Source organism: Podarcis cretensis (genome assembly GCF_951804945.1).
Source record: "Podarcis cretensis genome assembly, chromosome: 1".
In the NCBI taxonomy this organism is placed as follows: Eukaryota; Metazoa; Chordata; class Lepidosauria; order Squamata; family Lacertidae; genus Podarcis; species Podarcis cretensis.
In genome coordinates this window covers 54,948,243-55,092,421 of record NC_137170.1, presented here as the reverse complement: position 1 = coordinate 55,092,421, position 144,179 = coordinate 54,948,243, and the positions used below count along the sequence as shown (strand labels likewise).

Below are 144,179 nucleotides of genomic sequence, written 5' to 3'. Positions count from 1 at the left end.
GGAAACAGTATCTTACTCTTATTTTAGCTAGCTGTCAAATCCGTTCTGTCAATAAACTTTCCCCAAGCGTCATCTGGCAGCCCGTTCCCAGGTTCAGAGCTGTGGTAATTTGATTTTCCCCTCAATCCTGCAGGCTTACTAAGTTCAAAATTTCCCCCCTCTTCACCTGCTTCCAAGGGGGGTTTTGTATTTTTAACCGATGGAGATTTAATCCTTTGTCAAAAGCTTTCAAAGACTTTAGCTTGTAACGCCTTTGCTTCAGTCTATTTACAAAAGCGGAAGGCGGACTTCCTGTTTATGACCTTCCCGCTTCGGCACCAAATTAAGGTACTTAAAGATCCAATTTTCCATTCTACTCATGGGTAGTTGTTTAAAATCCAATTGTCCACAGGAAAAAGTCAGCGCTCTCCAGCAACAGCAATGCGGCTTCACTCCGTGAAAGAAGCAGTCGATTCAAAGCACCGCACCACTCACCCCATGTCGCTCTGGATCCCCAAAACAGGGTTTCCCCGCAAGTAGGGGAGGCGCAAAAGGTGCCAGCCAAATCCCAGGTTCACAAGCTTCTCCCGCTTGTGATTTCAGTGGGTCTACGCCTTCGCCGTGGCAGTCAGACCCTGTTTTCCACGGAGTAAGTTTCTCCTGATCGGAGGAGCTCAACCATTGCCGGAGGCGCCAACCCGAAAGTCCCTCAGAGTCACAATTTCTACTGCTATCGCTCATGTTTTGATGAACTAAACATTCTTTGCGTGTGAGAGGAGATGTGTGTCATTTCCTTTAAAGTTTGTAGAGTGAAATTGCTTCTTATGAATGTTGAGAGCTGCATCAAGGACTCCAGTCAAAAGTGAGGTGCAAATCGAATAAATAAATAGATATCAACAGATAGATGCTTGATCCAAATAATTTTCTAACCAGCGTACCAGTATTAAATGGAACTTGGAAGATGGTTTTCAAGATTACTTTATGTGTCAGGATTAACCAGAACTCAAATTAGGATACAAGATAGCTGCAACTCCTTGTGGAGAGCCACAAGAGGCACATCATTGTGTCTCCATGACAGAGTATGTGTTTCATATGCAGAAAGATCCAGGTTCAATCTCCAGCATCTCCAGGTAGAGCTCCTGTCTGAAACTCTGGAGAGCTGCTGTCAAGATCAACAGCACCGGGCTAAATGGACTCAGATTCCTATATTACAGGTTGTGGGAAGAAGGAACAGTGTTGTCATTCCAGATCATAGCACGGCTCCACCACACTCATTTTTATTAAATAAACAAATTCACAGATTATGGATGTTGAGGTAAAATGTCCACTCACTTGGTCTTAGATGTCGTTCTGCTATGTTCTAGCGGCTGCTTTTCAAGTTTCATTTCTAAAGATTTTCATCGTAGCACCCTACATTAACGTGCTACCAAACTACTAGGGCCAGGGACTGGAGTTTAGAATGTCAACATAGCAGCACTAATGGCAATGCAAATCTAATTTTTCAGCCCATCAATTTTGATTGGTAGCATATATTTCCTGAGTTAAACTTTGGAACTCTTCATCCAACTCAGATTCTGAGGGTTAGGTCACTTCAGTGAAACTGAGGTTAGTACTAGAGCTGATAAAAGGAGGTACCTCTCACAACACAAAACTAATATGTAATTCACAAACACAAGATGTAATAATTGCCATTAGCCTATACCCCCCACCCCAGTCCCCATTTTCTGTTTGGATTTTTCCTCTTCCAGCTCTTAGTCAATATTATATGCCAACTAAGCATGCTCAGTTGTCTTTGGGCTGTGCGTGTGGGATGGAAGTTCCTTTAATTTCTCACCTGCCTAAGTGTTTTTGTACTTCTGCAAACTCTGAAGTCCCTGATTTGCCCATCATTCAAATGTTGTGCGGGCACCACATCATGTGATTGATTATGCGAGGTGGGACTTACATAGCCCTCCCCCCAACCTTTTATTTAAGCTGGCATCCCTCTCTGTCATGGATGCTTTAGTCAAGATTGTAGGGGGTTGGACTAGATGGCCCTAACAGTCCCCCCTCAACTCTACAATTCTTTGATAAGCTACATACACTGGAGAGATGAATATCTGGGCACATTGGATTGGTGCTCCATTTTGATTCCTCAGAAGCTATAGATAGTCATGCTTTTAGTTTAGGGAGGTTATTGAAATACCCAGGTATGGGAGTTGAGATTGGGGAGTGTGTGTGTGTGTGTGTGTGTGTGTGTACACAAATACAGTGCTTATTTCAGGGACGGGACTGGGATACGCATACCCCTAAACATTTTGTAAATCTAGGTTTGGCCTCATTGAGGGGCAGTATTTCAATAAGAGAACCCCTAAACATTTTTTTAGAGGGGGGGAAAGCACTGCACAAATATATGTGAATGACCAGACTGAGCATTAAGTCTTCATGCTGTGTGTCTATAGTAAAGAGAAAGTACAGACAGCAAAAAAATGGGAAGATTTTGTTTTCACATTAAAAAGCCCAGCCAGGGCTTACAGTACAAGTTCCATGCAGAGGTTGGAAGGGTCGGTATCTTTCTTTCAGCAGCTATCGAAAGCAGGCTGACTAGTTTTATTGCTACCCTAATAACAAAGAAGATGTTCAATCTGCTGATAATTTGATTCTAATTAGAACTTCAATTCACAATGCTGGAACTGCACAAAAATGCATAAATGAAACAGCAATTAACCTTTAGTTCTGGGCTTATTTTCCTCCTCTCAACATGGGTCAGTTGCCATAGAGATTATACCTATGTGATTTGCAGATGTGACTCAAAAGCGGCCGGGGTGGGCATCTCAGTCTCATCTCAGTGTGGCACCAGGATAATTAAAAATCTGTTAAAAGCGAAGAGAAAGTATATCTGAAATTCAAAGTGGTGGGGGAGGCAGCTAAAGAGAAAGGGGCAGCGATAAGGGAGAGACTTTGAAAACTCTAATAAAGAAAGGCCACTTGCATTGGGACAAAGTGTCCTAGTCCTTAGAGACAATACCCATTGAAGTGGGTGCAGTTATTATAGCCATCTGGGATACAGCTTCTCTGCACTTTGTTCATTCTAAAATAATTACCCTAGTAGTTTGTATATTAAAGCTTATATCAGAACACATATTCATCAGAACACATCATGGCTTCTCCGATGATAGAGTCCTGGCTCCAATCTTTAGCAACATCTCAGATACTGTAAGTTGTAAGTTGTTTTAAGCTGTTGTTAATATTTGTGTTTTAATGTTGTAACCCACCCTGGTGAAGGATGGGTAATTAGTAATAATAGCAATAACAACAGTATATTGAAAACAATGAAATGTGGCTGCACAGCCACTATTCTGGCCTTCTCCTCATGATCTGTGGCTTCTCCTGGCCCTGTCCTGCTGTGCGCACATCAGCATGGATGTCTGAAGTGCGGAAGGCTACACACAGAGACACCTGTATCTATAGACCTCCATGGGTCTTCAAGCCCTTTGTGATCAGTGATCTACATTCATAGGCTTCCCCACTTCAGACAAGCAAGAGTGGGGCCATGGGGAGTTACATGTCATTAGAGGCAGAGGGGCAGCCTCACAACCCCTTCCTACCCACATTGCCTCTTCATACAAATAATGTGTGAAAGAGACTAGGATGTTCTGCCAGTTTATTCACATGCATATGGTATAAGGTAGCCATCATCAACCTGAAATCCTCAGAATGTTTCATCAGCCCCAGCTAGCATGGCTGATGATAGAGGAACGATAGGAGTTATAGCCCCAAACATATGGAAGGTGCCATGTAGGGGAAGAACATTATAGGTCAAAAGCATATGGTATGAAACTCCAGCTGATGCCACACAGTCAAGTGCAAAGTCTATCACAGTATGTTATACACTAGTTTGCAACCTTATGCTGGTCACACTCCAATAGAGATTCAGCCTTGCACTCAGATTAAACTCCATCTAAAATTGTTTCCATGCCATTGGATTGTGGGCCAAACTATACATTCAGCTTAGCACCTATACCATTTCCTTCATGGAGCACAAAGAAGCTGTTGGAGAAGGGAAGGAAGAGACCTTTAGTGGAAAAGTCTTAAGAAACCCCCCCTCCCATGCTGGTCTTCTGCTTGTACATTCAACTACAGGGATGCGCTACACTTTGTGATCATCATGTGTAGTTTGGACCTAATATTGCAAAGCCTTCCAGCTTCTTTGACCTGGAGCAGAGATGTGTTTGCTTCAAAACCACTGTGTTCACCAGAAAGGGATCCAGAATCCAGCATTACATTTTGCCCCACAAACTGATCCCCCATGAGTAGTCATGCTTCACAATGAAGTTGGTACTATCTAATAATGACTGCTTCCCAATGCACATGGGCAATTATTTACTGAACTTCCCTGTTTAAGGAAGTTTTTAATGTTTGATGTTTTGTCGCATTATTATTATTATTATTATTATTATTATTATTATTCTGTTGGGAGTTGCCCAGAGTGTCTGGGGAAATCCAGCCAGATGGACGGGGTATAAAATAATAATAACAACAACAACTTATTCTGCCTCATGTGCCAGACTATTAAAATTATGCAAAAGTTACATCATAGCCATTGTTTCTTTAACATATTACAATGGTGCAGTGTACATATTTTCATTTGGGAATGGGAACATACAATATTAATGCTTTAGCCCAGTGTTTCTAAAACTTTGGTCCCCAGCTGTTGTAGGACTACCATCATTCCTAGCTAGCAGGACCAGTAGTCAGGAATGATGGGAGTTGTAGTCCAACAACAGCTTGGGACCCAAGCTTGGGAAACACTGTTTTAGCCTGTTGTTGGCATTCATCTGTCTTGAGAAACAATGGAGTGCACCTTTGGGGGTGAAGTCAAACTGCTGAAAAATTATAGTGCCTGCTGTGGATGCAGAGATCAGTAACTCAGAACTGCTGCCTCTCACATTGTTTTTGTTGTGTTAGCTGCACCAAAGTGACCATTCTGGAGTGCAAGCAGTGTGTATGGAGGTCCTGGTTTGTCCAGATGACAAAACTCGGTCTCGCTGATGTGGTACAAAGGAAAGTGGAGCAACATGTTTGACACCAGTTTGCATGCAGGGGTTGATGGAAGGAGGTGTACAAGACACCATCAAACCATCTTAGGGACTCCACTCCAGATTTGTGTAAAGTTTATTCCTTAGCCTTTTCTTTTCCTGAAGATGTCCTGCAAGGCAGTGGACATGGATTTTTTCTCAGGGTTCACTCCTAAAGCCTTTCTCATGAACTAGTATAGCTACAAGGCAGCTGACATTTAGGATCAGCATTTCCTTCTCCTAGATGGGCTACTTTCCCAGGTTGACAATCACCATCTGCCTCTCTTTTCCTTTTACAGCATGTGTAGTAACCACCTTCTTGACTATTGGACCCACTTTTGGTCTCACCAGCTCAATCTGCCAGAGCCTGTTTTTTGCATTCAGAAGAAGTCCCTAACTCATCAAGGGTTTGAGATCCATCAGCTACCCTCACTTGGTTTAGCCAGCCAGTCAAAGGGTTTGGCCACTCTCACATGCTGACAGTTTCTAGGTGGAAAGCTCAGTGCAGAGTGGGAACCAGAGGTGGACACATTACCCCAGAAGGAGCATAACATTTGCCCCACCAGAGGTGGTACCCCTCTCCTAGCACCTCATACTCCTAGCTCATTCTGTATAGAGTAGAATGATCCTAATCACAATATGGTGCCAGATTTCATATCTATGGTTATAGATCAAGGCTTTTTTTCAGCCAGAACCTCTCAGGTGGGCAACATTGTCAGGGGGGCGTTCATGGCACCTCTTCTTCTAGAAAAACAGCACTAGGTATGGTCCTCTGTCCATAGCCCTGCACCACTTGTGATCTACCATCAAAGAGCTCCAAGCTATATGTTGTTTCTGCAATTCTAGGCAGGGAGCAAAAACAAATTTATTTAAACCTTAGTGGGTCACCATGCCTGGCCAGTGTGCTGTGTTAAGCTGGGTGCATCACAAGTTGTACAGGCCAGGATTCTTTCCACACTGTGGCCTTTTAGCATTGCTGAGGCATTTGCTAATTAGTTGGAAGTGAAATTAAAGCTGTGAAACCACATGGCACTTAATAGAGTGCTATATTCCCAATTAAAATTCCCCAGTGTCTAGTCCAACAGGCAAGAACATAGGCTTACTCAGATGTTAGCTCCATTCTATTCTAGAGAGCAGGAACAGGAAGGCAGCCAGTTGCAAAGGTCTTGAAGTTTGGTGTTGTTGGAAGAAAGTTGCTACTTCTCCCAACTATCTTACTGAGAAATCAGCCCTTACTGAAACCAACCCTTTAATCAGTTGTTGCCTGTTCCCTCCCTGTCAGAATCAGCTTTATCATTCACCATTAAAATATTCTTACATTTTCTTGGGAATAAATAAAGTTTTGATTTCCCCCTGTCCTCCTGGAAATGCTCCTAGTCTTCTTAGTCCCAACATTTATATGAAGGGATCCATGAAACTTTGTCCAGGGTAGAAATGGAGGGAATTTTGATAAATTTGCATTTAAAGGCAAACCTATCAAATCCACACTTTATGAAACAATACACAAACTGTAACACATCATCCTTAGAAGTTTGCATGTCTCTGGATTTTACAATGCTGTTCTCCTGTCTAATAATGTGTGCACAAATGCCTAGAGTAATGTGCTCATAAAAGTGCATGTGTTAGTGAAAATAACATGCAAAAAATCATGATTTTCAGGAAATTTGCTTTGTAAAAATGTGTACATTAGGGGAAATTTGCATACAAAAATGTGTTTATTTGTAGAATTTTTCACTAAACTGCTGAGTAATTTTCATTAGGAAATTGCTTCACAAATGTGGATAACTAAATTTATGATTGGAAAAATGAGAAACTGAGAGAACCATAACGGGCAGGTCCATGCATCGCTAGTCCAGAGTCATAGCCATGTAAGGTAAGGTAAAGGTAAAGGTAAAGGTACCCCTGCCCGTACGGGCCAGTCTTGACAGACTCTAGGGTTGTGCGCTCATCTCACTCTAGAGGCCGGGAGCCAGCGCTGTCCACAGACACTTCCGGGTCACGTGGCCAGCGTGACGAAGCTGCTCTGGCGAACCGGCACCAGAGCAGCACACAGAACGCCATTTACCTTCCCGCTATAAAGCGGTACCTATTTATCTACTTGCACTTAAGGGTGCTTTCGAACTGCTAGGTGGGCAGGAGCTGGGACCGAACGATGGGAGCTCACCCCGCCGCGGGGATTCCGCCGACCATACGATCGGCAAGTCCTAGGTGCTGAGGTTTTACCCACAGCGCCACCCGCGTCCCTTGCCAGGTAGGGTACAAGGAGTCAAATGCTTCTCACAGGAGGGGAAGAGTAGTTATCTCTATATCCTGAAGGTGTTAGTGCTACAAGATCTTATTAACCTGCAATGCAAACATACAAAATCATTGAAAAGGAACGAGAGCACAAGTAAAGAGACATCTGCTGATATGTCTATAACTTGGCATTTTTCTAGCATCTCCACTCCTTCCCACTGAGGTCAGAAATTGTTCTGAATAATCCCGCACATAATCAAACCCCGTGGTAAGGGATGTTCTGAATCACTTTACGCAACTGCACCAGGCTGTGCCTAATATGTACATAAAGAAGCTATTGTCTCCGTTGCGTGTGACAATTCTTGCTGGAATGTCTCAATGATATGTATGTGAAGGGTAAACGTGCCACCTGGGATTGCTTAATGGATGCTGTAATTAGCAGCACCAATTAACTAATTGTTCACCTGTTAGAAGATAATACAGAAAACAGCCAGCCAGCCTTCTTGTGCTGTCCCTAATGGGTATGTGAAACTGGTGGCTGGAAAAACAGAAGCATTAAGCTCTCCTTGGTTTGAACAATGAGCTTGTGCTTCCTTTTCCAACTGCTCTTTTGCTGCCAGTCCACTGCACAATTATAGCCTACTAATATCGCTATGCCATGGCCAGGTCTTTAAGAGTTGCGTGTCAAGGTCCACAAGCTACCCCTCAAATAACTCACAACACACACATAAATTTTGTTTAAGGTTTTTGGCATAATTTTGGCCACAACTTTATTGAAATACATAAATGTGTGTGGTAGTTTAGGCATTGGTTAAGACTATCTGTCCCCCCACCTGGGGACAGAACTGACTTCCAGGCACCACCGAAAGCCAGTAAGGGAAAACAATATCCTAACCCCTCCTCCAATCAATTGATAACCAATGCCTAACTGCAACCTTATAAGTTGTGACGATTTGCTACGCAGTAGGCAAAAACCAAATGGCCCAGCCAATCAGCCAGATGGACAAAATTCCTACCAGGCCCCTGCCCCAATGGCAGACGACCCCATGACAGGCATAGCAAGGTCAATGCAAAACCCAATAAAATGAGGGTGGGTGGGTGGGTGATCCGTTGCACGCAGTGAAAGAGAAAGCTCCAAGCTGCGTTCAAAGGATTTAAAACATCCAATTGCATCAAATTGGTGCAACATCCCTCCCACCAAATTGCAACATAGGATTTACCCCAGCAATCCAGCCATCCAATCGTTGCCACAGGCTTCCTTAGTAATCCTGCCTGGCAACAGAGGGGTGGCCTGGTGGACCCCACCACAACACGTGCTCTCCATGAGGGAGAACACGCTTTGTGTAGAAGCTGGTGAGAATCACCTAGTATTCCTGGCACAGTAATTTAATAGGGTCAGGAAAACAATGGCTTTACCAAGTTGAACCTGGTATGATTCACAATATGGAGTGCATCCTTTCCAGTCTTTCATGGGTAGAATATTAAAATAAAAAAAGAAGCAAAACACCATCTGTGGTATTTAAGTTCTTCTGCATTTTGTTTCAGTCTTGGGACCAGCATATGTCAAGCATTTCCTAGCCTTTCTATGCCTTACTTTTGTTTACTACAAGGAGGAGAAATTTGTTGGACTCCCATGAGTCCTGGTCAGCATAGTCTACAGTCAGGGATGATGAGAAATGTCTGAAGGGCGACAATATTTCCACTCCTGGCTTGCTAAGTAGCAGTCGTTATTGAAGAGTGTGTGTGTGAAGCAAATCAGAACTGCATGGTTGGGGAGAGGGTGAAACATTTCTCCTCATTGGTCCTGATCGGGGCCATTGAACCCACTGCTATGTGCTTCTGAGGCAAAAGACAGCTGCAGGACTGGGACCATGGCAGTATAACCAAGTGCTAAATACTCTCTCCCTACTAAACCATGGTCCCAATTAGGAATGGGTGAATTGGTCGATTTCGTTTTCTCACCATTGCTCATTTTCCCCAGTCTTAAATTTAGTTCTCCATATTCCTGCAGTAATTTGTAAATTCTTCTATACAAAACCCTCTTGAAAATTGGTCAGTGTGAATTTATCCAGACACTTTGTATGCAGTTCTGATGCATATAGACATTTTTGCAAGCAATTTCCCCTAGCATAACACATTTTTCTATGTTATTTTAACTAATATAAGTATTTTGTGCCAACTTTACCCTAGCATATGCATTTTTGTACACTTTACTGGCTGGAATAGGGATGCGGGTGGCACTGTGGGTAAAACCTCAGTGCCTAGGACTTGCTGATCATAAGGTCGGCGGTTCGAATCCCCGCGGTGGGGTGAGCTCCCATCGTTCGGTCCCAGCTCCTGCCCACCTAGCAATTCGAAAGCACCCCTAAGTGCAAGTAGATAAATAGGGACCGCTTTATAGCAGGAAGGTAAACGGTGTTTCCGTGTGCGGCGCTGGTGCTGGCTCGCCAGTGCAGCTTCGTCACGCTGGCCACATGACCCGGAAATGTCTTCGGACGGCGCCAGCTCCCGGCCTCTTGAGCGAGATGAGCGCGCAACCCTAGAGTCGGTCACAACTGGTCCGTATGGGCAGGGAATACTGTGTTGCCAAATTCAATATAAGCAGGATGAACCAGATGCACAAATATAAGATGGGGCACACCTGGCTTACCAGTAGTATACGTGAAAAGGATACTGGGGTCTTAGTAGACCATAAGTAACACAAGTCAACAGGGTAATGCAGTAGCAAAACTATTGCTATTCTAGCCTGCATCAACCAAAATATAGTGTCCAGGTCAAGGGAAGTCATAGTACCACTCTATTCTGCCTTGGTCAGACCACACCTGGAATACTATGGCCTGTTCTGGGCAGCACATTTTAAGAAGGAAACACAATTTAAGAAGGATATTGATAAGTTGGAATATGTGCAGAGAAGGGTCACCAAGATGATCAAGGGTCTGGAAACCAAGACTTATGAGGAAAGGTTGAGTGAGATGGGTATGTTTAGCTTGGGAAAGATGAGGCTGAGAGGAGATATGATAGTTATCTTCAGATATCTAAAGGGCTGTTGCAATGAAAATGGAGCAAGCTTTTTCTCTCTTGCTCTGGAGGCTAGGGCCCAAGCCAATGTATTCAAGTTCTAAGAAACTAGATTCAAACTAAACATCAGAAAGAACTTTCTGACAGTAAGAGCTGCTCAACAGTGGAACTGACTCTCTCAGGAGGTAGTGGGATTTCCTTCACTGGAGAGTTTTTATGCAGAAGTTGGGTGGCCATCTGCCATGGATGCTTTCATTGAGATTCATGCATTGCGAGGGGCTGTACTAGATGACCCCGGGGTACCTTCCAACTCTACAATTCTATGATTCTCAGAAGTGTTAATTTCAAAGGAGAGCTTTATTTTGGATCATATGCTGTTTCAGATAACTGTTTCAGATTTCTCTTACCCCTAGTCTCAATATGGATCCATCTGCAGCTACTGCTTAGTAAATAAAAAACAAAGAGGCAAAAGCCAATCACATCCTTAAGGTACCATCTCTTTTGGTCCTTAAAACTGTAAGGAGATAACCTTTCACAGATTAAGGTAAGCCTGTAGCAACTGCAAAAGTTTTCTAGATACAAGTACAGTGGGAAAGATAAACATGAAGCTATAAAACCCAGTAATACTAATTCATCTCTGGCCCTAATTGGAGTGTACAAGCCCCTTCCAAGGCGGAGAACAGATATAAAGAAAAATGTGTTAGTTCTGGTATTGGCAAAGTGATAACACAATAGGTTTAAAATCAATAGAGAGAGAAGAAACAACTTCTCATTTTTATATTATTTTTAAAATTATTACACATCCAACCTGTGAGTTAGTTCAGTGCTACTCATCAACTCACACATTGTGACTCTTAGTTGGTCCTAATAAAGGTATTGTTTTACTGCCTGTGGCTGGTGCTTCTGGCATCTATGACTGAGTCTAAGGCTAGTGAAATGGGGAGATAAGGGGCCTCCATTACCAATGGGGGAGAAACTTGATTTATACTTTTCAAAACAATATGAGAACCAAAACAGGGCAGCTGTCTATGAGCTCCATCTGGTACACATGCTGAGACCCTACTTGCCTGCAGACTGTCTCGCCAGAGTGATACATGCCCTGGTTATCTCCCGCTTTAATTACTGCAATGTGCCCTACGTGGGGCTACCTTTGAAGATGACTTGGAAACTGCAACTAATCCAGAATGCGGCAGCTAGAGTAGTGACGGGGAGTGGCCGCCGGGACCATATAACACCAGTCCTAAAGGATCTTCACTGGCTCCCAGTACGTTTCCAAGCACATTGCAAAGTGTTGGTGCTGACCTTTAAAGCCCTAAACAGCCTCAGCCCAGTATACCTGAAGGAGCATCTCCACCCCCCATCGTTCAACCTGGACACTGAAGTCCTCCTCCAAGGGTCTTCTGCTGGTCCCCTCACTGCAAGAAGCGAAGTTATAGGGAAACAAGCAGAGGGCCTTCTCAGTAGAGGTGCCCCCCCTGTGGAAAGCCCTCCATTCAGACGTCAAAGAGATAAAGAATTACACAACTTTTAGAAAACATCTGAAGGCAGCCCTGTATAAGGAGGTTTTTAAGGCTTCATGTTTTTAGATATGCTTTGAGCTGGCTGGGGAGGCCCAGCCAGATGGGTGGGGTATAAATAATAAAATTTGCATAATCTCCACAAACTATGGGCAAGCACAGAGGATCAGCGGAGACCAGTAAAACAAAAGAAAAGGAAAAAAAACTTGTTTTTCCTACTGTTTTGAATGCAAGTCACCAAGAGTAAAGTACCAATTCCTCCAGGGTTTGTTTTTTTTAAAGCCATTTTACTTTTCAGCATGAGCTTAGAATTATTTATTTTTCAACCATCTTAAGTATAAAATGGCAGCAAATTTTATTGGCTTAAAATTCTGTTGCACGCCACCCCAATCTCTGAGTGGTGCAAGATTTCTGGAGTTCCAGGCACTTCCCCAGGGTTTGTCTTTCCTTTTGGAATGAGGCACAGAGGGGACTGTGGTATCTTTATGATACGTGGTTTATTTGCACATATACAGTATGCAACCTAAGCCTATGATGGAGGGGTTCACTGCATGAACACCCCCAAAGAGTCTTGTTTCTTGTACGGGATAGCTGCAGCCTTGGGTTCAAACAGTAATCAAACATTGCTCGCAAACATTCTCTGACTCTCTCTCTCCAGCTTGCTGCTTTACTTCTAGGTCATACCCCTGCACTCTCAACTCCCTACTCTGGCTTTGTCCTTCTAACCAACCACGAGCTTGGAGAGGAACCTCACCCATTTGCCATCTCACACTGAGCCCCTTTCCTTTCTTTTCCTTAATGGCCCATCACCCAGGCAATCACCTCATCTGAAGCTAGCCTGGCTTATATTTTAACACTTCCTGGATCCAAGGGTTAGAAAGGTCTCGCATACAGCCTACTTCCTCCCCCCACTTTTTACAATACAGTGGTTTACAACCATAATCCGTTCCGGAGGTCTGGTTGTAAACCAAAACAGGTTGTAACCCAAGACGCGCTTTCGCCAATGGGGCCTCCAAAAAAAAAAATAGGTTGTAATCCCGAAAAATTGGGTTATAATCCAAAAAAAGGGACACACACTTCCGGGTTTGATGTGGTTGTAATCCAAAACGGTTGTAGTCCAAAACGGTTGCAAACCAAGGTGCCACTGTACTCTTTGGAACTTGTTTAGGTTGAAATCCATTGTGTGTGTGTGTGTGTTTTAAAGCCATGGAATTACCTCTAATAATTAGTTCTTAGTCTGCTTTAATCACTTCTGGCAAATGGGAACTAAGAAGTGATGAGCTCTTAAAAGTGAAACATCCTCAGAAGCGTCCATGCAGGGAAATTGCATTGTGGATCTTCAGAAGAGGGTTGCTGTGCACAGGTAGCAAACAGAGGGATTCTGCCAGCACTTAGTTGCCGTGCTCCAATGAGAGAGGAAGGAAGAACGTATCTCAAAGTTGTGAAATACTTAAAGTGATGAGAGATGTGACCAAGGCCTCTGTCCTTTTTATTTAATTCCATTTTCCTTTCGTTTTGAGGAAACTGAAGCAAACAAAGGTCTAGCAACTTGCCAAATGGTACTTAAGAAGGCAGTGGCAAGAACAAACACAGGAGATGTATAAATGGTTGAGACAAGTGAGAGTGGCTAATATAAAACGTTGCATGATGAAGTGCTCCAATTCAAGGTTCCAGCTAGCCTGTCTTTCATGATATTCCATTCCACTCCATCCCCCCTCCCCTTCCCATGGGGTTCCATCCACCTTCTAACACTTATCAATATGCATGCCATGCTCACTGAGCTTGCTCAGTCCTCACTGGACTATTTGAGGGACTTTCCTTCCACTCTAACACATTTTTCCTAGGTTTCTTTTTAACTTCTGCAAACTTCAGGGTTCCCCAAAGCCTTTTGATACCCAAATTCTTGCCTTGGATGGTGCTGTTTTGGCTATATAATGATCCACACTTAGAGAATGAGTTTGCTATTAAGATATAGGATTCTTCGATGGATTGCCATTGATCCTAGTCACTTACTAACAAATAGCTGGTCTTCAGGTGACTCCAAGAATATCCTGATCAATAGCGCAAACTTAAACAGTAGGTCTCATTAAGTTACTTCTAGGTAAGTTTGTCTAGGATTGCAGCCTTTTGCTGAATATATAGCTTTGGCATGAGTTGATGAAGCTTTAGAGCTATCTCCTTCTAGCTCATCATTCTCTTTTCCACAGGGGCCAGTCAGAAGCCACTATAATCTTTCCCAGAGGGCTTGGTGGTAATTTCCCCAAGGTTTGTCCCAGCATCTGGTGCTCAGAAGTATAGTTTTAAAATGAAGGTCCCCTTTGTGTAATCCAGGTCTGCACAACTAAACACAAGTATGCACAGGGTTTGGGTCAGTTTCTACTGCCTCTCTATATATGGAAGTATTCTGTTTACAAACCTGTTGTTCACCATACTGCAGCTTGGCAGTTCAGGCAGAGTGCTGATGCAGAGCAGGCTTTCCAACACTGAGCATCACTGTTGCTTACTGAGAGTGGGAGGGGTGAGGAGCTCAATGTGGTGCAGACACGATGGCAGAGCAAATCCAATGGTTGAGCTCTTCCTCTCAGGAAGTTGCAACAACACTCAGTGTTAGGAATCCAGGTGTATAGAGCCATTGTGCCAACTGCTGCTGCTCACAATTTCACAGTGTTATGAATAAGGTGTGAGAACCTCAGGTATGCCATCCCAAGCCCCTTGGAAGAAAGGTGGAATACACTTGTAATAGATAAATAATAATTCTCAGCAGTGATATCGGGGGGGGGTTGGGGGGGTCCTTCTTCCTGAGAGCACAAAAATAATTAGACTGGCAAGCTAAATATATATAAAGGGTGGGTGGGCATTGCTTGGTGTAGATAGCCAAGAGTTTAAAGTCACTCAGTGAGCTTCACGGCTGAGCAGGGATTTGAACCACGATTTTCCAGTTCAAAACTGCCCAGCACACTGCTCTGACAATATAATAAATTAGTAGCTATGCAGCTTCTTGGGAGGAAAAGACTTGCTGGATCTGACCACAGTGATCAAACCATTATGCACCTTTATTCAACCCAAGGTGACTGATGCTTCAAAATGGTTCAGAAAGTTTCTGGGGCAGACAAGGGAGAAGATAATCAATGATCAATACCTCCAGAATACACATAGCTTCAGCTGAATTTGACTGTGTTCTGGAATGGGATTCAGGTACTCTTCTACAAATCTCCACAGAGATTTGAGGTACAGGGCAAAGCAATGACTTTTGCTTCATGTGGCAAAACATTTGCAGTGTTCACAGAAAAATCCATGAAGGGCAGCTGAAGCCAACCCGAGATCCTCAGATTGATTTAAATGGCTATAATATCACATTTCCTTGGCTTGCATAAGAACCCCCTGCCAGACCTCAGCCGCCCCCACAGAAGCACAGTAATTGCTTTCCATGTATTAGGGAAACTATCAATAGCCTATTAACTTGTCATTTCCAGGTCTACACACAGAGCACAGCCTCACCTTCTCTTTCCTTGGTGACATTTGATGTCCTGCTATTTGCTTTCTTGATGGGGCCAGGGTCTCTTGGGTAAAGGAGGGAAGAATTAATGTGACACGCCCATTAAAATTAATTGCATGCAAACATTAGAAGGCAGCCAACCATTCCAATCATGAAATATGGATAAGGATTTGCTGAAAGCCATTTATATTAAACTACTTTTATGATAATATTTAACTTTTTGGCATTAAATATTTAGTGCTCTTTTATTTCCCACCTGCGACGAACCTTCAGTCTCACCCCATGTGCGTGACGGAGCAGCAAAAAAGGACAATTGCCAATAAATCCCAGCAATGGTGAACTAATCTAAGGTTCCTGTCTCACTTTGTCCAAACCATTTGCTGGAACTTGGGGAATGACTAGCTTTGATGTCAAGGTTTGGGGAATCCTTTCCCTCCCCTGATGGTGGCAAGAAAAAAACAGGCAACAAGAAGGTCCTTACCACATAATTTATTCACGATTTACAGAGAGAGAGAGACAAAGGAATGCAGACCCTATCCATCACTGTCATTACTCCAAGTAATCTCCTCCCCCTCTTTCCCTCTCTGTCGTCAGCAGCAACTTATGGTGGCTGTGTAAGGCCCTTGGTCGGTTCACTTTCTGCTCTTCCACTTTCTCAGCTCTCCTAGTTCTAGGAGAAGGGGGGTCTGGAATGCTTTCGAATGATCGCTGTTCTGGCTCTGTTGCACCCCCCTCCTCCCCTTCCATTATCTCCCAGCTCTGTCTTTCTTCTGTCTCAGAATCAAGACCTTCTGCAAACCACTGTTGTAATTCTGTACTGTCCTCCTCTCCTCAGGAAGATTCAGGAGGAGGAGGGGCGGCCTCCACCATTCCTCTTCAGTCCAGTCCCTGACACATGATCATACATTTTTACTAACCTGTATGAAGGGACGCAGGTGGCACTGTGGGTTAGACCACAGAGCCTAGGACTTGCCGATCAGAAGGTCGGCGGTTCGAAACCCCACGATGGAGTGAGCTCCCGTTGCTCGGTCCCTGCTCCTGCCAACCTAGCAGTTTGAAAGCACGTCAAAGTGCAAGTAGATAAATAGGTACCGCTCCGGTGGGAAGGTAAACAGCGTTTCCGTGCGCTGCTCTGGTTCACCAGAAGCGGCTTAGTCATGCTGGCTACATGACCCAGAAGCTGTACGCCGGCTCCCTCGGCCAATAAAGTGAGATGACAACCGCAACCCCAGAGTCAGCCACAACTGGACCTAATGGTCAGGGGTCCCTTTACAAAGTTGAATTTGCAGTGTCCCAAGCACAGCGGAATGATGAGGAGTACGTGCCACATACTCTATATCACTTTATTTACACTTCAAAGCTGGTAGATTACAGAAAAACATCTTGCCTCTGCCGGAGCAGAGAAAGCATCCTCTCTCCTCTAAAGCACGGAGAGAACACTGTGAGAACAGTGAAAAACAGGAAACCAGTGTACGTCACATCCAGTCTCCTTTCCCGTGAGAAACTCCAACAGCAATTGACTGTGGAATGTAAACACCTGTCTCGTGACAAGCACTTTCGCTGCACAGTGAAGGAAGCAGAAACCAACATCCTCCCCCTTTCTGTGAACATCACTGGGCAGCGTGTTCGTACAATATCAGTACAAACCCAACTTCTGCACATAGGTACAGTGTTGATCCCTTGATACAATCTTAGACAATACATCAGCAGGAATTTCATTACCTGGCATATAGGACACCGTTACGAGTCCCTTCTGAATACGTTCCCTAGCATGTTGCAACTTCAATTGCAAGTGCTTTGTGCTTTGCTTAGAACCTTCAGAATTCAACAAAGCCAAACATGCTTTGTTGTCCTGGTAAACCTGGATTGGACATTTGACAGGAATTTTCATGTCTTTGCACAATTGTAACAACCATTCACAATCCTTAAGTGAATAAGACAGTGCATTCAGTTCAGCTTCACAAGTACTTAAGCTAACTGTTGTTTGCTTCTTGCATGACCAATCAAATAGACCCTGATTGTACATATAGCAAACTCCAGACGTGCTTTTCCTGTCTGTAATGTCACTTCCAAAACATGCATCTGCAAATATCTCAAGACCACCAGACTTCTGATTGTTAAATCTCAGTCTGTAATGCATAGTGCCTTTCAAGTAGCGCGCTATACATTTTAGAGCTTTCCAATCCTTAACAGTAGGATTGTTGACTTGTCTGCTTAGCAAATTACAGCTAACAGCAATGTCTGGTCTTGAACATCTGGCAATGAAGTTTAGCTTGCCTAGCACACTTCTGTACAGTGTAGTGTCAGAAAATGCTTCTTCAGTGTCATCTACCTGATAACCTGTTGTCATCGGTGTGTCTACAGGGTTAGCATCCATCAGGTTTAGTTTGCTTAACACATCAGCAATTTTCCGTGACTGGTGTACTAGAATGTTACCATCTTGATCTCTCTCTATTTCAAGAGATAGGTAGTTGTTTACCTCACCAAGATCTTTCATGTCAAAGTGCTCTTTCAGTTGAGCTAGGGCGTTATTGTACATTGTGACATCCTTCCAAAAGAATAAAAGATCATCAACATAAAACAAACAATACAGTTTCTTTTGCCCCTCCTCTTTGACAAATACACATGGATCAGCTTTCCCTTGCTTAAAACCTAGAGAAAACAATACCTCAGTGAGTTTTGTGTGCCAACACCGTGCACTTTGTTTGAGACCATAAAGGGACTTTTTCAGAGCACAAACAAATCCCTGTTTTACCTGAACGCCATCAGGTGGAAGCATATAAAGTGATTCATCTAGAGATCCGTACAGAAAAGCTGTATTCACATCATGGTGACTAATGTGTAGATTCTCCTCTGCAGCTAGCTTGAACATAAGCCTAATGCTCTCATACCTCACTGTGGGTGAGTAGGTCTCGTAATAGTCTTCACCTGGTACCTGTGCAAAACCTCTGGCTACCAATCTGGCTTTGTGTCTGACTATCTTGCCATTTTGATCTGTCTTCGCTTTGAAGACCCATTTGCTTCCAAGCAGTTTCATTCCTGGAACTACTGGAACAAGTTCCCATGTTTTGTTCCTTTCCAAGGAATCAAGCTCAGCTTTCATGGCATTTAACCATGGCTCAGCTTCCTTTGAATCCAAATCCTGGATTTCTTGGAAACTTGAAGGTTCAAATACCTTCTTGGAGCTTTTAACAGCTGTTACTGCTATCTTGGCAAACTCATCACCAAATCTCTTTGGAGGTCTGCCTTTTGTTGCTCTTTGTGACCTACGAATTAGCCTTAAGTCTTCAACACTCTCCTCTTCCTTTTTGGGAGAAGAGTGACCTATTGTGAACAATGGTTCTTCCAATTCTTGATCAGAGCTTTCAGAGGGTCGCATAGAGGCTTTCGCACTCTTGAAATCCTCTGAATCACCCGATTCAGTTTCAGACTCAGAATCAGAACCTTCATCAGTGGGTGTGGGTTGCTGTGGCTGCTTTTGACTATCCTCAGTCTCATCACTGTCATCAGGATAACATTGGAAAATTCCCACATTCTCCCCCCACTTGGCATTGTACTCAACACTTCTTGTGAGCTTAATTGTCTTAGAGTCAGTCATCATTATTCTGTAAGAACCTTTCTGATAACCTAGAAAGATACCATGCAAACCACGCTTGTCTAACTTGGAGTTTTGTGGTGAGTGAACCCACATGTCAGAACCAAAAATTTTCATGTGTTTGATGTATGGCTTCTTGCCAAACATCTTCTCATACGGGGTACAACCAATCGCTGAAGATAACCTGCGATTATAACTGTAAGTAAAACATGAGAGAGATTCGGCCCAATAACTCTCTGGAAGATTTGCATCATGCAGCAAGGTTTTTAACCCTTGAAGCAATGTTTGATTTGCCCTCTCGCAAAGTCCATTCTGCCATGGCGAGCGAGGACTTGACAAATCGTGTTGAATTCCTTTCTCAGTCAGAAAAGCTTCAAACTGCTGAGAAGTGAATTCCCCCCCGCGATCAGTGAAAAGAATTTTTATCTTCTTACCATGCACATTTTCCAACCAAGCACAGAATTCCTTGAACCTTGGAAAAGCCTCTGATTTCTGCTTGAGATTGTACACATAAATATACCTGGAAAATGCATCAATGAGAACCATGAAGTACCGATTTCCACCCAAAGAGGGCGCTAGTGGTCCAACCAAATCAGCATGAACAACTTGGTATGGTTCTGTAGCTTGCCTACTAAACACCTTACCTTTCGCAGCCATTTTCACCTTGTTTGCTGCGCATGCCTTGCACTTCATGTGGTACCTGCAGGGTTTAATAGTCATACCTTCAACCAAGGCAGGCATTTTAGATACTGCCTCAAAACTCAAATGACCAAATTTTCGAGGAAAATCGTGAATACATTCTGCATGCAAACTTTTGTTAGAACCTGCAATGCAACAAGTGTCATCCTGCACAACATCATCATAATACAAAACATACAAACGATCAACATATTCAGCATGCAATACATAATCATTTTTCTTTGTGATGATGCACCTTTTGTTCTTAAAGGAAACGTCAATTTTCCGCTCATTCAGCTGTCCAACGCTGAGCAGATTATGTTTGGCATCCGGCACATAAAGCACATCCTGTATCGATAAGTCCAAACTGTGAAGAACAACAGTTCCGTAGCCTTTACTGGGGATTGTGTGGTCATCTGCCTGGTGAATTGCACCTTCCTGCGGTGTAAAAGACACGAACAGTTGCTTATCGTTGCACATCTTCTGGACCTTTGCAACCTTTGGAGCGAAGCGTGAGACCATTGCCTTGTGCTGCGTTGTCCTGGACACCGGACCTTTGCCTTTGCTCTGGCCTTTTCCACGCGATGAGCTTTCGCTGCGCTGCTCTGTCTTGGCCCTGGGATATTTGCATTCCCTCTTCATATGGCCTAGACGTCCACACGAGTAGCATTTCACTGCCTTCAAAGCTTTGGCGCCAGCTGGTGGTTCCACTGCACTCTGGGATGACGTCTGTGAAGACTCCCCCTTACCCATGCAGCTATCACCCTGGCGGTCTGCTTCATTCTGAATCATGGCAGTATCACAGGCTACTGTGAGTTGAGCATTTGGATCAGCAATCTGAGTGCCACAAGCATCAGCCAGCCTTCTGCAGCTAGCCATCATGACTCTGGTATTAGCCTTCTGCAGCATTAAATAAGCTGCGTCTCTGCTGCTTCAAATCAAGCTGCTTTATACAAGCTGCGTCTGTGCTGCTTCAAAACCTCATTCCAAAGGCAAGTTCAAAAGTGCTTTCTCTCTGCTGCCTTAAATCAAGCTGCGTCACTGTTTTCTGCAGCTGCTTTATTCCAAAAGCACTTTTAAAAGGTACTTTCGGTTTCCCCCAGCATAGGAGCTTGTTCCTTTGAGCCTTTGCCTGTGCCCGGCAAAATGGCCATAAAAGTTCAGAGTCCAGCCATAAAGCCATTAATTAGAAGCTGGCAGGCTGCCCGGAGCATGAGCACATACCTCATCAATCATCTTGACGCGCAGAGCAGATACCGTCCGATCCGTCCCTCTGCATTCCGATCCTTTTGCCGGCATTCAGATGACTGCGTCTTTCTGGGCCCATAACCAAAAATTTTGAATTTACAGTGTCCCAAGCACAGCGGAATGATGAGGAGTACGTGCCACATACTCTATATTACTTTATTTACACTTCAAAGCTGGTAGATTACAGAAAAACATCTTGCCTCTGCCGGAGCAGAGAAAGCATCCTCTCTCCTCTAAAGCACGGAGAGAACACTGTGAGAACAGTGAAAAACAGGAAACCAGTGTACGTCACATCCAGTCTCCTTTCCCGTGAGAAACTCCAACAGCAATTGACTGTGGAATGTAAACACCTGTCTCGTGACAAGCACTTTCGCTGCACAGTGAAGGAAGCAGAAACCAACAGATATTAGCTTCCTGATTATAGGTGAGAAAGTTGTGACCTATCTTCTGTCCACAGAATGGAGGAGTGGAGACAGCTGAAAGGCATTTACTCCGGTACTCTGGCCTGAAGGGGGAGATCATCTGCATTCGCAGTCTTGTTTTCCAAAATGGGATATTATGCAATTGTTATGAGGGATGTGGATAGGGAGAAAGGGCAAACAGAGACCTCATTGCCTAGACTTTCTGAAATGCCACAAAGGCTATGGACAAGGAAATCGGCAATAAAATTTTGAGATCAGAGGCATAAAAAATACAGTGGTACCTCAGGTTACATACGCTTCAGGTTACATACGCTTCAGGTTACAGACTCCGCTAACCCAGAAATAGTGCTTCAGGTTAAGAACTTTGCTTCAGGATGAGAACAGAAATTGTGCGGTGGCGGCGCGGCAGCAGTGGGAGGCCCCATTAGCTTAAGTGGTGCTTCAGGTTAAGAACAGTTTCAGGTTAAGTACGGACCTCCGGTATGAATTAAGTACTTAACCCGAGGTACCACTGTAGTCCTGTCTTGGTGGGCTGTGGGGAATGGCCATAAAATTTCATCCCCTAGATATGGGGGACTAGCTTTTCTTTTCCTTTCATGATAGAAGGGGAAGGAGTGGGCAGGGTCTGGAATCTAGGAACAGTACAATTCTAGAAAGCTTACCATGAAATCCATGTCAGCCTTGCAGGGGTGATCCTAGATTGTAAACATATTTCACATTTTGTCAGCTCCAACCTCCTGATTATTAAGCATGGCACAATGTATTCCAGCTGCCTTTGCTGATATGATGATCAAAACCCTGTAACACAAATTACATTTCATTAACAGGAAAAGGTTAAGGAATGCTTCAGTAGCTCATAAACAATTCTTATGTGGAATGGAGATGGGAAGAGGCTGGCATTTATACTGCTGGCATCTCAGCAGCCTAGAGCAGTAATAGGGTAAGGAAGGAAGGGTGGGGAGAGAAATACTTTAGCCACAAGTTACAAAAAGCATATTCAATTAAAGATTGTTCTAAGAAGGAATATTGATCTATTGATTATCCAGCTTCAGTAAAGCAAAGATAATACTGGGCAGCTTTTGCAGTATTACGAACATCCCTTGTAGCTTTCCAGGGATGAGGAAGGAATTTGACTCACATTTTAACCCAGACTGACCTGATCTGCCCTTTCTGAAACAGGGGGTTGCATGCAATACAGTACTAAGTAAGACTATGTGCATATGGAATGGTTTCCATTTGGTCAGTGGGACTTTCCCCCTCCTTCTGCATACCCTCTAACCTTTTCTAGGTTTTCCTCCAAACCTTCACTATCTTTTGGGGGGCAGGATGCACAGGAGAGGAGAGGAGACTAAAATCCCATTGCCCTAATAGACCTTGTTCTGCACATGCAAAAAGTTAGTTATGCATGGTGGAAATGCATGTGGGTTCCAATATACACATGTTACAGTTGAATACCAACCAACATGTGAACTAAACTACAGCTGTCCTTCAAAATTTGCACTTCTCTGAATTTTGCAATGCAGTTCTCCAGCCAAGAAAAGTGGAGGTGAATATAACATACAAAAAAAGCATTGTGTCAGGGGAAATTGCTTGCAAAGATGTGTATCCCAGAGAACAAGGTTCCTTTTACTATACTTTTAAGAGCTTCTCTGTCTGGAGAGTAAGACCGTCCTGCTCCGTCTGCTGGAATCAGAGCTCAAGACAGGCATAGGCAAACTCGGCCCTCCAGATGTTTTGAGACTACAATTCCCATCATCCCTGACCACTGGTCCTGTTAGCTAGGGGTGATGGGAGTTGTAGTCCCAAAACATCTGGAGGGCCGAGTTTGCCTATGCCTGGCTTAAGAAATACCTGAAATTGACATCACTGACAGTTGCAACTTCTCAGACCACACAATGCCTCGGACCACAACAGTGTATAATGTTAGCCTAGATGGCTTCTTCCCAGTTGTAAAGTACTCTCAGAGAGGCTGTTTTGTAACAGAGAAAGAGGCAGGGGAAAGTGCTTCACCCTTCCCTTGCCAGGTACATTCCCTCTTCTCCCAGTGGCTTTTCAGGGCCCAAGTTTACCTTTGAAACATGGCTCTAGAATCCTGCAGCAGGGAAGTGGAAGCAACTAGGGACAAATTTCTGGGGAAATTGAGTGGCAGAGGAGAGGTTAAACCGTCAACCTCTTCTTTGCTGCAAGCTTTGCAACAGAGTTGTGGTTTTTTATATTGTGATTTCATGTTGTGAACCACCCTGAGATACATGTATATAGGGCAGTATACAAATATTAAATAAATAAATAAATAAATAAATAAATAAATGTACATTGATTTGATGCTTACAGAGAGCTTCAGTGTAATAATCTCACCAGGATACTTTGGTGTGATTCTATACAAAATTAGGCAAAATTGATAGCATCTCAGAGGTACAACAGAGGTACAATATGAGAACATTGCAGCTGCAGACAGCCAGCTTGTTGACATCTTGTGATATGGCTAGCTGTGGGAAAGAACTTTCCCAGAAGTTCACAGGCTGGAAAAGTCTTTGTGAAGTCTGTAATTTGAGACCTTCCTCTTGCGTATGTACAGGAAGTATTGGTCACTTGCTGGAAAGAGTCTGAAGTGTTCGGACGTGTTTTCTGTAGTGCTGCAGAGTCAGAAATAAAGCGATGTAAATAGATTTCTGTCTATCTCCTTTCCCTGCTGGGAAGCAAGGAGGGAGGGGTGTGCATTTTCCCACGCTGGGAGATGTCGCCTATATCAAGATCTCCCTGGTCTGTCTGGGAATGCAGCCAGAGGCAGATCACCGGTAAGCAAGCCGGGAGCCTGGGAGAGGAGCCAGTCTCTCCCGAAGAAGGCTTGTTTTCCAACACAACACTCATCCCAAAACATGGTTCAACATCAGAACATACTACAGCAGATCCAACTTTAGCATAATATTTCTTGGTGAGAAGAATCAATATTTTAAAAAGTCAGTTATGTCTGGAAAAGATATAATTCCTTAAGTAATGTGTGCCAAAAGATCTGCCATCTAACAACACAGAAGACCACATAGAATTCTGGTCTCCTAAGCCTAAATATCAAAGAAACTATGTTTGTGAAACATTAACTTATGTCACACGTGGATTTGGTCCTTACAGAAAGATCTAGGAAGAGTTCACTAATTATGGTGCTAAATCCTCAACTGCAATATGGATTTGGGCCAAGTCAGGGGACCTGATTTTTCCCATTCCTCCATCCACCCATTCAAGTTCTTGGGACTCCTCATGCCCTCTCCCCCAAAGCTGCTCCTGAGGTTTGTGGAACCTTCTGAAATGGAATGGGGGATATGGCACAGAAGGTTACAGTAAGTAGAAGGAAATCAGCTGCTAAGGCCAAGCCACTATTCTGCAATTGGATTCAAGAGTAATGGGCACGCAAGCAAAAGTTTCACACTGGAATCTTGACTATCAGATAAGTATCACATCTACCAAGGTTAGGTGACTGAAGATCATGAAACCAAGGAACCATGGCTGCTGCGTATCTGCTTTGCTGGGGCTCCTTCTCCTGAATTTTGATTCTGCAAGTATGCTGCATTGTCCACTGTCCTAAACCATCTTTGGGAAAGTACTGAAGGAATGTTGTATTTACATCCCATTTATATAGATGGCATTTTATAAGTATATATTAAAATTATTATTATGAGGAGAGGAAAACCTTCAAACGCCTGACAACTAGTTAGAAAAATATGTCTTTAGTTGTCCCTCTTTGAGAGAAAGTATTCAGAAATGCAATGTCTTAATGTAAAAATGTATAAAGTTAAGAACAAGGGTAGCAGGGAAAGGAGGAAATAGCAATAAAAAATAAATAGCATGGAATATTGCTTGAGGTCCCGTTAATACAGCAAATATATTGACTCGTGGAATGAAACAGAAAAGTTAACACATCACACTAAGCACCCACAGTGCAATTGTTTATGTGCAACAGAAAAACTAAATAGATATAAGGAGGGAAATGTTCCAATAGAATTTATGGCAATATATTTTCTCATAGAACTTTAGCTCCACTTACTGGCTGTAAATTAAAATCTTGCAATTAGAACATAATTCCTCTGTGGAATGGCAGCCTTTTCAGCTGGCTAGATTCTACTTGCTCAGAGTACATGGAAGACTGCTTCTCATATTAAACTATCAGTGGACACTATTATTTATGGTTGTATGGCTCCACATTGGGCCATCATGTTTGTCAACTCTTTGCCCATGTAGATCAGCTAGGTTGTGTGGAGTCTTCCATGGAGGTACCAGCACCTGCCCTGAATTAGAGGTCCTGAGGCTGCTGTCTTATATACCTGGAAATAAGCCCCATTGAACTGAATGGGATTTATTTCTGAGTAAACATGTAAAGGATTGCACTGCAAGTGCTAACACAGCTTTAAGAGTATAAATCCCATGATGCAGAACGACTGTGCCAGAGAATGGAAAACTGAGGGGAAAGACAATTAAGGAAGAACACACTGGATTAGAGACATTTTAAAACACCAGTGGTTTTTGTTATTTATTTTTTTAATGGAAATCCATGGCTTGGGACTGGGGAAACCAAACTAGCAATAGAAATTTTTCTCAAGAATTAATTCCAGGAATGTGTGTGCATGCCAGCACTCTCTCACACAGATGCCTTGTGTGGTGGAAGAAGCAGGTGATGTGTTTGGATTTGACTGACATTTTGGCCAAGGATTTAAAATTATGTTTCGAAACACCCTGTTGGTTTCTAAAAGCTTTTCTCCCCAGGAGTGTGCTTAAAAAATACCGGTTAAGAATGGAACCAATTGCACTAATGGGAAACTTTGATACACTTAGATGAATCTCTCTCAGAATAAAAAGGCACATAGCTCAGCAGCTGGAGTCAAGGAGGGCTGGACCCATCCTTCCTGACAACGTAATTGCACACAGCAGGGCCATAAGCAATTTGTCTGTTGTCTGCCTGGGAAGCCTCTTTTCTATATTAAGCTTTAGCCACAGGTGTCTATATAGACGTTGCTTTTGAAGACCAAGCTCAGGAAACCAAAAAGTCAATAGATACAAGGGGCCAGCTGAGGCCCGGATCTATTTGAGCCCAGGGTTTCAAATGCTTTCTTGCTGAGCTCTGGCCTGCCCTGAAGAGATTGAGGGATTCAGTTAGGACCTTAGGCTGGCTTTCTACGCAGTTGAATTATATCCCTTTTGTGCTCTGAGGGTTTGCTTGCTTTTCTCTTTTTCTTATAGGGTGGCCAGTTTGATCAACTGACACTTATTTGATTTACAACTAAAAGGAGATGCAGCTACCCAAAGCCTTACTGATATCCTATTGTGAATCAATGTACCAGATGGTTAGTTTTTTTTAAATCACTGTGTACAAACCTCTTTCCGCTTCTTTTTCGAGGGCATTGTCTCTTGGTCCACTCAATAGCCATTTCAGCAACACAGAGCTACAGGTCTATTGGTGGTGGCAGCACATAAGACAAGAGGGGATTTATACCAATATGTGACAGTGTGCAGGTGAAGATGCTTCAGATCAAATTTTATGAATTGAATTTAGTGACACATCAAAAGTGGTTGGAGCCTGCTGGGTCTTTCTGAGTCATTTTAGGTAACTCTTGGGAAAACCTTAGGCTTTTTGTAATGAACTTAATGGAAAATGCTTGTCCATCCATTCATCTGTCTATGTTGTGACAGGCTCAATGCAAAGTCCTGCTGTACACAGGGCCTGTGATAGGGTTGGAAAAGGTTAATTAAAACCCAGGCTGAACGACTGCAATGGTCAAAACTGCCAGACAGGTGTCTTTGGTTTCCTACGTGGACAGAGTTTTGGCTTACCTCTGCTCCCTGGGCCACAGTTTGATTTCTGACATTAATACCAATGGGTCTACACTGAGTAGAATTTAGTTGGCTACAACCCAGGGTTAATTAGCCGCTTCCTCTCCTTACCTTTGTCACGCTTTCTTTTATTGTGACATAGTGCCCTGTGACATCATGCTCTTTTGTAAAACAGGATTTTAAAAAGGGCTGGTGTAGGGAAGCCATTGATCAAAGTTTCCATACATACAGGGACAAAGGAAACAGAAACTGACTAAGGAAGGTGCAAACGAAGGGCAAATCATCACTAATGTTCGGACACACTGAACATGCATCAACAAGAGAGAGATAAAGCAAGGTGGGTATTATTCATTAAAGTTTCAGGGGACCTCTGCTATAGGAGATTTATTTTTGAATAAACAATATAGAAGGATATTGGTCACAGGAACAGACACAGATAATATAGCACTATATTAACTACAATTTAAATCATGTCTGCAACTTATTGGGGGGAAGCACTGCTTCAGTAGCATTATACAGGCCTGGTGTAGAGGCAACACCAGCTTCAGACTGACTTATTTGGCATTGAGAAGGATTGACTGAAGTTTCTAATAACAAATGGGTACATGTGACACTGTGCAATTCAGAGCCTTTTCCACTGCTGCCTCTGTCTACAAAAAGAACTCTGAAAGAATTAGTTTTTGTAGAAGACAATCAAATAATAGAAGGCATTTGTAGGTTCTCTTTGAAGTCGTAATTGAAAACAAAGTGGATTTGGCTTCTTCACGAAGCAAGGTTCATTGGAGGAAAGGAACTGCCTTCACCACTAAGTGTCAAAGTATTCTGGCCTACTAGCACGCTGGGTCAGAGAATAAGAGAATTGTACCAGCGGAGGGGGCAGTGAGATGAGGGAGAATTGTAAAGCCAACTTTGAAAGCCTGCTCAGATGCTCATAGCATAACATCTTGTTGTGTGTAACCAGATCTATTGAACGTAATAGAAAAATGGGGTCTCAGAGGCAATTGCTTGGGATCTCTGTAATAAATCAAGTCTCTGTGCAGTTTAATGTTGTGTCACACTTTTTGTGCCCCACCCCCACCCTCCAACACCATAAATATTGTCAAAAGCAGGAGCTGGACATTCCTGAAGAATAAAGGAGAGGTTGAGGTCAAATTGTGACAACTCACTGGATAATATTATTCCTCACGACCTACCTGGTAGCATTTAAACTGTAGGCTTTAGTGGTAAAACAAGTCCTGTATTGTCAGAACAACACCAGCCACTTTGTACTCATCCCATGCTGTGTGGGAGAAAATAGCAGGTTATGCATGTTTATTGTTAAGGTGAATGATTTCCTTTGGCCACCCTTGTGCTCTTCCTTGACATCCATAAATTATCATCACATAACTCTTTGCCCCACGCAATCTGTCCATGCCCTTATTTTATTTTTTTCTGGGATTATCATTAGAGCTCCTGTTGAGGCACCAAGTTTATCATAGAAAATTTGGAAACAGCAGAGGAATCCCAAAGAGCCTTTAGGCCACACACATCCGTTCCTCCAATAACTATTTGCCACATTGATGGCTCCTATTTTGCCTGGAGAGCCTCACAGCTGAGCTTCCAGAGGCAGGAAGACTTATATGCCTTCCATCTGCCAAGTTTTTCAGATGCAGGGGAAATGTATGTGCTTTTTGCTCTTAATAGGCACTGTGCAAAAGAAAAAGAAAAAGTGGTCAATACTATATTTCCTGGGCTCCTTTCACAACAATGTATTAACCAACAGATGCTGTTCCCAGAATTCTGCAAATTTCTCATAACTCTTAACAAGGAGCACAACCCAACAGACTTCTCATTTGTCAGAAAGAGGATATTTATTCATTCATAGTTATGGGGGGGATTTATATCCAACCACACAGCCCCTCAGGATGGCTAGGTCTGATAACATGAATTTATTTCTTCTTTTTTCTTTTCTTTTTTACTAGCATTCTGCACCTGAATCCAGTAAAGCTCCTCAAAGTGACAGGAAAAACTCTGAAATAGAAGTGTGGAGACAGGACATTAGGTTTTAGGCATCTACAGCCCTACTACCCCTGAGCAATTGTTCCAATGCCTGCCACAGTGCTCTCTGCAGCTCTCTCCAACATGCATGCACAAAGACATATTTTTTACGGAACTTACAAGAGAAACTATTCAGACATCTGAGACTTGGCTCGGAGGGGTCAGGTAGGGTTGCCATTTGTCTGTAATCTCCCGGATATAGCTGGGATTCAGCCGTTGGAAACTGTGTCTGGGCAGAAATCTCTGAAATGTCCTGGAAAAACTGGACGTATGGCAACTCATGTAGATTTTTGTCAGAAAAGGTAAATTACCCTTGGACGGTTAAGTCCAGTCAAAGGCAACTATGGGGTGCGGAGCTCATCTCACTTTTCAGGCCGAGGGAGCCAGCGTTTGTCCACAGACAGCTTTCCGGGTCACATGGCCAGCATGACTAAACCACTTCTGGCGCAACGGGACACCATGACGAGTGCCAGAGTGCATGGAAATGCCATTTACCTCCGGCCACAGCAGTACCTATTTATCTACTTGCACTGGTATGCTTTCAAACTGCTAGGTTGGCAGAAGCTGAGACAGAGCAATGGGAGCTCACCCCATTGCACGGATTCGAACCGCCAATTTTCCAATTCGCAAGTGCAAGAGGCTCAGTGGTTTAGACCACAGTGCCACCCACGTCCCTTTATCTTTTGACATATGGCAACCTTAGTCAGGAGAATTGGAGGCTGAACTTTAGTTGCTTGCACACAACCCTGAGAACTGTGATTTTAACACTTTGTTTATTGGGTTTTGTGTGGTGGGAGAAGGAACAATAGTTGGATCACAGTCTGTTGGGAGAAATGTACTCCCAAGCCCAACCAGGTATTTTGTATGCTGAGATGGGGAGAAAATGGGATAAAACAATGAGATGGTTGGAAAACAGGAATGTGAATCGAGGTGGGGCATGAGTTTTATAAAATGTAACAGAATACAGTGGTGCCCCGCAAGACGAATGCCTCGCAAGACGGAAAACTCGCTAGACGAAAGAGTTTTCCGTTTTGGAGGTGCTTCGCAAAACGAATTTCCTATGGGCTTGCTTCGCAAGACAAAAATGTCTTGCGAGTTCCTGCGGGGTTTTTTTTCTTTTTCCCCCCTTTTTCTAAGCCGCTAAGCCGCTTATCCGCTTATCCGCTAAGCCGATAAACCGCTAAAAGCCGCTTAAAGCCGCTAAAAACCGCTAAAAACCGCTAAAAACCGCTAATAGCGCTAAGCCGCTAAGCCGTCAATGGGCTTGCTTCGCAAGACGGAAAAACCGCTAGACGAAGAGAATCGCGGAACGGATTCTTTTCGTCTTGCGAGGCACCACTGTAGATGGAAAATGGAATAGTGGAGAGTGGGCATGGGTTGCCATTAACTAGATTGGGCCAGACCTCAAAGAGCCACAGGACTGGAGTAGTACTGTGTGTACAGCACACACACACCCAAATCCTAGGCCCTTCCAGACTGCCACTATTTTGGGTGGGATTCAGTCACATACTGAAAAATTCAGGTTGTACAATTAAAGTTGATTCAGTGTTCTTGAGCAACAAACTTCTCCCCTCCCAGCCCCCCCCTTTTTGTGACAGGAAAGTGACAGGAAAATGCACTGGAAGCCGGGGGTCAATGTGGCACTTACATGTAATAGTGCCCATTCTGCAGATCAAAGTGTTTGATGGTAGAATAAGGTGATCCCACAAGTAAGCTGTAGATTGAATTGGCAACTGTTTTGGAAAAAAACCTCAGGTAAAAATCCTCCACTTGTTTCATAGGGAATCAAAGGAGCAATGAAATTGTTAATATGTAAAATTCAGAAGATAAAGAAAAAACTAGCATGATGACCTACTTCCCCTCCCATTCCAGAAGGCAGATAGACCTAACCGCTTTGCTGTAAGCATTCTTGAGCATTCACAGTTCTGCTGACTCCTTAGCCCATATTTCAGTGTCAGTTGTACATAAGGAAGGAAGGAAAGGATTTTGCTGGAGGAAGGAGGGGGAGCGAGTTGTGCCCTCAAAACAAGAACTATTTACAGTTCCATAAGCATGTTAGAGATGGCTGGGTTTTCAATGCAAGGCTTGTTCGAATACATTGTCGGTCTTGTAATTGACTGTCAGCTTGATTTACAATGGCAGCTGTGATGGGTTTGGTGATTTCATTCCAAAAAGCTCTTTGAAATAAGTGAGGGGAAAAGTCAACCCACTGAAGCAACTCGATTTGTTAATATCATCAAAGTCTAGGGAAGGCTTTAGGTGCCACATCAGCTCCAAACACACTTGGCTCAGAAATGCTGCAGCCTAAGAAGAGGCTGTTTATCAAAGCCACCACAATAGCAGTTGGCATGAGGGATGGGCAGACAGACGGGCGAGGGAGGAATGAACGGACATTCCGGAAGCAGAACCGTGATACAAACTTCTCATACAATCATGTCCTGATCATTAAAACATCCCAGTTCCTCCAAACTGCACAGAAATAACTTCAGAATCAGTCTGGTGCGCTGCTGCAGATACTCTATAAGCATCTTAGTTTGGCCCAGGCTGCATTTGTGATGGCACGCCTCACTATCAAAAATTATGAATCACTGACATCTGGCTTTCTTGGAAATCATGGATGGGTTTTTCCAACGCTGTGTATCAGGAGCAGCCAACATGCTGCCCTCCAGATATTGTCGGAATGCAATTCCCATTATCCATAACCACTAGTCCTGCTGACTGGAGCCAATGGGAACTGTAGTATAGAGACCCCTCCCAGATCTACATTTCCTAGCACCCTTAACAAAGCACAAACTACAGTTTGATTCTTTGGGAGTAAGCCATGACTGATAAAGTGATATAAGAGTGCTTTAAAGGTATAGTGCAGATTTAACCCAACCTGCCTCAGCCCCAGCCATCATGGTCAGGTTGTAAAGGAGCAGTAGTTGTCACTGAATAGCAAGCTTAGATAAAGTAACAGAGATGTTGAAAGTGCGATAGAATGGTGTGTATCTGCATGCTACTACAAGCTGTGTGAAAATGTTGTTCCTCTGGAACAGGGGTGTCCAACCAGTTGACCACGATCGACTGGTCGATCTCCGGGATGTTTGGGTCGATCACGGGCTCTTTTTCATTTGCGTGGGGAAAAGAGGATCCGGCCCCGCCCCCTCACCCTGTCCCCCATTCGCACATGATCTCTAGAATGGAAGAGGGAGTTTTCCCTGTGAAGAAGAAGAAGAAGAAGAGTTTGGATTTGATATCCCGCCTTTCACTCCCTTTAAGGAGTCTCAAAGCGGCTAACATTCTCCTTTCCCTTCCTCCCCTGTGAGGCTGTTTGTTTCCTGATCGATCTTTTGGTGAGTGACTTTTCCCTTTTTCCCCTAAAGAAAGCTCAACATTTTTGACCTGCCCCTGTAAAAAAAGGTGAACAGCTTTGTCTGTCCTCCCTAAAAAAAGCTGAACATCTTAGACCTGAAAACCCCACCCCCCAAAAAAGGGGTAGATCACTGCCAGTTTTTTATTCTGTGAGTAGATCGCAGTCTCTCAGGAGTTGGACGTCCCTCCTCCAGAAGATGGGCAAGAAGCCACTTCCTGGTCTCCCCCTAGAAGCTTGTCAGGACTTTGGAGGAGTGGGTGGGTTATATAAGGCAGCCTCACTCTGCCTTCCTCTCCTGCATGCAAAGTGGGGATTAGCCGGTGGCCATGCTAGGGACAAGTAAAAGTTTATTATTCTCACCTGCAACTGGCTTCTACTTGGGGGGGGGCTTCCCCCACCTGCTCCATACTGTTGTGCAGGTTTAGTATAGCTATTGGTGGGAGCTGCATAAATTAGTGGATTGGACTGGTCCCTGCTTGAATGTGCAGGGAAATGAAAAAGGTTGGCACAGATGGTGATCACCTTGAGGCACTTTTCAGGTGAATAGTGACTCTGGAGACTTGCACACAGGGATTTGGGACAGATTCCTTTTGAGGCTAGCCTGTGTCGCTCACCCTGAGTTGTGGGGCTCCAAGGGGTCATGGGTCAGGAAGACCTCCCTTCTCATCTGAATGGTGTGGGATGAGGGGACTGGTGGAATTTAAGCCTTCTTCTCTTGCTCCCTCCCTGAAAGGCAGGGTAACCCAAATTATAACATGCTTAGAAGCCTGGTTGTCAGTTTTAAATATTTCCCATGCAGTGGCTTTCTCCTGTGTAGATCAGAAGTTCATTTGAATTTAAGATGGTGGCCCTAGTTTAAATCCACACCTTGTGGCATGCCTATTTATAGCAGATCTCCTTAAGCACAGAATGTGTGGGCTTTTTAACATATCCTTTACTGTTAAGTTTGGACTGAAGTCTGTATTTGGAAGGCTAAAATAGACTCCAATTGCTAGATCTCTTTCCTGACAACTAAAGGGCAAGGAATGTAGACTTACTAAGAGTGTTAAAAGTTAACAAGCCAGTAGCTGGCTAATTAGGTTTTAACCAGAATAGTTAAAAGAAAGCACTTAGCAGGCTTGTAGGTCAAAATGGTCCTTGAGTCCTATATGTAAGTAGAAGAACATGAATGGTACATTAAGTACATTGCCCTCATAGCTGAATAAATGTGGGGAAGGCAAAACAGGAATGAACTATGAATTAGTCTTTTTTTTTCCACCACAATCACATTACAAAGCAAATGGCTTGCAGCAAAATATTGATGGCTGATATCTTCTGTTAACTTTTAATCTCCGTACTTTTTGAAGCAATTATCCAAGGACAAGTTGCAAGGTGGAAAGACAGTACAGTACTGTGGCTATATGTTTTGTGCTATTTCCTTTTTCTTTCTTTTTTTAGGAGAGTAGGGAAAGAGCAAAAGCCAGGATGTCTCAATCAAAATGTAAACGGCATTAGCCTGCTGCACAAGGAGCTAATGTGCAAACCCCAACGTATCAGGAGCCTGTCAAGGGAAGACTTTGCTATCCATTTGCCGGCGTGAGATAGGGACCTCGTGGTGCATTAACTTGAAAGATGCAGGTAGGACACAGAGCTCAGATGTCGAAATGAGCTACGAGGCTGCCACAAGCTTTCGCTGTAGGACAGTCAGATTCCGGACACATTCTGCCTGCAGTTCTAGTGGCAAAACTGCTGTAGCATCAATGTGGAATTACTTTCAGTTTATAATAAAGAAAGTGACCTCATTACCTCACCCTCGTTTTTTTCTTATCCTCCTCCTTTTTCTTCTCTGCCTCCAAGGACCTTTGATTGCCTTTTATTTCTTTTTCAATCAAGTTCTTTTTATCATCTAAAATATTAACTTAAAAGTAATAACTCATCCTCAGATGCAGGGACGAAGAAACTAATGGCTCCTCCGAGAGGTGTACCTAAGGCTTGATTTTATCTGTTTGGGCTCTAGCATTCAAATGCTTCCATCTTTAGTGAAATGGGGACTATAGAATATTAATTCAAGTGCTATTTCAAAAGCTACCAATAACCACTGGGGACCAATGGTTCTCTTTTGACATATCCCCTTTACCTCCCTTGAACTGCAAGCAGGAAAGTCACACATCCTCTTCTCCTTGAATCTGCTGCTGCTGTTAAAACCAACTCTGAGGTATCCAAGTTCCTCACTCCAGAAGCTGTCACTAGTCCACATCCATTCCACATCAGGCTGTAACAGAGATGGGGAGGGAAAGGGACAGAGGATCACCCCCACAGAACCAGATTTAGGGCGGTGCGGGCGGTTCCCCCACACAGGGCACTGAGCCAAGGGGGCACAAAACTGAGAAGATCCATAACTGAGAAGATCCATAACTGAGAAGATCCATTTGGGGGCGCAAAATTTTGGGCTCACACAGGTGCCATATTACGAAATATTATCAAAGTAGGGCACCTCACCAATGCAGCCAAGAAGCCAGCAACTTTAGAGGCCTCTAGTTCTCATGTTTTTCTACCCAGCTGGTCCTTAGAAGAACTTTTAACTAAGATCTTGTATCTGAGTTCCCCTATTTCCTCCTTCCTTGCGTTAACAGCAGCCCCCTTCAGGAAGATCATTCTGTCACTCCAGCCTACCCACTCCATCCCTTACATATATATGCCAAAATTAATTTTTCCAGTCTAATTGGGGGAGGTCAACATGCTCATGGAAGAGTGGGTTAACCCTTCCCTCCCCAACTGTGCCAACCGAATGCACCTGTCAGGGACTGGCTGGATGACAAAGAGTGGGGGGGCACCAGCCAGGGAACCCCCAAGGGAAATCCCAAAGGAGGAATGCTCAGAGCCTGGGGATTGGTGGTGGGACACCAAGGAGAGGTCAGAGGGAGAAGAGTGAGAGGAGTTGTTGGATGCTGAAGGGGCCACAGGATTTAGTCAACAAAGAGGGTCTGTGACAGGCAGCAGTTTTGACTCAGAGGCTGAAGCAGAGGACAAGGGGCAAGAGGCTACAGAAGAATGGAGGGAGCCTGCCTCTCCTGCTGTGACAAGCTCCCCTCCCGCTTTGTCTTCAAGGGCACACGGTGTGATGCATAGCACAGAACAGAAATTAGACTTCTGGGAAAACATCTAGCAGAGGAGAAGCCTTAGAGAAGACTAAAAGCCGTCAGTCCTGGCAACTGCTCCATTGGGGCAAGACTTACTGGGAAGCATTGCTGAGTTGTATGGTGTTTCTTTGAATAAAGAGTTAACTTCTGCGGCAAAATCTGCTTCTTGTTTGCTGACCTGCCCCTAACTCTAGTGCTGACAGCCCACACACACACACACACACACTGTACTATAATTAGGCTTAGAGAAAAAAAGTCTTCTGCTGGATCTCATAAAGAGCTTTTTGCCTCACAGAAGGGGCTTTTCGGGGGACATGAGGATTAACCCTTTCCTCCCCAGCTGCAATTCTACTTTGTAGGTTTTATGCAAATCGGAAAAGAATACATCATAGTAGGTTTGTGTATGTTTGTGTGTGCCCTATACAGTGGTACCTCGGGGTTACAAACACCTCAGTTTACAAACACTTCAGGTTACAGACTCCGCTAACCCGGAAGTAGTACCTTGGGTTAAGAACTTTACCTCAGGATGAGAACAGAAATCAATCACTGGGGCGGGGCGGCAGCGGGAGGCCCCATTAGCTAAAGTGGTACCTCAGGTTAAGAACGGTTTCAGGTTAAGAACAGACCTCCGGAACGAATTAAGTTCGTAACCAGAGGTACCACTGTATACATATTTTATCCCCATCATCTACTAGTACAGTTTTCCCTGTTCCTTGATCTGTGTAATTCTGCTCCACAGCTGGTATCTAGAATTCCATTATTACTGTGCCAATATTGCGACTCTTCAAGGACATTATTTCAGCTCATGTGGTGTTGTTGGTGGTGGTCTTCTTTTTTTAACTATCATATTGGTATATTTTCCCCAGCTCTAGCATGGCTCTAAATGAGACCAACAGAGGAAATCTCCAACAGACTTACCTGAATAGCAGTATACAGCTGTAGCACAGCTTTCCTCCTATCTAAGAGTTCTTCAACAAAAATCCCAAGAGCGCTGCAGACAGCAAAATAAATAAATTTTCTACCTGGGGGATTGTAAATGGTGGGAGTCTTGCGCCTAAGAGTCTCTTGGGAAATGTTAATGGGATTTTGGGATCTAATTATAGTGTAATTAATACAGTTGTCCCACGTTCTCCTCTGGGATAGAGGGCAGAAGAAAGGCATTTTAATGAGCTCTCTTGGGTTTTGGCAGGTATGTTATAAGATGCAGAGCAAGAATTAAACCAATTAAGAGACACTACTCAAGAGACCACAGAAAAGAACCAGTTGTTCAGCTGAGCTAGTTTTGTAAGAATGTTGTAGGAGAAATGTTCCTTGCAGCTCCGAGATAAAGAAGATTGAAAGCGTTGTGAACTTCAGAATGTCGGGAAAATGTAGGAGACCAGCCATTTGCAAAGCAATGATAAGATAACATCACAAATCACAAGATAAGGCCATTAGTAAGAATTCTCATGGCTGCAACAGAATACTGCTCTTTCATTGAATAATGAAACAGCAAGATACAGGTCCTCTTGGTTAGAAAGAGGAGCGTAAAGATACAAGGATGGTTTTCAGCTGCTTTGCTTCAAGTGTCATAGAATGTGAACCAAGCAATCATTTGCTAAAATCAGAAGACAGTATGAGACTTTCATTGGCTTACAGCAGGTGAGGGAGAACTTTCACCCCCCAGATATCCCTGGACTGCAACCCAGTGGAGGCTGTTCCATTAGGGCAAGTGGGGCACCTGCTCACATACTTAGTTGCAGACAGTCAGAGGATGAGCACCAACCACCACTGCTACAACCTCTATCATCCTTGGTTGTTAGCTTATGGGTGTTGTAGATCAGAAATATGCAGAGGGCCAAATGTTCACCACCACTGGCCTAAAGGTTGGATTTTATTCTTAGCTCAGGGAATCTAAATTGTGCAAAAAGTGTGATATAGGCATGGGCAAATTTGTCAAATTCACTTTCTTTGGTTTTTTTTATTTTTCCAGCCTTAAATTCATTCTCAACCTTTCCACATCAGTTTGTGGGTGGATAGTATGGAAATTCATCAAGATCTTACTGCGAATTTCTCCTAATATATATGTTTATCTACAATTTTGCCTAATACACATATTTCTGCAAAGCAAATTTTCCTAAATATAATGTATTTTACAAGTTATTTTCACTGTTATATGCATATTTACTCTTATCTCACCCTAACATATGCATTTTTGTATACATTACTTGACTTGAGAACTGCATTGCAAAATTCAGAGAAATGTGAATTTTGAGCAATGGCTGTGTTTTGATTTGTGTATTGTTTCAGAAGTTTGAAATTAGGTTCACTTTTAAATGCAAATTGAATCAAATTTCTCCCCATCCCAACCATAACATCATTCATGCATTCATTTTCTTACACCCAAGCTTCCTTCATCTACATTTTGTTTGTATAAAGTACCCTGACTAGGAGTGAAGTGTCCCATTCTCTGTTCAGCTTGCACAGTCCAGGAATAGAAAATGGAGCCTTTTTATTCTTATTCCATTTATTTCTGTCACAGCAAAAGTTGACAAGGCTAGGCATGTTTCTCCTTAGCTTGTAACCTCTCCTCTGGGTCTTCCTCCCTCCACCCCAGCAGTCCTATGATAATGTAATAGGCTGAATCCTACTGGCTTGCAAGCAATCTTCCTTTGCCTCTTTTCCACATGCTCTACCAGCAATTATTTGCAGAGGTCAATAAATGTGCCCTGACATTTATACTGTTTGCAAAGGGTGCAGGACTGTAAGAGACTTATCCCCAAACCTAAATTTCAGCTTTATCAGAAGCTATTTTTAAAAGCTGACTAGATTTGGTTGAATGGTCCAAGAGGATCAACCAAACTTTATTTCAGGGAATCTCAACTTCAGGATTGGAATTGCTTTACTCAAAATTGCTTTCAGGGTAGGTCTCAGCAGAGTGCATGTGGATATAACCACTGTGTGCTGGTCCCGTGGGCTAACCGAGAGGCGAGGTCCAAGTCCAGTCCGAGGTCAAAGGTGCAGTATGGAGGCAGCCCATAAAAGTTGAAGCTGGATGCAGGGCAGGTAGTTGGGTGAGGTCAGGAGCTACGGCAGGATAGCAGGACACGGTTCAGGCAGGAACTGACAACCAACGAAGTTGCTCCCGCAACTTGGGACTGAGGATGGCTGGCTTTTATCTGCCCCGAGGCACAGGGCGGCCCCGATCCTCAGGTGACTCGCCTCTCCTGGCCTGGAAGCGAGCATTCCTTCTGCGGGAACTTAGTTCCCTCTGCCTCTCTGCCCTGAACCTCTGCAGCTCAGGAGAGGCTGGAGGGTTACCAGACCCAGAGGCAACCTCAGCTTCTCTGACGGGGCTGAGAGTGGAGCACCTGCAGGCAATTGGTCCTCCACCCCCTCAGGAGCCAGAGCAGACTCAGCTGGTGCCTGCACCTGAGGATTCAGCACAGGTGAGGACCCTTCAGGCTCATGCCCCAGCCCCAGCTCAACTGGTTCTGGAAGCAGGGAATCCTGTGCAGGCTGGGATTCCTCAGGTTCAGCATCTGAATCCAAATCTCAGGCCATCACACACTGCTATACAGTCATACATCGGGTTTCAGACGCTTCAGGTTGCGTTTTTTGGGGTTATGGATGCGCCGAAACCTGGAAGTACCGGAATGGGTTTCAGTGGTCGCGCATGCGCAAAAGTGCTAAATTTAAGCAGTGCTGTGGGTTGTGAACACTGCGGGTCGTGAATGTGCCTTCATGGATCACATTCACAACCCAAGTGTCCACTGTAGTCTTTAAAGACAGAAAGAAAAACTTGCCTAGTGCTTTCTCTTTCCGTGTTACGTTTTTGTGGTATACAAATATTTCAGGAAGCTGAGGCATGCCAAGAATATTTTACATGCACAATTTCGTGTACAATTGAAAACGCTGGTAGCATTTAGATAAATTCAACAGTATGGTAAATATTTGAAGGATGTAAAATGGAGAAACGATTAGATTGGTTATAGTAAAATATGCAGGAATGATAGCGAAGTAAAATGAACCATGAAAGGAGAAGGAGGGAAGTCAATTGTTACATGGTATTATGTAAAAAAAATATTTTGAGACTGAAAAATTAATAAAAAATTGTTACACACACACACAAATATATATATAATATTTTTCATGCTCAAAACATATTAGTATGTTCAAAGCATTTTTTCACAATCTTAGTAAGATTGGCAAGCATTCTTTTTTCTTTTTCTTTTTAATAATAATTTTTATTTCTATATATCCCAACAATTATTTAACCATAATTTTAACATTTTCAACTTTGACTCCCTTCCCCCTCTTTCTGCGGTTCCTTACATTTATTTTTGACCTTTCTTGCATACTCCAAATTGCCTTAACTTATTATTTTACTCATCTTTTTCTCCTTGATTGGTTTACAATTTGTTTGTAAATACCCATTAACTATTTCCATTCCTTTCTAAAAAGTTGTCTTGATTTCTTATTCTTCTGGTAAGTTTCACCATTTCTGCATACTCCATTAGTTTCTGTATCCATTTTCTTCATCCTCTTCATCCTTCTATTTTTGGACAAATAACATTCTTGCAGCTGTAGTTGCATACATAAAAAAAAATCTATACTGTTTAGGTAGTTCTAATCCCATAATTTCCAAGAGAAAAGCTTCTGGGGGTTTTTACGAATGTTATCTTAAAAATATTTTTCAATTCATTATTTATCATGTCCCAGTAAACTTTAACCTTATTACAAGACCACTGCATATGAAAAAGGTGCCTTCTTTCTCTTTACATTTCCAACACTTATTTGAGTTTGATTTATACATTTTTGCCAGTCTACTAGGTATTAGGTACCTAGTTGTCATATAATTTTCTCTTAAACCATAAGACACATAAATTGTATATCCATATTCCATAATCATTCCCATGCTTCGATTTCTATATGACCAATATCTATTGCCCAAAGTATCATTGAAGATTTCACTTGTTCATCTTTTGTCTCCCATTCCAATAACATCTTGTACATTTTGAACATCACTTGAACATTACAATTAAACAGGTCTCTCTCTAATTGTGATAGTTGTTCCCCAAACCCCCGCTTCATATCCTTTAAAAATATTTCATTCAAATGATGATATTGTAACCATGTTGTTAACATTCCTGGTAAATCCTTAAACTCTTTTAATTTAAATTCTCCACCCTCCTCCCTTAGCAAATTTCTATAAGTCACCCAACTTTCCGTCGTATTTTTCTTTTTCACTGCTATGGTTTCCAAAGGTGAAAGCTAAAGTGGTGTTTTAATTTCAATAAATTTTTATATTTGTTCCATATTCTATACATATTTTTCCTAATTATATGGTTTGTGAAATCTTTATGTACTTTCACCATTTCATACAAATAAGCATGCCAACCAAAAACATTTTCATGACCTTCCAAGTCTAAGACATGCAGATTCTTCAATAACAACCATTCCTTCAACCTGCACAGGCAATATGCTTCATAATATAATCTCATATCCAGGAGGGAGAAGCTTCCACTCTCTTTCATGTCTATCAGTATTTTATATTTTATTCTTGGGTTTTTCCCTTGCCAGATATATTTAGAAATATCTTTTTGCCATTTGTTGAAGCAGTCTGTCTTGTCGATCACCGGTATTGATTGAAACAAAAATAACATTCTTGGTAATACATTCATCTTTATGGTCAACATTCTGTCCAGCAATGAAAGTTTCATTCTACCTGAAATTTCTTTTAATATCCTCTCAGGTTTTCAGATAGTTATCTTTATTTAGATTTATATTCTTTGCTGTTAACCATACACCTAAATATTTGACCTTCTTTTCAATCTTTCAATCTGATATATTTTATGATTTATTTTTACTTTCATCATTTGTGGTTTTTTTACCAGGAGCTTGGTTTTATCTTTACTAATTTTAAGACCTACTGTTTCTCCAATGTTTTTTATCTCTTCTAATGCTTTCAGTATTGACTCTATTGATTCTTCTACAGATATCACCACGTCATCTGCAAATGCTTTTAATTTGTACTGTCTCTGTCCCACCCTTATTCCTTTAATTTCTTGATTACATCTTATTCTTTGCACCAAAACTTCTAAAACTAATATAAAAAATAAATGTGACAGTAAACAACCTTGTCTAGCACCTTCAGTTGTCTTATAATTCTCAGTCAATACATTATTTACTATCAATTTTGCCTTAACTCATTTTATAAAAGTGTCTCCACAGCTCATATATTTCAAAAATTTAAACATAAAGTTCAAGGAGAGATTGGCCAGCATTCTTAAACCCGTGCCACAAGAAGAGAGGCCCACAAATTCAAATCTGAAATAGTCTGTGTTATTGCTATAATCAACTGTAGAGTTGGTTTGGCAGGGAGTAGCATGTTGTTTTGCTCAGTGTCACATTACCCTTAAAATAATTTCTATGCTAATTGGGAATATATATTCCAAGAACATATTCCAATTCACATTTATTCCAACCCAAAGTTCGTTCTTCATCTGTTGTGCCTGGAAAAACCTGTGGTTTGCTACTGATTATCTGTAGATTTTGATATTATACTGAAGCTGCCTGGTTCACTTCTGCCTCTTGAACTTTCAGCCCTGGCTGGCTGAGAACCCATACCTCACAGCTGCCAAGGTTAGTGACTGGCACAATGGTGGCAAAAATGCATGCTAACCCCTAATTTTTACCTGATTTTGGAGGTTGGGAGGTAGCATTACATGGCTTATGTTGCCCCCGCTTTTTTGGACAAGTGGGAGATATCTACCATTGCAAGAAACCCGTTCCTATCCGTTATTCCTCCCAATGCAACATTTAGATTTCCAGGTTCTTAACATTGTCCCTAATTTAATAGATGGCATGGTTTTCTTATATTTTACCTTTTATCAGGTGATTCATGTTCTCAGCTTCATTCAGTCTTTTATATGACAATGACCTGCTAGAATGTGGGCTTGTTGCTGATGCTATCACAGTGGAGAGGAGGTCAGACCGGTTGAGTTACACTGATTATAGAAGCACATGGTAGTTGTTGATTTTCCAGTGATATTTGTGTGTTAAATCTGCCCTGTGTTTCAGCGCATTGACAAATCATGATTCACACACACATGCACACACAACAGTACTTCATATAGCAAAACTCACTAACAGATGTAACAATTAAGATCCACCCTCTATTGTGTGGGCAGGTAATCCCTGCCCCTACCTGGCCTGGTTTCCCTGGCAACGCTTCCCCCAGGTGGGATTGGACAACTCACTAGGGTAGGCGGGGACCTCCAGGTATCCCACCTGAGGGAAGGCAAAGCCTATGCTGATGGGGCCACTCCAGATCCAGGGCTGCACGCGTCCCCGCAAAGGGCGCCCCCCGTTTTAAGTGGGGAGCGGTCATTATCATGTAATGCCAGTTATGTGAATTAGCCTTGACATACAAATTAGAGATCTATAAATAAAATGGACTTGAAATTAAAAAGGTAAATGGTATTAAAATTTTGCGTTGTTGCACTTCTGCATATTCCATACTGTATTGAATTGAATCAATTGCCTTTCAATAATTCCTGCAGGAACTATATGCCTGGTGTTTTTTTTTAATGGGATATTCTTCTAGGTGTCTCAATTAATTAGTTATTTTTCAGTGTCCACAGGGAGACAGTTATTGTTGTTTTCTAAACAGTTTTTCTGAATAAAACTTTGTTTTTCTTTACCTGCCTAGAAGCTCAAGCTATACTAGTCTTTATGGGTTTTTTCTAAGCTCTGTAATGGCCTGTTGTTATTGTCCAGCAGGGAGCCCCAGGTGGGATCTAGGGCTGAGACATCAGCTGCTTAAACAAGTGGAACGGCTGCCATTAATCTCTGCTTGTGATGCTCATAACAAGAAAATGGAGCAAGCAGGGAATTGGCTCTCAATAAAAGAAGCGTCCTTCAGCCTTACACAGTTCCATGTCCAGTCACTGATCAATATATATATCATGCCCATAGATCATAGATCAAAGCAGCAGAGGTTGAGGAATTGACCAAACTAGAGACCTGTGCAAAGTGGACAGTGGAGCATTTCCCAGTCAGAGAGTGATAAAATCCATCTCATGGGGACAGGGCTCTAAGAAAGATCCAGGCAAGGACTAGGGTGATGAGAGCTGGACTTGGGAAGCAAATGTTTTGTTTTGTTTTTTTATATGTGTCACTTCCCATGAGGTTTGTCAAATCATTCGACAATATAATGACAAGTATAAAAACAATTGCACAAAAAACATTTTAAAATACAACTATAAGTATAAACATATTTTAAAACAACAACACATACGTAAAATATTTTTTTCCTCTCTCCCAACCTTAATTGGCCCCTTTGGTTGGGTTTGTCCCTACCTTTCCCTCAATGACTTAAGACTTGCTTAGTTAGGCTTTGTATAATGGAAATGGCGTTGGGCAAGATCCACATAGTAAATGAGATCCTCTAAAGGGGCCTAGGGGGAGGATTGGCTATTGTCATGGGCCAGGAGGCAGCTTACCTGCTCAGCAGCAGCCTGAAGGAGCAGAAGGCAAAGTTACCTGCTACTGATCAGCCTTCTTGCTCCTGATGAGAACCACCTGGCTCCAGCTTTCTTAAGTAGGGTCTCCAGCCTCCGTCAGTTGCTGGAAACAACATTCATCATTGCTGGCCAGACCTTCTTGCTTCTTGCTTCTCGTGACCTTGGACCCTCAGCTTTCTTGACCCCCGGATCGTCTGACTATGTGAACTGAGATAGTCCTGACCTTGGGACTGGACTGAAACTTGTATATGGACTCTGCCACCAGGCAAGTATCCCCCTGAGTCTCTGCTGGTTGGCTGGCTTCTCCCTCCACTGAGCTCTGCCCTGGCTGGCAGCACAGGACTACAACAGCTATGACATGTGCTAAGCTTGGGTTGGGGCCTCTTCCTGGTTGGAATCTCCTACCCTGGTCACTCAGTAAGGCCCTGGATGCTTGCCTTCAACCCTGCCAGAGCTCAAGACTGAATGATTCCCATGTGGGGAGCACTTCTCAACCCCAACCAAATGCCATTACATCAACATGGGGCGGTAGAATGAGGAACAGGAGCCTTGTCATGCCAACCCCACTTGTGGCTGTAACTGATAAAGTTTTGGCTTGAATGAATGAATGAATGAATGAGAGAACTATATTGTAATTTCCACTGACAATAATACTATAATTTCACCCCACCTCTCATTTATATTGGCTTTAGGACCCAATGATCAGTGCTGACCTTCATCAGACCAAAGCCCCATCTCACAACAGCTAGCCAAATACCTATGAGGTGCTACTAAGCAGGACATTAGTGAAATCCCACCTTTCCCAGCATATGGTATTCAGAGGCATATCACCTCTGACACTGGACGTAGTACACAATCGGGGCTAGTAGCCATGCACAACCTTTTCCTTCATGTATTTGTCTATCACCTTTACTCTAGTTTCATCAGGTGCTAAAGACATGCCTCTTCTTTCAGGCCATCTTGAGGTTGTTGCAATTTGGGCTCAGAGAGAAGTGATTTATAGTGATGTTTTATAGTGGAGCCAAAGTGCTGTCCTCCTGATATGACCACCGCTGTTGTTTGCTTGGATGGGGCTGCAGTGAGGCGATGGTGAGGCTGAGAATGTACAATAGTGCACCAGGAGGGACCACTGACATTAGTCTGTTGCTCCCATCAATGTACTTCGATTAGAGTCTCACCCAAGCCCATTAGCAGTGCTAATGTTGGAGTGGTGGCTGCACCACCCATGTTGCTACTGTTTGATTGGTAGAACAGTCTCTGGAATTGTTGACTTGGCTCTGTTACATATTTGACAACTCAATTTGTGAGCCACTCTCAGATTTTTTAAATTAAGGTAAGAATATAAATTAACAGCGTTTCCATGCGCTGCTCTGGTTCGCCAGAAGCAGCTTAGTCTTTAGATGCGGCCACAATGGCCAACTATCGCCCAGTCTCAAATCTTCCATTCTTGGGCAAGGTGATAGAGCGAGCGGTTGCCAAACAACTCCAGGCACGCCTGGAAGAAGCGGACCATTTGGATCCCTTCCAGTCGGGATTCAGGCCTCATCATGGGACTGAAACTGCCTTGGTCGCGCTGGTTGATGATCTCCGGCGAGCTAGGGACAAAGGTGAGAGCTGTTTCCTAGTTCTGCGGGATCTCTCAGCGGCGTTTGATACCATCGACCATAACATCCTTCTGGACCGTCTTGAGGGGCTGGGAGCTGGGGGCACTGTCCTACAGTGGTTCCACTCCTTCCTCCTGGGCCGTGTTCAGAAAGTGGTGGGGGGGGATGAGTGTTCAGACCCCTGGGCTCTCACTTGTGGGGTGCCTCAGGGTTCTGTCCTCTCCCCCATGCTTTTCAACATCTACATGCAGCCGCTGGGAGAGATCATCAGGAGGTTTGGGCTGGGTGTTCATCAGTATGCAGATGATACCCAGCTCTACCTCTCTTTTAAATCAGAACCAGTGAGGGCAGTGAAGGTCCTGTGTGAGTGTCTGGAGGCAGTTGGAGGATGGATGGCGGCTAACAGATTGAGGTTGAATCCTGACAAGACAGAAGTACTGTTTCTGGGGGACAGGAGGCGGGCAGGTGTGGAGGATTCCCTGGTCCTGAATGGGGTAACTGTGCCCCTGAAGGACCAGGTGCGCAGCCTGGGAGTCATTTTGGACTCACAGCTGTCCATGGAGGCACAGGTCAAATCTGTGTCCAGGGCAGCTGTTTACCAGCTCCATCTGGTACGTAGGCTGAGACCCTATCTGCCTGCGGACTGTCTCGCAAGAGTGGTGCATGCTCTGGTTATCTCCCGCTTGGACTACTGCAATGCACTCTACGTGGGGCTACCTTTGAAGGTGACTCGGAAACTACAACTAATCCAGAATGCGGCAGCTAGACTGGTGACTGGGAGCGGCCGCCAAGACCATATAACACCGGTCTTGAAAGACCTACATTGGCTCCCAGTATGTTTCCGAGCACAATTCAAAGTGTTGGTGCTGACCTTTAAAGCCCTAAACGTCCTCGGTCCAGTATACCTGAAGGAGCGTCTCCACCCCCATCATTCTGCCCGGACGCTGAGGTCCAGCACCGAGGGCCTTCTGGCGGTTCCCTCATTGCGAGAAGCAAAGCTACAGGGAACCAGGCAGAGGGCCTTCTCGGTAGTGGCGCCCACCCTGTGGAACGCCCTTCCAGCAGATGTCAAAGCGATAAACAACTACCTGACATTCAGAAGACATCTTAAGGCAGCCCTGTTCAGGGAAGTTTTTAACGTGTGATTTTATTGTATTTTTGGTTTTTATGGAAGCCGCCCAGAGTGGCTGGGAAGGCCCAGCCAGATGGGCGGGGTATAAATAATAAATTATTATTATTATTATTATTATTATTATTATTATTATTATTATTATAGTCATGCTGGCTACATGACCCGGAAGCTGTCTGCAGACAAATGCCGGCTCCCTTGGCCTATAAAGCGAGATGAGCGCTGCAACCCCAGAGTCGGCCATGACTGGACCTAATGGTCAGGGGGCCCTTTACCTTTACCTTTATAAATTAACTGAATTAATATGAATACAAGAAGAGTCTGCTGGTTCAGGCCAATGGTCCATCTAGTCCTGCATCCTGTTCTCACAGTGGCCACCCACATGCCTGTGGGAAACCTGCAATCAGGACTCCAGCACAAGAGCACTCCCCTCCTGTGGTTTCCAACAACTGATATTCAGGAACATCAAGTGTGGAAGCAGAGCACTCCACAGAGCATCCCTCTGCGAAACGCCTTCCCTTCAGATGTCAAGGAGATAAAGAACTACCTTACTTTTAGATGACATCTGAAGGCAGCCCTGTATTAGGAAGTTTTTCATGTTTGATGTTTTACTATGTGTTATATATGCTGTAAGCCGCCCAGAGTTCCCCAACCAAATGGGTGGGTATAAATAAAATAATAATTAATAACAATAATAATCACAGCTACTGTGGCTAGTAGCCATTGATTGCCTTATCCTCCATGAATTTGTCCAATTCTCCCCAAAAGCCATTCAAGTTGGTGCCCATCACTGCCTCTTGTGGGAGTGAGTTCCACAGTTTACACGCTGCACGAATAAGTACTTTCTTTTATCTGTCCTGAATCTTCCAAAGTTCAGCATCATTGAATGTCCACGAGTTCTAGCCTTATGGGAGAACGAGGCAAACTTCTCTCTCTCCACTTTCTCCAGACCATGCATAATTTTATAACCTTCTATCACGTCACTTCTTATAAATTTTGACATTGCCTGTGGATGTGATGATGTCCCTTAAGATAATCATAAGATGCTTTGTCTTTCATTGCCCAGCCAAACATATTCCAGTGAGAAACGTGACAGCCTCTTTCTTAGGCTAAGAAGCTCTTGGTTGCTAGAATGCAAACATTAGCCAAGCTAGCTTGCAGTTGAGCTTTGGATGTAGGACAGGTTTGGGTTTTCACAGGAGCAGATCAGTCTGATGCAGTTCTTGTTTTAGCTCAGAAGAGGTTACAGCAACAGGCACTTGAATTCTCAGAAGGGCAAAAGCTATTCTGGTTGCATTACCAAGACAAATAGTGCAGTGAAATCAGCTCATACAGGCAAGAATGGGTCCCCGAAGGTTGGCTAAGTAAATTTTCAATCCAATACAATCTCTATGGTCCCCTGGTGTGTTCTAATTTTTTCCAGGCAGCATAGTGTGTGGCAGGCTCCCCACATTTTGAATAAGAGTGTGTATCTCTTTTCTTATGTTCATATCTTTCTCCTATATCTCCATGGCCAGCAGTTCAAGACCTTATGATTTGTTGGCACTAAATCAGGCATATTGCTGTCCCCCATATCTCCAGCTTGACAGCTGGAACACTGAGGAATTCCAGTCCTATCTGATTTTCACTCAAACCAGCTTAACATTTTGCACATATACATCTTTTAAAGGTCTCTCAGCCACCCAGGGTTGAGGAACAAATTCACTGGCAGGAGCAATTCATCATAATTTGTAAAGGGGACCAAAAAAAAGAACTGTCATTGTTCAGAATACACAGGCCTGTACAAATGCCCTCATGGTTAATAGTTTTGCCGTGAGTATAAGGCAGAAATTGCTTGATTTTACCGCCTATATGTACCACACATTTTTCATTAGAAAATAAACACTCCATACCTTTCCATTCTGTTACTACAATTCTTTGAGTCATAGGGGAGTATCCAGCTAAGTCATAATCAGAGTAAACCCATTGAAATCAACTGGCATGACTCACTTCAGTCCATTCACTTCAATTTGTTTACTCTTAGTTGGATACAGCCAAGGGGCTAAATACACACTACTTAAAATGCATTGTGATCCCAGGTTGTTGTTTTTTAACCTAAGGGGTCCCTAACCTGGATCAGGACCATAATATGAAAAGAGGGGAGATTTAACTCTCTCTTCCCCCACTACGACCCTGAAAAAATTGTCACCATCACAAAGCAAATAGCAATGATAATTTAAGCTTTGTTGTTTTAAAAACCCACTTCCATGGATGCCACTGGGAATTCTTTTAATTACTGCCATTGGCTTAAACCTCCACTCCCTGCATGCGGTGGTCTGTTTGGTCCAAGAGCCTCATACTTGGTTTCAGTTTTTTAAAAGCCTTTGTCTCTTTAGGGCCCACATTAAAATTAAGATGTAACTAGGCCTCAACATGTCAATGCAGTAATTTAACACAGGTAGGAAAGTAGTTAGGCTACATGTCGGATGTGTGGACTGAGGGGCCCATAGTAATGCAGTTCAAGTTCAAGGTGAGTCAATATGAAATGGTAACATTGGAATGGTTGCACGAAGTACTGTCTCTTTGAATTAACTGTTGCTGATAACATCAAATCATCTTAAATGTTTTTTAAAACAGAAAACAAAAAACAGAAAACGAACAGGAAACTGAGTCTACTGAGCAAGAGCAAATCATCCCATTGACAATGATGACTGGCTGGTATTTGGAGCAGGAAGGTGTTTTTGCTCAGCAAAGGTTATCTTGAAACATATGCTACAATATTGTACTTCTCTCCACCTGCAGTTGCTAGCCACTCCTGAGTGATGGATGGTGTCTCAGAATGGATTCTCGTGACCACGAGGTGTGCTGTGGACTGATAAGCCTGGCCTTGTCCTCTTCCCTGTCGGGAATGACTTGGGTCTGTAATATACATGCCCACATAGAACGCTGATTTCTCTTTAAGGTAGTGAAGATAAAAGTACAGGCACGTGGTGAGGAAGAGGCACCAAATTATTTTGACAAGGCAGCGATTACTTGTCCAGAATTCCACTCTTGTGTAGAAAAGAAGAAAGCGTAAGAAAGTTCAGTGATAAGGCTGGCCAGGTTGGGTTCCATAAAAGCTTCTGGCATGCCAAAAAGCAACAACAGAAACAGTCTTCCATTGGGGGCTGCTTAGGGAAGGGAATGACAATAATTAGACGTTGCATCAAATCACCATCCCAATCTTTGCAAAGCCCTTAGTGTCTGCCAACTGAAGGCAAATGGGATCTCGGCATTTATTAGCATCATTCCCTCCTCCTGCTTTTCAGCTCATAGGCACTCAGATCAACTTAGATACATTGCAAAATAATAATTTCATAAATTTAAAAGCAATGCAATTTAAAAGTCGCAATTGGTTAAATAATCAGTTTAAGGCAGCAAAACATTGTGTTCAAGATCATTCCAGTGTCTGAAAAGAATGTATTAGATTAGACAGATTAATGATATTGTCAATTCCAAGGTGTACATTTGCAAACTATGAGGCTTTGTACTTGAGAAGAACGCAAGAATTGCTAGATGTGTCTTTATTGGTGTATACTTTGTAGTGATGGTATTCTGTATTCTTGAATATGTCTCAGAGGAAAAAGATTCCCAGAATCTAGAGATGGGGGAGAAATTTGATTTAGTTAAGATTTAAAGATGAACTTACCTAATTTGCACTTTTGGAACTATATGCAAACCGAACCACAGTCATCTTTCGAAATGTGCATTTCTCTGAATTTTGCAGTTCAGGTCTTCAGTAAAGTTATTGCACAAAAATGCATATAGTAGGGTAAAGAATGCATTAAAATGCACATATTCATGAAAATGGCATACAAATATGCCTTACATTCAGCAAAATTGCATTTAAACATGTGCATATTAGGAGAAATTTGCACTAAGATGCAGGTGAATTTTTGCAAGAACTTCAAAACAAAAAAGCTTGTGAAACAAGAGAAACTGAGAGAAACCAAAACTGATGGTCACCCAATCCTACTGAAATCCCGAGATAAAGTAAGGTTCTTTGTAGGCTGCCACGTTCTGTAGACATTTTGTTCTGCAGTTTGTGGGGGAAAGCATCCAAATCATGAGAAAAGCATCCAAATCTGATCTGCTTTGATCAGATTTCACCTGGAATGTTGTGTCCAATTCTGGGCAATTCAGTTGAAGAAGAATATCAGCACTGGAACTTATCAAGAAAATAGTCGCAAAGATAGTGAAGGGCCTGGAGACCAAGTCCTGTAAGGAAAGATTGTAAGACCTGGGAGTATGCAGCCTGGATAATAGATGGTTAAGCTGCAGTTCCACTCTGTAGGTGGAAGTTAGTGTTACTCCTTTGCTTAGTGCAAGCATTTGAGTTTGCCAGGTAGAACTATCTCCCCTATCCTGCCCCCTCCCATTCTGTTCTGGATGTTCTCCGAACACCCTGCAGAACCATAGGGGTGGGGGGAGGGAGTACAGGGGCACGTGAGGGAATAGAGGAGGAAAGCCCTACTGCTCAAGTTACACTCTAGCTGCCACTAGCACAACTATTTTGTTGACTCTGGCCCTATGATTCAACCCTGTTGGTCTTACTATTCAGTGAAAAATCATTTACCCCTCATGTTAATTCCAACATAATTTTGTATCTTTTTATCCCCTTCTAATGTAGGAAGGGAGGCACAGTTTTAGCTAACACTAACTAGCTTACTATAGAGACGCAGGTGGCGCTGTGGGTTAAAGCCTCAGTGCCTAGGACTTGCCGATCGAAAGGTCGGCGGTTCGAATCCCTGCGGCGGGGTGCGCTCCCGCTGCTCGGTCCCAGCGCCTGCCAACCTAGCAGTTCGAAAGCACCTCCGGGTGCAAGTAGATAAATAGGGACCGCATACCAGCGGGAAGGTAAACGGCGTTTCCGTGTGCGACTCTGGCTCGCCAGAGCAGCGATGTCACGCTGGCCACGTGACCCGGAAGTGTCTCCGGACAGCGCTGGCCCCTGGCCTCTTAAGTGAGATGGGCGCACAACCCCAGAGTCTGTCAAGACTGGCCCGTATGGGCAGGGGTACCTTTACCTTTACTTTTAACTAGCTTACTATGATGTTGATGCCATGGAGAATGCCCTCTCCCAGGCCACCACAAAAAACCCCTGAGAGCTTTTGAGAGTGACAGAACTACCAATAGGGGCCCCTCTGTCAATATTGGTGCCTGAGAGGGTCTGTAGTGAAGGAGGCTGTCTTTCAGATATTTAGGACAAGAACTAGGAGTGAACCTCATAGCAACAGTTCACTGAATTGCTATACATTTCTGTTGTGAGTCTGAAGTACAACTCTCCTTTCAAGTATGGTACAACTATATGATGAAACAAAAAGGTTTTTGAATTCAACTTCATAACGTATGCAGCCAGGAGGAATGAGGCAGACAAGAGCCCATCGGTGGTGTCAAGGGCCTTGTATTGCAGACATTTTATTGCTTTGGTGAAAGCTCCCAGTCATATCGCCAAAATCCATGTTTACACAGAAATGACTTAACCAGGACTCGATATTTACTCATTCAGATTATATCAGTGCAGCTTCTCTGTGCCTGTGGCGGGGAAGAAAAGCTATTTGCCTGTATTTGATCAGATTCTCTGTAAAAAAAACTCCACATTCTTTAGAGCAGAATAGAGTTTTATTCTATAACTGTATAGAGTTTTATTGTATAACACAATTAACGTCAAAGCAGAAATGGAACATATACAAGATACAACTTTCACTTTTTATGCTAAGTGCCATAATCGTCCCCTACCTATCCTATCCAAATGTATAGCTAAAATGACCCAGCCTCCAAGACCAGTGCCCATATTTCAGTTTTAAAATATGTGAACTAATGATAGACCTGGTTTACCAATAAACGGACCTGGAGCAATAGGAAGCCATGTTCTGCAAAGAAGTGGCATATCTGGAGAAGATGAGAATCGTGTGTTCTTTTGTCTACACCAGGAAGGGAGACCCCATGCCACTCCAGATGTTGTTGGACTCCAACAGCTATCAGCCCCAGCCAACATGGCCAATGATGAGGAATGGGGGCAGTTGTTGTCTAGCAACATCTGGAGGCACAAAGGCTCTTTGATCTACACATTGGTAAGTACTGTCATTCCGTCACTACCACCACCACCACCTCCAGCATGTGTAAAAGGAAGAAGGGAAGGTCTGCTTAAGATGCAAACAGGGTTCCGAGTCTCTTAGACACAGTGTTGCAAGCCTAAAGGGTTAGGGTTTGCAAAGTATGGAATGTTTCATGAAGCTCCAGTTTTATGGCATCTCTAGCTTCCTGCCCTCCCATGGGTATTATAAAGCTACAATAGTTGCTGCCCAGGATACCTGAACTGCAGGAGAGAAAAAGGCTTATATCAAGAATGGGTAGATTGACCTATTTCCATTCTGTGTCACAGCTGCATGTGCTCACCCATAAGTCTGTTTTGTAATTTCCACAATTTAATCTGCAATTTAAAAAAAAAAAATCTGCACAAAATTACATGTTTAAATACGCAATTAAATATTCTGCCAAAATACACAGGATTGTACCTAAATCATACTTAGAGCAAACCAACTGACATTAATGGGCATGACTAACTTCAGTTCTATTGGTTTTAATGGGGCTACTCTGACAGTGTTTAGTTGGAAACAACTAAATAAGTTTCTTTTTTAAAAAAATCAGTGATGGTTTTCTAATTAGCGTATGAGAAAAGTCATAAGTATGCTAGCACAAAATATGTGCTGCAGCATATTTTGGAACAATATCTGTAGATGGGGTAAATAGCAAGTAGGATAAATAATGGCACATTGCTGTCCGTTGGGGCCTGCCATTCTAGCGAATTCCCACTACAGACCAAATTCATTTTAGCAGGAGAGTTTTAATATATAACATTAGCCTCAAAACTCTTAGAGGAAACCTCTATGGTGTGAAAGTGTGTCATTAGTTTCTCACATCTACCACACAGCTCTTCATGTGGCATCTTGACGCCATCCTTAGAGCACCCGATGTTTCCAATTAGGAAGAATGTAACCCAGCTTTCATGTCTGGGAGAAAAATCAGTGGCTTTTGGATTGCCTTTGCCTGCAAGCCTTTATTATGTACTTGTTGAGTCCCTACTGATAAATACATCTCCAGCCAAGAGATATTTCCAATGTGTGGGGAGAATGCATAGATCCAGTGACTGGCAATGAAATAGCCCAAGGCCCAACTGCTTGAGGTGTTTTTTTTGCTACAGAAATGCACAATACAAAGTGTTTTTTTCTCATTAGTCTTATCAGCCCTAGTGAAGCACTCCTGCTAATCCTCGCCTCCTGCTGTTCAATCTGGCCCTTTGAGCAGCCACTTCCAATGGTCACGGATTAATGATACACAGAACTTGAAAAGGGATAAGAGAAAACAGAGAGATGGAACACTAAACGCATCGAAACAGAAGCTTGAAAAGTTGGTCAGGAAAGCCTGGAAGGCTTCTCAGCAAAGCAGCATATCATAAGGCAGGCTTCCCCAACCAGGTGCTCTCCAGAAGTTTTGGAGTACAAATCCCATCAGCCACACAGTGGTGGGTGGGTTGATAGGGGTTGTAGTCTTAAACTTCCAGAAGCACTGTATAAAATAAGCCTTCCTTTTCCCTCTGCAACAATAAAGCAAGTGAATGTGATTAAGCAGAAGCCTAAATGTGTTTCAGATGAGCTAAAACAGAGGACCTGGGTATCATAGTTAGTCACTAAAAGTTCCACAACACTTTAAAAAGAAGAGGCAGTGGGTTCTCGTTTCCAACGTGTGAAGCCAAACCCACAGTTCAATAATTATTATTTCAGAATGAAGCAAAATTCCTGCATGACACTTTTTCCAGATTAGAATTCAGTGTTCTTTGATTACTTCCAAGCAACCCATTTCTTGAGCCTTTACAGTGGTACCTCGGGTTAAGTACTTAATTCGTTCCAGAGGTCCGTACTTAACCTGAAACTGTTCTTAACCTGAAGCACCACTTTAGTTAATGGGGCCTCCTGCTGCATTTCCGCCGGAGCACGATTTCTGTCCTCAACCTGAAGCAAAGTTCTTAACCTGAAGCACTATTTCTGAGTTAGTGGAGTCTGTAACCTGAAGCGTATGTAACCTGAAGCATATGTAACCCGAGGTACCACTGTAACTTGATTTGTTTACATGAAGTTTGTTGGTACGTTATATGACATCTTCTGTTAACTGAGCATTTGTTCTGATTGGTTTTCAGGGAGGTTGCACAAAGTCAAGTTAAGTGACTGTTACCCTGCACTTTTATCCTGCCATGGAAGATGTTGCTCTCAATACTCATCCCATTAACACAAAGAAAATAATTCTGCTGGTGACTAGCTCAGGTCTGCCTCCTTTCAGTCTGAGCTCTTGCTTAGCGGTAATTCAGAAACAAAACATATTGTGACTATGGATCACTGCCAAATTACAGCAAGGTGAATTCTAACAAGGGGAAAAGCCTGTTAGTTGACAAGCAGCTACAAAGAATACTAGACTATCCCATCCCTTTCACATGCTGGCTCATTCCCACCCACTTTCCACCGAATTGGCAGCTAACTGAAAATTATGTTTTTAATTCAAATCCACTTCTTAATTCATCATTGTTTCAAAGCACTTAGGGATCCTGTCTCTTATTGAATCCATTTTTAGGGAAGTCAGGAGAGGGTCTTGTCAACATTTTACTGGCAGGGCTTTCATCCAGACTTGGCTGATAATTGGGAAGGGCTGATCCATGTGTTTTGTACACTTGCACTTCAATCATTTGGTACAGCACTTTAGGGATTCAAACCACTTGCAAATGTAGGTTGGGCATCCTATCATATATACCAGTAACAAACTCATTTTCCAAGCACTTATCCATATGTAGAACACAACAGGGACATGACTTGGAAAAGTACAAGTAAAGTGACCCTAAGGGAGGAGAACCTTCCTCCCCCCCCCAAAAAAAAAAAAAAAACAGTCCAATGAGGACTCAACATGCTCAGCAGACAAGGGAATATGACTAATTGTCTGGGGTGTGGTTGAAAACCAAGGAGATGAAATGGGGAATCTTTGAAAAGGGCATAATCTCAGAATTGTTGGATGAGTTCCTAGGACATGATTTTGTTCCTCTAGCAATGAATTTGTTCATGAACTTGTTGGGAAGGAGCCTATGTGTAGAGATAGCAGTGTATCTCGAAACAATAGCTGGGCTATTGGAGAAAGCATTTTCCTGGATTGCAAAATAGGTTCAGGAAATGGAAACAAGGTAACTATGTTGGGCAAAAATATTCCCACATTGCAGAGGGTTGGGCTAGGTGTCTTTCATGGTCCCTTCTAAAGCTACAGTTCTAAAGCTACAGTTCCTTGCTCTGCAAGGAAAATAAAATAAATACTGTGGAAGTTTAGGCCAAAATCAGAAAATAAATCTGAGACTGTGTGCCTCTTGCTGCTCTAGTTCACACATCCAGGGTTGAGTAGCAAAGGACAAGTGCCAAAAATGACTCTCTGGAGCCATCTCTGTCAACCACATTCAAGGAAAGCCATTAAGTTCAAACTAGTTCCAGATCCTTAAATTCCCCTGTCAGTTTCTGTGGTTTTTCAATCACATTTTCCTACTAATTGAATTTCTTTCCTCAGCTTTGCTCCTGTGTGAGTCCCCTTCAAACAAGAAAGGATAAGCTGACTGTAGATGGTAGAAAGGCAGCTCGTCAGAGATTAACAGGAGCTCGAACACACATCAAAAACAAACCAAGCAGCTAAAGATTCACGGATAGCATTCCCTGTGTAGCCCACTTCAGGTGACCCCAGTCCGCTGAGATGTTCTCCATATTGCAGAGGAAAGCAATATTATTTATTAATTTTGAGATCTGGCACCCAGCACTCCATGCAGCTCCTTTGCTTCCCCCAAAGCAAGAACAAAGTAGCAATGCCGAAATTTGTCAGCACAGGGTCAGAATACAAAGTTACCCAGCTCATAATGCTCTCATCTGGATCATGGCCACCATTCCATCCCCAGAAGTTCTTCTCTAACTTGGAATGCTAATTGAAATTATGGGGAAAGAAGGTGGAGAGGAGAGAGTGTTATTAGGCTCAGGTTCTGCTTGTGTGGCAGAGGCATCTGATGGGCCACTGTGAAAGCAGAATGCAGGACTCGATGGATCCTTGGTCTGGTCCAGAAGGACTCTTCCTATGTTCTTACCTGCACACTGAACTAAATCCTCTCCCAGCTGCTGATTGTCCTGCTGCCTAAAGGTATTTTTCCCCTGCGGGGCTAATGACAACTAGAGGAGGGTGATTTAAATGAAGAAAATGATGTGTATAAGGATGAAACTTCCGTTCTCCCAGTGTTGCTCCTCTGATCAAATTTGGACCAGCATCTCAGCTGCCTATAATTTAAATTTTTAAAAATAGAGCCATTCACAGATCTCCCACATCATGTGGGGTCTGGCCCTTTAGTAAAAAAATATAAAATGTGATTTCTAATTATGTTCACAGGAAACTATGCACATTCAGTCAGAAGGAAATCTCACAGAGTTTAGTGGGGTTTACCTATTCCCAGAGAATGATACATAGGATTGTAAATGTACAGCACAATCCTTTGTGGACGTGGGCATACCTAAGTCCACTGAAATATATCATATGATCACTATCAAGCGCAATCATGATGTCAGGCTTAGGGTGCAATCCAAGCTCTGCCAGGAAGTCAGATGAGGAGGAGACAGGAAGTGGTGTAAGTGCTGCTCTTCTGTCAGAGACAGTTGTGTGCTGGCACAATAACACACTGCTGGAAGTCGCATCCCTGCCCTTCAACCACTTACATGCTGGTGGAAAGCTGCACCATTGTAGATGGGTGTGCAGGCAGTCGCAACAAAATGGCAGGGCAATGGATGTGGTAGTCTTGAAACAAGCAGATTCCTTGTTACCCTACACCACCATGAATGTACAGTGGTACCTCAGGTTAAGTACTTAATTCGTTCCAGAGGTCTGTACTTAACCTGAAACTGTTCTTAACCTGAAGGACCACTTTAGCTAATGGGGCCTCCTGCTGCTGCCGCGCCGCCGGAGCACGATTTCTGTTCTCATCCTGAAGCAAAGTTCTTAACCTGAAGCACTATTTCTGGGTTAGCGGAGTCTGTAACCTGAAGCGTATGTAACCCAAGGTACCACTGTATGCTAGGATTGTTCTACGTATGAACTCTCCAGGATAGAAATGTTAGAACCTCCCCCTCTGAAAATAACCAGACACATTGAAGTCTGCAATCCACAAGTTGTAAAGTTGCACAAAAGTCTATTGATTCATAGAATATTTATTAATGTTCTGAATAAATTGTGGCGGTTCTGCCCTTTCTCCCCTCTGTTTTCAGTGTGAGCCTGCCTCCTATGCAAAGGATCAAGATATTCTGTCACAATCAGACTTCTCTGCTGCCTGTTGTTGTTCTCCTGGCAGTGTCGCTGTCATCCGCAAAAGAACTCTGAAAGACTTTGCTTCCCACTATATTCCTAAAACCTTTTTTTAAAAAAAAAGAAAAAAGAAAAACCAGATTTTTAATCTCACAAATAACCATTCCTTTCGCCGCCTCATTCATCTCTGTGAGGAAAGATCCATTGGCTCCTTGATTGGCCACTTAATTACAACTGCTAGAGGCAGCCACTACCTAGGAGGTTAATTGTCACAGAGGGACTTCAGTCAGCTTTTAGAAATAGGGAGGGAGGGGGGAATAAGTCCAAACAGAAAATCAAGAAGCAGAGAACAGACACACCTCTAATGACATAAGAATATTTTGGAAGGCCTTCAAGCAGAAAATATGTAGTGTAATGAGCAGAAGGGCAGGGTAGGTAACAGGGCAAGAAAGTAGTTTAGTAGGAGGATATAGGTGATTGTTGTGTGTCTTTGCTGCCTTTGTTTTAAAAATAAAAGTGTCCTTTTTCATCTTCATTTTCAGGTCCCCTTGTCTGATTTTGAGTGTGACTCTTTCCTGCAACAAAGGAATATAACTTTTGAAACTGTCGTCCTCACTTATCTCTTGGAATAGAAATTAAGCAAATGTTGCTCTTATCATATTGCTATTGATAAGTAGTGGTTATTGTTACTGTACTGTTAGGTACTCTTAGATTAGAAAAGAAAGAAAGAAAGAACCTTGTTCGTTACAAGTCTGAACAATCTTTTCTCTTAATACTTTAGGTTTGTATCATATTTCTTGGGAGATGTCTGTAGTAGGGATGGAAGTGTGGATATTGAGTGTCCCCTGCTGGGCAAATAAGATAGAACAGAAAGAACCCAAATTTTACTCTGTGCCACTTTAACAGCCCAGGTCAAGTTCAGAGCACCTGTTTATTGAACATTTGTCTTGTTGGATTTGCACAAAGTTTTTGGGAAGGTCAGATGGCAGCAGTTACTTTTTATGCATTCATTCTGATTTGCTTGCAGAGAAGTTAAACAACATTGTGTCAAGCGGTTGTTATCCATACTTTCCAGGGCAATTCACCATCACTTGTTGTTGTTGTTGTTGTTGTTGTTGTTGTTGTTGTTAACAGAATTTGTTGGTTATAGAGGAAAGTTTCTGCCTGCTGCCTAAAGATGATGGCTCCATGCAATTCTCCATGTGTAAAGCATTCCACAAATGGGGAACCACTGCAGATAAGGCCTGTTCTTAGGTTGCCACCCTCCAGACCTCTTGAGGAAGGGGCTTAGATGATGCTTGTAGAAGCCAGGTTGGTTCACGTGGGAAAAGGCAATCCTTGAGGTACTGCAGTCCTGAGCCATTTAAGGCTTTCAAAGGCCTTTCACTTTCCTTATTGCGAAAAGTTTGATTTGGGGGAGGAAGCAGGTTCGTTGTGCACCAACAGCAAATCAACTTTGCCAGTAGATGATAGAATCCCACCCAAAAAATAACAACAATTTGGTAGCATTCCCACTCCACAAGCCATTTAGCCTAGCAAATTAGATTTAACCTAATTTATTCCCATCAAAAATCATAGTTCAATTCCAAAGAGTCTTGGATTACACGCTTGACTTTAAGGCTGCAATCCTAAACATACTTAACCACTGTTCAAGCCTTCCACCACAGGTGAGTTCAGTCATGTGAGGTGGAAGAGCCAAGATACTTGCTCTGTATCTGCCCCCTCTGTGGCAGCACTGTCACCAAATTCATCACCCTCCAAACACTGGGGACTGAACGTCCACACCAGGCAGCCTCTTGTACAGTCATACCTCAGGTTACAGACGCTTCAGGTTGCACATTTTCGGGTTATGGACATGCCGAAACCCAGATGTACCGGAATAGGTTTCGGCGCTCACGCATGCGCAGAAGCACTAAATTGAGCTTTGCGCATGTGCAGAAGGCCAAATTGCAACCTGTGCATGCGCAGATGTGGCACTGCAGGTTGCGGATGCTGTGTGTTGCGAACGTGCCTCCCGCACGGATCATATTCGCAACCCGAGCATCCACTGTACTCATTTAGGTGCCTCATGTGATTTAAAACCCTGGACAGCTAGGATCAGGTGTAAAGGAATACCTGAAAAGAACTCTACTAGGAAGCAACTCCCATCAAAGTCAGCGTGATCTACTGCCAAGAAAGTATGCATGCAGCTTCCTGTTTCCTGTGCGCCAGGGGATGGAAGCCTCTCCCAACACCACGGAGAGAGACAGATGGAGATAATCAGAATATGATGGGGGAATTGCATTTTCTGCATTCCTCTTCAGTTGGAAGAGGAACATGGCTCTCACCCACAGTCTGCCTGGAAGTCTGGCACTCACCTCCCCATGGAATGCGAGAACAGGCAAAGGCACTGGGTACAAGGAGCACTCTGGTTGCCACAACACCCCACCCCCCATCCCATTCCTGGAAGCACAGGTTATCCTGCTAATTGGTTGTTGTTTTTTTAACTGGAGTAAACTAAAGGCGCGTGCTAGAGATGATGGGATAAAAAAACTGTGAAAACGAACCCAGCTACAAGGATTTAAAAGGTTTGGACTGAAAGGGAATTTCATTCAGTGAAAGAGACGATAGGGGGAGGGGAGCATGGTTTGCTTATATCAAAGTTTTTCTCTACATTTATGATATGGCAACCATCCCTGGAATGCAAGATTTAAAAAAAACAGTACAAGTGAAGGAAGAAATTGAAATATATATATGGAATTTAACAAAACTGGAACTGTGTGTGTGAGGGAAAGGAACTGAGAGAGAAAAGAAGGGAAGGGAACGCCATGCTTTGAAAATATGGAACAAAGTCTAAGATTCTGTCAAGAATGTATAACTTGCTGTTGAAATGGAATACTCAGGATGAAACAGTGAAATCTGCTATGATTAAATGGGTACAAGATGTGGGTCACAACATTATGCTGGCTGACTGGGAACAGTTATGGTCCACTGGTATGAAGTTCACGGCATGTAATGCCTTAAGAGAGAATATTATGAAAATGATATACAGGTGGTGCATGACACCGGTCAAGCTTGCAAAAATATATCATTTGCCTGATAATAAATGCTGGAAATGCAAAGAGATTGAAGGTACATTCTTTCACCTTTGGTGGACCTGCCCAAGGATTAAGACTTTCTGGGAGATGATTTATAACGAAATGAAAAAGGTATTTAAATATACCTTCCTGAAGAAACCAGAGGCCTTTCTTCTGGGCATGGTCGGCCAATTGGTGCCAAAGAAGGACAGAATTTTTTTATGTATGCAACAACAGCAGCAAGAATACTCATCGCAAAGTACTGGAAGACACAAGATCTACCCACCAGGGAAGAATCGCAGATGAAGGTGATGGAGTACATGGAATTGGCGGAAATGACTGGCAGAATCCGAGACCAGGGAGAAGAGTCGGTAGAAGAAGATTGGAAGAAATTTAAAGATTATTTACAGAAACATTGTAAAATTAAGGAATGTTAGAAGAATGCTGGAATGAAGTTTCGTGGTTTAGCAGTAATGTTATAGAAATAAATAAAATCGGATTATGAATAGGTGAGAATGTAAAGTCACAACGTATTAAGATGAATTATTAAGATAAAAGTAAAGATGGAAAGGATTTGCTGAAATTGCTAATTGAATTAGAATACAAAAAAGGGAGGTGTGAGGAGGTCAGGGAAAAAAGTAAATGAAAGACAAGACATGGAAAGATTGAAATGTTTTCAATTGTTTTTTATTTTTCTGTATTTTGTAATTTTTGGGTTTTTTTCTCTCTTTTTTTCTTTCTCATTTCTGTAACTTTTTTTGAAACTTTAATAAATATTATTTAAAAAAAAAAAAACAAAGTCCTCCCTAATTGCCGTTATCCACAAAGGAATGTGTTTGAGATAAGAACAATTGGCCATAAATCAAGCAGCAGGGAAGAAAGGAGTTTACCAGCTGCAGGAATAGAAGCTTTTGGATTAACTACTTCATAGAATCATAGAATCTTAGAGTTGGAATGGGTCCAAGGGTCATCTAGTCCAACCCCCTGCAGTGTAAGAATCTCAGCTAAAGCATCCATGGCAGATGGCCATCCAACCTCTGCTTAAACACCTCCAAGAGTCCACCACCTCTTGTGGGAGTCTGTTCCACCGCTGGACAGCTCTTACTGTCAGAAAGTTTTTCCAAATGTTTAGTCAGAATCTCCTTTCTTGCAACTTGAAGCCACTGGTTCATGCCCTACCCTTCAGAACATGAGAAAACAAGCATGCTCCCTCTTCCATGTGACAGCCCTTTAGATATTAGATATTAGAAGATATTTAGATATTAGAAGATGACTATCGTATCTCCTCTCAAAAGTCTCCTCTTTTCCAGGCTTATTTTCCAGACACTTGATCATCTTGGTTGCCCTCCTCTGCACATGTTCCAGCTTGTCAACATCCTTCTTAAATTGTAGTGCCCAGAATTGGACACAGTATTCAAAGTGTTGCCTGACTAAGGCGGAATAGAGTGGAACTATTATTTCCCTTGATCTGCACACAATACAGCCTAGAATAGAATGATGCAGCCTAGAATAGCATTAGGGTTTTTTTGCTGCTGCATCACACTGTTGACTTGTGTTAAGCTTGTGGTTCACCAAGACCCCTAGATCCTTTAGACATATATTGCTAGTAAGCCAGATGTCCCCCATCCTATATTTGTGCATCTGGTTCTTCCTGCTTAATTGCATAACCTATTTGCAGTCTGGATTCACACCATTCTTTCTAGGCTGGAAAAATGGTGAAGACTGCTTGTTTACTGGAAGCCAAATCACAGGCTGAAGTGATGCAGAGACTTTTGGAAACTGTGAGATAACAGCTTCTCCCGAGGCATGATGGGAACCATCAACAGTTGTAGCAATGAAGGATATAGCACCATATATGGACGAGAAAACATCATGGGGGAGAACTATCACACTTGGAAAAGAATAGGAATTACAGTTAAAGTTCCTCACTTGAAACTTTATAAATTACCTAATATACCAACATGAATGAAACACAAGATTGTAGCTGTTATATAAGGGATTATTATATTGGAATGGAATGGAAATTTTTAAGATTTTGGAGTGCAGAAAAAATGTAGAAGAATGAAGTCATCAAATCTTGCACACAGGGAGACCAGTTTGATTAAACTGTATAATTTGACATTGGAATAATTGGCATTAATCATTGTATTATTTGGATAAAATTGGTATAGTTATAATGAGGCTGCTATTGGAATGATATTGGAAAATCAATAAATACATATTTTATTTTTAAAGAAAGTAAGCATGCAATCAGCTTCATGTCTGCTAGCAGGCACATGGAATAGATTCATAAATAAATAGAAGTTGCCTTTCAGGAATAAAGACTGGAATATCCTTAGAGAAAAGTCAATGAAGGGATTCATTCAGTGGGCAAGCAACACAATAATTGGTTGTATTAAACAAGAAGTGAGGGAATAATAAGCAAAGTATCATAACACTCTACTGTGAGCATATGTTATGCCCTTGCTTTGAATAATTCATATCGTCTGGAACATTTCATATTCAAGAGACATAATATGAATAGCAAATTTCCAGAGAATGGTAATAGCAATTATTGGAAGCACTAGAGGAAGAAGGAATAAAGTTACGGCTTACAAGTGAAGCAAGTTAGCACTCCTAGAGCATCTCTTAATATCTCCCTACGACCTCATGAATCTGATCACACGAGAGTAGTAGCACAGAATTATCTGAGTGTTTTAAAACATTTATTGGAAGTGAGTGTGCAAAATCCTTTGCTTGGAAAGGCCTAATACAGTATTCCCTTAATGCCTTGCATTCACCCAGAAATACTGCTTTCAAAAATAAAATAAACAGTCATACATTCATAGCTGGCATAATCACCAATGATCATCCAGGAGTTGATAAGATGCTGTCTCATTTGGGAGAAATGTCCTAAGAAATGTGCTAGAAGCTTGCAGAAAATCAGGTTCATGATTTAATCTGGTCCTTATGAATCGAATGGTTATACCCTTTCTAATAAAACCCAGCAAATGTAATACAGTCATTATTGAATGGCTTGTTGCCCAACAAATCGGCTCCTGAACACCACAAACCTGGAAGTAAGTGTTCTGATTTGCGAATGTTTTTTGAAAGTTGAACTTCCAACGCGACTTCCACTTGACTGCCAGAAGCTCCTGCAGCCAATCGTAAGCCGTGCCTTGGTTTTCGAACAGTTTTGGGAGTTGAATGGACTCCCAGAATGGATTAAGTTTGAGAACCAAGGCACGACTGTAAATTTATTGCCTTGCTCTTGCCTTAGAATCTTGCAGGGGCACCAACTTGCCCCCAAGATTGAGGTGACCCGGCGCACATGATGTCACACGGATCACACGTAGTATGAAAGAGGCCAAACACACTGAAGGAGCCAGCCACTGAAGCTGCGCTTGGCTCAATGCTCGGCCTCCTCTTCCCCCTTGACATTGTGGGGGCTGAAGACACCTAGAGTTGACACGCCTTGAATTTTGACTTCTGGACCCCGTGGTTCGTGCTGAGCCTGTCCCACTATAAATCTGAACAAAGACACCCCCTGACTTACAAATAAGAGTCGCTGTCGTAGTGTTTTGGGGCAGGACCCTGACATAAATTACTGTGGGGAAACACAGACAACTGTGTTGGCGCAGAGGAAGAAAATCTAGAATGTACTATAGGGCAATGACTTATTAGGACCAAGCGTAATGGCACAGAACCGAGAACAAGCTTTCTAGAACACTTTGTCAGGTTGGATGTCCAGCAAAATGGTGGTGAGGGAGGAAAAAGATGGTATGATGTTAAAGCCATGAAGTCAGCCGTTGCAGGTAGGATGCCAGATTTAAACCTGGGAACTTCTGCACTCAAAGCAGATGCTTTACCAAGGAGCTATGACCTTTCCATTGCTGACAGGTTTTAGAGACAAAGAAATAACCATTACATATTCCCCATTTTTTTGGAAATGTGAAATCCAGCCAGTACTTGGACCCATCTCCAGCTCTAAGTGAAAGGCATACAGGTTCCTTGTGAAGCAGTAAATAGAAGTAAAAAAGAAATCAAGTTCTATTTTATATTAGTAAAGCTGGAGATTAATTGCAGGTAGACGTTGAACGTTCACTTATTTATAGGGTTTTGTTGCATTACCCTGAAGAAAGCAGGAAAGGGGCTAATCGTTTAAATGTCAAAACCTAGCATAAAAATATATAATTAAACCTAAATATTATAATTAATATAATTAATTATAAACTGTAACTGAATTTATCAAAGTTATCCTTTGATTAAGGTGGTACAGCAAATGTATCTGTGCAGCTCTGAAATGTCCTTCTGAGGGTTTCCAACAATGCAGCTCAAAAGTGCCATGGGAACCCACCATTGCAAGTTTTTGTTGCTTTGTGTTTTTCTTAACAGCCAAGGAATTTTAATTTTTTGCTTCCCACTAGTGCTTTATTTCCACACGAGATAAATTGATACAGTGCCAATGCTTGGGTGGATGAAGACTGCCATGGGCTCTTACTGCCACCTAGGGGCAATCAGTTAAATTCAGCCTATTTCTGCTTATTCGTGTCAAAATGGTTAAATGCTACCAAAAAGTACAGGTTATGCCAGAGTCTATGGCAAAAGCATTTTGAGATTATGCCATGGTAACTCATACTTTGTTTGCACAATGGTAATAACATATTTTGCCTTCTAATTTTTAAAAAACAGTTTCTGCTTTTCTGTCCAATGAAGTTTATATATTTAAATAGGGTTGTTATTCATGTGTTTTTTAATACTGGTGTTCCTTTGGATCCAATAATGTAGCCCCAAAGTACCATCTGCTCACAATAGTGAGGTTGAGAAAATCCTGAGATTTGCAACAGAAATATTTAGGGGGGAAATCCACAAGGAAATCCCCAATGAGGACTGAGCATGCTCAGTGGTTATAGAACCCTGACCATCTTTGGAGAATAAAAGGGTATGGGGAATAAAAAGGGTATGGGGAATTTGGTTGCAACTCTGAAAAGAAGCACTCTCATGCATATTTTGTTGCAGTTATTTTATTATTTAGTTATTTTTGAAATGTATACAACACCCTTCACTGAAAGGCCACAGAGCAGTTTACAACATAGTAACATAACAGATACTTTACGTAAATACAAAACATAGGCTTGTATCCAAAGTTAGTTATGCTCAGAGCAGACCCATTGAAACGAGTGTGCATAAAGTAACTTGGGGTTAATACCAGTTCCCACTATTTTATTTAAACGCACGCACACATACAGATAGTGGTGGGTGGGTGTGTTACACTGAAATGCTATTGCAACCCATATACTTTGGGTCTTAAAAAATACACACACTCCACAGTTCCAGTGCCTTTATTCAACATTTTTATTAGTCCTTGGGTCTTTTAAAGCACAACTGTGCAGTTCTGGAGCAGGATGGCTTTTCTCACAATCATTCTCCTTTTGCTATTTTCCCAGCCCTCAAACAGCAATGTTTTGCGACATCTGCTACCAAGATGTACTCTTCCTGTTGTTGTTGTTATTGTTGTTGTTTAGTCGTTTAGCCGTGTCCAACTCTTCATGACCCCATGGACCGGAGCACCCCAGGCACTCCTGTCTTCCACTGTCTCCCGCAGTTTGGTCAAACTCATGCTGGTAGCTTCGAGAACACTGTGCAACCATCTCGTTCTCTGTCGTCCCCTTCTCCTTGTGCCCTCCATCTTTCCCAACATCAGGGTCTTTTCCAGGGAGTCTTCTCTTCTCATGAGGTGGCCAAAGTATTGGAGCCTCAGCTTCACGATCTGTCCTTCCAGTGAGCACTTAGGGCTGGTTTCCTGAAGAATGGATAGGTTCTTGCAGTCCATGGGACTCTCAAGAGTCTCCTCCAGCACCATAATTCAAAAGCTTCAATTCTTCGGCGATCAGCCTTCTTTATGGTCCAGCTCTCACTTCCATACATCACTACTGGGAAAACCATAGCTTTAACTATACGGACCTTTGTTGGCAAGGTGATGCCTCTGCTTTTAAAGATGCTGTCTAGGTTTGTCATTGCTTTTCTCCCAAGAAGCAGGCGTCTTTTAATTTCGTGGCTGCTGTCACCATCTGCAGTGATCATGGAGCACAATAAAGTAAAATTTCTCACTGCCTCAATTTCTTCCCCTTCTATTTACCAGGAGATGATGGGCCCAGTGGCCATGATCTTCGTTTTTTTGATGTTGAGCTTCAGACCACATTTTGCGCTCTCCTCTTTCACCCTCATAGTAGCACCTTTATTCACCTTTTTTAAAATAATAATAATAAAGAATGGTAGCACATGAACCTTCTACGTAAGAAGGGGCTGACGAATATCAGCATTCCTAGCGGGAAGCCGGCTCCTGATTCGACCGCAGCAGAAGGGCGAACGAGAAAGAGATTCCTGAATGTGACTGACATCACTCGCTCCGCTTCCGCGCCGGTTGCAACGACACCTCCGCTACGGCAGGGGCCGCTGTAGGCAGGACGGGGGCAGATGCGCTCTCTTCCCACCGCCGCCGGAAGCCGCGCGCGGCCTGACTAGGCGGTTCCGCTCGCTTCCGCCCGCGGGTTGGAGGTGGCGTGAAAGGGAAAGCGGTTGTTTTCGTCGCAGCTTCAGCCGGAGATTGAGAGAGCGAGAAAGGCCGGCCGTGAGAGGACCATCCGCGGCACGATGCCCACCGTGGAGGAGCTGTACCGTAATTACGGCATCCTAGCCGACGCCAAGGAGACCGCGGCCGAGGTGCGAGCGGGAGGGCGGGCGGCTCGGACTGCGCGCGGGGCTCCTGGGCCTAGGCGGCGGCGGGGGAACATGGGCGCCTTTATGCGGCGGAGGCGGCTATGGGGGGGGGAGAAAGGAGGACGAGCCAGGCTCCCCACGCTCTGCCTCTGCTCACCTCCCTCCCCCCGTCATGAGTCTGGATTCGGACCCCCCCCCCCTTTGGGGGGCACCTCCTCCCCCTCCGCTAGAAATCTTCCATTGAGAAGGTGCCCCTTCCTTAGCTAAACAACCTGAGGGTAGGAGCTTGAAATCACGGCTGGGCCGAAGGCTCTTGGCAAAGGCCTGCTTAAAAAAAAAAAAATCCGGTTCTTTTTCGTAAAAGGTTAAAGAAGAGGTGTTTTGTGAGGGGGGGACGGGACGGGACGTGCAGTGTAGTAATCCCGTGCTCGCTTCTCCCAGCGCTCGTTTAGTTCAACGGGTTTTTTCCTCCTCAAAAGTAAACCTGTTTAGAATTGCGGCCGCCGCATACCATGTGCTGCCTGCTGCGCTTGCTTATAGAGGCAGGGTTGTAGTCGTGTTGATGTGGGCGTTCATTCAGAAATCCATAGTCGCAAGTGATGCGATATAACATCTCATTTTGTATAACATGTAGCATTACGTTGTCGTGAGTATGCATCCCTACAGCTCAGCCCTATGCATGTTTACTTACCATTCCTCCTGTGTTCAGTAGTGTGTGTTTTAGAATTGTGGCCTTAGAGACTTGTGTGCCATGCATCCTCTTCTAACGCCATTGCCCCAAGGGATGCCCTTTCCCCAGTGCTGTACTGTACTCACAAACACAGGGTCCCCCCCCCTCAGCTCTTCTTCTTGTAAACATCTGTGTTTGCTGTGTTGTACCTTGATGTGTGTAAAAGACCCGGGGGGGGGATCATCTTTTTTTGCACTATACTTCCACCCGCGATGATCCATGGCTCTGTCTCCTCCAACACTTGGGGACACCTAGCAGTAGGTTATGAAGAGCATATAAAGTATCCGTCTAAAATTAAGCACTGCACACATAATGGTAAAAGTGTTCAGCTCTTTCCCTGATTAAGCCTGCTCCCCAAAAGCTAGGACAAATAGGATGATATTGCAGTATTTGTAGAAGATGCTTGCAATGCAATCCTATACATGGCTTACTGAATTGAGTGAAACTTACTCCCATGTACATGGGCGTTGGTTTGCAACCTTAGACTTTTAGGAAAAGTAGTTTTATAGTTATCTAACAGACACTAAAAATAACTTTATGGGTTCTGTTTGGCACATGAGTAGTGGTGGTGAGATCTGCAGTGGATAGTGGTGATATACTCTCGGATATGCCTAAGCTATAAATATCTCATTCTTTATATATAAATTTATTCAGAGCCTTATAACAGTATTCTGATATTGCAGTAGATTATTGCATCTGTTAACTGCATAAAGCAGAGAGTTTCTATCTTCTGTCTTAGCACAAAGATGCTTACCAGGTGATCTTGGATGGTGTCAAGGGAGGTGCCAAGGAGAAGAGATTAGCAGCACAATTTATTCCAAAATTCTTCAAACATTTCCCTGAACTGGCAGATTCAGCTATCAATGCCCAACTGGACCTTTGTGAGGATGAAGATGTTTCTGTAAGTATTTTTTCATCGGCAGTTAGCACTTGCCTCTTGTTCCTTCTGATTTCATCCGTTCCCCTCTCATCCCCACCCCACTATCAGATTAACCATAAAAAAATTGTGGGGGAACAGAACACTTTTCACTCATAAGGTCTAAACCAGGAGAAACTGCTATTACATCTTTGGGTTATTTAACCAGGATTGGCATGCTTGTCAATTGATTAGTAAATTATTTTATGAAACAAAATTATGGGAAGTTGATAGTGTATTTTAAATTTTAAAAAAATGTACCATATAATCATCTGGGAGCAAGTGTGGGTACCTTTTTTACCTGTTCATCAGGAGTTGGGGTTCATACAAACTTCATTTAGGCACAGGCATCAGTTTTCAAAAAGTATTTTCATATACAGTAGTTTATTTATGAATTTATAAGCTTCTCTTGAACATGTGCTCCCAACATATATGGTGTAAAATTTAAAATGAATTAACAAAATAATTTAAATACCAATTTCAAAAGAACAATGCAAACTAGCAAAACCAAAACAGGAATGACTCCCAAAGGCAGGATGAAACTACATCATCTTTGCCTGTTTACAAAACAATGACATAAAGTGAGAAAGTTGTACAGAAAAGGTCATCCTTAAATCTGTTTTAGTTGTTAAAATGTTTAGCAACAGTGCAAGAGGAAATTTGTCATTTTAAACTTGTCTGTGTTGTAGTTTTATTTGGGTGTGTGTTAACCTCAGTAGATATTGATGTGACTTTTAGACTGTTCATCTGTTGTACTGTGATGATCTAATGACAGATAAGCATGTCATATTTACATATCTACCACAAAGTAAGTCCCATTTTCAGAGGAGCTTCCTCCCAGGTACATTGATATAGGATTTCAGGCTAAATCCCTTAGCGGAGCCTCATGGTAGCCTTAGGCCTCTTGCAATTAAGTAACGGTGAACATAAAAACTGACAGCACAATCAGACAATAGATTGTGTTGTGACTTTCCCAACCTTTTTTTGGAAGCTTTATCATCTGTGTAAGAGAATTTTAATTCCTTGGTTGGTGAATGTGTGTGTCTTTGTTTTGTTTATAGATCCGGCGCCAAGCAATCAAAGAATTACCTCAGTTTGCTACCGGTGACAACCTCCCCAGAGTGGCAGATATACTCACCCAACTTCTTCAGTCAGGTAGAAGAGACTGGTGTTTGTATTTGTAACCTTACAAGGTGTAATCAGAGCAAGGTTATAGATTCATTGCTATGGTTGTATTCCTTAACCATCTTGTTTTTTCCATGTCAATATTTGCAGTTCTGTATTTTAGGAGTCTTCACCAGCCCATAACTTTTGCTGTCTTACCTACCATTCAAATTTCTAAACACTCTGACCCTTCTTTGATTGAAAACTCAACATGTACAGGGAGCTGGCAATCTGTACATTCTAAAAGGTGCTTGTCAATCTTGACTCGTGCTAAAAGGTACATAGTCCACAGTGCAGGAAAGGGCTATGCTAATGTACCATTGCAGGCAGAAAAGCACAGGCATGCCTCAGAACCAAATGGAACCCCTACCATTCTGTGTCTTTCACTAGAAGGTGCCCTCTTCTAGTGCACTGGCACAGCAGCTGGTACACCTACTCTGGCTAGTGCAGGAATTCTTCATGCTAGCTTCTTGGGGAAGAAGTATCCACAACCTCTAGGTCTTTGTCTTAAAAGCTGCATAGGTTTGTTGTAAACAATGCTGCTTCACATGTTGCAATCAAACTTTTTGCTTCCCACAGTTAAATGGGATAGATAGATGTATATGGCTTCTAGACATTGGCTGAAATCCAGCTATTCACTGGTGGAATGTACACTATTGGCAGAATGAATTCCTTCTCCTGCCCCTATCACCTAAAGCAATAGATTCCCTCTGGAGCAGAGGGGCGGGTGCAAGGGGATATAAATGAAGGGGGAGGTCTGCTTGTGTGGTGCTGTATGTTGCCCATTGATTAAACATTGTTGTCTTTCTAAGTTGGTTCTGAGTATAAGCTTTCATGAGCATGCACACTTCTTCAGATATTCTTCAGTGTGCATGCACACGAAAGCTTATACCGAGAACAAACTTAGTTGGTCTCGTAAGGTGCTACTGGACAATTTTTTAATTTATTTCAACTACGTCAGACCAACACAGCTACCTACCTGAATCTAGAATTGTTGTCTTTGTGCTTGTTTCTGTTGTATTCTGCTTCTTTTGTTTGTTTCTGTTGTAAAATAAGCAGTGTTATATATAAATTATAAATTATTTATAATATTATAGTTTATAAAGAATATTTTTAAAAACAGTGCTCTCAGGTTAAAACCTGGACATGCATTGATTAATTTTTGCAAACCACAATATGGATTATAAGAATAGTATTCAGATAACAGAAGAAACGGCAAAATGATTAAAGAAGCAGTTTATTAATCAGATAAGACAGACCCGCTTTGAGGAAGATGGAAGTCTATTGGGGAAGATAAGGAATTGGGAATTAAGAATATGGTGGCATAAGTTCTTTTGTAAGAACATATGGTTTTATGGATATATGTATGGGGTTGTTTTGTTTGTTTGTTTTTTGTTTATCATATTTGTTAATTTCTTGTATGTGTTTGCTAAGCAAGAAAACTAATAAAAAGCATATTAAAAAATAAGCAGTGTTATTATTATGCTATCATTGTGCATGGTGTTTTACAGGGAATGTTTTATATGCTTCTTGGAAGGGAATAAACATAAGACAGCTGATGCAGCTTTGTATTTGTACTGCTATGTTATCTGCCTTCTGTTTTTCAGACGATGGTTTTGCCACTTTCATTCTTCACCTGGTTCTTTGAATAATTTCTTATCACATGAGATTCTAGTTTGTGTCGATTTCCAGTGCTTCACTTTATTTAGCTAGAATTAAAAATATTTTTTAATCTTTAATTTTCTCTTTTCCCCAGATGATTCTGCAGAATTCAACTTGGTTAACAATGCTTTGCTAAGCATATTTAAGATGGATGCTAAAGGTAAAGTATGCCTTATATCCTGACAATTATAAATTGTTTGTACGCTCTGTTGGATCTTTTGGGATGAGAATTGACTATCTTTTGGGAGATACGGAATAGTTACGTCTGAATATCTTTTTGACAATAATAATAGAACAATTTGCAAAGATACAAAGAATATAATTTTGTGTATTACAATAGATAGCTATTCCAGAGGAGGGTATAGATCTTTTAGAAGCAACAGGATTTTTTCTACTAATGTGGTATATAACATTTACAATTATTTATGCCATTTCCATGTAGCTGACTCATGTTATTCTTTGGCGATCACTTGTAGCCAAGTAAGATTGTCTTCCATAAACACGGTTTTAACAGTGAGTCCGTAAATGACGGTGGAGGCCAGTTCTGGATCCACATGTCCTTCTACAGTGGCAACATAGGTTTCTAGGCGAGAGTTGATCACAGTGAGGGTTTGCCAAGCGTGCCTTCCTCTTAGCACGTTTCTCCCTTTTGTCCTGAGCTCGAATGTCTTCAAAGCCTATGACACCTTTAGTAAAGGCTGTTCTCCATTTGGAGCACTCGCAGGCAAGTGTTTCCCAATTGTTGGTGTTTATACCACATTTTTTAAGATTTGCCTTGAGAGAGTCTTTAAACCTCTCCTGATGATCACCAGCATTACACTTTCCATTTTAAAGTTCGGAATAGAGTAGTTGCTATGGAAGGTGATAATCAGGCATCTGCACAACATGACCAGTCCAACAAAGTTGATGTTGAAGAATCATTGCTTCAACACTGGTGATCTTTGCTTCTTCCAGTACACTGGCATTAGTTTGCCTGTCATCCCAAGTGATGTGTAAAAAAAATTTGGAGACACCGCTGACAAAATCTTTTGAGGAGTTGGAGATGGTGTTTATAACATATAACATATGTTATATAACATATACTTGGAATACTCAAATATCTAACAAAATTATATTCCTTTCAATTGTAAAGGGATGCTTATGTGATATTTCTATTTTAGGAACACTGGGTGGTTTATTTAGTCAGATTCTTCAAGGAGAGGATATTGTACGAGAAAGAGCCATCAAATTCCTCTCCACAAAACTCAAAACACTGCCTGAAGAGGTGTTAACAAAAGAAGTAGAAGAACTCGTACTAACAGAATCGAAGAAAGTGAGTACATTAGTTTAGTTAAATTACGTTCTTCATAACAGAATTGCTTCCTATCAGAACACATTAAGTACCACCTATGGGTGTAAATTAAAAATGCAGCTAATAGTGTTGCTTCACCAGTTCAAGATTCTGAAACATTTTAGTTGGTATGCTATTTTTCCTGTTGGGTGGTTGCTGATCCCCCCCCCCCAAAAAAAAATGAACTATCAAGACTACAAACATTTTTGTCTGCTTTGGAGAATACCTAAGTTAGCTATCTAGGGGGGTGATACTGGAATTGGAGGAATAAATCACATACCATATGTGTAGGAAACACGTTGTCAATCCACTTGGTAATGTTACCTATCTAACATCTATTGAATCTTACATTTTACATTATCTAAAATTGAATATCAGCTTTGCTAATAAAAAGACTATAATCTTCATATTCAGTTTTGTTCACAGCCACATAAGGGTCATTTTCCATTTAGTGGTGGAGACGCATCCAAGTGATAGCTAGCATTTATTTTAAGATGGAGAGAAGCCATTGTTCCTTAATCCCATTTTTATATTTGCTCAGAGAAAAGTCCCACTGAGTAGGGGTTTGGCCCAGGTAAATTTACAAAGGTTTGTAGCCTTAGACCCATTGTATTAAATAAAACAAGTTAATTTGCAACAGCACTTAGGTTCTGTGTGGCATAATGCACAAAGTGTTGGATTCAGAATGTTCGCCCAAGATTCAAATTCTGCTCAGATATGAAGCATTGGGGGAGATCATTCCATTTGACTTTTATTGCATGGAAGCTTTAGTACTAAAGGAAGAGCTTTTTAAAATGGTTTGTACACTGAAATGTGCTGTAAAAAAATTAAGCGAGGAATGATCATTTGCAAGGAAAAATAACACATGGGCACTTGTTCCCACCTGCATTGGTATGATTCTTCATTCTTTTCTATTTTTCTCTTTTCTTAAGGTGCTCGAGGATGTGACAGGAGAGGAGTTTGTCTTATTTATGAAGATACTATCAGGATTGAAAAGCCTGCAGACAGTGAGTGGGCGGCAGCAGCTAGTTGAACTAGTGGCTGAACAAGCTGATCTTGAGCAGACCTTCAATCCATCTGACCCCGATTGTGTGGATAGACTCTTACAGTGTACTCGTCAAGCAGTCCCGCTTTTCTCAGTAAGTATTTATGGTGTTTTGTTTTTTAAGTGTTGTGACTGTTGTGACAATACAGCATGGCTGTATTGGTTGTGTCAGAATGACTATCCCATATTACAATACAGTGGTACCTCGGGTTAAGTACTTAATTCGTTCCGGAGGTCCGTTCTTAACCTGAAACTGTTCTTAACCTGTAGTACCACTTTAGCTAATGGGGCCTCCCGCTGCCGCGCCGCCGGAGCACGATTTCTGTTCTCATCCTGAAGCAAAGTTCTTAATCTGAAGCACTATTTCTGGGTTAGCGGAGTCTGTAACCTGAAGCGTATGTAACCTGAAGCATATGTAACCTGAGGTACAACTGTACATGACTGTGAAAAGTTGCAAGACCGTTGCATGTGTCACTGATATATACTTATAAAATAGCTTGTATGCTACTTTTGTCCCCTCAAGGACTCTCCCAATAAATTGAGCAAGGCCATCAATTTCATTGGATCTACCCTGAGTATGATTAATCACCCAATTAAATCTAGTTAAGATAGATTAAAATCAAGTGTAGAATAAAATTAACCAAAACAAATCAGGGAGGAGACAACAAAATTCAAATCAGATTAAAAACCAAGTGGAATTAAAAGAAGCTGAGTTTAAAGCTTTAAAGAAAGGTAACCAACCCATTTAAGGTACCTGTTTGCTAGAGTTGTAGCTTTCCTATCTCTCACTGTATGTAAATCACACCACTGTTTTATCTGAGCATGCTTGCTGTCTAAAATCTTTGAAGGTGTTTCAGTCTTGGAAAACAGTGTCAAGTTTATGTAGTAGTATGCTAACTTAATGATCTTGTGATTAAAAAGGCTTTTAGTGCTAGCTGCTATCAAATGAAAAATTGGAATTGTGCAGAAAATGTTGCTGTTACAGCTGCTATTTTGTTTTTCTACAGAAAAATGTTCACTCCACAAGATTTGTCACTTACTTCTGTGAGCATGTGCTGCCAAACTTGAGTTCCCTGACCACCCCAGTTGAAGGCCTTGATATACAGTTAGAGGTAAGCTAATCTGGAAATATCTCATGGAGCCTGAATTATAGGTATGCAAGGTATGTCAAAAGAAGATAGGAAGAAATTTATTGCTAATTTGGACCACTGACAAGGCTGATTCTGCTTGTCTTATTTTATACTCTCTCCTAAAGTATTACATAGATTTGCTTTTTTATCATGTGTGCTGCTATGCAGAACAAAATTCAAACAATTTATGCATATAGTCTGCAGCCTGAAAGAATGCTGTTCAACTAAGATCCTACAGGAGGCACTATCTTCCACCCTCTAGGCACATTTTCTGATTTGCACTGCCATATCCAGGAATAAGCCCTTTCTTTCTGTCTTAAAATCTGTTCTTTTTTTTATAATTGTCATGGTATAAAGTTGCAACTGTTAATTTTCCAATGGCTTTTTTCCTCTCTCCCCACCCACTGTAGGTGCTGAAACTGCTTGCTGAGATGAGCTCCTTTTGTGGAGACATGGAAAAGCTAGAATCAAATTTGAAGAAGCTTTTTGATAAACTACTGGTAAGAGGATTATTAGTCTTAAGAGAGAGAGTGAAAGTTTGTAATTAGATTTCATTATGCCTTTTATTTTATTTTATTCGAATTGAAAAGCACCTAGTGTAATGATAGTACTTCCAGAGGGAGAACCATGTTGTAATAGCTAATTGCTTTAGCAGATTTGAACACCAGATGTTGACTAATTTTCATACACAGTGTGTTTACAAGTGTGAAGAAGTTCAATTCTCTGTGGATAGCACAGCACTTGAAAGATGCTTGAACAGCAGCCGGGAGGAAATACATGCTTGGCTTCAATAGTAAAGGGCATGGACTCCCAAATTGTGTCCAGCTTTGGTAGCTAGACCACCAAACCACAGGTGGGGTACTGTTGTCATCCTCCAACATTGGGCTCCCCCGCCCCCTGCCTTGGTGTAATCTGTAAGGGAGCCATAAATTTGTGGGGCTGGGTGTAGTCTTCCCATCTCTGTCTTCCTGTCTTCTAAGTGGACTGCAAGAGGAGGATTTATTATTTATAATGTTTTGCATACTGCCCTTCATCCAAAGATCACAGGGTGGTTTAAATTATAAAAACACAAAAATATATACAGTGGTACCTCGGGTTACAGACGCTTCAGGTTACAGACTGCACTAACCCAGAAATAATACCTCGGGTTAAGAACTTTGCTTCAGGATGAGAACAGAAATTGTGCGGCAGCCGAAGGCCCCATTAGCTAAAGTGGTGCTTCAGGTTAAGAACAGTTTCAGGTTAAGAACAGACCTCCGGAATGAATTAAGTTCTTAACCCGAGGTACTACTGTATCACAATAGCTAACAATAACCCCACACACCTTTTAAAAAAGTCTCTATCCTGTGGTCTGATTACCGAGGGTTCCCACCACCACTTCTTTAATCACTCCCTTTCCCCATGTTTCCATCTGGTCTCCCTTCACCAATATGAAATTGGGGAAGAGTCTGCCCACCCCTGTAGTAGGCAATGGGAATGAATTCCATCTGAATATATGCCTATGTCTTTGTCTTGCTGCCGAGGAGAGATTCAGGAGGAGAGCAGGGACACTGGAATGGATAAACACTCTGCAGAGGTCAAGATGCAGTGGAAAATGGCAGACAAAAGCCGACTAATCTTGACTGAGTGAAGTAAAAGGGAACATTTAAAATGCTGCTACCTCCTTTACTCAGTCGGAGAAGTAGAAGGGAGGAGCAGGGACAGAATAATAGGGGAAATGTTGGCAGTTTGTGTGTTCTGGTTTTTAAAAGGACAAATATGGCTTGAGATTGCACCCTAATTCTGACGGTTGGGATTAAATATACTTGGCTGTGCAACCATGTTTGTGAACCTCTTTCGGAAGGAGATTTGGTAACGAATACATAGTTGAGCCAATGACATCTTAAATACTAGATGAAGTAACAAGTGTCAATTCTTCTGGTTTCTGTTTCTCAGGAATACATGCCACTCCCTCCAGAAGAAGCGGAGAATGGGGAGAACGCTGGCAATGAAGAGCCCAAATTGCAGTTCAGCTATGTGGAGTGTTTGTTATATAGCTTTCATCAACTAGGTCGAAAACTTCCAGACTTCCTGACAGCCAAGCTGAACACAGAGAAAGTGAAAGACTTTAAAATCAGGTAGCATTAAAGTGTATGCATGTGCAGACTTCATTAGAATAGCAGTAATGGAGTCATGTAGAATCCTGCTGATCTTTTCTCTGCCAATTATAATTAACCATATGATTAATAAGCAAGCATTAGCCAATAATAGAAAAGGTTAACTAAAACTTCAGACTGAAAATATTGAAGATACTGTTCCTAGTTTTCAGGGCAATAGGGAAATGTCTATGTCAGAATAGCTGTATAGCCCCAAACTGACATTTCAAACTTGCTTCTGGCCCTCTAAAATTAATGAGAGAATTCTTCTCAGTTTTCTTATTAAAAGCTACTTGTTGGATATGTCATATTGTCTTTCTGTAACTCAAACTAGCCTATACTTATATAGCAATGAAATGAATAGTTTACTGGGCGGTGAAACAAAATGCCTTTAGCTTTTTAATATGCACCGAAGGCTTATCGAGTATAAAAGCTGTAATGCTTCCAACAAAGAATTACCTTTGTGTTCGTGACCTGTAGCATATTAATACTGAACTGCAATTTAAGCTGCTCTTGAAGAACTCATAAAGGGCTCACATGTTCCGAATTCTCAGATCAAATGGCACTTTGACCAATAGTAACCGAAATGTGTCTAAGGATTATTTAGTGGATTTTAGTGGATCTCAACATTTGTGTCCCTTGGTGACCCTAGGTTAGGGCTTTGCTCTGAGGTTTTCTGCTAACCTCCATGTGAGATTTCCTCCATGCCTTTGTTCCATAATCAGTTTCTAAAATTGATAAAGGAGTGGTTAGATGCCAAAGATTACATAATTCTTTCAGATTTCTCTTCAGCATCAGAACAATCTTCTCCATGGTCAGTGACAGCATCTGGCATCCTGGGGGTAGGATCCATCCTTAACACCTGCCTTAGACACTTTGATTCCCTCCCGACCCAGTGATCCAAGCAGCACAGAGTCTACCCAGCATTTAAAATTGGCATTATGGGAAGTTTTTCACATATATTTGCATTTTCTATTTTACATATACAAATGAAATAAAAACATAAACATATAAACCCCTTTATAAATCAGAGCTTGCCGTCCACTGCCATTCCATGGTTACCTGGAAGTCAGTATGGGAAATTTTTCATGGTTGCTGTCGCAACTAGGACCCCCGGTAGACTAGAGAGCCAACTTTGATTTTAGTCACATTTGGCACCAGCTTGGCTGCAGGAGTTGCCGGAAGGAGACGTACAAGGCACTATCCATCCGTCAAAAGGGACTCCACTCTGGGTTTGTGTAGGGTTTACACCTTAGCCTTTTCTTCTCCTGGAAATATCCTTCAAGGCAGTGAAGGTTTAGGATCAAAGTTCCGCTTCTCTCAGTAAAATGTTCTTGGTTTTGATTGATGTTTAAATTATATTTGATATTAAAAAGTCTTGATTCATAAATCTACCCCAAAGTTTATTCCTCTATAGAGACACCTTTATTTAGGACATTCTACATAAGGTCTCTTACTTAGGCAAATTCAGTTTGCCAAATGTCTTTCTGTTGAGGCTTTTCTTTTTTCAAGATACTAGCAGTTTTCCTTTTTATCATCTTGATTTCATTGTGTGTTGCATAACTTACTGTTCAGCTATTCTCTTTTGTTAAAGATTACAGTATTTTGCTAGAGGACTGCAGGTTTACATCCGACAGCTTCGTTTGGCGCTCCAGGGCAAAACAGGAGAAGCATTAAAGACAGAAGAGGTATGTAGTCCTCTGTGACGACAGTACCTTAGCTGAATTTACCATAATGATTTTATCACAGTATAGTCTGATGGATAAAGCTCGTGACAGTGGCTTTGATCAGTAGTAACTGAGGGTGTTGCTCACAAAAAATAGTTTTTCCAAATTGCCCTGTGCCTTCTGAAAATCTGCTCCCGAGGGTGGTGAGACTGTCAGGATATGATATGGGAGCTGCACAAAAGGGGAATTGATGAAAATCGGGGGTGTCTTTTTCCATGAGCAGAAGTATCTCTCCACTTAAGCAAGCACCCTTGGATTGAACTAATTGAAGTGTGTCACTGTATCGCTTCTATTTTTATGCATCCACTCTGTTTCACAGAGAACAGAAAAGCAGTGTGTTGCTAGAAGTGTAGCAAGAGGGGCGGGGGGGGGAGGTTTTGCACCAATCCTCCACATAAGCCAGAGGGCCATAACTAAACTACATGTGCATGTGATTATGCATGAAAGATTCCAGACTCTAGCAACTGGTAGTGTTTCAGATGGAAAATAGTTCTCCTCAGTGTTGTTGTTCATTTAAAGAAAAGAAAAGAATGCACTGAGCTTCATTGGAAACATCTTAAATATAGACTTAAAAACAATTTAATTTTAACATTTCTAAGATAGCCTTTCTCCTTTTTTGCAGAACAAAATTAAAGTGGTTGCACTGAAAATTACAAATAACATCAATGTTTTAATCAAGGTAAGCCCTTCTATATTTTATTACTGGATTTGTTTAAAAAGGATGGTTTGGTGAAGATAGTAGTCCTGAAGCTATTTGTGACCAATCAATTCTGTGGCCCTAACTCTGTTCTTTCTGGAAACAGTAATACTGTTCCAGTAACTTTTGCTGGGTGCTGCTCAGCCCAGTCAGATGGGTTGCATTATTGTTATTATTATTATTATTATTATTATTAAATGTAGTAGATTCCTTCCTCACCCTGTTGTGCTTGAGCATTATACTAAACCTGTAGGGAAATTTAGTCTGTTTTCAAAAACAGTGCAGGAAACAATGGAATTTGATCAAATCCTTTACAAGAACATAAAAGAGAAGTGAGTGAGAGAGAGACTGAATTAATACTTAATGCTGATCCTAACGATGGATTTCCCCAAATGTGGATTTTGGAGTGATTTTTTTTTTTTAAATCCAGGAAATCTGTCATCATGCAATAAATTTTGAATTGGGGAACTTTAGTTTTTAACATCTATTATTCAGCTGTTTAAAGTACTATTCCCAGAAACATATAATTCCTATTTTGTCTCTAGGATCTCTTCCACATTCCCCCTTCATACAAGAGCACTGTGACGCTGTCATGGAAACCAGTACAGAAATCTGAAGCTGGGTAAGTTAGCAGTGAATGACTTCCAACTATTTATGTATTTCTCTCTTGTCTTTCTGCCCTCCAGCAGATCTCTGTTAATGTAATGTTGGAATCTTCTTTTAAATCTATTTATACATCTATAAAGTTATGCCAAAAATGTTACTCTGCACAAGTTATGATTTTGTATACATTCAATGATTGAGTCAGTGTGTTTGAACATCCAAAGGAGAGTTAAGATAAAAGGAATAATAGAATTGTAGAATTGGAAGGTACCTCGAGGATCATCTGGTCCAACCCTGCAATGCAGGAATCTCAGCTAGAGATGGCCACCTAACCTCTGCTTTAAAAAGAATATACTTTATTTAGCAAAACAAATAGTCGCTTCAGCAATTGTAATAACTTTACTCTGGAGAGAGAGCGATGGGTTGGGATCCGGAGAAGTTTGGTAACATGTTCCCATGCACACAGGAGAAGTACAGGGGGCTGATAATCTTTGCGTTCCTTCTAGAAGTACCCACTCCTGGTGAGGAGCTGCTCCAAAGAGTCCTTAACCTTTCAGAGACTACTGCTGCTAGAATAGGGAGAGCTACAAATACTGCATGTCTGAGCAGAATACCATATGCAGTGCCTGGGATCCTGGCATCTTGGTCCTAAAAAAGATGGCTAATCTAGGAGTCACCTCTTCTCTAGGCAAAACATAAGGCTACCTAGTATCTTCTTTACTTGAGAATAAGCAGATGGTGGGTTTTTCTTTTTACAAAAATAAAAATAAGCAAGCTGCTTTTATATTTTTCTGCTATTGGTGTCTGGAAATAAAAGTAAAAGCCCACCTGTTCTTGCAGAGGAGCAGGCTTTTCCAAACTCAGGGTAACCAAGATGGTGTCTTCCAGATGTTACTTGACTTGTAACTCCCATCATCCCTGGCCCGTAGCTATGCTGGCTGGGGCTTGGAGAGTCCAGCAATATCTGGAGAGCACTGTGGTTACTTACCTCTGCTCTAAGAAAAATAGAAGCTTTGGTTATTAAGGTGATGTTCAGTTTTTCAATTTTGTGTCATATTTGCCCTGAGCGCTTTCATTTTATTTTAATTTTTAATTTTACAAACAAATGAGCTAGAGAGTAAGGTAATAGGAATCTTCTTGCTTTGAAATGCTAGGAATTTTTGTTCTGTGCTATTAATGTTGCATGTCTGTAAATTAACTTTATACAAAAAGCCTTCATTAAGTTTTCCATTGCTGTACATATTGGGTTCATTTTTTTTAAGTCTTACTTGTCTCTGCAATATTTTTTTCCCCTATTTTCTTTGAAGGCAAAAAAGAGCAAGTGAGGATGCAGCTTCAGACTTGCCAACAAAGAAGGCTCCAGCAGGACCAAAAAGGGATGCCAGGCAGATATACAATCCACCCAGTGGGAAATACAGTAGTAACCTGGGAAATTTTTCTTATGGTAAGCGTTGCAAGAGATTGTGTTATTCTGTGCAGGGGAGAAATAGGATTCTGTTTTGTGCTGTAAAATGAGTTGCCAGGCTCTGTTGCCTTTGGGTGGTGTTGTTCTCTGGTATTCCTGTTCATGAATTTTGTGTGGGCTTTTTCGAGATACAATCTTGGCATGATTTTGATTTACATATCATATTGAACAATGTCTAGACAGGTGTAGCAAGCCTGTGGCCCTCCAGATGCTATTGGACTGCAGCTGTTGTTAGTCGAGCAACATCTGGAAAGCCTCAGGTCTCCTGTCTGTGGCCTAGTACAGTGGTGCCTCGCAAGACGAAATTAATTCATTCCGCGAGTTGCTTCGTCTTGTGATTTTTTTCGTCTTGCGGAGCGCTTTAAGCAAAAGGAAGCAAACCCGCAAGACATTTTCATCTTGCGAAGCAAGCCCATAGGGAAATTCGTCTTGCGAAGCATATCGAAAAACGGAAAACCCTTTCGTCTAGCGAGTTTTTCATCTTGCGAGGCATTCGTCTTGCGGGGCACCACTGTACAAGATATTTATTTTTGGTCTCATTGGCATTTACCTGTATAAAATTTCAACCTGTCACATCCAATTCTTGAGTCAGGTTTTATTCACATTGAATAGGAAGGGGGGGGGGGTTGTAACATGATAGGAAACTCTTCATTCAGATTTATGGGAAGGTCTTCCATGCCATCACTTAATTCTTTCATGAAATAGCAATCCAAACTCGTATTCATTATGCCAGACACTATGTAGACCCTGCAGCTCTCATATGATAGCAACCAACCTGATCCAGGCTTCTTTGCTTTGCCAGCCTGAGCACTGGTGCACCACAAAGGCTTTTTGATCTGTCCTCCCACCTTTCCTGGCCAGGGCTGTAGGAGTGGCAATGGCTGTGTTGTTCAATGAATCTCTGCCACTGTTGGTCAGTAGGGTAGGACTGCAGCCTACTATAATGCTGGAGAAACGAAATAAGAATTGGAGAGATCACTATAAGCAGCTTCAATTAATGCCCTTTCCACACAACATTTTTTTCTCTTTAAAAGGCATTGTTCAGCTTTCTCGTTCAGTTAAGGGCTAAAAAAATGGTATGTTTGATACTCATTCACAAACTTTGGCTTTCATATGCAATCAGTGCTTTCATATACAATCTGTTTACTTAACAAAGACATTGTCTGGATTCAAAAGAGTCTCATAAGTGTATATTGGCAATTAGTGCTTCATCGGAAGTTCCCCAGAGTTTTGTAAGTGGCTTGTCTAATGTTGCAAATGGCTGCAGGCATAATGAGGAACACTGGAAACTATGACATGGACACATCCAGAATAGTCCCCTTTGATTCCAACACTTAATAATATACAGGTAGTCACATGTTCCATAAGTGGTAAAGTTATTTTCTAACCTGTACCTGTGTAGCATAATTGGGGGGGGGGGTGGAGAGAGCCAATTGACTTGCCATTTGCAAAACCTTTCTTGGAATGAGTTATTACCATAGCTAAACTGGCAAGCGCCTATTTTCAAGTTTGTGTTCAGCTTAGACATCTTGCAAGCTGAAGTAAATTGCTGACTATACCTTCCACTATCTCAAGTTTGTATGTTTTAATGTAACTCAGCCTGTGATCTTAAGAGTAAAGGATGGTTAAGAAATAATGATAACAACAGACGTGCAGTATGTGTAAAATATGTACATACAGAGTAATTATACGGATTACTACTACTTTTTCTATGTATCAGAGACTTTGATGTTAAAATAGTTTTACTGGATAAGGAGGGGTAGCACACATGAACATGCTAAATATTTCATACTCAGCCTTGTTTCAGAGTTGGGAGGCACATACGAGCAGGTTTATATTCTGACTTGAAATATAGTTACCATAGGAAAAGCTATTCAAAGGCAGGTTCACACTGTCCTATCCCTTGAGTGGTTGTGTAACTTGGAGAATGACCATGTGGATCAAGCCTTATGTGAACTGGGCAGTATGCGCTGGGAGCTGGTGTGGTTCTTACTGGTCTTGCTTCACACAGTTGGGCTCCGCATCTACTTGATTAGAGAGTATGTTGCAATTCTTACTGTCATGTTTGTTTAAGTCCCACTTGTATTTAAAAGCTAGAATTATAACTAGGGGTAGTTGCTGTTTTCCATCTAGTCAATCAGAGATCTATATGTTTTAAAACAGACCTTTATTTCTCTTTATTTTCAGAGCAGAGAGGTGGTTTCCGTGGTGGACGAGGGAGAGGATGGGGTGGCCGTGGTAATCGCACTCGTGGAAGAATCTACTAAAATCAATGGTGTTTTCATTGCCATGATCATCTTTCAAGTCTTGACGAATTGCCTGGAGGGCTGCATTGTTTAAAGAACTGTCTTCTGCAAAAGACTGATTTAAATGTTCTTATACCTTTGTATGTATGATCTACTTTTCTAATGGACTGCAGACTCACCCACAGTGAAGCTACAACTGTATTTTTGGATGTTTAGCAGCTGGCAGTTTGAGTTTGTGTCTGGGTTTGTTTTTTAAGCTTCTTCAAGACTTATTCAGGAAGAAAGCATGGGTTTTCCTGCTGATGTTACATTCATCTATAAATATGGCTATACAAAGTAGGCTCCTTAGTGTACAATAATTTTCATATGCTAGATAAGAGGTGGAAATGTTATAACTGAAGTTGAAATCAGCAGTAACCCTTCTCCAGACAAAATCGTATTTTTATTTTATTTTTTTGCAGTAAGTGGGAAAGAATGATATTGCAGAAAAAGTAGTATAGGCTACCAGTGGTAGCACTGATTGTTGATAGGAATCCTTGATTTTTAAAATGTGCAACATGGATGCAGAAGAATCTGTGCTCTTTATCATAAGTCAGTCCATTTACTGGTTGGGAAGGGTGGGAGGGAGCAGGGAAGACCAGGTGTTAATGTGAACACATTTTGCTCTTCTCCATATATTGTAACATAATGTGTGTTTTGCAAATGGCTTTTTAAATGTTCTCTATAAATGTGTGTGTGCATATATATATTTATATATATGCCATAAAATTATAGTGAAAAAGAATAAAACTGCTAGAAATGCTACCCCAAGAATGGCAAATTTGTGATGCTGTAATAACTCTTTCTTGTTAAAGAGCTTGGATCAGTTTAGCCCTTAGAAGAAGCTCTTTTGTTTTTGTGTTTTTTGTTTTTTTAATTAGTTAGATACCTGTGTTTACAAATATTAAGCATGGCATTAGGCACTTGAAATTACTGCTATTCAGTTGCACTTGGGTAAAAAGTTAAAACATCTTGGTAATTCTTACATAATAATGGAATCATCATAGTGATAAGGATTCTAGATATTTTATTTAAAATAATATGATGTAGCAAACTTGATTCTCAACTCCCCAAAAAATATTTCCCATTAAAAATGTATGTTGGGTCCTTAGGCATGGGAGGAGGAAGAGTGAGCAGCATAAAATGTCAATATCAGTAACAGATCATAGGAAAATTTATAACACTGCAGGAATGTTTAAGTTGCCCAGTGTCAGGCTTTATTTTAAAAAATTGCATATTCATTGTTCGCATCACCCCCCATTCCCCTCTAGAGTTTGATGCCTGTACTGAAAACCAACATTTTGTACAAAGCATATTTCCAGCAAGCCTCATGTATATCAGAGAGAAACAGTTTATAAACTGGACAAATAAATCATTTTAATCATTCTTTGGGCCCCATCTGTGCTATGCATTTAAAGCAGTATCATACCACTTGGAACAGTCATGACTTCCCCTGCCAAATAATCCTGGGCACTGTAATTTGTAAAGCAGGCTGAGAGTTCCCTAAGGAAAGCAACTGATTGTTAAACCACTCTCAGAATTGCAGTCCTGAGGAGAATAGGTGTTTCCTAACAACTCTCAGACCCTTTAACAAACTACAGTTCCCAGGATTCCTTAGGGCAAACCATGACTGTTTAAACCAATATGGAACTGCAGGTGAAGCCTTGATGTGTACAACCTTGTTTCGTTTTTCTTTCGATGGCCACAAACATGATTCTAATTAAGGAGAAACATCTACATCTATTCAGATTTTTGTTTTAGAAACTGGCCTGGTCAAAGTACAAATAATTGATCAAAATGGATTTTGAAATATTTTTGGTTAATTCAGTATGCTGCATATTTTGGTTACCATGGCAATCTGAGGTCCTTTAATAATGTGAAAGCCTAATTTTTAAGGATGGGCATTCAGTAATTACTACTGTGCCCAAGTATCTTTGGACAGGTAGTGGGGAGGGTCCCCTAGGTAACAAATTGACTAAAAACTATTTCTATTCATAAATGATGTGCAGATTGTCCTTAGAAACAGCTAGCTTTTTCACTTTTTGTTGTGGCTGCAGTTACTTCTTTTTGGAGGCACCCATTAATCACATTCTCTTTGTAAAATTTCCTTTATGCCTTTGCAATAAATCCATTTTGTAATTTTGTTAGTGACTTCTTGTTGCTTTGTCTTTTTTAAATGATAACTTCCTGAAAACACACTGGACTTCTAACAAAATATGTCATCTCTAGGTTTTAGGGATAATCTAAACGTAAACCATTTTTGTGTGTTCTTATGAGTTGGGTGTGATGCAAAAGAGAGTTAAATATAATTAATTCACTTAAAAGAGCTTGGTTGGGTGTTGGTGATTCTCTACTTGGCTCAGTCATCCAGGGATAATGCACTTGCAGCATGGTGCTTTTGCATAGAAAAAGCAATGTTCATCTGAAGAAGGTAAGAGTGCAATAGAGAATTTCCTACAACAGCAACATCCTTTCTCTTCCTCGTCATTCACATCAAATTTACAGTGCTTTTGGATAGGCAGATTGTGAGTAGGATGGCCAGGTGAGGGAGGGGGTTCCTGCACTTCGTTGTGAACAGAGATTTCAGCAGGTGTAGCTTTCATGACAAGCCACTCCATCTTCTACACAACTATTAAAGGTGCGGGAAGGTTCTGTCTTCTTTTTTTCTTACTGGCCTCCCTAGTTAGGAATGAACATGCCAGAAGACCATGTTGGTAGACATTATTGGGACGCTGCCTTAAACTGAATTAAGTCATTGGATCTTCTAACTCTACTGATTGCCAGTTCGAAAGCACCTCCGGGTGCAAGTAGATAAATAGGGACCGCTTACCAGCGGGAAGGTAAACGGCGTTTCCGTGTGCGGCTCTGGCTCGCCAGAGCAGCGATGTCACGCTGGCCACGTGACCCGGAAGTGTCTCCGGACAGCGCTGGCCCCTGGCCTCTTAAGTGAGATGGGCGCACAACCCCAGAGTCTGTCAAGACTGGCCCGTACGGGCAGGGGTACCTTTACCTTTACCTTTACCTTACATTTTTGAGATGGTACATTGTTTTTAATACTGTGTTTTAATGTAGTCTGCCTCGGATCAGAGGGGGAAGGACATGTAATAATGTCCACTCACACAATCACCCATTCTATGTATTTCTAAGGGTATTCTATAATCCATAGCTATATTCCTGGTCCTGCAGTTATGTTTAATCTTTAGCCATTGACAAATGAGTCTTTTCAATGATGCAATGACTTACAGTACATAAATCTCAGGATGGTTAGGAATATTCCTAAATTCTGGTTTGAAAATCCCTAAATTCTTGTATCTTTAATTAGTCCTATTTGGTAATGGGGTATGCATGTGCAAGTGTTCATCCTGTCAAGTGACAGACCCTGTCATCCCCACTGTATTCAAGCTGTTGAATGCCTTAGATAACTTAATGTGTTGTGCACATGGCACACATTAAACAGCCCCATTTAACTATAGATGCATACTGGAAAGGTGGTCCATTCCTTCTTACTAAAGTCATAATTAAAAATTCAAAAATATAGTACAAAAATACCAGTTTAAAATTGATTAGATGCAGAATGGGGGAGTAACTCACTTCCTACCTTGAGGAAGAACCTTGTTTTTGATTAACAGCTTCTAAGATTAGCAGCAGTGTCTAGCAAGGCTGAAATGTTTCCCTGCTACTTATTGAATATTGTCATTTCTAAGGGCATTTATTCTTTGGAATAAATGCAGGTGAGCCCGATTCTGTTCGATGCTGTAATAGTGGGCACGGGGCCAAGGTAATTATGTCTGCCACGGGTTTCGGCCCCTGTGTCAGTATATCTCTTATATGGCCTGCTGTTGCTGGGGCGTTTTTTTCAGAATGGGGGGCAGCCTGAAATGTTCTTCCATCCGGACGGGCAGGTGGTGCAGCAGCCTCCAAACGGGCACATGGTCCCATGTCAGAAGCAGTCCGTCTACTCTGGCCCTCTGTGAAAAAGGGCTTCCTCTCGGGAAAGCGGCCACAGGATTGCAGCCTAAGGCACAGGTGCAACCAAAGGACTGCAACGCGGTCAGCCAGCTGGCGGGCGCTCCCTTCGCGGAACAAAAAGAGCGCGCCTCCTATTCACCTTCCGATGACAGCGGCTGCGAGCCTGCGATTGGCTGCTGCCTCTGAGCAGCACGTGGGAGGGCGTGGCGGAGGATGCGTAGAGGGCGCGGCCTCTTCTCTACTCCCGGCGCCCTCCTTTTGTAGGCCACGCCCCCTTTCGCCACATTCTTTCTCCGCCTCCCGCTCTCAGGGGCGCAGCCACGCGAGACGTCCTCATCCGTTTGATCCAACGCTCTCCTCCCCTTCCTCCGGCCTCTCCCGGTCACATAGAGATAGGTGAGGAGGAAACTTAGAGTGACACGCGCACGCAGGACTTGTGGTCTTAACAGGGAGCTGGCTTCTCCCACTTCACTTACAAGGCGAGTTGACTGAGGGCAGAAAAAGCTGCTATGCTGCTTCCGCAGAGAATCCATCCGCGCACAGCGGCGTCTCAAAACATCTAAGCTTACAAGTTCGGGCTTCGCGCGAGTCTACACCTTTTCGTACCTCTACGTTTTCTGAGCGCGCGCACACTTCCTTCTCCAAAATGGCGCTGGAGGCCAATCCGCTTCCGGGTGGCGCGGGTAGGCCGGGCTTGAGGAAGATGGCGGTAGCAGCAGCAGCAGCAGCAGCAGCAGCAGGAGTGTCCGGGCGTGGTGGTCGAGGGCTGGCGTGCGCCTCTCCGGGCTGGGCGCTGCTGGGCCTTTTCCTGCTGCTGGGCTCTGCGGCTCAGCCTGGCGCCGCCACCACCCACTGGGTGGTCACCGAGGATGGCAAGATCCAGCAGCAGGTGAGGGAGGGGCTCCTCTGGCCGCTGTGGGAACCGTCGCCATAGAAACGCTTCCTCCCCCCCCCCCCTTCCCTCTGCATTCTTCTCCCGGTGCCAAGGAGGGTCCGTCCCCTGTGTAGGGAAGGAGAGAGAGAGAGAGGCTCCGCGGGCGCGTTGCCGGTGCCTGAGGTGCAGCCCCTTCCCATCCCTCCCTTTCCAGCGCCGCTTCCCATGCTGGCTCGAGTTTCCTTCCCTCCCTCTCATGTCTCCAGGTGCACATGGCCGCGAGGTTCTTTCTCGAGAGGTGCGTGAGCAGATCCTGCAGGATCAGGCCAGTGGCCCAAATAGCCCAGTGTCCTGGCTGAGCCCTTGCCTGTGGGAAACCAGCAAGCGGGGTTCGAGCACAAAAGCAGCTCTCCTCCTCTTCCCCTCCTGTGGTTTCCAGCAACCTCGTTGCTGCTGTTCTTGAAGCTCTTCCTTTGATCAGCGTTTCTGTGGTGGTGACCTAAGAAGAGCCCAGCAGGGATCCCTTTAGGACAGCAAAGTGCCTCTGAGGAAAGAGTGTGATGTAGGAATAGTGTCAGCAGGCCTTCCTTGTTGTTTTTCTGCCCACACCCCTTCTGGGCGGCCCACGATTTGGTCTTCAGGTGTATACTGCCTCTGCTTATGTACATTTTCATTTAGTTACAGTAAAGGTTGACCTCTGTGAATTTATCTAAGCTATCACCGTGACACATTATGTAGTGGTGAATTCCGTAAGTAACCATGTGTTACATGTAATAGAGAGATAAAGGTACTATTGGCCGCCTGTCACTTTCATTGGGACCTTCATTCCGGAATAATGAGAGAGGTGAACTGAAGACTCCTCAGTTTCTCCACATGATTTTATTAACAGGTCATGTGTCTTCATAGTCATCTTTCTCTAAAGAGCCCCAAATGTCCTAGCTAGCCATTCCTTGTTTGGAAGTCCAGCTCCCTGATCACTTTAGAAGCTCTTGTCTGTAGTGTTTTAAATATCTCCTAATTCCCAACATTTAGTTTTTCTTCCCCCACCCTACAATGCTGCACCTTCTGTTGAAGCTTTCATTTAAGGTTTTCTGTGGCACACAGTCATCTTCCACCTGAAATGCCCTTTTTGAGTCCTACAAAATCTCTTTCAAGTTTCATCTACAAGCATGGCTATCTCACGGCTCACCCTAATTCCATATCATATATGAATGTTAAATGGCAATGGACCCAGTACAGAGTTTTGTTCAGAACATTTTGAAAATGTTCTGCTTATTCCTACCCTCTTCTGCATGATTTCACAAACAATCACCATTTCACAACCATGACTACTGTTTACTTAGGAGCCTTGTTGGAAGTCCAAGTATGACTACTGAATCTCCCCTACCTTACATGCTTGTTGACACTCGAAGAATGAAAAGCAAAACATCCTTTGCAGAAGCCATTCTAATTAATTAATGTTGTTTAACCATCTAGTTTCAGTAATGCTTTCTACTAGTTTACTTAGGGCAGTAATTAGGATAAGTGGTTCTGTGATTTATCAGAGCCCCTCTGGCTCCCTTTTTAGCAGGCTTGATTTCATAGGCAGCCATGTCACTTTCACCTTTGCCCTCATTCAGTTTGTTCTGTTTCTTTCTTTCTTGATGGAGAGACTTGGGCAGAGGTTGATAAGTACAAAGTTCCATGTCACTCTCTATTTCACACATCACTGCTTTTGAGTGAGTTTTATAAGTGAACCACAGAGCCATCAAACCCTCGCTTTAAGTATTATCTGGGCTATACCTGGGTGAAGCATTGCTCATTTATTGATAGGAAGATTTTCTGTTTTGAATGGCAAGGCAAGGCATCAGTCCACTAGACAGCAATGATGTTCTTTTGAACTGCTAGGTTGGCAGGAGCAGGGACTGAGCAACGGGAGCTCACCCCGTCATGGGGATTCGAACCGCCGACCTTCTGATCAGCAAGTCCTAGGCTCTGTGGTTTAACCCACAGCGTCACCCGCATTCCACAGGCAAGGTATAGAAGGTGGTAAATCTATTCAGCAGGTACAGTTCACCAGAAATGTAGTTTGTAAAAAGAATATCATGGCAGCTTGATTCCCCTGTTTTATAAGTTAAATTTTTGCCAGCAGCTTGGAGCATTCCTACCAAATTAAAAGGACTTATCTCATTTGAATTGCTTTTCTGTTATAAGTTGATGGGTTTTCATTAGTATTACAAATCACATATTTTGTTGTTACCTAGATTTGTTGGTTCTCTTCTGTGCTTTGTAACGTATGTCATATGGTGGTGGGGTGAATCTGTAGGTAAGTTTAAGATGGTGAAAGTTTGGCTATGCTTAAACTTCATTGTACATTGTTGAGGTCTGCAACTAAATTTGTTTTCTGATCATAACTCTACTTGTTACAAACTGTTCTTAATCTAGAGCCTCTGCTGATCACTTCCCAGTTTTGCTAGCTTTCTGATTTTCCTGTAATAATTAATTCCATACCATTTACCATATGAGATATTGAAAGTGACTCTAGTACAGTGGTACCTCGGGTTAAGTACTTAATTCGTTCCGGAGGTCCGTACTTAACCTGAAACTGTTCTTAACCTGAAGCATCACTTTAACTAATGGGGCCTCCTACTGCTGCGGCGCCGCCGGAGCACGATTTCTGTTCTCATCCTGCAGCAAAGTTCTTAACCTGAAGCACTATTTCTGGGTTAGCGGAGTCTGTAACCTGAAGCGTATGTAACCTGAGGTACCACTGTATTTATTACACTTCTAATGCAATCTCCTTAAAGGGTACAAAGTCTGAGAGTTGGACTTGCTTCCCTGCTATGCAAAGTTGCCTCAGGTTTTGGTTGGTCCTAGTAAAGCTATTGCCTAACCACGAATTTTAGATATAAAACAGATGGTAAGCAACAAGTGTTTGTCTGCTACTGAGCAGAATTAGTCAGCAGAATGGGGAGGGGGGCAATTTTTGGTGTTCCCTTACTGCTGCCCCTCCTTGATCTTCTCTGGAGGGGACCCTTCGGAGCAGATTTCTGGGGAGCTTCAGGGGGTGAGGGGACAATTGAAATTGTCTCCCTACCCAATCTTGCTGACAGTTTATCTTCTAACTGATCAAATACCAATGGATGTCATACTGTATTAGCTATTCTGTTGTGGAGATGCCTCTTAATTAAAAATTTAATATTTACTTATTAAAATGTGTATACTGTCTTTTATTTCAAATAAATATTGAGGTGGTTATAAATCAGTAAAACAAACAGCATATAAAAAAATATGAGAAAACGATATTAATGAAGCAGAAATAAAACATCAGGATCAGCTGCAGTAGCCAGAAATGCCAAGAATCAGTATTAACTCTTGGGCTGGGGTTTTTTGTTGCGGGGGGTTGTTGCTGTTCTTTTTTTTGTATCTTTATTTTAGATCTTGCTTTATATGAAAATTGTTCCATTTGGTTCTGTATTTTTAATGTTTTATTTATTGTTTATAACTACTTTTGCTATGTTGTAGATATGTATTTTTTCATGTTGTAAGCCATCTTGCGCATGGTTTAAACTGTGGAAAGGCAGCATACAAATAAAATTATGTATGTGTGTATGTCAGTTGGGGAAACTTTGGGTAAAGAGCTATGTTTTAAATTGTTGGTGAAAGCTTCCAGGAGTTGCTGTGCACCTGATCTCCATAAGGAGATCATTCCACAAGTTAGGGACCACTGGGGAAAGCCCTTATCTGTACATAGACATCTTCAGGCTATGATAAAGTTAACCAGGTCTGTTCAGCAGATCACAGTGCCCGGGCTGGGCTGTGGTGTTGAAATCACCTAAAATGAGTAGACAGTCTTCTCTTTTTTTTTTGAGATCATGGGTAGAAAGGAAGTTGGTGCTGAATGGTGCCAGCAGCAAAGGTGGACTTGAGGCCACATTTCTAACATCTCTTTTTCTCTCCCTCTCCACTCAGCAGGCTGCTGAAGGAGAGACAGATTGTAGCCATAGGACCACATAGGGCCCACTCTTGACTTCAAATATTACTGATTGGTAGATCAGTTTAGTGAATATTGCATTTGGGGGGAAATATCTGAATAATATAATTGTCAAATTATGCTGATTAGATGCTGCAAAATCTTCAGCTGTAACTATTCAAATGTCTTACAATATTCACACCACAGCTGATGTTGTCTATTACGTACAGTGTTTCCAGGGCTTTTTAAAAGAGTTGGCAGAATTTCCTCATCTCAGACCTCTGCATTAAGCAAGTTCTGATGTTTTTGCGTAAGCGGCACAGTGATTTTGCAACTTTGTGCTTATTTAAATTGCTCGTTCTCCTTTTGCCCAAGCCATAGTGACCCTTTTTGATTTCCAATGGAACTTGCATATGAGAAAATGTCTATAGGCTTAAATCCTACGTTCTCTTAGTTGAAAGTTGGATCCATGGAGATCAAGAGCACACATTTGCACAGATGTAATTAGGATCAGAGATGCTTTCCACCCACAGTCACATAGGGATTGTTTTTCCGTCATGTAATTTTACACAGTTGGGGACTGATGTGAATAATGCAATTACATGGGTGGGGCAGATTGTGTGGGTCTTTCTATCTACTTTCTCTTTTCCCGTAATTCATGGATTCTATAAATGTTGCTGTTTTCACTGAAATGACCTCCTTTACTTGTGTAAGTAAAGAATAGTTGTAGAAATTCACAGTCCAGTTCATATTTACTCAGTGTAAGACCCAGCAGGGCTTAATCTCAAGTAAGTGCGCTTGGGGTTGTAGCCTTAAAGATCTGTCAAATAGTTCCTTTAAAATACTGTTCCACCATGTTCATTTTGGTATTATTAAAGAGGGTATGGGGAATATTTTGCAGTTTTGTGTTGTGATGAAAAAGCTGGATAGTTGTTGAACACTCTGGTTAGAATAGAGATAGGATAGAATAGACAGGATAGACATATTAAACATGTTTGATTATATGAATAGTTAGCAATAAGGTTACCGATAAAAAGGCACAGGGTGCAATGCCTCTCTGCAATTAAACTCTTCTGAATTTCATGGCATGTTATGGCTGCCTATGCTTCTTCATAGATGTGTAGCATAAGCAAACTTGGCACTTAAGGCCCCACCTATGTTTAGTCATCCTGAGATCCTTGACTAATTCAAAACTAACATTTTTAAGCATGCAGCTGGCCTTTCAAAAAGCACCTCTGACTCTAAACTAATTTACCATAAAAGATTCAGCAAAACAAGTAACAGAATATAAGAATCTAAAAACAAGCAGTGTATCCCAGTAGATTGTATTATATAAACAGATAACTCCCCTCACATTAAAAACTTTTTGGTTAACATAAACTGTTAACGGTAGTCTGACATGAGAACTTACCCGTACTGTATCATTTGGTTGTTATTTTGCATGCATTGCCTAAACACTATCTTCTGATTTAGGGTGGGATATTTTATTTTTTATCTTTATGATCTTTTTAATACTCAAAAGAAAGCTGCTAAACCAGTGTTTCCCAACCTTGGGCCTCCAGCTGTTTTTGAACTACAATTCCCATAATCCCTGACCACTGGTCTTGCTAACTAGGGATGATGGGAGTTGTAGTCCAAAAACAGCTGGAGGCCCAAGGTTGGGAAACACTGTGCTAAACCATCCAGGAGCTTCAGTGGGGTCCCACCCCCCATCTCTTGGCAGCTATCAGAATCCAACCAACATCATCCAAACATCTAATTGAAATGGGTTTAGAATGATCTGTTTCATGCAGGAGTATCTTGAACTGCTTAACAATTGCCTTCCCTGCTCATTTGTGAGGAAAGGGAACCTTATACATATTTGTAATTCTGCAAAACAAGAGGATCTGTGAAGACCGTTGGATGGACAGATGTGTGTGTTTGCACACAAGTTATACTACTTTATCAGCAACTTTCAGAAAATAGATGTTCTATTTCTGCCCTAAGGTACAAAGGTGGATTCATGCTAAATGGTATTATTCCATGTCCATTGAACCCTGCTGCCTACTATGAAGTAGAATCCTTTCCCTACTTCTATTATTATTTGCAAGGGTCCATTTAGGTGTGCCGTCTGCTTTCAATGAAAATGTGATCATAGCCTAGACTACATGAGATATCCTCCAGGGTAAGAAGAGCCTCCTAGATCAGGCCAGTGGCCCTCATCCAGCATCCTTACAGTGCCCAGTCAGATGCCTATGGGAATGTGCTAGCAGGACCTGAATGCAACAGCACTCTCACTTCCTTCACTTTCTAGCTCTGGACCCCTGCCCACTGGCTGGGCCAGGGAAGTGATTAATATCTCGGCAGCTTTTGATACCATCAACCATGGTATCCTGGGTCGGCTGTCCGAGGTAGGGGTACATGGCACCACTTTACAGTAGTTCTAGTCTGGGGATTTTGCTTTGGCCCTGTGGAGCCTTCAATGTGGGGTTGCTCAGGGTTCAGTTTTGTTCCGTATACAGTGGAACCTCAGTTTACGAACTTAATCAATTCCGGAAGTCCGTTCTTAAACCGAAACCGTTCTTAAACCGAGGCGCACTTTCCCTAATGAGGCCTCCTGTCGCTGGTGCCCTTCCGCCATTCGGCTTGCGTTCTTAGACCAAGGTAAAGTTCACAAACCAGGACACTACTTCCAGTTTTGCGGAGTTCGTAAACTGAATACAGTGGTACCTCGGGTTAAGAACTTAATTCGCTCTGGAGGTCTGTTCTTTTCTTTTTTAAAAACTTTTTTTTATTCAAAATTAAAACAAAACATATTACCCAGAAACACATCATCCTTATTCCCCTCCCCCCCATTTTTCCTCCCTCCCCCCACCCTCCCCCACCAAACCCACCCACCCCCACCCCCCGGCTTCCCTCAGTTCCAGTCTTTTATTTCTCTAAGAAGGCTGTTTTCTGCATGTTACACAGTTGTATAGATCCTCAAACTATTTAGCTGATTATTATCAATAAAAAGTCTGTTCTTAACCTGAAACTGTTCTTAACCTGAGGTACCACTCTAGCTAATGGGGCCGCACCGCCGCCGCGCAATTTCTGTTCTTATCCTGAAGCAATGTTCTTAACCCGAGGTACTATTTCTGGGTTAGCAGAGTCTGTAACCTGAAGCGTCTGTAACCCAGGGTACCACTGTAGTTCGTAAACAGGACTGTTCTTAAACCGAGGAACCACTGTACTGTTCAACATCAACATGAAATTGCTGTGTGGGGATATCTGGAGTTCGGAGTACATTGTCAGCAATATGCTGATGACACACAGCTCTGCTTCTCCTTCACATCTGCAGATGTGGCAGTGGGTGTGCTGGACCTTCGTCTTTCCTCAGTAACGGACTGGATGAGAGCCAACAAGCTGAAGCTCAATTCAGATAAGGCTGAGGCACTGTTAGTGGGTGGTTCTCTAGACCAGATGGATGGGAGGTTGCCTGCTCTTGATGGGGTTGCACTCCCTTTGAAGGAGCAAGTATGCAGCTTGGGGGTACTTCTGGAGCCATTGCTGCCAGTTGAGGTTCAGATGGCCTTGGTGGCACAGAGTGCTTTCCATCAGCTTTGGCTGGTGGCCCAGCTTTGCCCCTACCTGGACAGGAATAGCTTAACTTCTGTCGTCTATGCTCTGGTAACCTTTGGTTACATTATAGTATGCACCCCCAACCTGCGGCCCTCCAGATGTTTTGGCCTACAACCTGTAGTCCTGTTTTGGCCTACAACTCCCATGATCCCTAGCTAACAGGATCAGTGGTCAGGGATTATGGGAATTGTAGTCCAAAACAGGACTACAGGTTGGGGTTGCCTGCATTATAGCAACATGTTACACATGGAATTGCCTCTGAAGATGATTCAGAAACTTCAGCTGCTGCAGAATTCGGCAGCCAAAATTCTTGCTCACTCGGGGCATGATGATTTATACATATAAGGCTAATCCTGGCCTGATTGCATTGGCTGCCAGTTAGTTTCCAGGCCCAATTCAGTGTGCTGGTTTTGACCCGTAAATCCCTAAATGGCTTAGGGTCACAATACCTCAAAGACCACCTCCCCCCATATGGATCCTGTGATCATCATCTGACACCCTTCTTCATGTCTTGTAGAGGATGGCAACACAAGAATCAGCCTTTTCTGCAGTGGCTCCCCATTTCTGGAATGCGCTCTCCAAGGAGGCTGGCCTGGCAAATTCATTACATATATTTGGGGGCTAGGCTAAAACATTACTCCTTAACCAGGCTTTTGGCTGATTAACATTCTATGTCCTTTTAAATGTGTTCTTTTTTTGGGGGGGTTGTTTTTGTTAAGTATTTTGTGTTCTCATTTTGTATTTTTATGTTGTGAACCACCCTGTGATCTTCAAATTTAATTAATAATAATAAGTGGTGATTTTCCCCTTCATAAATAACCCTCAGAAAATGATGGAGTCAAACTTCTACTTTCCTGTACAGCAGCACTAGCAAACTCAATGTGCATATCAGGGAAAGCAATTCACTGGCATTTTAGCAATGTGGATCTAACTTATCTTTTATAGCTAGATAACTATATTAACGATTAACCTACTATACTAAGTGTGAGATTTTACTCTTAACAGACCTACACCCTTACTAAGTATAAAATTTTAATCTTACATTCAGTAGTGCTGAAAGTCTGAGAAATCAGAGAGATATGACGAACTAATTGGGGTGACCCTATCTCCCAACAAATATTGTCAAAATGTAAATGTTCAGACGCTATACAATTGTTGGCACACACTTTAGATTATAACACAGAGTATGTTTTTAACTACTTAATCCTCATACCAAATTGCCCAACATTATGTAATATGCGTAATTACTAAAGCTAAGCATCGGATCTTGTCAGTACGCGGGTTCCATGAGGAAAGAAAAGTAGGATATAAATATAAGAAAACAAATAAAAACAGCATTATGTTTCAATGCCCTATATCCTAAGCTTCTGAAAGTTACCTGTAGCCATTTGGCAATTTATAGTGTTCAGAAATTCCTCAGTGCTGTAGCCTGTTACCAGCAAATGCCTGAATATTCAGCTGTCTAAACATTAAGGATGTTTAATAATGCAGCTATTCTGAACTGTCTTCTAGGTCGACTCGCCAATGAACCTGAAACATCCTCACGATTTAGTAATACTAATGAGACAAGAAACAACTGTTAACTACCTCAAAGAGTTGGAGGTGAGGCTGTTAATGAAATGGTCTTGGAAACCTGCTTTGTGGGTACTGAAAAGTATGAAATGCTAATTTCCTGATAAAAGAAGTGCATTTGGAGAGTGATAAATACTGATGCTGGAAGCTTTAGCATCAGTAGTTTTTTCTTCATATTTATTATTTCAGTCTCTATGCATAAAACCTGCAACTTAAATAAAAAAGTGTTGAAGCTTTTTGGCTTTCCTTTACTATTGGAACTGTAAAGCATGGCCAGGTTCCAGTGAACCATGGAATTCGTTCTCTGAGTCCAAAGGGCTCCAAGCTTTTTCCCCTTGAAGAACAGCCTCTCTCACCTCATGAAAATTTCTTTGAAACTGAGTGGCATTTCAGAAACCATATCTGACATGGTTTTCATTTTGATATTCCAGACACCAAACATCTGAACCAAAGCACAGGCTCATGAAAGTTCATGCTTTACTACAGTAACCCCAGCTTCTACACATCTCCCATCTAAAAAGAGGAACCAGTCTGAAGCTTGAGCAGTGCCAGAAAAAACACGCTAGTTCTCTGTGTGTTTGTCTTTCTTAAAGAGCATCCCATGTCTGAAGCCAGCTAGCAAGTTTATAATGTAGCTAGGATTGGGGGTTCTGCTGGTTAAAGAAACCAAAGCCATACAGAAAATTCCCAGCCCCTTCAGCAGACATAAAGAAATTTCTTTGCATCCTAGTCAGAGACGTCAAAAATAAGTCACTATGTACAGCTAAGAGCACTCTTGGCCCGGTTTTGTGCAGATGATCCTACGTACATACATATCAATGTATTTTGGACCTTAATCACTAAAAGAATGAGTAGCAACCTTGATCCTTTATGAAGACTTGTTCACATGGCAGTGATTAATTGTGGCTCTCAATGTTTGAAGTGTCCAATCTTTACACTGGGATGGGGGAAAATTAAAGTGTTGTATCCTGAAAAGCATGAGCAACAGAGCTGACCTACCTTCCTACTTTCACTGCAACCCCTTGCAACCCTCCCCAAGAAGCCTTTTGAAATGCCTTGGTATGCGGTTCTGTTTCAAACAATGTTTTGTTTTTTGTATCTCTTCTAGAAGCAACTGGTTGCTCAGAAGATCCATATAGAGGAGAATGAAGACAGAGACACAGGACTGGAACAAAGACATAATAAGGAAGATCCGGATTGCATTAAAGCAAAGGTGCCTTTGGGGGACTTGGATCTCTATGATGGCACTTACATCACCTTGGAGAGCAAAGATATCAGGTAGTGAGATGATTAATTGTATGAAATTTTTGCAACAGCTGTAATTTCAGATTGTCAGATTATGATTGTGCCATTGGGAATCAGGTTGAAATAATAAGTGACTGTTAAGGTAATGAGTAGCTCTCCTGAATATTCCCAAAAAGATATTTATAGTCATCTCAACAATATTTGCTTATGTGTCTTTTCTAGGCGTTCCTAAACTTTGTTGCATTCATTCTTGGTGAAGTAGGCTTTCTCCAGAGCATGATTTCAAATGTACAGGCAACACTCAACCTATGCAGGGGTAATGTTGTGAGATAGCACATAAAGCCAAAATTGCATATAGTCAAAACCCATTGGGTTCCATGGTTTGCCAAAGTATTTTCCTGGATGTCTATCCCCTTAATTTTTTTTAAAAAATTAATGCCAAGGGCATAAAGCTTTATGTGCACAAGTTAAATGTGTATAAGTTGTGAGTTCCCTCTATTTCAGAACTTGATTCCAAACCTTCTTTATTCAGCGTCAGTATAGCAGAATCCAAAAGAGTTCCTTAATTTTGAATATTGTTCATTTTAATTATTTGAGCAAGGATATGCACTTCAGAAAGTACCCACTCTAGGATCCTAACTGAATTATTTTGTGCCTGCTTTGGGGGGGAAAGAGATTAGTACTAGTTTATAGTCTTAAAATGAAGACTCAGCAAATACAATTTTAATGCAAGATAGAAAAATATCTAGTTGACTTAAAACAGATAATGTTAATCAGCATTCCTACATGACTTAGTTCCCATTCCTAGTATTTTGTGATCTTTTCGACTGCAAACAAATATGCTAATGTTTGCGTTGCTATTTGGTTTTAGCCCTGAGGACTACGTAGACACAAAGTCTCCTTTACCTCCAGACTTAGAAGAGCCAGAATGCACAAAAATTCTAGATCTTCCATATAGCATTCATGCGTTCCAGCACTTACGGGTAAGTAATTAATGATGTAGTCTTTCGTTACTTTACCTCTAATCTGCCTTTCTTCCTGAGATGTCCAAGTAGATTCAGATAGTCAGGACTGCTTTGTCTTAAAGGTAAAGGTAAAGGTACCCCTGCCCGTACGGGCCAGTCTTGACAGACTCTGGGGTTGTGCGCCCATCTCACTTAAGAGGCCAGGGGCCAGCGCTGTCCGGAGACACTTCCGGGTCACGTGGCCAGCGTGACATCGCTGCTCTGGCGAGCCAGAGCCGCACACGGAAACGCCGTTTACCTTCCCGCTGGTAAGCGGTCCCTATTTATCTACTTGCACCCGGAGGTGCTTTCGAACTGCTAGGTTGGCAGGCGCTGGGACCGAGCAGCGGGAGCGCACCCCGCCGCAGGGATTCGAACCGCCGACCTTTCGATCGGCAAGTCCTAGGCGCTGAGGCTTTAACCCACAGCGCCACCTGCTTTGTCTTACAATCACTTTAAAGTATGTTATCTGTTAACTGAAGTAAATCTGAATAACTTTCTTCTTAAAGCAGCCTAGTAATATTTGTAGCCACATTACTGAACATTTTGGGCTAGACTTGGAAATCATTGCAAAGCTTCTAGTGATGATGCTTGCAATTCCCTCTCCAGCTTTCTGGCCTACAGTGACTACTGTCTCATATTTCCTCCCCCACATGCATCCTAACTTCAGTTTCTATAATTTAATAGCTTTTTCTTCCCCGCGCCTCATTTTGTCAGAAATGTTCAGATTTTTTTTCTAAAAGAAAAATATTGGAAAATTTTGCTGGTGCAGAATTATAGGTAGCAAGTAACACAGTAGGCTTGGTTATCTTATGCATTGTAACAAACATTGTTATTCTGCTACAGCACTTAAAGCAGCTGAAGTTCTTCAAAATTCCCCACTAACTTCAGCCTAAATTGTATGTGGGTGTTTTAGGATAAAAATAGCTGAAGGTATTGATGGAACAATACTTAAACATGATTTTATATGGAATACTAGAACAATACATTTCTAAATAACAGATGCAGCAATTTTGTGCGCTTATCTGGAAGTAAGTCCTATTAAATGTTGTGGGGCTTACATCTGAGTAGACTGCTATAGGATTCAGTAAACTAGATATTGCCTTTTCAGAAATGATGCTTTATGTGTTGAAATTTTGGGGCAGTATTTGCTAAATTGGGGAGTTGTGGGTAAATTTGACATGAGGAATTACTGGCTACCTTCTACCACCTTATCACAGGTGATTCCTGCTGATTCCTGGGTATTTCTGTAAAGAATGCTGAAATAGGTGGACCTGTGTATCAAAGCGTTACTTATTTTCTTAAGCAGAAGTTCATATTCAGTATTCACACAGATTAGCTAACTGTTAAGAAATTCTGAATGCACACTCCTGCTATGAAAATGTGAAGACATTACTGGACCACAGAAGTTTTTGTAAAATGAAAAAAAGCAGACAACAAAAGACCGAAGTCTGTCCACCTTGATAGTAGAGAATGCCATTTTATTTATCAGTCACTGACTTTTTTCTTTTTCTATCCTCTCTGTCCCCCACCCAGGGTATTCAAGAAAGAGTTAATCTTTCTGCACCCTTGTTACCTAAAGAAGATCCTATATTGACTTACTTATCAAGACGGTTAGGAAGAAGCATAGACGAGATAGGCCACCGCATTTATGAAGGTCTCATGAAGGTAACCACCTTGTGTGTGTCCCCAGAATGAGTGTATAGAAGCTTTGATTCAACATGAATATGCTTTATATTTAGCAGGCACTTAAATCTTCACATGCCTTCTGTCTGCTAGTTAAGGAAAAACATCCCAATGGATGCTTACTTACCCTAAGTGCTCATCTGATTTTTATGTGGCTTTTCTCCCTGTGAACCAAGACAATCTATAAAGTCTGCAAATTTCTACCAGTGGCCATTTAAATGAGGACCACTATAGTCCCTTGAATCTTAATTTGCGTAATTTTTAATTTGGGATTTTATGTGTTCTGTTACATTTTATGTGTGATATGTGTTTAGTCGTGTCCGACTCTTCGTGACCCCATGGACCAGAGCTGTTGCCTTTGTCCATGGAGTTTTCTTGGCAGGGATACTGGAGTGGCTTGCCGGTTCCTGCTCCAATGTGTGATATACTCTTTGTATAAATTGCAGTGAGTAGTGGCTGATGCAGATACATTTCTACCTATCTGTAGCAGATATATAGCCAACTCATTTTTGTTTGAATCAGTGGGCAGGAATCAGTTAACAAGTTCCATTAGTGGAAGTTTGTACAATGACTTCCACTAACACAGCAGGACTTCCTGCCCCCCCCCCCCCGCCCCTGAAATTGGCCTTGGGGGGGGGGGAATCCCTAAGCAGTGCACAAGGGGCAGTTGTTGTGTCTCACAAGCTTCTACTGACAGAACAATTGCCACAGCACCATGTTAAATTCCTTCTAGAGTTTTTATTTCATTAGCCCTCCCAAATTTTCATATACTGTGAAGACTAGAAGAAAATGGATTACATGCAGGTCCCGGTTTCTGGATACAATGCATCCCCAGAAAATCGTTCGTTAGGCATTCACATAATGAGCTGGCAATTTCCTCTTTTTCCTGTGGGAACATTTCTAATCCAGTCTCTCTCCCCACTTCATCCATGGTTTCTTCCTGAAATGGCTGCAGCCAACCAGCAAAAGGAAAAACTGATTTGTCCAATCTCTTTCCATCCCTCCCCCCTCCCCACATGGCTTCTGCTCGAAAAAGACTGCTACTGACCTGCGGAGCACAAACAAGTAAGGAAGTGGACAGACTCTGGCTGTTCATAGCTGAATCAGCCATTCATGTAGCAAGGTTTAGGCATAACTCTTTATATTCACATAACTGAATTTGGGGATAACAGGCATTCTGATAGTGTGTGTATGTTCAGAATCCTGTTTCAGCCACCAACAGCTAAAAAGTTTAGTAACTTAAAAAAAAAAGTAAACATTTCTTGTGTCTCCTGTTCTTCACAGAATTCTTCTTCTTGGGTATTATATAATATGGCTTCCTTCTACTGGCGAATAAAGAATGAGCCATACCAAGTAGTGGAGTGTGCCATGCGGGCTCTCCATTTTTCTACAAGGTGAGGCAAATGGATTTTTATTAGCAGCATAATACAGTCTGTTGTATGATTTGAAAATTAAGCTAATCGAGGGTGGCAGTTGCTTCCCCCTTAGGATTGACAGGCCGATGCAGTTATATGATGGAATTGTAGATGCATATAGATATCTAGAGATTCTGCCATCTTTTGTTTGACTTACACTAGGTTCTTTGGATGGGTGTCTCTTGCTTTGTGCTGTTGGCTTATCTGAACCATATCACAGTGAATGCTAAATAGTGTGCATGTGTATGTTGTCCTGCTTATACAAAGATGTGTGGGAATAACTTAGGCTAGCTTTTTTCATGTTCCCTGCTCCGTAACCAAAGTTACTTAGTCATAACTCACTTCAGAATATTATTCTTTATCAGCAAATGATGTTGAAATTATTACTACTATTTATAACTTACCGAACTACAATAGTTAATTCTGGTTTTAGAACCAAATAAGGAAGAAGACTATTTATACATAATTGTGCGTCATCTGATGGAAGTACTGGCTGAATTGCTCTTCATTATAAAAAAAAACAACAGCAGCCTTCTCCAAAACCATTGTGCTCAGTCAACCCATGCGCTTTTAGACTACTGACATTCCTAGCAATAGATAAAAGTATAAGACAGCAGGATAGATGTACACGCTTTTGGATATAAAAAGACACTTCATATTAGATCAGTCGCTTAGGAAGCTCTGGGCTATTGTTATGTCTGAATTGCATTTTTGCATAGATTCTGGCTAGTAGCTTCTCAATAGTTCTCACTTTCCTGCATGCAAGTAACCAGAGATTGAACCTGAGGCCAGAGGCTTGCCAGTTGCTTAGAAATGCCTTAGGATATCATCTTAATGACCGCTTTGTTTTTTCCCTCTCTTTCAGGCACAATAAAGATGTTGCACTGATAAACCTGGCAAATGTGCTACACAGGGCACACTTCTCTGCTGATGCAGCCATTGTGGTCCATGCAGCTCTGGATTACAGTGACGTCTTCACCAGCTATTATACTTTAGGAAACATATATGCAGTAAATAATATCTTATTTTTCAGTTATCTAGAAAGATTATACCACATTGATTAGCTCTCTTACAAATTGAACAGTGAGACTCATGCATCTTCAGGACAAGAATGTTTTGAATTTGGCTATCTTTGAAGATCTTTAAACCGACAGATAACATTTATTTGCATTTTTGCTGCTGTTGTTGTTTTGGAGGGCCTCACTAAAGCAGCCATGATGTATTAAACATGATTCTATTTCCAGAGCAGTCACATGCTGAAACTCGTAATCAATATGAAATTCAGAAGCTACATTAAATGTTCATATTACATTTGAATGCTGCTAACGTGTCTTTTTTCCCCTCAATCTCTTTTTTCAGATGCTTGGGGAATACAACCACTCAGTACTATGTTATGATCATGCTTTACAGGCAAAACCAGGGTTTGAACAAGCAATTAAAAGGAAGCATGCTGTCCTATGTCAGCAAAAGCTTGAGCAGAAACTGGAGGCTCAGCACAGGTAGTGAATTTATCCTCAAAATTCATACACAGGCTTGTTCAGATTTACTTTCTTGTTTACTACTTCCTTAAAATAAAATATAAAACTGCATAATTTTAAATCTAAGGAAAATTAAAGCCCACACTGCAGCATTGAAAATCAGCTGCATGGTAGCATGCTGTAACTTAACTGTATCGTTTAATAAAACCTAAGAAACAAATATACAGAAAAACCAACCTTGAAAGTAAGTACTGACATAGCAAAAGCTATTTTAAGCAACTTAAATGTCCTTTTCTTTGGTGTTAAATTTTTCAAGATCACTTCAGCGAACATTAAATGAACTGAAGGAATATCAAAAGCAACATGACCATTACTTAAGGCAGCAAGAGATCTTAGAAAAGCACAAGCTGATTCAGGAAGAACAGATCCTGAGGAACATTATCCATGAAACACAGATGGCGAAAGAGGCACAACTAGGTATCTGTTGTGTAACAAGATGTTCATTGGGAAATGTAAAAAGCCGAAATGAAATTTGTATGTTTGTCCAAGGAATTCTGTTTCAGGTAAAACCAGGGCTTTTGAATAAACCAACTCACTGACTAGAACACTTGCTGACGGCATATTAAAAATGCCAAAAAGTTGCATTTTAGTGTGTTCTGCTCTAACAAACAGACTCTCCTTTTAGCATGCAGCCCCTTGTCTCCACTACAAAAAGCCACTTTTGAAGGTCACAGGACCTTCTGGAGTAACATTCTGTTAAACATGAGAGTCTCTGTTTAACAGAGTTTCTGTTTAATTCTGTTAAATTCTCTGTTTAATTCTGTTAAACATTCTGTTAAACCTGAGAGGAAAACCAGCAACCTTCCTTGTTCAAAAGAAATGTGTCACATGCATGGGCCTCTGAATTCTGCCTGTAAATTCAATGTGCTCCATGGTACTAAAAATGCATGTTTCTTAAGAGCCCTGTAGTCTGGAGCCAAGGTTAGGAAATGCATTTCTTTCTGGCAAAAACTGAAGTGCTGGCCAAGATAGCCAATATGCACAAGCTCTGTGTGGACCAAGATAGTGAGTAATTTATTATCTAAAATGCTCTTCCTCCATGCAGAATCGAGAAACATAATAAAAACGGGAAATTAAGAATCATTTGTTTTCGGATGCTTAGCTTGGAAGAGATCTGTTAGGTATATCTTCTTGATCCTAAATGCTGTCAACCATAATTTTGTTAGCTTTTAACTTGAATTTTATGTTTATATACTGCAGGAAACCATCAGATTTGTCGCCTGGGCAACCAGCAGCACAGTTTGCATTGCCAGTGGGACCAACCTGTCCGTTATCACCGTGGTGACATGTTTGAAAATGTTGAATATGTTGAGGTTTGTCTGTAGAGCCTTGCTCTCCCTGCTTCATGATCTGTAGTGAGGGGTACACATCTTCCTGAGGTGTCTAAAGATGAGGATATTCCTTTTATACCTATTTCTATTTACCCTAGCACAAGATTTTAAAACAAAACTGGGGTGCAGGGAGTTCCAATCAATCCAATATGTAGGTTCCTTTGGAGCCCCATCGTCTATCTTGGAAGGCATAAACTGCCTGGCTCCTAAACACAACAGACAGTATGCATTCATTCCAGGTTGCTGATCACTGTATCTTGTCCTGAGCATCAGACGGAAAAAAGCACCCAGATATTGAAACAAACTTACTTTGTGACTCCCTCCCTCATCTTTGGATTTTGATCATCAATAACTCCTTCATGGTGTGCTCAGACACTAGATACGTGATGAATGGGTTTCAGGGAAAACAAAACTAACTTTCACACTGTTCATCAAGAGAAGGAAATTGAAAGTATTGTCTGGCAAAATGTGTTGTTCTTTTTTTAATGCTTTGAAGAAAGATTGTGCCTGCTTTAGAACCTGTAGTTCTGAAGTTTGGGGAGGTGATTTGCACTGCTGCTTAAAATTATTAATATCAGGGCTGTTGATTTTCTCAGCATCTCGTGAGGGGGCTTCCCACATTTTCCAACATGCTCAGAATTGCACTGCATGCAATCCAATGTAGTTAGTTTTTTGTAAGGAAGTAGTTTTTTTCTTAAAGAAGTCTCCTTGAGGTGTCAATTTCATGCTCCAAACTTTTCTTATGCATTTTCTGTTTCTAGTTTGGCAGTGATTCTTCCATTTCCAGTATGACATCCATGAATTCTGAACTTCATGCCAACCACAGTGACTTTGGCCATTCCTTGGAGTCTTCCCCTTTGGTCCATTCTGTCTTCTCATTATGGGGCCTGGAATCTGAGGCTTACAGGGTAAGTGGATAGGGTAGCTATGACTTTTCTTTCCTAGGCAAGGCCTCCTAGCCAGTTTCATTGTTTGCTAGTAGTGTTCTGCTAAAGACAAGTACATAACTAACAATATGCATAAAATAAAGCTAATCTATTTTGGGCCTCTTGTTGGCAGTGGTGTCTGTGCACAAGCAGAATGGACTTCCACTCATCCAATAGGACTTCTCATTCCTCTCCTCCCCCTGCATCCCCAACCCCATTTGCTTCCTCAAGGTGAAGTCCCATTGTGTGAGCGAACGTCCACTCTCAAAACGTTAGCTTCCTCCCAAGGTACCTTCTGGGTCACGATGGTTTTGTCTCTCCATTCACAACTCTGTCTGCCACCAAAACTGCAAAGATGTTATGATAGTAAACCATGGTGAACAGAGTTCAAAACTGCAGGGCAGCCATCTGACTTTTGTCATGGATTTTGCTTGATAAACTGGGAATCACTGCCCAAAGAAAGTGGAAGCATTTAGAAGTTCTGGTTTCTTGAATTCTGGCGAGTTTTCTCTAGCAAGTAGAAAATCAGACAGTCATAACTTTGTGATACCTTAAGAAATATTTTCTCTGTGATCAGGAGAAGCAGAATATTTTGTGGCCTAAAAGATCAGAGTGTGTAAAAACCTATCCAGCTATCCCCTCCCCAGGAGAACTACCAACTTATTTCCTGCATCCAGAAAGCAGGGGGCAAAGGTGAGTACTGTTAATAAATCAGTTCTTATGTCATTTGCATGCAAGTGTAGCCAGAGCAGCTCGCAGTAGCAGCAACATAATAATAGTATAATATAAAAATACAGTTATTGAAACATGGAATATGCCTAGCACTGAAAAACCAACACCAATGAGACTAAAAGATGTTGCATGTGATGTTCAGTTAGAAAACTGGAAAATAGGCTGCAGTCCTTTGCATGCTACCTTTAGAGTAAATCAAAATGAGTTCAGTGGGATTTACTTCAGTGGGATTTTCTTTTTCAGGTTACCTTTAGTGCTGTGGCATAGTAAAGAGTGCCAAACCAAAGTTACTATTGTCTGACAGTAATGAACATATGTTCTGCCTCTCTAGTTTATAAAGCAATTTAATTCTACTATGATTGTTGCCTTTAAATTGGTACTCCTGTAGTCTGAATCATATTCTTATACCTGTGTGGTGTTTGTTTAAATTTCTTAGAATCCATTCAATACTTAGCAGTCCAGGGGATGACGATGCACAAACCGAGGTCTATGAGCCAGATTGTTCTTCCATTTCTGATGCCCATAACAGTGACTCTATGCACTTTTTGATCAAAGAACTAGACAGTCATCTGGATCTGACGGTAAAGATGCCAGATGATCATGCCAAACAAGTAAGAGATTTTATGATTATATTTGAAGATTGTTAGTATACTTCTGGTCTTCTCTGTCCTATAAATTGTCACTTCCAGACTTGACAACCTTTTGAAAGCAAGTGGTCTTCCCACATAAAATTCAGTTTGGAAATGGCCAAGTCACCACTGAAAGGAAGCCTGTAGCTGTTACAACATGTTTGTTTCAATTGACAGTCACCTATCTGCAAAATGTTTGAGGCAGCACCCTGCTTTTGCATTACGATCAGATTCTGTGAACTTGGTTTATTCGGTTAGTTGACATGATACAGGTGCAAGGAATCGTTAATGCACTCCAAATTAGTGGTGCTTTACATTGTGGTATTGCTGGTGGCTAAGAGTTTGAGCTGTGAATTAGGAAATCCATAACTGGCATCTTACCACTGCTGTGAACTTGCTAGGTGGCCTAAGGCAAGCCACTTTCTCTCAATCTTAGCACTGAACCACCCCAGCAATATGTGCAAAATTATCAATGTTGTATTGTTTTTAACACTTGATTGGAAGCCGCCCAGAATGGCTGGGGAAACTCAGCCAGATGAGCGGGGTATAAATAATAAATTATTATTAGTATAAATTATTATTATTATTATCACCTCCTTTCCCTCTGTAAGGGACCAGAAGTAGCTGTTGCTAAATCAAGCCAGCTTAGGTTATATTACTGGACTATTTAGACTTGCAGTTTCTGTTTGTTTTCTGTTGGATTTTGACTATGTTGTTTTCTCCAAACTCTCTACCAACAATAAGCCTTCATGCAGATAGCATGAGACTTATCTGGTTTTAGCCAAAGTTCAGGTTGCTTGTTTTCAGTTCTACAATCATCATTGTCTCTACAAGCATAATACATTATTTGTTTAATTTATGAAGTTAACATGAGTTGTTGAATTTTCCAGTTGAATTGCTAGGATTTTTCCAGTCTTTGCAATTTAGCCATAACCATCCAAATAAAAAAGTAGGCTCTCTTGGGTTTTCATTTTGTGATAAAACCTGCTGATCCTTTAGATCATTAAATTTGAATTACCAAACGTAAGTTTTCTGCATTAAAGTCTTACATTCAATAGGTTCAAATGTATGGTTTTAAACACTTCTCTGTCTTGCACAGATATTATACTCTCGTGTCAACAATCAATCAGTTACACAGCAGCAAATAGGATCATTCATCTATCATGCCATTGTAAAGGTAATTCCAATGACCGCAATGTATGCTTTTTATTTTCCTCTTAGAGTATATGGATTTTTTTTTCTAGAATCCCAAAGGGCCCTCATGTACAGAAGCAAGAATCTCTTTAATTTATTCAGAGTGTTCCACTTAAGTCAACTGTAAATCATTCCACTTCTTTATTTTTGTCAGAGATGTTTGTGATTTTTGTGCATGAAAAGTGCTGATTTGGTCAGATTTTACAGCCTCCATGAGTGATTGACATAGAGTGAAATAAGGACAGACAAAGAATATAATACCACGAGTACCAATGATGACTAGAAATTGAATTTCCAAAAGAAAATGTACAGTGCCAGCTCTGGTAAATGTTGGAAATGTAATAGTATATTCTGAATTATAGCATTTTAACCATACAGGAATGCTAGAAGGATTGGGTAGGTATCCCAGAGACTATAGAATTGTGTATTTGCTTTATCTATAGAGGCTTCCTAATGGCATATGTTCTATGGACAGCTCACGATATAAAAGAGTAAAATATAACAACAGCAGAATTAAAATAGCAGCATAAAAGCTTTTGAACCCACAGAAAGGAGACATAACTTGTAAGAAAATACATGCATGTAGATACTCATGTTGTAATGTGAATTGTTTGATTCACAGAATACTAGCACTCTTGGTCTATTTAATTACATATTGTATTCTAAGCAAGACTCTCAAGTAGCTTTTGTTTTTGTAATATATATATATTTTCAAAATCCCTGCTGATTCACAGTTCTACTTAACTGATGAGTTATTAAACAGATCTTAGACCTTAGACATGGGCCTCAGAAATACAGTAACACCTTCCGCATTATATAGGGCCATAATCTTGCAAAACTGCAGTTATGCAAATCTGTTCTTTTATTGTTAATGCTGCTTTTGATGCAAGCCATAAATACTGCAGAAAGAACTTGGATAGCTGTGAAATGGGGGCTAAACATGCTCCCTGCGCTTGGAGACTCCAGCCATTGAGAATCAAGCCTGCTCTCACCTGCATCAGCATATCCTATGTTCCTTGTTTCACTAGGGTGTGATAGAATATTGGGAAGTGGTTAGATCAATGTTTTGCTGTGCGCAGCTGATTTGTATATGCATGACCCTCCTGCAGTGATCTCTGCAAACACCTGTAGCTGTAACATCTAGGGCGGCAATGGTAGTCTAACATGGTAAAGCATGGAATGAGATTAATGAGGGTAGCCTTTCTTTTTTGTGGTTAATTTCAGGCAAGGGATCCCTTATGGTTGGTTCTCAATGAGGCTGGCCTTTACTGGCGTGCATTTGGAAATGGCACCTTCGCCTTCACTTGCTTACAAAAGGCCTTTAACTTGACCCCACATGAATTCCAGGATATCCCTTTAGTCAATCTAGCCAACCTTCTAATTCATTATGGTCTTCATCTGGATGCCAGCAAGCTTCTCCGAAAAGCTTTAGCCATCAATGGTTCTGAGGTGAGTCTTCGTTTCCCCCCCCCCCTGCTCTCTTCTGTTTGCTTAAGTAGGATTGAAGCAGAAGTACCGTATTTTTCGTCCCATAGGACGCTCCGTCCCATAGGATGCACCTAGTTTTTTTGGGGGGAAATAAAGGGGGGGGAATTCCTTTATTTACCCCCCAAAACCAGGTCGGGGAAACCAAACCAGGTCAGGGAACAGCAGTATGGCGGCGCTCCGCCTCCCCCCTGTCCCCCGAGCTTGTCCCCCCACGTGCGCTTCTCCCCCAGCACCAGCCTCCAAACCAGGTTGGGGAACAGCGGGATGGCGGCGCTGCGCCTCCCCGCTGTCCCCTGAGCTTGTGGGGCTGGCCGATGTCTGCCCAAAGCGCGAGGCGCTCTGCTTCAGCGCGCCCCACACTCCGTGCAGCAGGCTGCTATCCACAGCCTAGGGAGCCCTGCAGGAACTCCTGCAGGGCTCTCCAGGCTGTGGGTGTCTGCCCGGCATGCGGGGCGCTCTGCTTCAGGGCGCCCGCGCGCCGGACAGCAGGCTGCTATCCGCAGCCTAGGGAGCCCTGCAGGAACTCCCGCGGGCTCCCCAGGCTTGCTGATAGCTTCCTGGAGCCTGGAGAGCAAGAGGGGTTGGTGCGCACCGACCCCTCTCGCTCTCCAAGCTTCATCGAAAGCCTGTATTCGCCCCATAGGACGCACACAGATTTCCCCTTCATTTTTGGAGGGGGGAAAGTGCGTCCTATAGGGCGAAAAATACGGTATTTCTTTCATACCCCATCTCAGTGTCCAGAAGTGAGTTAGAGGAAGTGGTTTGTTACATTTGAATCTTGGGAAGTGGCTTGAATGTATTGATGTAAAAATATAATTACTCAAAGGTGCCCAGCACGTTTGCTAACTTCACACAAATTAATTCTTTAAACCCTGTCTTCATTTTGTTCAGCTGCTGTTAGTTGACATGGTTGCCCATCGCTCCTAACTAGTCAGAAATATTTATACAAGAGTTTCAGAACACTTCAGTAATGTTCATAAACCATTGAGTGGAAGGAAGCTCACACAAGTGGGGTTTGGTCCCATCCAACCCCCTGTGCCCCTTCCAAAGCAAATCTAGAGGATCAGAGGACCTCTTGAACAATTGGGAGAAGTGGGAATCTTGAATCCACCCCTTACTGTTCGGAGGATCCCCATACCACCTAGAGAAGCTTTTGTAGGAACAGTGGGAACTGTTGCAGGGCATGCAAAGGACCCCTTGAATGAGTTTCCTTCTACTTTAGCTACTTAAGAGCCAAACCAATAAATTTATATTGTATCTTATAGGCTTGAATACCGTATTATCAGTCTTAATGTAAAAAGATACTGATATCTTAAAGGGCGGCTTTAAGTACATATGCGCGCATACACACACATATTTGAAACAGAACTCCCAAGATGTGAGCATGCTTGTTGTAAATTTCCAGTTCTTTTGACAACTGAACTGAAATCTGGGTTTTGCCTATGCCTGTGCTGATGAACGTTTGCCTTTCGCCTTTTTAGCCTCTGACCTTCTTGAGCTTAGGAAATGCCTGCTTGGCTCTGAAGAACGTCAGTGGGGCATTGCAGGCTTTCAGGCATGCCCTGGATATTGCGACAAAGTGTCTGGAGTGTGAGAGGAGCCTGAAGCTGATCCGCTGTTTGCAGTTCTATCCATTTCTGTACAACATCACCTCTTCTGCCTGCAGTGGTAAGCAGCTGCTGAAAAAGTCCCCAAATTAGTAATTTTATCCCTTCAACACTACCTGCAGAAATTGGACTACTTTTCTTTCTCTCCCTCATTGATAATCTCTTTTTCATCTGCGCTCTCTCTCTGTCCAATTAGAAAAGGGAACAGTGTTTTTTTTCAGTTAGATCTAGTTGAGAGTAATTTTTGGAAAGCTGTCTTCCCAGAATTCCCTACCTGATTCTCCTTACAAATTGGGTGCAGTGTTTACTAATTAGAGAATGCTAGGATAGTTTCAAGCCCTTCAAGAGCATTGCTCTGCTGTAGGGCTGCTGAAATAGTCCCATGTTTACACCTGATCTGTTTTCTTAGCAAATACCAAGAACCAGGGAAACAGGGAGAGAATGGCCCTAAGCATGGAATAACATATAACTTTAAACCCATCTGCACCACTACATAAAAGCAGGCTCCCTGTTCTTCAGAACCTGCTGTAAATATTTGAAGAGATTTAGCTTCCTGTTCAAGTAAAGCTGCGAAAAGATTAAACAAATTCTGTCTTCACCTATAGCTGCTAAATCTCCGGTGCATTTTTGCTCCTTAATAGCACTAAAATTTTATTTGAATATATGATTGGAACTGAACTAGTATAATCCCTATCCAATTATCCATATGAGCTAACACATTAGGATTATTTAAGACAGTGGTTCCCAACCTTTTTGATATGGCAACCTGCAAGTCCAAATTTACTTAGAATGGTGACCCATTATTTTATTGTCACATGAATTTTATTTACCCATCATTTTACTGCCACATGAATTTTGGACTTTGGTCTTCAGCAGCTGTCTATTTTGTGCATTTCAATTGCAAGTCTGCCTACTTTTAAACCATCACTTGAGGCATCGAAGCAAAATTCAACAATACCCCTATTAATGTGGAGTTTAATTTATTGAAATATTTATAGTACTTAGTAAATTATTACTGGTTTGTTTGTGAGAATGTAAGAATACCAACCATCAAATTGCAGGGTATTGCCTCATAAACTGTAAAACTTTTTTCTAAAAGCATAGTTACACAATCAGTGTTAGATATAATGAACTACGAGCATCTTAAAGTTTTATTTACGATAAGCCCATTTTGATAAGTATCAGTGGGGTGGCTTGAGCTTACATTTTATTACCAAGTAGGTGAATGGAGGCTTTGATGGTTGTCAGACATAGTCTCACATCAGTTAATACACAGGATGCAGGTATTTCTTATTTCAGCTAAGCACATTTCAAATCACCCTTGGCTCAAGTATTTACTCAACCTCTAATTTGTGGGTGTTTACAAGCACCTTGTGGCAAGTTATCACCAGATCTGCTGCAAGCCGCGAGAGAAAAAATTTACTACCATTACAATGTGAAACTTGACCCTTTCTGGCATTTGGTTACAAGTACCAACACAGCATTATAATATGCCAAAAAAACCCAAAATGTTACCTGAGGTATTATACCAGTTAAGGATTAAAAGCAATAATCCTTTTGGGTTTATTTATGCAACTGATGACACATTTGCACAAGCATCACAACCCACAGGTCGAGAAACACTGATTTAAGGGATGGAGTTGCATGGCATTACCCTACTTAAGTATCTTCTCTGTGCCAAAAGTTTATTTTCCCATGTTTCATAAAGAGATACCTTTCAAGGGATTAGAAACAGGACTGCTTATGTGCATCCAGGGTCTTAGCATAAGTGCAGAACCTAGAGTCAGACTTCTCAGAATCCCAGCTTTCAAAAAGGGAAGTTTTCCATTTCAGTTGAAGGGAGAAGTTTAAAGCTATGCTTTTGTACAAGGCTTAAACCACTGTGGTGCTGAGCAAGACTTCTTGAAGTCTGAGCCGGTAGTGAGGGGGGTAGGCAGAGTTTCCTGTAGTGTACAAGCACTTTTTTCCCTCCTCTCTGGCTGGTGGCCGTTAAGACTGTTGGCTTCCACTTCATTGTCCTCCCAACGCCCAACCTTCATTCTTCTCTTCTCTTTTTGTCATACCTGACATTGTCAAAACATTTCCAAAGTCTTAGGGTGCAAGTAGAACCCAAAGATGCAGGAAATGTTTGTGAGCTTCCGGAACCAAGTGAAGAAACTTTCCTTTACATACAGTGCTGGTTACAGATTTTCACTACTGACTGTTATTCAACCCTTGGTTATACAAAGTGTTAAAAATCACACATATATGCACTTCTGAGTAGTTTAGGATTGCTAAATTCAAGGCCATCTACTGGGAAAGCGCAGGATCAGAATACTGACTAAAAACTCTGCCTTTGTAACTTGAGATTCTCATGACTGATAGAATATGTGAATTTTTCATGTTCGTCTGTCTTTTGAAGTAAAATCCCAATCTTCTGTTACATTTTCAACAAGTATGGCAATAAAACTATGCACAGAGTATGGGTTTTATTGAAATACGGGTTGTAAGGACTGCATCATTCTGATATGTTAGTTCTTTTGGTTGCATGACTGTTTGTGGGAAGGAAGTAAAAAGCTTTCTTCTCTCTATTCATAAGAATGATGGTCCCAGTGTGGTTGTTCCCAATTTGACACTAATCTGGGTTCATAAGGATTATATTTCTTCCCTCTGTTCATAACTATTAATAGCTCTCAGAAAAATAAATAAATCAAGATCTACCAGTGGGAAAGTGGACAAAACATTGGTTCAATATTGGAAGCTTCCATATTTACATTGTTCTCTCTCTCTTGCTCTTCATGTGCTGTGTTCCTTTCTTTTATAGACTACAAAGGTGGGCAACACTTCAGGTCATCTTGTCTATCCCCTGCTAATGTGAGAACATTAGACATTTGAACATGAGAAATGGTGTGGACATTTCTTTTGTTGTTATTTTTAGAATGTGAAATAAACATTCTAATGACTCCAGCTTCTGACACTTGATTTTTTATTTTTTTATTTTATTGCGGGATTGAAAAAAAGGGAAAGTGAAAAGAAGAAACCAGGAATTTGCCAGGATGTCTCATGATCATTGTTCTGTGTTCTACCTTTTTGTTTTTCCTTAATGGGCTCAAAAAGAAAAGAAAAAAAACCTCCTTATAGGAATCAAACCTTTGAAAAATATTTCAGCATATCTGAAGCACAGGGACACCCAGAACTGACCGAGTCCATCTAGCTTGTTATTGTATATGCCATCCTTCTCCAGCCTGGTGCCCCCCAGATGTTTTGGGCTACAACTCCTGTTGGTCCCAGCCTGCGTAAACATGGGGCAGGGATGATGGTGAATGAAGTTCAAAACATCTGGAGGGCACCATTTGGATAATGCCAGTCTACCTTGACTGGCAATAGCTCTCCAGGGATTGAAACAGGGATCTTTCCCAGTCCTATCTAGAAATGCCAGGGATTGAAACTGGGATATTCAGCATGTAATGCATATGCTCCTCAATGATACACAAAAAGTAGATGGTGCAACATTGGTGTAGTGAAGTTTTGTGCCACGTAATCAAATAACTAAAACCTACATGTAGGGTTTGCTTGCATTTCACACGTTACTGGTGCTAACTCCTATTTAATGGAAAGTCATTACTTTGTGGAACACAAGTCCGGTAATCTTGAACGCATCCGGATTAAGGTTCAGTAATAATACACAACTAAATACCCAGGGTAGTTGAGTATCACCACTATTGTACTTGTTGCTGTACCAGTTAGATATGGGGTGAGAGTTAATCACATTGATGAATTACCATCTCTCTGAGCACAACTCTTCAGCATTCTACTAATTGAACTGACCATGGTGCAGAAATGGGATGGCATGTTGTACAGGCATACCTTGCTTTATTGCGCTTGACAGATGATTGCTTCTTACAAAGACGCAGTGTAGCTGCAAGCATTCTGGCTGCTTCCAGGGGAAGGAAGCTTCGCCATGCCCCTGCCATCCAACTTCTGGCCACGGGAGTAGAACTGGCTAGGGCTGGAGCTGGAGCTAGGTTTCCCCCCACCCCTGCAGCTGTGGGGTGTGTGTCTTAATAGACTACAGTATCATGTAAACATAACTTGCATATGCTCTAAGAAACAAACAAAAAGTGCTTTATTGCGGTGGTCTGGAACCAAACCTGCAATATCTCCATGGTATGCCTATACACTCCCATTACTTTTGGTTTCTTACTATAAAGGTGGAAGAATGAAAGGGCTTCAGTAGCAATAGATCCTACTTCTCCCTTGACATACTGGTTTAGCAGTGTGATAACGAGTGATTTTTATCTGAGGTAAATAAATAAATTTATTTCTCAAATAACATAAGAATAGCAATTAGGCACAGGGCTGCGCTTTGCCCCTTAGACACTGTCCCAGGTAAAGAATTACACGACAAAAATTAATCGTCACCAGATCTGCTCCAAATATGTCATAATAAAAATAGTTTTCACCAGGGTTAAAAATCCTCTGTGCGTGTGTGTGTATCAGACCTAATAATGCAATCATATACATACAGTATATACTTACAACATGTTCAGTGGGACATACTCCCTTGTAAGTGGATTTAGGATATATCCTAGGTGTTGCAGTGTTTGCCACCTTTTCCTTTTTACTCAAGTGTTTTGCAGAAAGGTTGTTAAAAGTTTATAATGCAATTATGTACATGCTTATTCAAAAATAAGTTCTGTTCCCAGTAAAGCAAGTGTAGGGTTAGAGCCTTAAATTTGCTCGAGCTAGACAATTCTCATGGCCTCCAGGTGTTTTGGACAAACAGCCACCATGGCCATAATAATAATAATAATAATAATAATAATAATAATAATAATAATAATTTATTTGTACCCCGCCCATCTGGCTGGGTTTCCCCAGCCATTCTGGGCAGCTTCCAACAAAGATGAAAAGTGAAATAATGGTCAGGGTTTATAGAAGTGTTCTCCAAAACATCTAGAGGACAACAGGTTGGAGAAAAGTTTGGTAGGCCAAAATAAATGTTCAACCACAGTAACTGTTTCTGACTTCCAGTCCTTGATGTACCTACTTTCCTTTATTAACATGAATATCAGGTGCTATTGTTTGGGGGATTACCCTGGATGGTCCCAGACGGACTTTCAAAAATTAACTTTGGCGATATGCTCACGCCTCCCTCTTTCATTTGCCACGATAGTAGCTTCCTCTACATTCTTTAGGACAGCTTTCTCCAACTTGGTCACCTCCAGTTGTTTTGGATTACAACTCCCATCAGCCCCAGCCAGCATTGCTAATGGTCAAGAATTGAGGAAGTTGAAGTCCAAAACATCTGGAGGGAACCAGGTTGAAGAAGGTTGGCTTGGACTTTGTGTATATGCGCCCATACATGGTGATTCTCATTCTGTAGCATTTTGGTTTTGGTTTTTCTTAGCTTTTTTCTTATTATGAAGCTCCTGTTCATTCCCTATCCTATATACATTTTCTCATTTCATCTGAATATTCCCACACTACATACGTGTTCCTTTAAGCAGCATCTATAATGTGCTTTCTTAAAATGCTGTGTTTTCTGATGCCCTCTTGTGGCATAAGGTATCACATTTCCATTTAGCAGAACGTATTTCTTCTATGGGGGACGCAGGTGGCACTGTGGGTTAAAGCCTCAGCGCCTAGGGCTGCCGATCGAAAGGTCGGCGGTTCGAATCCCTGCGGCGGGGTGCGCTCCCGCTGCTCGGTCCCAGCGCCTGCCAACCTAGCAGTTCGAAAGCACCTCCGGGTGCAAGTAGATAAATAGGGACCGCTTACCAGCGGGAAGGTAAACGGCGTTTCCGTGTGCGGCTCTGGCTCTGGCTCTGGCTCTGGCCAGAGCAGCGATGTCACGCTGGCCACGTGACCCGGAAGTGTCTCCGGACAGCGCTGGCCCCCGGCCTCTTGAGTGAGATGGGCGCACAACCCCAGAGTCTGTCAAGACTGGCCCGTACGGGCAGGGGTACCTTTACCTTTACCTATTTCTTCTATGAGCTTTTTGGAATAAGCTCCTTAGGTATTTTCCTTTCGGTGTTGTTTTCTCCAGAGCTATACTGGGAGAATTTATACAGTATCAACCAGCTTTTACAATGGGGCAGACATGGGAGGAAGCTATTTTTAGACTAGTATCTTATCAATTTCACATCACCCACACCACACATGAGGCTTTGAAGAACCTTCAAACATTCTTTTAGAAAAACAAGATTCCCCAAAGTTCTGGCGAGAAATTGTAATTTATAATCCTGTTTTTTCCAGTTTGGACAAGAAGAACAGGATCATATTATTTGGGTAGATGCTAGTGAGCTACAGTTAGCAACACAATAATGTCTTTAAAAATTAGGTGCTGGCTCCCAAACGCCACAAACCCAGAAGTGAGTGTTTCGGTTTACAAACATTCTTTGGAACCTGAACATCCAACGGGGCTTCTGAATGGCCACGGGAGCTTTCTGCAGCCAATTGAAAGCCACGCCTTCAAATGTTTCCAAACATTTTGGAAGTCAAACGGACTTCCAGAACGGATTCCGTTCGACTTCCGAGGTACCACTGTATATAGAGTAAGGGTTCTCTCAGAATAGAAGTACTGTTACTCAGAAAAATATATCTATACCTTACTAGATATTATTTAAAGCTTGTATCGAGTGCAGTACACAGTATAATAACATAAGTATAATATCATCATAAATAGTAAACCATTTCTTTAAGGGAAAATGGTGAAAGGACAAGATAATAGGTAGAAGCCAAGTGGGGGATCCCTAAAAGCATCTTCATGAGAGAGTTTTCAGTTGCTTTCCTGGAGTAAGAAGGTAGGAAAAACACAACTAGCATGTGGAAGCTATCTGCCATCATAGGCATTCTTTTGGAAAACAATCTGATCACCTACCAGCTCAAATTGTGCTTCTGGGATTCCCATGCAGTGGGTGCTATCCAGCCACAGTCAGCCACAAGGGAACTTGCCACAAGCAGGACTCTTGTTAGAAATATGTAACAAACCCAAATCTGACAAAACAAAAGTGTCTATGGTTGCTACATTATGCACATTTAGGAATAAGTTCCAGTGAATTTTGTGAAACTGGAGTATATTTTGCTTTTGTGCATCAGATTTGCTATTAAAGTTTCTCTCTGAGCCACCATGAAATGTGGCCCTCCTGGCCACGTACAGTAGATGAATTTGAAGATACAAGAAGTGCTGCTGAATCACAAAGAAGGCAAGTAGAAAGAAGGTCAAATTTACTTTGCTTTCAGCTCATCAGTCTATTTAGCAATACTTTTCAAGATTTGAAGTTTTACACTTCTAGGTGTGACAATCCTAAAATAATGCTGCAGGCCAGATTGATTACATTTATGAAAATGAGAGGCAAATCTATTGCTTAAAAAATATAACTATAATGCACATTAGTGGCAGTCTTTCATCACATGAGACATTCCTAGAGGTGGGTCTGTATTGTTGAACATGTTGCCCATCGGCCTTAACACTAAAAGATCCATTAATGCAGCTTCCAAGAAGTTGTCTTTTTCTCTCTAAGATGAGTTTTTCTGGTCCTGTGGCCACAGCTCAGGAACATTTTCAGGTGTGCTGCTTGGGTATTTTAAGAGAAATAGTACTGAGCAGATATTTTACCCTAAAAACAAGGAATGTTGGGTTGGACTCAGGCCAAGTCATGGTTTACAGCCATTGAAACCAATGTTAATGTATCTACTATCGTTCTGGCCTGCTCTAAACAGCAGTAGATAGATAGAATTGGTTTACATAAATATATAGCCATAGAACCCCACCTCATTTTATTGCACTTTGCCTTATTGCAGTTCACAAATATTGCTCCTTATGAGGTTGCGGGTGCAGTTGCAGGCAGCCCGACTGCTTCCAGAGGAAGGAAGCCCCCCACCATCGCTGCCCCTCTTCTGGCCACAGAAGTGGAGCTGGCTACTGGTTTTCCCGTCCTGCCCCTGCAGCCAGGGGGCCTGGCTTAATAGGCTACCACACCATAGGGTAAACATAACTTTAATATACACCGGGAAACAAAAAATATTGTGTTACTTGCTTTATTGCGATAGTCGCCTTCTTGCAGTATTCTGCAATATCTCCAAGGTATACCTGTATTTAGGAAGATAATGGCTGAATATGGGGGGTTCTCCATATAAGAAAGGTTGTGGACATAGATAATATTTTATTCTGGAAAGAGAAAAAACAGAAATGCATACGAGAAACTGTAATACAAAAACCAAAGAAGTTTTCCGAGAACGTGCCATCGCCATTCTAACGGTCTGTGCGTTTCACCCTCCCCTGTCTTCTAAAGGACGTCAAGTTATATTTGAGGCACTAATTGAAATTCAGGCCACACCACTGCTTAGCCTGCTGCTCTATATGTAGCATCAGAGTACCCTGAGAGGCATTGCAAATAGCATTTCCTAGTCTTTCTTATCTGCTGACGATGTTGGAGAGTTAAATTTAGAAACCATCTTCCATGTTGGGCCTCGTTCCCAGACAGGGCTGAGAACACGCTGTGGTCTCTATCCACGTCACAGGGAGAAAAATCCTGTTGTAACCATTGACGAGGTAGGACAAGGGTTAGGGTATGGTGGCTTTTACGATAGCTGCAGCCCTGCCCCATTATTCATACATCAATTGTGCATTTTTAAAGGGGCTATGGGGTTGTCAGCCATCCCACTGAATTCTCTGGGGGAGGTGGGTTTGTGTACGTGTGTCCCTTTTGTGCCATGTTGTGTTCAAATTTAGCAGACAGACGTTCGCCCTGTTTTTTTTTTCTTTTCATGATTTATTTAGTGATGGTTTATATTTCATAAGGGTAATTTTTAGCACTATCGTTGCTGGGAACAGAGCCCATTATGCAATTGGTCAGACATTGGGTTGTGTGCCTTGTTGCTGCTGCTGCTACTGCTGCTTTTGTAATGCAAAAAAGAAATGTCGCAACTAAGTTATATTGGAGTAATATATGTTTTGTTACAGTTTGTCCTATATGTTAATAGGATCAACCTGTTTCTACATTTACATACAACGTTGGGGTGAGAACACCCTAGTTAAAAACAAATGTGCACTGGTTTGTTATATAACTAGTTTATTATCAATATAGATGAGGAGGTCCGCTTGCTGAAATGTGTATTGATAATGAACTACATATTACAGCATCAACTAAATTAGTTTTGTTCGTATAATAATATATTGGATCAAAGTATGTGGTATCAATCAAACTGCCATTTATTCCATTATTGCCTTCACAGTAGTGTAGCCAAAGAGCCATGGTCAAGTAAATTAGAGATCAACGTTGGCTAAACTGATTGTATGATTCTGCTTCCAGGATTTAGGTTACTGACGTCTTGTTTGGGATTGAATGGGGGAGTGGAAGAAAAGTACACAAGGACTAGAAATACCAACAGGATGGGGAATGGCTAGACTCTGAGCTCCCCTATGGGTAGCTTTAACAGAAGGGCAGGACCACTCAACTGTCAGTCACCAGATGCCATCATGACATCAGGTGATCTATTTTTCCATTGTAGCATGGCATGAATTAGGACCCCTGCCAGGCCTAATTGGAGTCACAAGCTAGAGATCCCCTATCGCAGGAATAGCAGAACAGTAGGGGGACTGGTGCATATTACCACCATGAGAGATGGACAGGGAGCTGTGGAGGGCGCTGGGTTCCTACTCCATGGACATTTGACATCCTGATTAGGACTCTTCTTTTTGAGCTTCCATAAAGTCGCAGGAGGATATACTTTGGTTGAACATTAAGAGAAACTTCTTTATGGTCAAAATAGTTTGACACTTATACATGCGAGGGGGAGATCCCTCTCTGGGAGATCTTCAAGTAGACACTAGACAGAGGTTTCTTAAGTTGGTATTGGAAAAAAGGTGAATAAGAGGGTGCATGATAGAGGTATATAAAATTATGCTGTGTGTTGAAAAAGTGGATAGAGATAAGTTTCTCCCCCTCTCTCATAACATTAGAACTGGGAGACATCCAATGTAGTTGAATTCAGGACAGATGAAAGAAAGCACTTCTTCCACATACTGTATAGTTATAAACAATGGAATTTGCTTCTACAGGAGGTGGTGGCCATCAACTCGGGTGATTTTAAAAGAGGATTGGACAAATGTCTGGAGGATGACACTATCAAAGGCTATGTTCTACCACCACTGTCAAGAGGCCATATGCCTCTGAATGCTAGTTTTCTCTAGAATGTGCTTGCCCAGATCCTTTAACCTTTTTTCACCAAAGAACATGTCTAGCATCCTTACTGCTTTACTATCTATGTTGCTTTCTTTGTCATTTCTGTGGTTCCTTTATAATGTTAAATTAAAAAGTATTATATAAATTGAAGCTTTACCATTGTTGAGAGGAAACCGCCCACAACTTGGATGTATCAATTATAGCTGATCATAATTACCGTTGCCCTGATTTCAACAGTATTATGGTGTACATTGGCTCCTGTTCAGCTGATGATCTCTTAATAGAGAAGTAAGGAACCAAATGCCTCCTTGCCCTTCTCAAGTGCTTTTGCCTGCCTGGAATGTGCCCTTGAACTGTGACAGGGCTTCTTGCTTGGCTGGATGGACAATACAGAGTTGGGGACGTGTAGAAACCTCTGACTTTTGTTGGGCTGGATTGTAGACTTCGTGCAAAAGTCAGAGTTGCTCCTGTTGGCCCACCCATTTTTGCCTGTGGCCCTGCCCACCCTGCGAGGTGCCTATGAAGGGAGCACAGCTATCAGGCTGCAAAGGGTTCCCCACTTCTGTTCAACTAGAAGTCCTCCAAAGCAGTGCCATTTTCTATTATTTCCCCCACTTGATGCCGTTAGTTTAGTACACACTGGCAAGTGGTGTCAAGACTTCCAGCATCTGAGATCTTTCCGTGTTAGACGTTAGATCTAAAAGTGGCTCTTTGAGTGCTGCTACTGGTTTTCAATATAGGGACGCAGGTGGCGCTGTGGGTTAAAGCCTCAGCGCCTAGGACTTGCCGATCGAAAGGTCGGCGGTTCGAATCCCTGCGGCGGGGTGCGCTCCCGCTGCTCGGTCCCAGCGCCTGCCAACCTAGCAGTTCGAAAGCACCTCCAGGTGCAAGTAGATAAATAGGGACCGCTTACCAGCGGGAAGGTAAACGGCGTTTCCGTGTGCGGCTCTGGCTCGCCAGAGCAGCAATGTCACGCTGGCCACGTGACCCGGAAGTGTCTCCGGACAGCGCTGGCCCCTGGCCTCTTAAGTGAGATGGGCGCACAACCCCAGAGTCTGTCAAGACTGGCCCGTACGGGCAGGGGTACCTTTACCTTTACCTTTTACTGGTTTTCAATACTCCAACTGCTTTTTCTGTAAAAGTAAAACTGCTTTACTTCTGTAAAGTAAAGTAGGTTTCGTGGCTTTCTTACTACAGTCATACCTCAGGTTACGGTCGCTTCAGGTTGCGTTTTTTCGGGTTATGAACCACCGAAACCCAGAAGTACCGGGATGGGTTACTTCCGGGTTTTGGTGGTCGCGCATGCGCAGAAGCGCTAAATTGCACTTTGCACATGTGCAGAAGCGCCGAAGCACAACCTGCACGTGCACAGGCGCACCGCTGCGGGTTGTGAACATGCATCCCGCACAGATAACGTTCGCAACCCGAGCGTCCACTGTATAGCAGGGCTTCATCTTCTAAAAGTGGTGCGTGCCATCAACTAGTCCAGGCATGTCCAACAGATAGACTTTGACCTAAACCCCCAAAAAGGGGGTAGATCACTGCCAGTTTTTAACTCTGTTAGTAGATCGCAGTCTCTTGGGAGTTGGACACCCCTGATCTAATCTATTTAAAACGAATAATAAAGATGGTGCTAGCTTAACAAGCATATTATTCTAGAATTTCATTCTTTTCCAATTTTGTCCTTCTCTCATCTCTTCTCCACAGTGTTCTTTTTAGTGCGGGTGTGGGTGTATATAAACACACGCATGCACCATAAGGCTTTTCCATAGCATCCTCTTATTTATTTTTTTGGAATGCTAAAGTATCCAAGGTTCATTCTGCTGAAGGGCATCTCACAATGTAGTCTGGATCAGATGTCACCAAAAAGGCCGCATTTCCGTGTTGTGGTCCTGTGCTCACTATCTCTGATGAATTATACATGAGGCTGCATAAAGCAGATTTTAAAAGATGAAACCAATTAAATTTTAATGGGGGGGGGTGAGATGAGTTGGGGGAGGGGAGGGAGGTGCAGTGCTGAGACCAGGGAGAGCTGACAAAGACAAATGTAATTGTATAGCAGATGCTTTACAAGTATGTGAAGTTCAGCTGCTTATGCTACTCTGTCATTAGCCTACATTGTAAAATAATTTTGGTTATCATCTTCATTCTGTTACTGAATAGAATACCACTCACCAGCAGATTAAAGAGGGAGGTTCTTACTGAGGCTGCATGTCCTTTAGATCTTGCTGTGTTTCATTTTGGCCTCTCCCTAAATAACAAAAGTCTGGCCTTATTTATGTGAGATCCTGAGCCTTCATACTTTCTCATATTTCACTTGGAGCAATGGATACCCAAACCTAAAATTGCATTTTACAGCTGAGCATGTTCCCAGTATGACTAGTTCACAAACGTTTTCATTGATCTAGTTGCCCATGCATACTTCTTTCTTTAAAAAAAAAAAAACACCTCATTTCTTAACATTATTAAATATTAAACCATTTGAAGTTCACTTTACTTGTTCCAAAATCGTTAACTGGTTTGGCTGAAACAGGAAACTGGTTTAATCTTGACTTGTGCAAAAGGAGGAACAAAAGTCTATGTGGGGATGAAAGTCCCAGTTTTTTATTAGATTTGTGAATTTTATTCAACATTTTCATGGATTATGTGGCTTGAGGAGATATTTATAGTGGTACCATGGTACTCGAACGGCTTGGCTCCCAAACAAATCAGCTCCTGAACACTGCAAACCTGGAAGTAAGTGTTCGGTTTGCGAATGTTTTTCAGAAACCAAATGTCAAATGCGGCTTCTGCTTAAGTGCAGGAAGCTCCTGCAGCCAATCGGAAGCCACGCCTCGGTTTTTGAATGGTTTGAGAGTCAATTGGACTCCTGAAACGGATTAAGTTTGAGAACCAAGGTATCACTTTATTTCACAACTCTTACCTATAAACTTACATTGTAAGGCTTTCCTGAGCAGATTTGTATCAGTTAAAGAGAAAGAGAGACAGTGCAGTATTTGAACTTGGCCATCAAAATCAACCCAGTAGAAACCAACTGAGAGTCAAATAACAGGATTTTCAATAATAGGACCAAGCCTTCATACTGCAGCAGAAAGAAAGAGCGAGCAGGAAAATCGTTGTGCTCTCTGTGTAGTCCAACATAATGAATTCTGTGTATGTTCAGAGTCCCACTCAGGAAGCTTTCAAAGCTTGGCTAGAGTTTGGGATGGGTGTCCTGTCCCCCCTTCTGTGTGTGCACATCAAGAGACATGGTTTTTGTCCCCCACTCAGTTCTGTTTCAACTATGATGTTGTAGGACTTAGGGCCCTGTCTGTAGGGTTGGTTTCTAAATAAAAATGCATTCCATATTTTTATTCTTGCTGTGGTTCTCCCTCTTCCTTTTGCACTTGTTGATTTTCTATTCCGTAGCCCATCCAAGTGCTCCTCTTCCCACTTGTGATTGACCAGGTGAGATACTTCGGAAAGTGTGTCACTTAATGACTGCCATTAATTTCCAAAGCATTGTACATGATCATCCTTGTTTGTAGACCATTTGTGTGTATCAGTAATTCAGATGATTATAGCAGCTTGGCCTAAGGGAGTCATGTCTGTGTGTTTCACAGGCCACTGTCATGAGAAGAGCCAAGGCAACAGCCATACCAAGCAGAAGTACCTTGACAAGCCCAATTCTGAGATCATATCCATGGAAGAAAATCTTGTGGCAGTGACTGATGACGATTCCACAGATCTTCTTCACAGCTCCACAACAGAGTCATCCTCTTTGACTTTAGAAAGTAAGTGAATATTGGAATAGTGAACACAGCAAAGGGGGGTTGAGCCTTTCCTTTTTTTTCAGAGCAGTTGTTACTTTGTACCTTTCTAAATTTGGAAAACCCCTCTTTTTCATTGTTAGCATTAAAAAGTGTATGAGAGAAGGAATTTCATTGTGTGCAACTTCTCTGCAGCAATTTGAAACTTCCCATTACAACCATTAAGGATACAAGGACCGTAATGTTGAAGTTGGCCATCTCTGCTGTACCTACACCCTTGACCATCTCAGCAGAGCAGGCTACAGATAGATCCCTTGCATGGAAGTGCATATGTCTGGACCACAAAATAAGTCACCGCACCTGTTGAGTGCTTAAAAAAATAGTAGAGCACCAAAAGAACACATCCTTGCCTATGGTCCATGTCATGTATAAGTCAGGCTTCACTGAGCTACATACAATTTGATTGCAGAACGATTAGGGAAAGTAGAGACATATTGCTTGATTGCATAGGATTGTAGTTTAATTCCATTGTTAAAGGACTTTCCCATCTGTCAGACATGCTAATGGTGTCACATTGCTCTGAAAGCACATGTGCAGTTTGTGATAGAATGGGATCCTTGATTAGATTAGATGAAGATCCATCCTCAGTCTGGTCCTGCACCCTCTTTCTAATAGTAGTCCACCATACCACATGCTTCTGGGCGATCTTCTCCTCTTGTTAAGCTCTCAGCAATTGCAGTTTAGAGACATACTGCAAGTAAACTCTGGGGACTCCCATTTAGTGATCATGCCTTGGTAGGTACATAGGATGCTTGCCTGATGCCCTCTACCCAAATTCATCCTCTTGCCTTAATGTGAGGCTTCCCAATAGGAAATCACACTCGCTAATTATTTCTGAGTCAATATCCCAACACAAAAATAGGAAGTAAAAGGGAATTGATTCAGATCAGGGCACAAAAGGTACAATCCATATCTCAGTCATGTGAACAGAGCCAAGCAACTGCCTGTTCCTCTCCCCAATTGTACAAATGAGCAATTTGCACTTTCTGCAGTTGCCACATCATACTGAGGCAATGCGCATTGTCCTTACCATTCTCTGTTCAGTGGAAGGGCAAGTCCACAGAATTTCCTTCTTGTCATGCCAGCAGGAGTTTTTCTGTGAACAATCCCTGTGTGTAATCCCCTCAACTTACATGACTTAGTGAAATGCTTCAGTTTCTGAGAACTGCTGCTCCCTTCAACTAATGGGAACTTCTTGCAGATTTCATTAATAGAAGCATGCAGCTCCTTTTGATGTATTTTGCCTCTTGAATGATAGCTTTACCGGAGACATTTTTTAGAGGAACTTAATGGAATCCCCTGCATGGTGGCTTGAGAGCTTGAATTATGAGGTGAATACATTTTTAATACCTTTTAGGTTCTGAGCTCTTCAGGTTGGATAGTTCCCGCCCCCCTCGAAATGGGAATGGGTATTTTCCAGATAACAGAATATTGTCTGAGTTTGAAAAATTAGCAATCAAAAAATAATTTTGATTGCCTAAAAATACTCATTCCTGGAAAATACAGTGGAAAGAAATGATGCTTGTGCCAATCAGGCATTTTAGATCTGTCCTTACAATGTAAACTTTCCAAGCAGGGTCGCTACCGAGAGCTATTCAAATTATTGCTTTCAAACCAACAAACAATTTAATGAGAGGGCTTTGAAAGATCAGTCCTTTTCAGTCCAAAGTGACAAGTTGTAGGAAATAGATCTTTTAGCGTAGCAACACCTATACTTTGGAACCCATCACTTACTGACATCAGGCAGGTTCTTTTACTTTACTCTTTTCAGCACCTGCTAAAACATCTTTCTTTAAGCAAGTATATCCATACACAAAGATGCTGCTGTGTTTTAATCCCTTTAGTTTACTATGAGTTTCAATGAACTTTTAAGTGTTTTTAATTACTTAAATCAAACTTTTGAAAATATTTATTATAAACCGCTTAGAGGTTTTATTACCATCAGCCTGCATTTATATCATTTAAAAAACCTATGTGTAAAATTGATTCCCATAGTCTTGGTTTCAGACAAAAGCAGAATATGGGTGGGTTGAGAATATCATAGTGCTGAAAGTTTTAATCAGTTCTTAAGCATTGGATCCTTATGCAAAACAGCTCTTCTGTGTTCTTGTTTTACTGGCGGTGGGGGGGGGAATGGTCTTGCAACAAGGATAGGTTCACACGGTCATTCCTTTCACACCATTATTGTAATTAATATGTAATCTTCCATAATGTCTCGGATATTGTGACTTGACTTTTCAACATATATAGGCTGTTATGTATGGCAAGGAAAGGTTATGGATTAGTTTAGTCATAAGCAAAAGCAGAAGTGTGATGCCATCCTGTCTGGCATCCAAGCCTAATTATAATAGTGGTACCTCGGGTTACATACACTTCAGGTTGCATACGCTTCAGGTTACAGACTTCGCTAACCCAGAAATAGTGCTTCAGGTTAAGAACTTTGCTTCAGGATGAGAACAGAAATCGTGCTCTGGCGGCGCGGCAGCAGCAGGAGGCCCCGTTAGCTAAAGTGGTGCTTCAGGTTAAGAACAGTTTCAGGTAAAGTACAGACCTCCGGAACGAATTAAGTACTTAACCTGAGGTACCACTGTACAGCTTTTGATCCGAGTGATTTATTTTGTCGCTCCCCCTTTGCAGGCACCGTCATTGCCGAAAGCAATGGTTCAGAAGAAGTGGAGAGTTTGGGAGATGCTCAGATGTCCGAAGAAATGTTGGCATTGGTTGACGAGTTTGAAAATTCGTGGCCCCTTGAAGCCTTTGAGGGGGCACTGGAAGTAAAAGGCCATCGGATGGACTTGCAAGGGATCCGTGTCCTCAAGAAAGGTTCTCAGGACGGACTTCCCAGCTCTTGTTTTGGAGATTGTGGAGATGATGACGATGACGAAACTGAATGGGTAAGAACTCCCATCAGCAAGGTCAAGCTGCGTATTTCTTGTACAGTGTCTCTGGATTATCTATAGCCTTGCTCAGGCATGCTGATAATCACATGAGAGAACATTCACACAAGGTGTTTCCCATGGGGCATAGGTTTCTGGGTGGTAGTTGATCACGGTGAGGATTTGCCAGACAGGCTTCCTCTTAGCTCATTTCTTCCTTTCATCCTGAGTTAGTGGTTCTTCAAAGTCCATGACAAGGGGGCCAGACCTTCAGAACACATTACTCAAATTCTGTATCGGTTACATTGTCTGCTTAACATAGCCCATTATATAGTCCCTCCCTGTTTGCTCCCCTGAATCTGCAATGATCATTTTGCTTCAACATTCCAATAAGTCAATCACAGAGCAAGTTGTATTTTGATATAGCATTCCTTATTAGACCTCTTATTATTGCCTGATGTATATAATATATAGTATATTAATTCTGTGTTTCTCAGCTGTACTAATGTGTGTTTTCATTTATGTTTATCAATTGTAATTGTCAATTGTTATAAAATGTTATAAACATGACTGCATTAGTTTTCCATTAGTTTCAGTAGGTCTTCTGTGAGTAAAATTTAACTGAATACTCACCCTATGGTCCTCTTTACCCTCGCCATGTTAGTCCTGTGACAGAGGTGACGAACCACAGATCCAGTGGCCCTCCAAACTTCTCTCTCACCCGTGAGACTCTCCATGCAGTGTTGATTATCTCTTGCAAGTGTGGTCCTCAGTGCTGAATTGTTGCCCAACCTTGTGTTAAGTGAATTATTTTTATATACTTACGCAATTTGATGAATGAAATGCAATCAGAAGGAGGAGGGCCAGGAGATCCAGGGAAAAGAGAAACTGTCTGGAAATTGTCCTTGAAATCAACTCAGACCACCGAAAGCCAGTTATCTCTTTATTCTCAACAGCACGCCTGATATATTTGGTTGCTAACCCTCATGATGTTTTTTTTTCTTTGACAGATAACATTCCAAGTAAAACGTGTAAAGAAACCCAAAACGGAGAACCTAGATCCACAAGAGCCAGCAGGAAAAAATGGAGAGGAGGGAGTAAATGGAGAAAATGATAACCTTTACCAAATGGCATTGGAGATCAGTGGGCCAAAAATACCCTCCCCAGGACCACCAGGTATATATATATTTAGGATTTTTTATTTTTTTTAGAGCTTCAGGTTGTGTTTTATTCATGATTGATTCAAGTGAAGCATTAGAAATGATTACATAGGTGAGGAGTGGGGAACCTTTTTTAAAAAGAATTTAAGTCTGTTGACCCTTCTGTCCTGAAATGACAGTGTAGCCTTTTGCTGTAGTCAGTGAGATAGTGTTTGATATAACATGATACAATATTTCCCAATAGCCAAAGTCACAGTCATGCAAGCAGAATGAACACGAATAAAAGTGTGACCCTTTTATTAAGACCCTACATGAATTAGGGACAAACAAGTAACAAAACTATGGGTTAAAATGTGGCATAGGGCTTAATTAACCTTTTGTCTAAATTACTTCAGAGTAAAGCTCAGAGTCAAACTTGGGTTTCTGAAAGTATGTATTTCTGTGTAGAAGAACTGCTATCTTATTCCTTTTACTTATCTCATAATAAGGAGAGGGGGCTTTATTCATGTTGGTGAGGGCATTTAAAGTACTTCTTGATCTGAGCCACCTAAGCTACCCTCGTCTCTTTCATTCTCTCTTTAGTAGCATGATTTTGTTGGAGAAGCATTCATGTTACCATCCTGGGACTAAGAGAAGACCAAGCAACCATGCCAAATGCCATGGCTAAATGCAACTTGGGAGCAAGGCACCACCTGAGCCAAACTTAACAAACATAGCATGGCCAAGAGAGCATAAAAATAGTTGGTCCTAAACCCCAGAGTAGGGATGGGGTTATGGCGAAGCAGGGATAGGACTGTTGTTTCCTAAGGGATGTCTGCCAGCTTCTTCCACCTGTGTTGTCTGTTTGCTGCCTTTTTTGGTAATACTACTACACTTACCAGCAGACTTCCAGGACTCTTGGTCTGAATGAACTAAGACTGGGCTGAGTGGCGCCTTGTGTGATGCCAAAATTCAATGCCCAAACCCTGCCTTTTGCCTTCCACTTTATATAATAGTTGTGGAGCCCCCAAGGCTCTGTATCCATGCTCCCCTAAATCCACCTGTGCTGGACAGTAAAAAAAACATTCACACTAAGCCACACCAACCTGGGGCACCAACTTGAATAAAATATGGGGGGGGGCAAGCCCTGCTCCACATAATCGACCACATGATGCAGTGCACACACACCATTTGAATGGCAATGCCCATCCACTTTGGGGAGGCCGAGCCCCCTCACATATTGTATTGGGGGGCCAAAGACCCCTCGCACCCTAGGAGTTGGCTCCTATGTCTCCATACATGGATCTGAGCAGCAGAGGTTTATTCACAATTTGCTGTTCAAAAAGTTGCAAAGTAGAATATATTCAACCATTGTGTAAAGAAAATGTTGAAGCTTTTCATATTGTGTGTGCGGTTGCGGAATTTCTGGATAGAGATCCCAAAGTTCTTTTAACTTGGAGTTTCCTATGACCTCTTACCTTAGGGCCAGTATTGATAATTATGTTGATACTTGTGTTTTAATTATCCGTTTATTTCCCATGTATAAATTATTGACTGAAGTGGGGGTGCAACAGAAAATTGCAGTGTCTAATAAATAGAAAAATGCATTTTGCGGTGTGTTTTTTTCAGACTCAAATGTATCCATCATAATCTTCTATATGTCTCCCACTTCAGATGTTGACCTGTTCGCATGATTAGAACACTCACATGAGCAGTTATTTGTAACAGTTAGCCAGCTGCAATATCCCTTATTTTGCTGTGTGCACTGCATATTTTCACTGTGTTCAGGCTTAATACTAAAAACTTGTTTGCTTCTTTCCAGGGAAAAGGCGAGACTACCGCAGCTTGGGTTGGCCAAGTCCTGATGAGTGCATAAAACTTCGCAGAGTAGAACTTACTACAGTAGCCAGCACATGGCTTGCTGTTTCTGCTAAAAATATCGAGTGAGTGTTTTTTCTTGAAAACAAACTTGGTTAGTGCACAAACCAGTACAGATAATCTGTGGCGCCCTTCACCAGCTGGGTGCCCTTCCTGCATTCTGACTGGAGCTGATGGGAATTGGAATCCAAAACAGCTAAAGGTCACCAGGCTGGTGAAGACTGATCAGTGTTCTAAAATATTATGGGCTGGTGCACTGAACTCTGCCTACTCCAGCCACACTGTTATAGGGAGGCTAATCTTGTCATAAAAGGGATGCAGGTGGCTCTGTGGTCTAAACCACTGAGCCTCTTGGGCTTGCTGATCAGAAAGTTGGCTATTCAAATCTCCACAATAGGGTGAGCTCCCATTGCTCTGTCCCAGATTCCCTAGTAGTTTTAATGCACACCAGTGCAAGTAGACAAAATAGGTGCCACTGCTGCAGGAAGGTAAATTGTGTTTCCGTGCACTCTGGCTTCTATCACAGTGTCCCATTGTGCCAGAAGCGGTTTAATCATGCTGGCCACATGACCCAGAAAGCTGTCTGTGGACAAACACCAGCTCCCTCGGCCTGAAGCAAGATGAGCACCGCAACCCCATAGTCGCCTTTGACTGGACTTAACTGTCCAGGGGTCCTTTACCTTTACCTTTACCTTTTTAACTAATCATGTCATCCATAGTATCCTAGGATAATCACCTTTGTCTCTTTTAATGCACAATATGTCACCATCTGTTAACAGTGCCCTCCAGCAGTATCTCTTGCCCTGCAGAACTTAAAAGACCACAATTCATAAATGATGTGGTGTTAGGAATGAGCAGTGAGGTAGTTCAGGTTATTAGATAAATGTTCAAGATTGTGACATTCAAAAGTAAATTCACTGTTATGACAGCCACATTCTGCCCTAGTATCATTCTGTCAACCATCTTCAAAAGCAGCCCCGCATAGAGCACATTGCCATAGTTCAGGTGGCATGTCACTAAAGCAGCAGTGTATCTTGAGTATTTTTATATGTACCTCTCAACTTTTAAATCATATTTGGAGCTCTCTTAACCTGAAAGATGTGTGAGTTGCTGCCAAGTGTGGAATGCCACTTTTTAAATAATATATTCTCAGGTAGCTGGCTTGAAATTTTTGTTGCTAAAGCCAGGACCTAAGCCCGGTTGATATAATACAATGCTGAGTGAGCAGGAATCATGTCATAACACAATCTGTTAACTCTGGAACTTACTGTCTGGCTTATTAACAGATTTCTTAACGCCTGTGTAGTTTTATTGGCAGTATTATCATTTATACCATCTTACTGTGGGAAAGTGAAACCTAATGCTAAAGGAATGTATTGTGAAGGATTTGGAAGCTTGCTGTTACATATCCACATACTAGGATTGGGAAAGCTGCCAGTTGTTTTCTTGCTCCATAAGTAATCTCTGGATTTTGCAAGCAATGGTAGCAACAGATTTGAGTAGCCTGCTTCTCCCTTAAGCATTATTATAAGAGTGTTTTGTAATACAAGCTCTTTGTCTAAAATGAAGATAAAATCTATCTCCCCCTTTTTTAAAAGGAAGCTCCTTTTTTTCTTTACTATCTTAAGATGAATCTGACTGAAAATTGAGAAGACTTGTGCAAGCATTCAAAGCTGATTAGCCTCTTAAGATTAACATCTAGACTAAAGAATGGATTTTTAGTGCTGAATTTTAATGTTGCTGCTTATTTACTTATGTTTTAAATTTTATTTATAAACTATTGGGAGGAGTTCAATTATAAGTCACTGTAGAAACATGTTTTTTTTAAAAAAAACAACCCTAAATAAATAACTTGAAACCAGCTGGTAGAGTGCAGACATACAATGTGTTGTGGAGAAGCTATTGCTGCCCTGGAACTGTTGCTCCTTCAACCTCTTTCTCTAAATACTTCATTTATGATGAGATTTGGCCTTCCCTTCATTTCTAGTATTACAGAACACATAGATTTTGCAACCCAGCTGCAGGAACCTGCCGTGGAACCTCTCTGCAATGCCAACCTACCTGCCAGCATGCATACTTTGGATCACCTTCAAGGTGTTGCCAATCGGGCTAGTCTTCATTACATGGGAGAGAGTCAGCTAAAAGAGGTAGGCTAACCTGTGGGCTTCACACACACACTGGTAAGAAGCTTCTTTGCACATTGCAGGTAACATTTCCAATTGCTGTCTACCCAGTGCTAGTGGTAGTTTAGCAGCATGTGTGAAACAGATGTTGACAGATGGCAGCGCCAACGCAGGATTCTTCTGCTTCCAGCTTGCACTTTAGCATTAAAACAGATATGCAGGACACCTGTGGGGAAAGGATGTGCAGTATGAAAAGTGTGCTCGTATTGCTTCTGTTCAACATTTATTCCATGCCAATGGTGTGCTAATGCACAACATTGTGGTGAGAGACGGTGTACCTGTACAGAATGAACCTTTGTTGAGCTATCCTGCCATGTGACTCAAGTGAATCAGAAGTTCACATTCCTTGAACCTGTCTCCCCCAACAACCCAAATAAAATCGGGCAAAAGTTCTATATTATTATTATTAGTAGTAGTAGTAGTAATTACTTAAACCCCGCCCATCTGGCCAAGCTTCCCCAGCCACTCTGGGCGGCTCCCAACGAAATACTAAAACACGATAAAACATTAAAAACTTCCCTAAACAGGGCTGCCTTCAGATGTCTTCTAAAAGTCAGATAGTTGCTTATTTCCTTGACATCTGAAGGGAGGGTGTTCCACTACTACTGAGAAGGCCCTTTGCCTGGTTCCCTGTAACCTCACTTCTCGCAGGGAGGGAACCGCCAGAAGGCCTTCGGAGCTGGACCTTTAGTGTCCGGGCTGAATGATGAGGGTGGAGGCGCTCCTTCAGGTATACTGGGCCGAGGCCATTTAGGTCAAAACCAACACTTTGAATTGTGCTCAGAAACATACTGGGAGCCAATGAAGATCTTTCAGGACCAGTGTTATATGGTCTCGGCAGCCACTCCCAGTTACCAGTCTAGCTGCCACATAAAGACTATTTAGCAGAAGTACCAGTAACTGAATGGTCTTAGGTCAGGGATAAGAAACATGGTGCTCGCCAGCTGTTGGATTCCAGTTCTCATCAGCCCCAGCCAATGTGGCCAATGGCCAGGAATGATGGGAGTTGTAGTCCAACAAAATCTGGAAGGCACCACACCCTGGTTTAGACACTGACCTGGCTTCTCATCACTTTCAGAATAGAAGTTATTATTTTCTTCTGGTTCATGTAGCTGCATTTGCAGGATGCCGGAAAGCTTATACACAGATATAAGAGCACATTGCCTGTCATAAGGGAACAGATTTTATCTTTGAAAGGGAATATGCAGATTTTAAGATGGCATTGATTGTATTACCCTAAGCTGTTGCCTTCTCTTGTTCCTCAGGTGTTGCAGAATCTTGGGAAAGACCATTACCCACCGCAATCTTTAGAACAAGTTGGGACTCGAATAGCCAAAGTTCTAGAAAAGGTAGGTGTGCACAACTAAGAGCTTACAAGTTCATATTGTCTTAAATTTACCTGGTTGATAGCCATCTCTGTAACTAGTAACATTGCCTCAATACCTGCGATACAAATCAGGGCTTCTGCTTCTGCTCCCCGCCCCTTACTGACCCTGCATACACCCTAAAATTGGCTCTGGGGTGGTCGGGAGAAATCCCAGAACAGTACACAGGGTGAAGAGGTATCATTCCATCTGGCAATCTGGGACACTTGCACAGACAGAACAATTGTGAGAGTGCTACACTGAATACCACCGCAAGGCTCCCAATACCATTTTAAAGGCACATTTTTAAAAATCAACAACAAATATAAAATCAAAGCCATCATTGGGAGCATTATTTATCAACCGAACACCTTCCTGCAGCCTCTCTAATGTGATTTACAGTGGACGCTTGGGTTGCAAACGTTTTCTGTGCGGGATGCATGTTCGCCACCTGCGTCTGCTCACGCGTGGGTTGTGATTCGGCACTTCTGCGTATGGGCAAAGCGCGATTTAGCGCTTCTGCACATGTGCACCCGCAGAAACCTGGAAGTAACCCATTCTGGTACTTCCGGGTTTTGGTGGTCTGCAACCCGAAAAATCGCAACCTGAAGCAGCTGTAACCTGAGGTATGACTGTACTCTGGCAGACTTCTGGGGAGTGGTGACACAATTTAGGGTCAGTGACTGAGAAGGCTTGGCTTCTTGTGGAGGTCATCCTTACTTCCCATAATGATGCCATGCTAGCAGAGGACCTGTTGAAAACCTTAACTGGTCGGAAAGGGACACATATGTGGAGAGCTATCTCAGAAGGCTTGTAAGGCTTGAACTGAGCCCAGACGCTGGCTAAAATCCTCCAACTTCCTTACATTCTCAGGGAGGCAGGCTATAGCATTCTGCACCACTTGAAGCTTTAGAGTCCTCTTCAAGGGCAGTTCCAAATAAAGCCCACTGCAGTAGTCATTCCAAGAGGTGACATAAGAGTAGTCTGGTCCCTCCTCTCTAAGAAGTGGCCTAGCCTCCGAATCAAACTGATATTCTCTTATCAGTCTTTGAGATAAAGGCAGGATGTATGAGAGGAGGTTCCGCAGTATTTTGAGGAAAGGCAATGATAAAACAGTGGAAAGCAGAAGCTAACATGCATTAGTAAATCATTATTCTCTTTCTTATTTGTGGGTATTATATTCTAGATTGTAATAGTAATCATTGTTGTTTAAAATTTGCTTATAAAGTGGTACATTCTTGTACCTATTTACCAAAGGGTACCTATTTACCATTTCCCTTTGGCAATGTACCAGAGTCTCTGGTCTCCCTAAACTCCCTAAACTAAGCCTCTGGTCTCCCTAAACTAAGGCCCGGGGGCTGGATGCGGCCCAATCGCCTTCTCAATCTGGCCCATGGACGGTCCGGGAATCAGTGTGTTTTTAAATGAGTAGAATATGTGCTTTTGTTTAAAATGTATCTCTGGGTTATTTGTGGGGCATAGGAATTCGTTCATTTATTATTTTTTTTTCAAAATACAGTCCGGCCCCCCACAAGGTCTGAGGGACAGTGGACCATCCCCCTGCTGAAAAAGTTCACTGACCCCTGCCCGAAATGTACCTTTTCAGAGATTATAGGGTCTTTGTTGGTCCTTTTGAAAAACAGGCATGCTGGCATTCATCCCAGGCTTATTCTTCCCACTACCCCATCTCTGACCATCCAACTTCTTTGAAACACCTCAAAGGAAACAGAACTCTTAACCAGTAGTTAAAATGGTTATTGAAAATCACCAAAGAGTGGCAGCATTTCTGCATTAAGCAAAATACGAGGTTCTGCTCTTGGAAGAAAGCACATAGCCGTTGTACCCATTACAGACATCCATGAGCGCCCTTCGATATAATGCTGTCTGCATAGACAAGATGTGCATTACTAAGTTGTTAAGTGCCTTAATTTTTGAATAAGCTTAGGATGGACGAAGGAAAATAATGAGGTCCTTGTGCAAATGTGAATGATATATGATATTGCCCCCCCTCCCACCCCATCTTGTGTTTTTTATGCCACACCAGAATCAAACCTCTTGGGTCCTCTCCAGCATGGCAGCCCTTTACTGGAGGGTAAAAGGTCAAGGGAAAAAAGCAATTGACTGCCTCCGGCAAGCCCTGCATCATACTCCCTATCATATGAAGGTATGTGTTGTATTACCTGTGTGCCTGTCTGTGATTTCCAGCATTCAGTTTGTGTGTCTAGGTTTATGTGCTTTCACTGTTACTAACACCTCCAGAACATCTCCCACATGAATAAATAACTGAATACAGAAGTTTCAAGACAACCTTAAAGTATTTTAGGGCAATCATCTACAGTTGCCTTCCAGTTGCCTTCAAAATAGATATAAAGTGTGGCAGAAACACTTCCGCTCAAAATAATAAGATTGGCTTACTGGCTTCAGCTCTTGGCTGCAGCCTCTTCCCCCACTGGAAAGCTGTTCTGGATAGAGGGCAGTGTGCAGTGCAGTGTGGAGGATTATAGCTGGGGAAACGTCCACCTCCCAAAACAAAAAAAATGCAAGAGAGCATTTGGATCCAACCTGTGTTTTGTGTGCTTGTAGTAGGCAGAACAGAGGCTAGCTAAGTTCTGCTCCCATAATGGAACACAAAACCAGCTGCATGCCTGCACATAGATGACCTGGACTTTTCAGGATATCAGGCTACCAAACTCTTTCTCCCAAAAACAACAACAAAAAGGCACTGCCTTTTGGACAGTTCATAATCTCAACATGATTTATTTGTTTAGGAAATTCTGTTGGCACACTGTCAGTTAAACAGTTGTCATTTCATTTTGCCATTATACATTAAAATCTGTCTTGGCAATGCAAGAAAAGAAAAGAAAAGCCCCCAAAATAGAAGCTGACCCTAATAAGCAAAGCCGGTTCTTTCAACAGCTGTCATTTCCAATGACCTGATTTGGCCTAAAGCAACATACTCTTCTCACTAGATTTGTTCCACTTTTCTTCTCTTTCAGGATGTGCCACTCATAAGCCTAGCAAACATCTTTCACAATGCAAAGCTTTGGAATGATGCCATCATTGTGGCTACAATGGCAGTAGAAATTGCCCCACACTTTGTTGTCAATCATTTCACATTGGCTAATGTCTATGTAGCAATGGTAAGTGAATAATCATTAGATTCGCTTCCCTTTCCTTTCGTAGCATCCTGATGCTCCAGTGTTACAGATAGGTAGAGTTTAGGAACAAGGAGAGAAACCACAGTTGTGTGTGGAGGCAGCAATTAGTCATGTAGCTGGTAGGTAGAGAGTTGTCCCTTTTGGTTTTGTTGGTTCTGACAGTTGATATCATCTGGCTAATTCTCAAAACCCTATGTGGGTGTCTCCAGCTTCCCAATTCAGATCAAGTTGCTCTCTGGTTTGGTGCCTGTGGTGCTTGCCTGCCCCAGTCCCTAGCATTAGGGTGGGGGCAGCATCCTGCACTGTTCTTTGTCATGCCACCCTTCCTTTTTCTTCCTGTAGTAGAGTTTTAGGCACCTTCATAGCACATGACCTGTTCCCCATTGGCATGAAGCCTGGCTAGCATTTGATAGGACACTGTGAGCTGCAGAAGCATCTCAGTTGATGGGGGAGGCAATTAAAGAGCATTGCATCACTGGCAACCTGGAAACAGCACCATGGTCATCGTCTTCTTCCCATGTCACTCTCTGTTGCCCTGGCAACCACCATATCTCCAGCAGCCACCAGAGACACTGGCTGGCTTTGTTAAAAAATATAAATAAAAAGCTCCTCCTGTCTGGGATGATCTGCTGGGAGGGTCATTCTTACTCTGAACAAGGATAAGGGGTATATCTTAGTGTGCCTTTACACATATTTGTATGCACACAGTTGTGAATAGATGGGAAAACATCAATCCATTAAGTTTTGCTGGCAGCAAGTTCACATAACACACAAGCGATGCCTTACCAACATTGATAGAAGTTTTTGTGTGAAGACGGGTCAACAGGAGCAACTGCAGAAATGGCAGCAATTCTGCATTTTGATAAATGTAAAGGTGTTATTAATGTCAAAATTCTGGCCTTAATTGTAGGAAGTTGCATTCAAATAAGGCAAAATGCAGTGGATTGTGGGATTAGCCAATGACCAGTCATGCCCTTCTGCCAGTCTAATGTTTGAGTCTGGAGTTTTTGGGTCATCAGGGAGTGCAATAACCTCATGAACAAGTACATTGGTTGTGAGGAGCATCCTGACATGAAAATGCTAGCAGGTTAGAAGTGTTCTCTTCCGGTATAAGAACAGCAAGGAGTAGCAAAGAGGAAAACAGATCTTAACTGACGATGCCGTGAAATTCTGTGGCTTTTTAGTTTTCTTGACATGTAAAAACTCCACATGATCCATCTCTTCCTGACATAATATACTTCATAAACTGATTTTTACCATTCTTAATTTTTTCATTTAAAAACCAAGCCTTTTTTTAAAAAACAAAAACTTAAAAATCTGCACCCCTCAGCAAAATGTGACCATATTATTTCCATTTCCTGAAGGTAATGCTAAACTGGAAATAACTTGTGCTAAGTCATTGAGGAGCCATAAACTAGTTCCATGACTTCAGGCCAATTTCTGTGTTACCTTGATGACACTGTCACTGGCAAAAAACCACAAAACCCTGGTCCTCAAGGGAAGCAGTTTGTATGCTGGCTTCTTATGCATTGCTGGTGTAGTTTGAGCCGATGCATACAGTGCATTGCCTTGCACAAATAGCTTTTCATGTGGAACAGTGTGCATACAACTCCCATTTTTCAGTGGCTACCGTAATGTCTTTACACAAAGGACCCAATTGGATATAACCCTTAATCATATTTTAGCACTACAGAAATTAGCAGAAGCAGGCCGCAGACTTCCTTTCCCCTTCCCCTTTTCAAGCATTGCTGCGAGGAAGAGATTCAAAGCATCTACTTCCAAGTTTATTTTATTTCAGTTATTTTTTTAAAATACCTAGTTTCTTGCAAGCTTACTTTAAACTATGGTTTATTGAAAGGTGCCAGAATTCAGCTGTTGTTTTTGTCCCTGGCTCGATCCAACAAGCAGCAGTGTGAAATTTAGCCTGATGTTCAACACCATAGCCTTGCTATCAATAGCATGGTACCTGTTTGGTAGGTGCTTTGCTGGGGCTTATGGTACTTTGACCACTAATCATTTTGCATCTGGGCCCTACAGGAGGAGTTTGAGAAAGCCATGAGATGGTATGAATCAACACTGAAACTCCAACCCGAGTTTGCACCAGCGAAGAATCGGATCCGTGCCATTCAGTGTCATTTACTCATGAAAAAAGAAAGACGTTCTCCTTAAAGATCACAATCTTCTTCATTTTTCCCTTTTGTTTTTAAAAGACAACCGAATCATTCTTCACTATTATGCTTGTAATAAGGTGTGCTAATATAAATTGGGAAACCAGGATTTTAACTAAGAATTTGGGATTGTTTTTATTGTTCAGAAACGGAAGCATCCTTGGAAGCATTACAGAAAAAAACATTTTTACTAAACATCTGTACAATTAAATATTGAGCCCAGAAACTTTCCACATGCCTGTGACCCAAACATCCTTAGATTTTTTTTCCCATAAAACAAATTGGTTCCAGCATAGAATGTAACCTGCTTCTTGTCTAGCATATCTATGAAACTGCAAAGCACATCATTGCACCAGACACACTACGTAGGAAGAAGATTTTTATCCATCAGAAACTCACGTTACCATTTCTTCCAGTCCATATTACAGCATTACCAGTTCAGAGACTGATTGTGAGATAAGAATGCAGGTGGCTGCAAACCCTTTTTTGTACTGTTTTTAGGGGGAGGAGGAGAAACGGCAAGCACAACATCTAGTTGTAAAATCATTTTTATTTTGGTTACCTGAAGAAAAGGGAAATAAGACAAAACATTATTTAAGAGATTTTATATCCATATATATGTGAAACCCACTGCAGCCCTTAGCCTGTCTTTACTAATTTTTTGTTTTACCCAGCTGAGTGCAAGGTGCATATGTTAAAGGCATTTGTCCACATGCTCTGTGACTCTACAAGTTAGAGAAAGTGAGAGCATTTTAGCAAACAAGGCAAACGGTCTGTTTCCAAATCAGTACCCACCTTGATCAGTGAAGGACTTGAAGCTCCATGTCTCATTGTTGAATCAACAAGGGCACATAACTTGGAACAAAAATAAAGAATTATGTTATTGAAGAGAATGCTGGCCTCTCTTTTTATATAGTCAAATGTCTTTTACAACAAATGTGGTGCAATTGCCTTAAGTTGTATTGAATGTACAATAGGGATCAGGTTCAGCTTTGTTACACTGGAGTACAAGTGGTCTTTGGATTGTGTTCTATATGTGACTCTCTGGGCATTTGACTCCACACACTTCCAGTTGCATTGAGTGGAAGAATAGGATCACACTTGTCCATGTGCTGCAAATTAGAATGCAGCACAGTCTGAACTTTAAGACACAGGGAAAGCTTACACTCCTAGAGCAGACTCCCCTCCTCAGACTTTTTCTCCTCAGCAAACAACATACAGTGGTACCTCAGGTTACATACGCTTCAGGTTACAGACTCCGCTAACCCAGAAAGTGCTTCAGGTTAAGAACTTTGCTTCAGGATGAGAACAGAAATCGTGCTCCGGTGGCACGGCGGCAGCAGGAGGCCCCATTAGCTAAAGTGGTGCTTCAGGTTAAGAACAGTTTCAGGTAAAGTACAGACCTCCGGAACGAATTAAGTACTTAACCTGAGGTACCACTGTATTGCAAAATCTTTCTAAAAGTTTGCATTCATTACATATGATCAACTAGGAACTAAGAGTAGCCAGCTCCTGCCTAATGTCAACTTGGAGATCAGGCATGCCAGACCCTAGTTACTGCTGAAGGCTTGAAAACGCAAATGACAGTGGCTCCCACTGAGCTAGACGTACATGTAGGTCACAACTGATGGTCCAAAACAGAGGCTCACAAGTTCCTTTAAATATGGTAGGCAAGTGCATCACCATACATACCTTCCACATCCAGCCTGCATCTTCTGCTTCAGCAAGATAAGCACACATGGAAATCTGCTCCAACATCCATTACCACTGCTGGATTGCAAAGCAGTGAGGACTAGTATAATTACATTTTTGCCAGACTAGGTCAGAGGACATTCTGTAG

General features: G+C 42.0%; 2 protein-coding genes and 1 long non-coding RNA gene across 6 annotated transcripts; 2 read left to right on the top strand and 1 right to left on the bottom strand.

Moving 5' to 3' along the window:
* The first annotated feature begins 67,747 nt into the window (after positions 1-67,747).
* Positions 67,748-86,984, top strand: API5 (apoptosis inhibitor 5). Its single transcript, XM_079951733.1, has 14 exons — positions 67,748-67,947; positions 69,414-69,575; positions 70,652-70,745; positions 72,511-72,576; positions 73,577-73,728; positions 74,679-74,885; positions 75,799-75,903; positions 76,332-76,421; positions 77,857-78,038; positions 79,651-79,744; positions 80,406-80,462; positions 81,026-81,102; positions 82,391-82,527; positions 84,736-86,984. The coding sequence occupies exons 1-14, from the start codon at positions 67,879-67,881 to the stop codon at positions 84,813-84,815; spliced, it is 1,572 nt and encodes a 523-aa protein (XP_079807859.1). The 5' UTR covers positions 67,748-67,878; the 3' UTR covers positions 84,816-86,984.
* LOC307202842 lies at positions 83,129-89,536 on the bottom strand. Its single transcript, XR_013833030.1, has 2 exons — positions 89,409-89,536; positions 83,129-83,494 (listed from the first exon to the last, which is right to left on the bottom strand). It is a non-coding gene; the product is annotated as an uncharacterized lncRNA (long non-coding RNA).
* Positions 89,415-143,232, top strand: TTC17 (tetratricopeptide repeat domain 17). Of its 4 annotated transcripts, none has more exons than XM_079950792.1 (25): positions 89,415-89,691; positions 98,741-98,830; positions 99,909-100,078; positions 100,917-101,028; positions 102,586-102,717; positions 104,020-104,129; positions 105,016-105,160; positions 105,510-105,649; positions 105,945-106,105; positions 106,889-107,001; positions 107,781-107,927; positions 108,523-108,638; positions 109,114-109,288; positions 110,406-110,483; positions 111,725-111,949; positions 113,470-113,656; positions 127,367-127,537; positions 130,211-130,467; positions 131,460-131,625; positions 133,411-133,531; positions 135,454-135,613; positions 136,915-136,998; positions 139,058-139,177; positions 140,010-140,153; positions 142,209-143,232. In XM_079950792.1, exons 1-25 carry the CDS (start codon positions 89,449-89,451, stop codon positions 142,338-142,340), a joined length of 3,699 nt encoding a protein of 1,232 aa, XP_079806918.1. In that variant the 5' UTR covers positions 89,415-89,448; the 3' UTR covers positions 142,341-143,232. The 4 variants fall into 4 exon arrangements, with proteins under 4 accessions (XP_079806918.1, XP_079806919.1, XP_079806921.1 ...); XM_079950793.1 differs by having other exon boundaries at positions 89,461-89,691; positions 105,561-105,649; XM_079950795.1 differs by lacking the exon at positions 89,415-89,691 and adding an exon at positions 89,775-89,859.
* The last annotated feature ends 947 nt before the right edge of the window (positions 143,233-144,179 follow it).

Excerpts from the sequence above, each read along its gene's own strand:
- API5 (XM_079951733.1), top strand. The coding sequence starts at position 67,879 with ATGCCCACCGTGGAGGAGCTGTACCGTAATTACGGCATCCTAGCCGAC. Across the intron at positions 70,746-72,510 it reads CACCCAACTTCTTCAGTCAG|ATGATTCTGCAGAATTCAAC; the intron begins GTAGAAGAGACT and ends TCTTTTCCCCAG. Across the intron at positions 82,528-84,735 it reads CCTGGGAAATTTTTCTTATG|AGCAGAGAGGTGGTTTCCGT; the intron begins GTAAGCGTTGCA and ends CTTTATTTTCAG.
- TTC17 (XM_079950792.1), top strand. The coding sequence starts at position 89,449 with ATGGCGCTGGAGGCCAATCCGCTTCCGGGTGGCGCGGGTAGGCCGGGC. Across the intron at positions 105,650-105,944 it reads AAACTGGAGGCTCAGCACAG|ATCACTTCAGCGAACATTAA; the intron begins GTAGTGAATTTA and ends AAATTTTTCAAG. Across the intron at positions 111,950-113,469 it reads TAGCCATCAATGGTTCTGAG|CCTCTGACCTTCTTGAGCTT; the intron begins GTGAGTCTTCGT and ends TCGCCTTTTTAG.